This window comes from Thunnus maccoyii, chromosome 8 (assembly GCF_910596095.1).
Source record: "Thunnus maccoyii chromosome 8, fThuMac1.1, whole genome shotgun sequence".
Taxonomy (NCBI): Eukaryota; Metazoa; Chordata; class Actinopteri; order Scombriformes; family Scombridae; genus Thunnus; species Thunnus maccoyii.
Genome location: NC_056540.1, coordinates 10385356 through 10529534, shown reverse-complemented (window position 1 = coordinate 10529534; position 144179 = coordinate 10385356). Strand labels below are relative to the sequence as shown.

The 144179-nt window shown below is 40.7% G+C and overlaps 1 protein-coding gene and 3 long non-coding RNA genes across 9 annotated transcripts; 1 reads left to right on the top strand and 3 right to left on the bottom strand.

Moving 5' to 3' along the window:
• Window positions 1–17034: 17034 nt before the first annotated feature.
• Window positions 17035–18057, bottom strand: LOC121902179. The gene is made up of 2 exons (XR_006097478.1): window positions 17459–18057; window positions 17035–17330 (listed from the first exon to the last, which is right to left on the bottom strand). It is a non-coding gene; the product is annotated as an uncharacterized LOC121902179 (long non-coding RNA).
• Window positions 18058–71277: 53220 nt separating this feature from the next.
• Window positions 71278–90248, top strand: LOC121901305. Its single transcript, XR_006097242.1, has 4 exons — window positions 71278–71497; window positions 71585–71650; window positions 88912–89135; window positions 89907–90248. It is a non-coding gene; the product is annotated as an uncharacterized LOC121901305 (long non-coding RNA).
• Window positions 79700–114100, bottom strand: LOC121901304 (BEN domain-containing protein 5-like). Of its 6 annotated transcripts, XR_006097238.1 has the most exons (7): window positions 113995–114100; window positions 113120–113248; window positions 84436–84522; window positions 84263–84329; window positions 84104–84185; window positions 79965–80175; window positions 79700–79834 (listed from the first exon to the last, which is right to left on the bottom strand). XR_006097238.1 is itself a non-coding variant. In XM_042418009.1 (3 exons), exons 1-3 carry the CDS (start codon window positions 82012–82014, stop codon window positions 79824–79826), a joined length of 255 nt encoding a protein of 84 aa, XP_042273943.1. In that variant the 5' UTR covers window positions 82015–82428; the 3' UTR covers window positions 79700–79823. The 6 variants fall into 6 exon arrangements, 1 of the variants encoding a protein (XP_042273943.1); XR_006097239.1 differs by lacking the exons at window positions 113120–113248; window positions 113995–114100 and adding an exon at window positions 84614–84931; XR_006097237.1 differs by lacking the exons at window positions 113120–113248; window positions 113995–114100 and adding an exon at window positions 84609–84930.
• A 20618-nt stretch (window positions 114101–134718) lies between these two features.
• LOC121901712 lies at window positions 134719–136456 on the bottom strand. The gene is made up of 3 exons (XR_006097383.1): window positions 136318–136456; window positions 134941–135118; window positions 134719–134806 (listed from the first exon to the last, which is right to left on the bottom strand). It is a non-coding gene; the product is annotated as an uncharacterized LOC121901712 (long non-coding RNA).
• Window positions 136457–144179: the final 7723 nt, after the last annotated feature.

The window sequence follows — 144179 nt, the reverse complement described above, 5'->3', positions numbered from 1 at the left end:
TACTACAGCTTTGATATGTTGATGAGCACCTTTTATGTTGTGTGTGCGTGTCTGTGAGAGAATGTGTATGTGTGCTGGTGTGTGTCTGTGCAAGTCATTTACTCTTTTGCTTGAGAGGAGGAGGGAGATGCTTTAGATGTGTTGTCCTTTCATTCCAGAGTCCTCCTTTGAGGTAAGAGGATCCCATGGAAACTTAACATTTCATTGTGGCTTGCCACAGATAAAGATTGAATTATCTGTGTTCTCCTTAAATCCCCATTCAATTTTTTTTTAGCAGGGATGAAAGATTTTGTCTGTGGCGCCTGGGGAGCTGTGTACCCTGCTGTTTGGTAATATCTGAAATTAATTCCTCCACCCGTCCCAGTTGTGCCTAAACAATTCAAGGGCAGTGTTAGATCCTCAAATTGAGAATTTACTGAAAGGCCTTTGTACCGCAGCCAGTGATAGCATTTTTGTTAACCATAATTCCATTTATCATTACTGTGTCCTAGCCCGAACTGGTTTGTATTGCCCAAACAGCAAACTATATGTGACGCTCAATCACAGAGGTTGTTACCCATTAATGGAAGTAGATTTTTGGCCAGTGTTAAAGAAAAAGAAAGGAGAAGATAACTCTTTGAAGTTAAAGCAGAGGACTCCCCTCTGAGTCACCACAAAGAAGAATTTCAAGGAACAGAAGGCAGAGTGGGAATGGAGAAAGGTGAAAACAGAGGACTGAGGTTTTTTGAAACCACGTAAGAATACTTAATTCTATCTAGGAAGAGCTTGCTCCATAATTCAACAGTATCTGGACCTAGAGCTTCTTATCCACACAGTATTTCCACTATAGACACACACACTTACGCACATATTCACCCTGTACACTGTGTGATTGGCCTTTGCCCTGCCTCAGTAGATGGTTGTCTTGGGAGGTGAATCGTTCTGAATGCAGATTCTGCATCTTGGTCTTTTTTGAACCGGCAAATATACCAAAATGTAGACATGGCTAATAGAGTTTGGCAGTTATGCCTTCAGATGAGGTTAAAAGGGCTTCCTTTTCAACTCTATATTATATTTGATGGGTCTCTTGTGATTGAGTCAGTAGTTCATTGCTAGGTTTGTAGAAGTAAAAGTTTTCAAAAAAAATGAATGAAAAGCAAAGCAGTTTTTCCTTTTGTTTCCTTTTAGAATATTTTTTTAAGTTGTCTTGTTCAAACATCGTAAAGCACTTCAGTTAGTTAGTAGTTATTGTTAATATTATTCTTGGCCACTTGGGGGCAGTGAAACATTGACATATATCACTTTATAAAACTAGTATGGCAAATAAAGAAAACAGTGGCTTGTTTACACATCCAGCATACACAAGCAACATTAGCATTCATTTATGGTTGTAGGCTATGTGTTGCTGGTCATCTGATGAAGTCCAATATTCACTCTTCTTTTAGCTCTGTTTTGGTCTCCATCAACTCCTAAGGGAAATATCTGGCCCTTTAGCTGCTCCACTATGTTCACCAGCTAGTTGCTAACTCTGTCTGTCTGTTGTTTGGTGCTGGGCAGATAGCGTGCAGTGCGTTTATTGGCCATTTTTTTATTGAAAAAAGCTGCCTGCTGCAGGTAATCAAAACAGTTAAGTTGCGGGCCGCCATACCGAAACAATGTGTTAAAGGATGCTAAAACGCTTCGTTGAGCTAAGGGGAAATGCAAAGTTGGGGGATAATTCTGTGTGGGTTTGTCACAACAAGCAGCAACCTTTACATTACATGTAGAAATTTGATCCATTGTTAATATAAAATGTTGATTAGAGCAGCTTTAAGCTTTTAGTTAAAATATGGTAGTTTCATCAGCATGGCGGTGTTAGCATGTGTTTGGATTTGGTGTCTGAGTTTTATTCCTGCGAGTCATGACCTTCTTGGCTGACAGCAAGTGTCTTCAAACCAGAGGAAATCAGATAGGAATTGATTTTTGTAGTTTCACATGTCCAAATTAACAGCATAAGGTGAGTAGAAAATAATACTTTGGATGCAGTGGCGTGTTTCAGCATTTGCAATTGCTGCCAGAATCAACACACCCCAGCAGATGTAAACAAGAAGAAACATCTATCTAAGGCCAGCACAGAATCCCAAAAGTGAGAGAGACGGGACTTACTCAAAGACGAGGATAAATATTGTTTTGGAAGCCTTCACACTAACAACTGGCTGAAGTACAAAAAGGGATTGAAATACGACTCTGAACGTGATGAAAGTTAAAGATTCCAGCTTTAAGCATTAAAACAGGCAAGAAAAGAGCTACAGTATAATAAAGCAAACAGCGCAGATGATTTAGCGTGGCCAACCTGACTTGTCACAGAGGCAATCCTTCTAATAGAACCACTCTGATTTATCACAGAGACTCTCCACAATAGAGACTGTAATGGGCTTTATTCATATTTTTATTTTATGAAACACGATGAAAGGGGTCATGGTGGCCATTAAGTGGATTAATGGTATGTGTTGGGTAAAGAAGATGCTATAAAGCCTTAAAAGTTAATGCTGTCATCTGCGGACTGCTGTCCTGATGGAGTGGGAGGGGCCACGAGCAGCTAATAGACATAATTCAGCCAGGTAATGTCGGATCACTGGGGACAAGATGGATATCACTTGGCAATGTTATGGGGTGTGTCGTGGTGTGTCGGCACATTTACGTGGGTTATTTATGCTCCATAATGAAGAGCATAATGAAAATTGGACACAACTATAAATATGAGCAGGAAAGGCGTAATGTGGAGGGATAATCATCAATGCAATTAAGGTGTCGTACACATGCAGCGTGAGCCTGGCCTTCCCTGACTTTCTCCTCTTCCTTTCACCGAGGCTGTATTTTATCCTGAAACATCACGTTTAATCAGCTGGGGAGATGTCAGCGTAAATCCTCTGGTCTTGCACAAGGAAGCTGGCATTTTAAATATGTTAATGCCAAAGCAATAAAGTCTTTGCTTAATCTATCTCTGATGTTATTGACAACTATTGTTACAGCAGATTGTCAGTGGTATTTCTCTGTCTTAATTGTCGTCTGTGTGCACACGTTTCCCACGACATATATATGTAAGAGCATGAGAGGGAATGAGAGAAACACTGCCTGCACAATTATGGTGCTCTGTCAGAACTGTCACTCCATTGAGTGAGAGAGAGAGAGGAGGGAGGGAGAGAGGGAGAGAAAGTCAGGTCGGGAGATATGGGAGGGGGAGAGATGGAGACAGATGAGAGAGGGAGTGCAGGAGCTGAAGTGACCCTGCGGACCCAGATGCTGATAAACTGCCATCACGGAACGCTCTGTCAGCTCTGGCTCTCATCTGTCACTGTCAGGAAGAGAGAACGACATAAATATTCCATACAAAGCCTGCATTGACAGGTAGGCTGCATCGATGATGAGCCACTGTATGAGTTATCATGTTTAGAGTCTTAGCGTAGTTGTCATATGCTGATACATGCAGAGTTGTGAGGATTAAGTGGGGTTAGCACATCCAGGAGGTGATGTCCTGCACATAAAGTTCTCTTACTATTATCCCTTGAACCTTAACCTATGGCATTAGTAGATTAATGGCGACTAGCTGAGTGATCCTGCGTGCTGTACTGTACGCCTAGTGGTGAGTATGTGTCAGATTTTGTTAATGCAGGTGTGAGGTGAACGCTTGAGGATGTCCCTATACACTTGTACTTTCTTTGAAACAATGATAGAATGGTATGTGACAAAGATGATAAAGAACAGAAGATTCCAGGTATTTCTTCTCCAACTTGAATGTATGATGCAGTGTGTGGGCGTAGAGCAATTTGAGGATGTTAAGCATCAAAGATTTGACATACCATCTATTTTTTTTTAACTTTTCTTCAGAGTTGCATTTTTTCTTTTTTAATATCATCACAGAGACACAAAGTATAAACTTTTTAAATGAGTCATTTCTGATTAAAGAAGGTCAGACCAGGCTCACTTATTGGAGCCATGTATACTTTACTCTAAAACTAAAATATGTAAGGGCACAGAGAGTGCTGTGTCCTTGCTTGGCAATAGGGGTTGGGCAGAAATCCCTCAGGTTAATCTGTCTAATAGCAACTATCCTGGCTGTCACAACCAGGCTGAGACACTTGCAGGCTCAGATGACTTTGTTTTGTCCCTGTCTGAGAAAGCCCAACTGATTGGGACTGCGTGTGTGTTCGTGTGTCTCAAAAATAGAGCCACACAGACATTGATTTGTGTTTGGTGGAACAGATCAAATTGTCCCCTCATGCTTGTAGCCACTTTTCCATGGCGGCGTGTGTATGTATGTGTTCTAAGTGTGCCTATGTCTGCGTGTGAGGATTGTGTGTGTGTGTGTGCGAGTGGCATCCGGATTCCCGGGCCAAACCCTGTCATTTTGCGCCTGTCACATTTTGTTAAGTGTAGCTCGCACTGCTTCCTTCATTCCCCACATTCCCTTGTCGCCTCCAACGTCAGTCCAGACGCTTATAAACAGCATCTCTCAAAATGGCATCCGATTCATTATACCTCACCACACACAAAGACGGGAGAACACACACACACACACACACACACACACACACACACACACACACCGGTTTCTGGTATAGTGCCAAAGCTTAAGCTGCATTTCTCTCACAACTGACATTTCTTGCTAATATTTTATTTTGCTGCTGTCTAACAGGCCTTCAGCATATGCAATGTTGTAAACACTAACACTTTTAATATTATAAATGTGTAGATTTCTGCCATTGGTGGCTCCAGTTCAGGTTGAACAACTTACACACGCAAGTTCAATCCAGAAAAGTAAAAATGTCATCAGAAACAATGGTTATATAATAAAACTTGCTCTATATTCACAGTTGGAGGTGTATTTAGGCTCTACATTTTCAGCTATATTTTGATCCCATCAAAATGTATAATAAAAAGATTTAAGAGGTTGAAATATGGCCTCCAATCTCCCAGTGAGGGTTGTCTGTCCTCATCCACAAAGTCTTAGCCTTGCCCTCATTGATATAAATCAGGTGCACATAGCTATTAAATAGACGTTTTTACTTTACTTCATGCTCAACCCTGTAAACATAGTCCAACAATATACAAATAAAAATTGGAGCGTGACACCAGTGCCTCAGGAGAAGTTACAATTGAAGAATTAAAGCTTGTATGCAGGTGTGTGTGTGTGTGTGGGAGAGGAATGAAGGGTGGAACACATCCCTACTCTTCTCTGAAACTGCAAAGCCTTCTTTCCCTTGCAAAAGGAAGTCTCTCCATGGATGTTGAACATTTGGCTGTCTTGACCTTTCATAGATTCAAACTGGAACAACAGTAATTCTCTGCCTAGCAGTGGTTCATTTCTTGCTTCCCTACTCACAATTTCACTCTCTGTTGGTCTTTTCAAATAATATGGGAATGAGAAAAACTCACATGTGTTAATCACTCTTATGCAAAGCTAGCAAAACACTGTATGTTTTAACCAGTTAGCCCTTGGTCACACATACATGTAGACGCAAATATAGTACACTGCATAGCAAAGTAGTGTTGGACAGGATGCCACTGTGCTAAACCACTTCTCAGACTTGAGTGTTCACAGCCAGTGGACAAGCAGAAGGAGAGCATCAAGACACAATGAGTATTTTGGTCAGAGGAGCTTTAGCTCACTGGTGGGCAAGGGTATGAGACGGGACATTTATACACCATGTGTGCCTGGAGCCAGAGGAAATGGAGGGTGTAGACTTGCCATGGGAGATCTAGCCATTCTCGGGGAGGGGGGTTCTGTCTCACCCACAGGGAAATTGGACAGTGATGAATATAAAACACTAACATGACTATACTACGAGAAGAATGTGCCTGAAGAAGTTCAATAGTATTTCTCACGGCAGGCAGTGCTCAGCAGTCACTGAAGTCTGGCCTGTCCTGGACTGGGTCACACCAGCTATTTGTACATCCATCAGGAAGTTTGTGAGTAAAGTTCTTCCGAAGTCATCTGTATGTAAATCAGCTATGAAGAACAGATAGTCCCTGTACCATCACAAGCTTATAAATAAAGTCAACTCTTCATCATCTTGATGAGTGTAGGTATGGCTTTGTTATTTTTATATATATGTATACAAGGAGAAATGTTTGTGTTTAAAACCCCAGAAAACTTTGTTCAAGTTTTCTCTATAATATTAAAAACAACAACAATCGATGTTAAAGTTTGGAAAAAAACATCCTTAGCAATCATTTATTAGGTGTTTTGCTCTCACAAAGTAGTTTGATCAGATTTGATTGACAGCAGCTTGAAAACCTAAGCAAACAAAGCACCAACTGTCATCACATCCTGATTCAAATGTTGCTAATCTGTGATTGGTGCACTGAAGTATGTGACATTGCCTTTTCCCAAATTAACCCAACATACTTCAAACCAGTAAGAAGAGAACAGACAAAAACATAATTACAGGATGTCTCTCATGTCAAAATAACCAAAATTCTTCTAACATTGGCAGAAAATTGTGTGTTTATGTTGGACCACGTCCCTCATGGTAAGAGAAAATAGGTTTTATTCACTCCAGGACAGCTTCAGGCCAGTGGCAACACCATACTTGGCTCCATATCATGTGGTGCTACATCATCAAGGTGGCCACCAAGCCATGATAATAATAATGCAATGTAGACTTTGAAATAATAACCATCTTAGGTTAGGCTGTAGTCATTACATTGTAGATTAAGGAGAGGGGTAGCTGCTGAGCTACTTATATGGGCACACCTTACAGGCAATTTTCAGTACACGACAATGGGTTCTTTCAAAATCTGGCTCTTTAGCTGCTAAATGCTTTACTGTGTTCACCTGCTAATTGTCAGCTGTGTCAGGCTTTTGGTGCTGGGCAAGAAGCATACAGTGACTTAGTCAGAGCTTTTCACTGATGGAAAACAAGGTTGATGAGAGTGGGGGCCATGAAAATAAAACAGTGAGGTGAGAGTGATAACACTCCCTTTCAAGTACATGTAGTCATCTGATACATTGTTAATATTAAAATATTGATTATAGCATCAAATATATAAAAAACAAATACAGATCAGTATAGATTATAAGCCATATAGAAGTATATAAGCTGGTAAGGCAAGTGTCCCTGATTAATTAACTGAGAGTCACTTGCCATTTAATCACTGCTACAGATGCTGCAGGACATAAACTACTTCCAATGGCCTGTGTGTTACGATAGTGATACATGAACTCGTGCCAAGACTGAGGATAAGCTAAATATATTTTTGTGGCTTGTTAGTATTATGATGACACACCGCTTTAAACATCAACAAATGCTTTGAGGATTTGGAAGTAATCATATCATTATTGTTGATAAAGATGCATGACATTTGCTGAAGTTCCCATCAGCCTCGAGAGGCACATGAAGTACAAATAAGTTTCCACTGATCCTTAATCAATTTAACCTGCAATAACCTGCAGAAATAGGTGGAGGATGGCACTGCATTAAAATTCAGTTTCATTTCACTTCAAAAGAACCTTTTAATGTCTGACATATTTACCTTTGAAAATGGACCTCTTTGAATTATTCCTTCAGTGGGATTTCCTGATGTATAATTCCTGGAAATATGTAGGAGAATACTGAGTAGTTACCATACTGGCAAAGGTGAGCTTTTGTTTCATTAACCCCAATGTTCTGTTTTAAAAGCTTAAAAGCTCCAAAAATATTCGTAGCAATGTTTCTCAGCTTGATACTTCATGACTTTCCCTATTTTTGTGAACATTGCTTATAAACATGATTTTGAAAGGATGACATATTTCAGATGTCCACTACAGAAAATTACACAATATAATGGATTTTTATATGCTCTATGTGTGTGACTGTTGTTGACAGTGCTTTATACGCAGCACAACCCCTCCCAAATTCTGCCTCCAAAAATTTGAATTTCTCTTATTGGAATTTTATAACAGTTTCATGAAATGTCTAACGGGGAGTTACAGCAGACTTCTCTGGGGTATAACTGACCCCAAACATAAGTAATGTCACTATGTAGGATAATATAGTGTAGATTTATCCATCTGTTAATGACTTTTAAGCAAACAAAACAAATATATACTTGTTCAAGCATAGCCCATGTGACTTAAAAACTGGAAATATCTCATTTGGTAAAATAATAATACTTTATGCTAATTTCTGTATTTTGTCACCTTCATCACATGTTCAAGCCCAGTTTGTGGCAAGGGAGGGGATACCACTTTAATACTTTTCAACATATTGAGTTTTAATAATGTCAGTGGAAAAGAAAAAAAAAATTTAAACAGTAAAAAAATTGGTTGATTTTGCAATCATTATTATTTTTTTACACATAGAGTAGTGGGGTCTGTGGGAGATTTAACTGTGTTAAATTTATACTTAATTTGAGTATAAAGCCTAAGCTACAAAGGTAGAAAATGAGCTTTAACACTTCAAGATAATAACACTTTATTCAAATGTAGCATTTTAGTATCAGCATTAGTCAGTGTGCATGGTACCAAAATTCTTTAGACCGTGTAGAACATGGGCAGTCCAGGAGAGCATTAGTGTTAACACTCATAATATAGAATAGAGTAGAATAGATATAACATGCAATAAAACTATTTTCCCTAGTGCACCTAGAAACCAGGGCAGCTCAATATACAATATGTTGAGTCTGTTCAGATGATTTTATATATTTTTTTCATGGGAAAAAGAGTAATTCCAACAGATTGCTTTAAAGGTTGCTGGCAATTGATTTCAGCATTACCAACAACAGGATTTAATCCATGTATGCTGCTTAAATCATACACTAACCTTGAACGCTTCTCAAGCCAAACTTTCTATCTCTATTAAATCTGTGAATTATAATTATCATTGCTTGGCGAATTCTGTATTAGTTACTGTGGCCATATGCTCATCTCCCTCAGCTTCACAACAGCTGAATCAGTAGTCGTCTCTTTTAACCAGAAAACACAATATGACAGCGTTTGGCAAGGCCTGTTTTCTCATCTTAATGCCAGTGTTGGTGCCAAAGCCCCTTCTTACTTTTTAATGAACTGGAGCAGAGCGGCAGTAGGTGGCAGTGTTGCTCTTCTGCAGTTCTCAGGCAGGCCTGTTTTTGGCCTCTGCTAAGGCCTAACATTGATTAATTAGTTTATAAAATGTTGTGTAGACTTTGGTGTATTGTCTCTCGTCCGCTTTGGCTCTCCACCTTTGGTCGCAGACAAATTAACAGATAAATGGATCACCATAGAGTATTCCAATGTGTGGTGCAACAGGAATCAATATCTATTGTCCTGTAATGGCTTCAGAGAAGGAGTCTTTCTTTCTCCTTATTTCAACCCCCACCAACCCCAAACTATTACACTCTGAATCACCACAGAGTGGATCATCTTAGGAAAAAAAATCATTTTGCTGAATATCTAAAAAATAATGAAATAAATCATTATTATTCACTAAACAGTTCTACAATCAAATCAGGGCTTCTTCACTGTCTATGATAATCAATGGATGTACACTGTGTGAAATAGTCTTGTGGTTTCAGAATACTCATACATGAGGCAATGGAAAACCTTTCAAGCTTTACTAAATTGCCATTGGTTGTTAAGCATATTGTTAATTTCAATGAAAATTAATTTCCTTTCATTTCAATTTCGTAAGGTCAACTAACTTTGAATAGCTTAGTGAGAGTCCACCATTATCATTAAATGTGTCCTGATTGGGACTGTCCTCAAATGAACAGTTTATATGCTTGAAATAGAACAGGAAATTGTGGGTGCAAACCTTCTGGGAAAATGATAAGGAGAATCCTCTCCTTTTAATGAATCAATTGTGTTTCCAGCAAAAGAAATTAATTACATACCTAAATATCGCTTATTGAAATAGACAAAGAAGTTAAACACTTGGAAATCTGTTGGAGATAGAAAGGCACTTAATTGTCATATATAAATTAAATACTGAAAGAAACATCATTAATTAGCAAGAACAATAAGAGTAGTTGTTTGAAGGGTACAGTGAAGGGTAAAGGCATGTGCGAGTGATCAAAGCTCTTGAGTTGAATGAAACTTTGCTCTCTCAGATAAAACGAAAACACTCAAATGAACAACTCCATCAAAAATGGATAAACAGTACAATTATTCCCATTCACATTATTCCCATTATTGCGGTCATGCAGTTGTCAGGACGACATGGCCACAGAGATGCAATAACAGTTGAATGTTTGGACACACTTAATTTAACTAAATGGGAATGTGTGTCCAAAGTACTGTAGTACTGTATGTAGACAGTGGTTGTTCATCTGCCTGTCAATTAAGTTGTTAAAATCATGTTGACTTGAAAAGGCTGCACAAATAATATATCCGTCATTTCACTGGATGTGTACCAAAGTCTCTTTCTGGTTTATAAATGTGTTTTTTCCCTTCCCTGTCAGAATGGGATGATATGAAGAAGTTAAGATTCTGGAGGTAACATGGCATGCTGAGTTTAACCTTCTCTCTCTACGGAGAAAAAAATATTATAACAGATAGTATGACTGTGTTTTTCCTCTTCTCTGACAACATGTTATGCATATACATACACATACACACACACACACACACACACACATATATATATATATATATATATATATATATATATAAATCCCTCTTCAAGTGTAACAGCAGGACTGGAGATTCTACAAATCTCTTTTAAATCTAGTTCTTCAGCCGGACTGTTGAATAATTGCTGAAGCACCATTTGTATTAGCAGTGCAGCGCCCTCTTAAACTAGACTCTGACTTTTAGACAGTCTCTTTAAGTGAGTCACGCCATGAAGGTCATCACTAATTCAACACTCCGCACCCTGACCAAGCAACAAAAATGTCCCCAAGAAAGAAAAGAAAGCTTCTGTTTAACATACGTAATACGTAATGTGTGGATCTAATCATACTCGTTCTCTTTGAAACCCTAGAAAATGGTAATTAATTTTTCATAGTGTGAATTAGAATCCTAATTTGGAAATGTGAGATCAAAGAAAACAATTTCAATAGCTGGCTAGTGGAAGTAATCCTTAGTGGCCAAGGACAAGAGGCTGTGGTGTTCAAGATATCCCCCTGTGGCAGCTGCACAGCAGAATGCAAAGAGGGATTTGCTGTTTTTGCTGAATCACATTAATAAACCATGTATCTATTAAACCATAACCACATTCATGTGAGGGATGAGTCATTCTTATTTCGTCATTTTTATTTAATTATTTTTCTTAGAACATCCTACTTTTCTAAATAGTAATTGTGCAGTCTCCATGACTGGTCCTGTAGGTGTAAAGTACATGTTTGACAAGCAGCTAAATGAGCAGTGCACACATTGCAATAGGAGCAATGGCATTAGGTCGGGATCAGTTCTGCAGGCTGGATGGAAAGGTCGCTGAGGTTGTGAATCACAGAGGAATCCTAATCAGGCCTTGTTGCAACTCTAATTAATTACAGCCCGGAGGGCAAGAGATCATACAGAGACCTACATGCTAGCGCACTTGCAAACACTGACTCACACACACCCAGAAACACACACACACGCACACACACACACACAGACACAAAGGAAAATTGTATCCTTGGTTTGTCTGACACTGTACACATATCAATCTGTGATGATAAATGCGTTCCAAGAGTTAGTTGATGAAGTATAACTTAACCTGGTTGACTCTGGTTAGAAATTTCCAATATTTCCAAATAATGAGTTTTGACAATCTTGCCTGGACGTGTTGCATCCAGCTGTTTTATGTGCAACCGCAAGACAGCAAGAGAATCTATAGAGAAAAAAACTATAGAGAACCCATGAGTCACAGTTGCATTATAGACAGGAATCAATGCAGAAATCAATGTGGGCTTCAGCCTGCATTTCTTGTTGTATGATTTTCATTGGGCAAAATAGTGAGTCTAGAGAGAAAGGTTTCTTACCATTTCTGTGGAGCTGCTACTAAAACTTGATATTTTTATTCTTTTTTCATGTTAAATTCTGTCGTAGCTGCTGTAGCTTAAAGAAATAAATCACCACAAAACAAAATTGATCCAGAAATGAAGGCTACAATAACAGCAACTCTGTAAAGGATAGTTTGACATTTTTGGAAACATGTTTATCAACTTTGTAGGGATATATAAATGAGGAGATTGATTCCACTGTAACAGACTGTTCTATGTTTACTATGTGCTTCTGTATGCAAGGTACTGTGTCCCTCTGAGCTGCTGTAGGGCAGGATATATAGTTGGTGGACTTCTGCTGTTGAGCATGTGTTGTGAGTGTCACAATTAAGAGGAAGCAGTTGCTGCTGGACATGCTATAACATCTCACGCCCTGTTTATTGTTTTTTATTAAGTTCACACAGCTAGGCGAACCCAGGACGCCTGGTTACATGTTGGCAATGGTGGTCTTCTACAATGTGTCAAGCTGTTATTAGCACTGTTTTATTAGCTTAGCTGCCCCAGTATAGCTAGCTGGCTAACCCCAAACAGAGCTTCAAAGACAGTGCACAACTACATTACAGACATGGTGTGGAGAGGACCCTTTTAAACCCGGCACGGGGATGTTCGGCAGACACTCCACTGGCAGGGATGTCAAGGTTGACCTTTCCACTCCCTTCGCTGGTGACAGGAACCAGTTTTCTCAGCTGGGTGAAGCAGTTGGAGGTGACCGTCAATGCAACTATGGGAAGTGGCAGCAACTGCAGTGGTGAGCTGGTGAAGATTCTCCCTAATTGCCTCAGCAAGTTGGCTTTTCTGCTATGGGACAGCCTTCCTGCTGCAGTCAAATCAGATTATTGTGCTGTTAAAGAGAGACTCAGAGTGGTGTTTGGACAGAGAGGCTTAATGGACCACTTCAGGACTAGCCTTTCAGCTTGTGTCCACGCTCCTGTTGAGAGCTTGGAGGTGAATCCTGCTTATGTGCGCCGGCTGGTTGCGAAGGCATTCCCAGACTACGGGGACATCACACAGAGGGAGGAGAAGTTTTGGCACTTTCTCGCCAGCCTGGAGCTACGCCGCTGACCTGGAGGATGCTTTGACTGTGGCAATTTGAGAATGCTAGGGTGGCCTTGCAGAGACTGTGAGTGCCTATGCAGGCGCCTACCTGGGCAAGAGTCCATCTTTATCCTTGTGTCAGTCTCTGATGGCCTCCAAAGGGCTGTTAAATTAACGGAGGAAGTGTACATCATGGGAGTAGAGATGAAAGAGATGTATGATGAAAACCAATGACTGAGGGCATGGAACACTGACAGGAGGGAGCAAAAATTCCACTCACCCTCTGGAGGACGCTGTAATTGTAACTGTGGTGAGAGAGAATGTCAGTCGAGGGGCTCCCGCGATGGACACCAGAGTCACTATCCCGACCATGAGCAGTTTCCGCCTCAGGGGGGGCTACCTGTTACGTAGGGTGTCCAGGGATGTCCCCCACGTCTAAGCTGCCAAGGGGCAGGAGCCGTAGTCTGGGGTGGTGTGCCCAACGTGAGGAGGAGCCGAGGAGGCATGATGTGCGTTTTCTGTCGCAGCAGCAGGACGGTGACAGCAGCCATCAGGGAAACAGTTGGTAGCTGGTGTTGAGGCCCAAACCAACCTCTTCGACTGAGGGCCCCTTATAGCATGACATTTCCAAGGACACTGCTCGTATGAACCGTGGTGACTGCCCAACATCTTACATTAGGGGTGTGGTGGAAGAACCTGAAGTGTCCATATTAGCAGACTCAGGTCTGTGTCATTAATTAGTGTAGACTTCAATACGTAAGTCCCCGCCCTGCAGAACCGGTCCCTTAGAATGAAGTATATTGACTATGGGATGTTACTGTGCCCCTTCTTTATGGTGGTGAGTTGGTTTCTGAATGCTGTAACATGTCTGTCACTGATGTCATGACCATTCCCGCCAAGTGAGGCCCTGGTGCCAGTGAAGTTCTTTCCTGTGGTGATGCTGGTTTGCCTGCCACAGACTTTGAGGGGTATCTGAAACCTAACATTAGGGAGTCAACAGGACTGGTGGTTGCTCACACAGTGAATAGTGTGACATTAGCCTGCCTCCGCAATCCCATAGGGAAGGTGGTTGGGCCCAAATAGAGGTTGCACCTGTGTGAATTTTACCCAGTTGGAGAAGCAGATGTTTTATCACCCCCCTGTACCACTAGGACACATGTAGCCACACCGCGAGCTTTTGCAGGCCCTGTCTCCCTGGACAAGCACAGCACAACAGAGGGCAGAGCTGTCAGAACTGTTGCAGAGGTTTACTGTTTTTTTCAACCTGTCGGACAGAAATACAGGCAAGTGCACACTAGTTAAGCACCACATTAGGACTGGTGACCATCCCCCTATCAAGCAGCATGCCTACCATGGGTCTCCTGAGAAATGAGCTGAGACTGAACGTCAAGTGGCTGGTCTGCTGGGGCTGTGAAGGAGAGTTGCAGCCCCTGGGCATCCCCTGTGGTGCTAGTTAGGAAGGGGAACAGTGAAGATTCTGCATTGACTATCGTTTCAAAAGATTCACACCCCCTCCTGAATGGATGACAGCCTTGATGCCATGGCTGGCTCATCCTGGTTCAGCACACTAGACATTTCAAATGTCTACTGGCAAGTAGAAGTGGCCAAGGAGGACCGAGAGAAAGCAGCCTTTATAACAGGCAGGGGCTTGTACCGGTGGTGGGCCATGCCTATGGGTCTGACCAATTCTCCTGCCACATTTCAGCGCACAATGGAGCTCATCCTAAGGGGCCTGCCTTGGCACATCTGCATCATATACTTTGATGATATACTGATCTACAGTTGTTTGAGGATCACCTCCTACACCTGTCCAGGAAGTCCTGTCCAAGATGCAGCTTGCGGGCCTGAAGCTCAATCCCAGGAAATGCCAGTTTGCCAGGGACCATGTCATCTTTTGAGGCCATGTGGTCTCCGTACATGGCCTCCAGCCAGACCAATGGAATACTGATAAGGTGAGAACATGGCCAACCTCCTGCACCCCCTTGGTTGTCAGGGCCTTTGTGGGCCTGTGCTCATACTACAGAAGGTTTGTGCAAGATTTGAACTGCTGCACTGCTGAATCCTCTGGTGGAGAAAAATGTACCCTTTATGTGGATGGCTGAGTGTGAGGTGGCTTTCACCTACGTCAAGCAAGTGCCTGACTTTGCACTTCCTTTCAAGGTGTACACTGACACTTCTAAGGACTCGGTTGGAGTGGTGCTGGCACAGGATGATGAGGGATTTGAGAAAGTTGTAGCCTACCCCAGCCAGGCCCTCATGCATACACAGAAGTGATGGTCCACTTTTGACAGGGAGCTATGGGCCATAGTGTGGGCTGTGAGCGAATTCAAACACTATGTTGGACTACCTGCATTCTCTATCATAACAGACCATTGCCCTCTGCTGGGCCTCAGGCACATGACTATTGATAATTACCCCACTGCACAGAGAAGTAGGTGGGTATTGGAGCTGGACCTGTTTGATTGGGTCATGGTTCACAAGGATGACTCCCGCCATAAAAATGCCAACCCACTGTCTCGCCGGCCTGTTTCTCCTGACCCCATTGATCTGGATGCCTCTTTGGATGGTATGCACACTGTTGCCTCTGTGGGGGCACCAGACTGCTCTCTGTCCCCAGACAGGGCAAGAATGGACCAGGTTCCTGCCTGTTCTCTCTATTTTCTTTGTAACAGTGACAGTGACAGGGGGTCTTCAGCCAGCCTGAGGAAGCTATGAACTGAGCTTAACTGTCTATCGGTTATTAAGGGACTGCTGTGTCGGACAGTGCTGTCTTCACCCAAGGGGGAAGGGAAAATTTAAGTTGTGGTCCCCTTATCCATGGTGCCGGAGCTTCTTTAGCAGCTGCACATTTTTCAGCTGAACGTGTGTGGGAAACAGCTGGGCAATCCTACTACTGGCCTTTCATGTTGGGAGACAGTTGGGGGCCTGTCAGACCCACAGGTGTCCGGTCCCCAGGCAGAGGGCACCCATGGGGGAGTCCCGGGTTAGCCACTTGATGCAAAGGGTGGCCACAGACATCCTGGAGCTGCCGTTGACTTCATGAGGGAATAGATACATCTTGGTTGTGGAAGCAGTGGAGGACTGCTTCACAAAGTTTGTTATCCTGTATGTCCTGCAAACCAGATAGCTCCCACAGTGGCTCATTGCCTGTTTGCGGATTATGTGTTAGCGCATGCAGAACGCAAATTCTGCAACGATCAGGGCCACCAGTTTGAACCAGAGGTAATTCAGAGCCTCTGCCAATGGTTGGGGATAAAAAAGACATGCAACACTGCCTACAACCCCAAGTCTGATGGTGTGGTGAAGCGTAATAACAGGACTCAGATTAATCAGCTGGCCAAGATGTTACTTTCTCACGGGGGCAAATGGTAACATATGTGAAACAGGTTGCTTTTGCATATATAATGCCTCTAAACATTAGGGGTGGAGCTGAATCCAAATACAGTATATATAAAAACAATAACAATAACAAATATTTCAAAAAATTTGTTTTCTGAAAAAAAACCCCCAAAAAATATGTCAAATAACTGGTTTCCTCATGTGAGCGTGGTTGGTATTTTTGCTCCCCTGCCTGTGCTGACGTGACACTGAACAGAGCATTTGTGTGTGTGTGGCTGCTAATCTGTCTATAATAAACAAAAAAAATGTAAACAATATGGGATATTTTCAGAAAGGTAAGGCAATCTCAAACTTGGAAGTATACCAAGAGTCAACCCTCAGGTAAATCATCCAGCAAAATTGCAAAGTTGTCTGTGTTGTCAGCTTGGTTAAATAAAAACTATGTGTGCATTTCCCCTGACTGAGCAGCTGTCTGGAGCCAATGGTTGCTAACATTAAGTTTAGTTTGCTGTTGACTGAGTTTGTCTTGACGTGTTGGCGCCAGCAATATGTTGGTGATTTTGTGGCTGAACCCAGCTTTGAACAGCAGGGCTACCCCTTAAAACACCTGGTAAAATTTAAGGATGATACAAGTAAAGAGCAGACAACACCACCTAGGGATTAATTTAGAGTCCTAGGACTCTATAAGGCTCACAGGTTACTTAAAAATCAGAGGAGCAGAGTAAAAAAAAAAAAAATCAGGCAGGAGTCTAAAACTTGATTTGAATCAGATTTTAATTCAATTCTAAAGTTAATACATAGAATGGTACCTTCCAAGATAAAAACAGTAGGCCACTAAGTGAACAAATAACAGTACGAGTAAACCACTAAAAAGAATAAACACAAACATGCAATAAAATGAATCTAAAAAATACTGCATAGCAGCAAGGTCCATGAAGTACATGTTCAGTCCAGCGACTACTCTTCCGTGTCCACGTTTCTGCCTTTGATCCTCCGATTCCGTTTCCAGCTCCTTCCATGCCGGCTGCCAGGCCACTCCAACCCCGTCGGATCTGCGGAAGAGCAGAGACACCAGGGCAAGGAGAGTATTCCCCACTGCAAGATTAACAATCCTGTCTCCAGCTACGACACTAACTTGTCTGCTTCTGTGCTCACCACTCAAATGCCAGAGGATACTCACTGGGCAACAGCTAATCAACTGCCGACCCAGGCCCAAGTGAAGCTGCATTGGGGGACACTGGCTTCTGCATGTAGTACCACGGCAACTCCTGGGTCACTTGCTGGTCTGTCAGACTGCTCCGTACTCTGTTTCTGGGCTCTTCCCCAAACTGGGCAGTGTTCATGTGATTTGCATCTTGTTCTTCAGCTTTCTCTGTATAAGAAGCGTCCTGACCAATTGTGTGCAGCGCTGCTACACCTGTCGCTCATTCTGTAATTAGTAGCATGACTGGAGATGTGTCTCTCCCAGAATCATTACTGTCCAGTTCAGTTTTCATGCAAAGTTCAATACTTAAAACACACAAATAAATACATTAAAAACACACCAAATGATTAAGAATAAGAAGGCAATCGTTAACACAGAAATCCAAGTAAAGGTGACAACCGAAACGTGAAGTGAAATAAAAAGACAGCATACAAATAAAAACATGAAAAAGGCATTTTCACAACTTCAACTTGTTTTTCCATCACAAGCTCAGTGTGACACGTTTCCCGGGATGAGCTAACACTATTTTCAGAAAAAATTTGACAAAGCACAAATAGTGGGTTTTTTACGAATATTTGTTTCATACAAATATTTTAAAAATTATTTGTTTTCAGGAAGAAAAAAAAACTATGTCAAATACCAGCGTGCAGGTACATTACTATTTCAGTCTCTCCTCTCTGCTCCACTCTCCTCTGCTCCATTCCACTGTTACGTCTATCAGCAGGTCTCAACGAGGAGAGTCACATCCACCTGTTACATGACGCACATTTTCTAATTTGGACATCACTCCCGGAGTTGGGGGTGTTCCCCAGAGATAAAGCTGAGCTACTGACACACATGAGGTGTTCCCAAGGGACTCCCCATAACCTGTTGTTCCCTTTCTCCTTTCCACAGTTAGGTTGTAAAAAATAGGCAATAAATGAAAAGTGCAAAGCAATAATTGCCTTTGAAGTTTTTCCCTACACGTTACATGGTGTGCTGTTATGGGTGTATAAATAGGTAGAGGTCGGTTTGCAGTGAGGCAATGAATAAAATTTTAGCTCAGTAGTCAGTGCAGTCATCTGTGATCTGGGAGAGTCCAGTTCTAGAGTGGGTGTGGGGACCTTAATTAAAAGCGTAATAAACACAAAACAGGATTTTTGAGTCTCTTTCCACTTTTATTTGAATACAAATACAAATACAAATAATTTTGCTGCCTCAACAAATACAGATACAAATACAAATACTGGGCCCTATGCACATCCCTAGTCCCATCCTACCTTGGAGGCTTCGCTGGAGTGTTGTTGTGGTATGCTGGAATACACTGTTGCAGTGAATTTATAACTCAATTATTAGCTGTTTAAGGGATTTACAGTTCATGACATTCAGTGTAATCAGTGGTTGCTCAGTTTTTATGTTTTTAGTTTCCCCTTACGCTCGTTTTATAAGTTTTAATGTTTCAGAAATTTTTTATGGCATATAATATATGGGTCTAAATACTGCACGTGGGGGTACACCAGTCTCTGCTGGGATGTTGAAGTCAGATAATTATCCTTTTGGGGTCTAAAAAGAGAAAAACAGGAAAAATGGTGTCAAAGGAGTGTCCTCCCTGTGTGTTATATTGTTTTTTTTTTTTGGTTCTGTATATGGTGAAACAGGGACGTTTCTAATTGAGAGAAGGATGTGTGTAACTGTTCTATGTTTACTATGTGCCTCTGTATGTGAGGTACTGTGTCTCTCTGAGTTGCTATAGGGCAAGATATGTAGTTAGTGGACCTCTGCTGTTGAGCATGTTGTGTGAGTGTCACAATAAAGAGGAGATGGTTGCTGCTGGACATGCTACAACATCTCACGTCCCGTTTATTGTTTTTTCATTAAGTTCACACAGTTAGGCGAACCCAGGATGCTCAATTATACCTGTTAGGTAATTGGCGTGTTCACACCAAACTACGTTACTCGCAAGTCTGACCACGGGGTCATTTGTGTCTATTCACTCCAAACATCCAGAATATATTACTGTACGTTAGCTGTAAGCTAGCGAGCAATGGCAGGCACAGACTATGTCTTGGGGTGTGTGTGTTTGTGTTTGTGTTTGTGTTCTGTTCAGCCTCTGACTGAAACTCACCAGGAACTCAAGTTCTTTCTGTTATTTCCCTCCAATCTCTCTTCTTTTTCCCCTCTCTCTCCTCCAGAGCTCTCCAGCGCTAAGCACCTGTCTGTTGGAGAGCAGTCCTCTATCCCTCTGATCCTCCACAGACAACACTCTGCAAAGCGATATGCGCAAATTTTTCGCTCAAGTTAATTATTTTCAACTTGCATGAATATGCGAATGACGTTAATTTTGTGTATTCATGTTGCATAATTCGTGTCTATTCACCCCAGGCGATGTGAGTGACGCAAATTTTCGTCTATTTGTGTCTTTGCATTTGCGATGCCAACTAATGTGTGGTCACATTTGTTTAATATTTTGTTATTTTTCTTGTATAGTAATACTTCATATAATGTGCGTCTGCTTGTAATTTAATCAGTTATGGTGAACACTGTTTCTGTAAGAAAAGGAGGTAAACTTGCCATGTATACTCCCTAACAGTAGGTGGCAGCATGGGACTGTGGCTTAACCAGAGACTGTAGCTGTATGCATGTGAGCTCTGTTTTCCTCTCATTATCGCGGAGGACTTGGATGAAACCAGCCACGTCTCCCTGTCTCATTTCTTCTTTCCTGAATTTCAGGTCAGTTAGACAACAGGAATGTCAATGTTCAGTATGCTAACTGTAATTTATGTGATTTCATGCATATGCAATGTGCATATGCATGATCCGCTAGGTTGACAGCTTTGGCCTGGCGGGGGTTGGAGGGGGTGCGCTGAGCAAAAGTCGGGAGACTCAGCAGCCACACATTTTTCTGTTGTGTATTTCTCTGTTTAGCGTCTTCAGGTTAGGCTAACCCATTGTTGCTAACTTTGGAGCTAACTCGCTTCACTTTTCCAGCAGTTGGGGAGACAACGGACGTGACGTTTCTTGGTCTTGACAAGCTGAAGCATTTTTTAATGCCTCTACTGTACTTTTACTGCTAGACTGACAACTTACTGCTAACCTTTTCCTCTGCTCCGCTTGCATTCACCGTCACTTTTCTGCCGCTCACTGTCTCACTCAACCACTCACTCACCCACTATGCACACTCTTATTACGCACTGCCCTAATCCTTAAAATGAGCTATGCTACCAAGAGTTTCCAAGGCAACGACACAGAGGTTAGCTCTCAAATGCTATTGATTTCTGAATGAATGGATATTTGGCATTATTTTTGGCATTAAAAAAACATTTTTTTGGCCTGGCAGGTGTTCTCGTTGGCCTGACAGCCCGCCAGGCCTGTACTATTATAGGGGAAACACTGATATGATTTGATGTTGGTTGAAGCTGTTGTGTAAAATGAGAAGAGTAGCACGTTTTTTGTTCGTTGCATTAATGGCAGCATTGCTAATTTGCAAGCAGCTATTATTAGCTCTGGTGACTCTCTGTATATTTTACTTTGTTTGGGTATTTTGGTTTAATTGGCTCCAGCATTGGTTCAGTTTATGTTGCAACTTATATTGTTTAAGTGCATATCCAAGGAAAATGCAAATAATTTTGGTTCAGAGTGTTTTTGAAAAAGTGCATAATTGTGTGTATTGTGTATATTTGATGCTGTTTAGTCTACTGTACTAGCTACATCTCCAGTGCTTGTAAAGGTTAACCAACAGGGTTAATTAAGAAAAGTCTCCTAAAAGATTAGTTTATCTGTTACAGCTTAATGTGTAGGCTAATATTTGCAGATATGAGAAGAAACTACTAAGATGGAATACATTAAGTTGAAGTTTATTTGATATGTTTATGTTCATTTGGACAAGCACATATGCAAGAAATGTATATTCCTGTTAAAAAGACATTGGATATACAATGATGCACATTGAAAACAGATACACTTGGTTGAAAAATAGGTTTAATAAATTATTGCAGAGGATGTCTCCCTGTCTCATTTCTTCTTTCCTGAATTTCAGGTTTATCACTGTTATATTGGTGCTGCCAGGCAGTACCTGTCACACATTGACTTTGTATTTAATCTCACCACATGAAAAATTCGCTTCGCATTTGGTGTGAACACACCATAAGACTTCAGCCAGCAGCCAGTTAGCTTAGCTTAGCATAGAGCAGCTGAGCTAGCTTGGCTCTGTCCAAATGCTGGACTATTTCTTGGCCCAGAGCAGTGACTTCCTGAAGCCTCTGTTGGTTTCCTGGCAACCACACAGCAACAACTTCAGGAGGGTTTTGGTATGGATTAAACCAACAAGATATAACATGTTAAGAGCTGCTGGTAGGTGAATTTTGTATCTTTTGCCCACAGTCAAGCTAGCTGTTTCCCCAGCTGTTTTTTATTCTTTATGCTACAGCAAACTAAGCTAACAGTCTCCTGACTACAGCTTATCAAACAGATATGAGAGTGGTATTGAACATAGGCTATCTCTTTTAACTCTTGGTTAGAGAGCAAAATATGCAAATCTCCCAAAATGTCACATGATACCTTTAACAGTAGGGGATTTTATCCTTAAAAAATATCACTGTACCTAGCCACATAGTGAAGCACACATTTGAGCCCTGTATAGAAGACTTATCTATGCAATATAAAATGATAGCACATAACATATAACCCACATATTTAAAAAACCTTCTCAGAAAGGTTATTGTCTGTTTTAATATTGGGTTGGATGCTTGTGCTTGTGCGTTACAAAGGCCAGTGTGTGGGGGCTCTGATTAGCAGCAGAGAGGGCAGCCAGAGGCTTCCAGGGCAGCTCTGTTTGCAAACAGTGAGAAGAGCAAGGGCAAGCCAAAGCAGGAGATCACAAGGGCTGGTGTGTGTGTGTGTGTGTGTGAACGAGTGCATGTGCATGCATAATGGCATCTCTGTAAAATTAGACAGTGATGAGTAAAACTTTGCTGACTCAAATTCTGGAAGTCACTTCCAGATCATCATTCGCTGTAAAATATCATGATCTTTGACAGCGCAGAGATCAAAATAGATGGATCTAAGAAAAAAATTAAGTTGATAAATTATTGACTAACAAAAAGGCTGGCCAATATGAATATGTTAACCTTGACTTGGACATTTTTGCTAATGTGCTGAGTAGGTGTAAAACACCGACTTAACTTCAATAATGCCAAGTTCTCAAACTCATACTGATGCAGAGTACATATTTTCCTAATCGATTTGGGTGCAAATCCTCCACTGAAGGCAAACAGGACTTTAGTATTCATGGGGGCATGTGTGCCTCTCACTATGTTAATAATGCTGTCTTCAGACAGGCTCAGGCTATAATGAGGATTCGTGAATTCAAATCACAGTCTGCTACATATGTCAATGCCATCAATATACCACAGCTCGAACTCTACAGTTTCCTCTACATTTCTGACACGGGCCGACTTCTTGACCCTACCCACTTCAACAAGGGAGCAGTAAGGAAGTTATCAGTGCTCCCATCAGATAATGACAAGATGATGACTGGCCTCTGGCCCCGGCTTCACAACGCCATAGTTTACAGGAGAGCTGTTGGCAAGCATGAAAGGAAAAAAAATGGAGAGGTCTAAGCATTGCGGCTATTTACTACTTGTCAACATATCAGCAAGTGTGATTCAAGCAGAGGTCGGTGGAATTCAATTCCCTCCACTTTTCGAAAATAGACTTGCAATCTTGATTTTTTTTTAATGTCTGTTCCAGTTTCTCTGTATGGCTTTTTAACTGTGTTTTCCTACGACGAGACCCCATCTTTTCTTTAACCATCTTTAATAAGATGGGTACACAAGAGTCAATCTACTATAGCCTGCCTGCTCTCTGTGTATTGAACAGTAAGTGTTTATGTAAATGAGAGCTGGCTAGCAACTCTCCCTCTGGCCTGGTCTCAGTGGATGCTATTTATTCCCATGAAAAAGAGGGAGTTTAAGAGGAGATTGTTTTTACATAATGTCAGATGCTAACAGGAATTGTGATTTTCTGAAGCTCAAATGTTACCATGTTTAAATAGGTGAGCATCTGGGTAGCTTGGGCACATTTCCTCATACTCCATATCATCATTATACAAATTACTACCAAGCTGCAGTGTTTATTTGCTACAATATCTCTAGGCCTCTCTTTATGCTTCCCAAGCTGCTCCTTTCTTTTACACTTTCACTTCTAAACAGTTACTTTGAAGAATGAACTTCCGGTCATTATAGCCAAAGTACTTGATTAATTAAGTAGTGGAAAGAGAAAGCACAGAGCAATGGTTTACTGCCTTTTGGTCAACACTTGTTTGTTGGTGTTTATTAAAAATAATCCTTTGGGTGTGGAGACCTCTTAAATGGGGTTAGAGCTTGTTGAACGCAGCATTTCTTGGCGAATAATTGGATTGTGGCTTTGAGCATGCGTACGTTTAAATGTTGGAACCGAACAGTGCCTGGGGTGTGTTTACCTGAGACGGCTCTATCCCCCTTCCTATCCTTCTTTTCTCCCTCCTACCGTCCATCGCTTCTCCCCTCCTCTTTAATCAGCCTGATAAAGGATATTCTCTGCAGTCCCCCAGCCATAGCTCTGCAGCAACAGATTAAGCAGTCTGCACGTACACACACACATCGTCTGCTGCGGGGAGATGGTGGGCTGCTGGAAATGGCCAGACAGGGACAGGCAGAATTACAGAGGGTACAAGCAGCAGGCTGCAGATGTAAAGTGTGCACCCACACAGACACACAGAGTCACATATAATAAAATATAGATATTCAGGCAGGCACGGTATGTTTGCACATATAGTACATTCACATGCTTACACATGTAGAGCACACTGGCATGCACACTACAGTTAACAAACTCTCAGACGTGAAGTACTCTGCTAACAAGCGAAAGTGAGCGGCTCTGACATATTGGTGTGGGCTGATGAATTGGTGCGTGTGTACTTTGGCTAACAACACTTGGAGTAATGAGCGAGTTGCCCCTAAAGCAACCTCTGCATGCTGTGTTACAGAGATGGATGCTGCCTCGGACAGCTGTAGGAGAGCACATGCTTACCCATGTGGGTGTGTACGTACATGCACGTGCAACTGCACTGTGTCTTTTTTGTTAGTTTGCAAGAGAGAACTAGGAGGACGAATGGACGTTATGTTTGAATGCATGAGCAGAATCCTCTCGGGGTCATCGCAAATGTCCCAGTCTTTTATGTGATCACTCCGGCACTAGACTATTTGTGTGCCTATAAACACAGAGTAGAGCAGAAGAGCCTGTTCGATTGCTTTTACTATTCTGGGGATGTTGTGTGGAGACTGTTTGCTCATCTGCAAATGGCAAGCGAGATGCCAAGTCAGAAGCATTAGTGGATGGTGTTGCTGATTTCAGACACGCTTTTATTTACTCTGAACGTGAAATTACACCACTCAAGCTGTTTGTGGCACTAGAAAGCTTCTGATTTTGTAACCTCCTGGTGGCACTTGGAGGTCTCCAAAACCATTGTTCCCAAAATACATATGCCAACATTGCCGCCTTTGTGACAAAACCTATCATGCTTTACTTGCGATGGCTTTTATAACTTCACGGAACAGGGCAGCGGAGAATACTTTACAGCAGCATCTGTCTGTGGTTGTATGTTCAGTCAATGCGCCAGCTCGCAGATGTATGCAATTCTTTATCAAAACAATGAATGCAGGCACATTCTTTGTGAGGTATTTATATTGGACAATGCGCATTCTCTCAAAATCTCTCTCTCTCTCCATGTTGGCTCCCAAGTGAGACAAGACTTGCTCTGTGAATCAGCTTGTGCATCATTGTGCCCTCATTTAGCCTCCGTGATGCTGAAGCTGTTACAAGCCCAGATTCTCACAACCTTGATAGCTGCTGCTTAAATCACACACTTTTATGACCTAGCTTCCCACCCTGACACACTAGACTGAATAAGACAACGTGCTTTATAGTTGGAGAGACGCTGCACCTGAACTGATTCTCAGCACAGTGTAGCGTGTTGTTCCTGTGGTTGGCTTTGGATTTACAGTCGATGGAGTAGTTAAAACACAAGTCAGTGGTGCCTTTTACGCATATGGCTGTTTGCGTCGCACAAGGCTGCTATTATAACATGACACGGAGGACTAAACACACCGTGTTGGTGCCGTGATGGTCACATCTCTCCTTGACCACTGGCTGTAGTTTATTTAAGCGATAAAAATGCACCACAGTCGTTAAAAGTCAGTTTGTCATGTTCAGAAAGTTACCTTGAAAACAAAGATCGGGCAGATCTTGAGCTGAGCCAGTTATCCAGGGACACAGAGTGAAACCAAGCAGAGAAGAGAGAAAAGTTTTTGTTGTCTATACTGGCAAAATTGGAAATGTACGCTTACAGAATCATGTGGAGAGAGGTTAGAAACCTCTATACTATCATCCTGGGATCATAAGGCAGTTTTTCTTTTGTGCCTGCATTTACACATGCGTGCAAATTCTCTTTAATAAGGTCCTGAACTTCATCAAGACACACACCATGATGCCATTATCTGCACCCCCAGAGCCACGCCGGGCCCCACTGGCTGATGGGATTAAGGAACAAAGAGAATCATGGGATTAGTCGGGTATGGTAGAGGTGCTGGAGTCTGGAAGGCAACCATTTTGTTTACCTTTGTCTTTATTCTTTTATTCCATTTCCTCGATGTTGTGTTGTGACTTCCCTGTCGGGGGCGGGCGGAGAGTGATATCTTGTTTGGCTCCTGACAGCACCACTTGGAGAGGAAAATGAAAAGAGATGGTGATAACACAGAGACTCACGCATTCACACACACCTCCTGCCGGCCTGTCCACCCCACGCTGTTCATAGGGCAATTCAGGCCTGGCAATTTAGGGCCGAGTTAAAGTGGAAGGAAAAGCCTAAAATAGCAAGGAAAAGCGAAAAAGAGAGGGGAAGAGGGGGAAAAAAAGGAGACCTGGGGAGTGATTGGTGAAATGGTGGGGGACAGATGTAATTTTCATACAACGGCAGGGAAGTGATGTAATTTTCTGGATGCAGTTTGTATGTGTGAGTGTTTGTGTGCACGCATGGGTGTGCGTATGTGTCTGTGTGGGGTGTAATGTGAAACAATGAAGATGCTAAAGTAGCACTTCTATGGAGGACTCATCAACTGAGAGAAACAAAACATCCCATTTTGGCACTGTTGTTTTTTTCTTTGGAGACAAAATTGATGCAAGTTTTCATGACATAATGTCCACTTTTAAAATAAAAGCAGTTTTCATATTGTGTGCAGGTTTAATGACTGGTTTGTATCACAGTCAGACACATTTGTCTTTAGACCTTATTAAATGAACCTTCCCTCTAAAAGCGATGATCGTCAAGTCACTTTTTGCTTTTCATTTTACAATCCAGTGACAAAACAACATGTGCAGCAAGTGTAATCTCTGGCAAATGAGCTTTAAAATTTGGGAAGGACACAAGTGATGTCCCTATCAATGCAATTTGTGACTTTTATTCTTGCCTTCTCTGTTGGACTTGCCAAACTAATTTTGTGCCGGGACAACATTGTTTGATGCATTGTGCTCCTGGCTGTCTTGGTAGACAATTAGTCTGACACATGAATTAAAGAATACGAGGCCATTTTCTGCAGGGGATGGATCCCTCCTACTTGAGCATATATCCATTTATTGGGTAGTGGTGTGTATGTGTGTGTGTGTGTGTGTGTGTGTATGTGTGTGGGGGGGTAATTTTCATATCATAGAAACATTAAAACTTTAGCGTTTGGTAATTGGATGGTTTAATGACAGTGCTCTCAAAGTGAACCAAGGGCATCTTTGTTTTTGAATTTGAACTCTGAATGACACTACACTGGACAAAATAACACAGGACAAAAGTCACTTTAAAGGATAAGGCTGGAAATATTTTTCTTATTTTCAATAAATCCCAAGAAAAGATTGAAACCAAGGATACATTTATCCTGCTAATGATTGTTGGTTTGTGTAAACAAAACCTGTGCTAGTTTATTTCTCTGTGTTATAGTCCTCTATTGTTGTCCAAAAACCATTCAAACATCTGTGAGCCACACTGTTTACACTGGATGATGTTTCTTTATAACCACAAACATGGACATTGTAGTTTAATTTTGAGTCAACCTTACTGTACACTGTCTACTGTAAATACTCCCTAGAGCACAGAATGTGTATTAATCTACAGCTGAAAATCATTCCAAACAAATGCACCATTCAAACCAGAATTCAAAAACTTATGGCCACTTGGAGGCAGCAAAACAAGCTGTAAAGACAATATTGACATATCATCTCCTTATAAAGTTGATAAAGCCAAAAGGTGCCTATTTATACATCCAGCCGACACGGAAAACTTTAGCATTTATTTTGAGTCTTGTTCTGTCTGGCACCCAGTGAATTTAAGTCCAATATTCACTTTCCTTTTAGCTTTGTTTTGGTCATCTGGCTAAAGGCTCTATGATGCTAGTTGTCTGGCTGCCATTTGGTGCTGGACTGGTGGCATACAATAGATTTGTCAAAGTTTGTTTTTGCTAAAAACAAGCAGAGTTGATGAGAGCAGTGAGACGCAAAAGCCGCAAAACCAAAACCAACAGCTGAAAGATGCTATTAATTCTCTGTGGTTTTGTCACTATGACACTATGACACCTTCCACAATAGATGTATTGATTTTTCGTTGTTAAATAGGGTTAGGGTTACATTAAGACTACATCACTACAAATGCCTTTTTAATCCTAATCCTATCGACTGGGTTACCCGCATTTTTCATGACTTTGTCAATCAATTTGTTCTTAATGACTTCATATCATTGTTTTCTGTTTCTGTTTTAATTTTTTTTTTTAAAAAATACCAATGTATTGATGTCCTGGGGGACCCCAGTCAAAAGCACCCAACTCTGCCTGTGCAGTTTTAATAGATGGGACTATTTATTCAGTTCATGTTTGCCATGAGTCCTAATTTAAAGTATCACACACTGTCAGGGGGCTTGAAGGCTTTGTAGAAAGATTGTACTTGGGATAAAAGCTGCAGTTTGTATTAAAGAAAAGTATATATTTTCCTTTTACACAATATGCAAATGAACTGTGACTCTCCTGAAATAATAATAATCTGTTTTTTTCCAGATGAAATTAATTACATAACTAATAATGTTTTGAGAAGAAATAAGTTAACATTTTGCTATGATGGTTGTTTCTTACAGTAGTTTATTCTCAGTCGGTAGTCCTTGTATGTTAAATATGTGGGTACGATGAGGGTTAAAGAATCAAACTATATATTTAAGCTTCAGAGGGAACAGTTGCCACAGACAGACTAGGAAAGTTGGGCAATATTGAAAGTATATGTTTTATGTATTGTTGGTTTTGGTCATTTCATTGTTTTTGTTGATATGTCACTACATTTGTTGCATATATATTATAAACCTACAACTTCAGATACATATTTTTAAAAAATATTTTCCAGAAATGAAGCCGTTGCCATCATTAAATTTTCTGTTTAAATGTTCATCTCGACTGTAGCCTCCCGCTCTCTTGAACATCCAATCCACTCACCAACCTTCAATCATAATCAGGCTCTAAGGTGAGTGTCACATTTAATTCCTGCCTCTCTAACTGTGAGTGATGGTGTTGAATTAATCTAAATAAAACTGGTGATGTCATGTGGGCACCATAAACATGGCAGGGCAGGTTCCAGTTGTTTAATTGTCTTCTTACCTCATCCTTGTCTCATTATGTAGACCGTAGGTCAGCCACAAGGTTAGAGGGTGTTAGAGGAAAAAGATAGATTCTGCTAGTTAGACTTCCTGGCAGTCTGTGCAATAAATGGACTTGATAAGCTTTATTGGGCTGTGTCATCATGTGACTGAATAGTTGATTTAATAAATCCTATACCCAGAGGTTACGGTGAAAGGCGGATATGTTTCAAAGCCCATCATAATCTGCCCAGATAATTGGGTAGTTTAAAATAAGACCTGATAGCCAATCAGGGATGTCAACCTATTTTTAAAGGTGTAAACACACGGGTCATGACCTCATGAAATCACAAAATCTATGCAGCCAAGCAGATTTTATTTGAGCATTCACCTGAAGATAAGACAGCATTTACTGGCTCCTCTCGTGACCTCCTCGTCCTTGTGAATTGCAGTGGGACTGTTAGTGTCTTGATGGAAGGTTACCTCCCGATATAAAACTCGCAGCCTCTGCAACAACAACTTTATAGAACACCTGTGGGAGCAGGATTTTATGAGCTCATCGGCTGCATGATTTTACATTTTTCAGTTGGCAAAGTGACATATGCTGCAAGAAACAAACACTCAAGTCCTTGAGACACCCGCATCCAAAAAGCTGATGAGCTGCATATAGATGGCGATAGGCTGGAGTCAGTCACGTTGGTCTGTGACAGTGATACACATACCAAAAAGCTGCGAGGTTATTGTCCCCTTGAGATATTAAAACTCAGATTTCGAAAAGAAATATAAATCGCAATGGTTCTCTTGAACCATCGGGCCAGTTTTAATGACGCATACTTGATGATTCTGCACTAACTACCAATGTGTCATTACATCAAGTCAAAACGATGAGTCAACAACAGTTGTCTAGTGTTAATACTCAATTAGCACTCAATTTTAAGAGCTTACAATAACTGCTCCCATTTGCATGCATTTTGCATAACCAAGCTGGCAGAGGCTGACTCAGAGGAGAAGTAGTTATATATCTCCTTGTGTTAGAGCACCTCAATTCTTTTGGGGGCAGTTGAAATTCCGCAGAAGCCCAGTTTTCATTTTCATGGCTGCATTTACATGCTGTCCTACTGTCTGCCCCTTCCCTATGAGTTATATCAGGGGGCTTTATCACCTGAAATAAAACAGAGATAAATGTTGCTGAGAAAGTGTAAAACACAGACCTATGTGTGTGTATTGTGTGTGTGTGTGTGTGTGTGTAGGTAGGCATATGTGTGCATGTGTGTGTGCGAGTGTGTCTATGTGTTATTTAATGCTCTAAATCTTGAGCCCATATGTGTGTGTAAACTATGAGCATTCTGCAGACTAGGCTTCTCACGCCGTTCTTGTGGTTCTGCTGAGGATGCACTTTCAGCTCAGGGCTGCAGGAGGTCACTGTCTGACAAAGCACATACACATATACACGCACACGCATGCACACACACACACACACACACACAAACTTACAGATCCACGTGTGCATGTGTGTACCTTTCCTGACATTTGACACAGATATGGATTCAGCTGCCACTAAAAGAAGTTCATTCCCTTGGTGACATTTACCTGGGGTTACCAGAAATCATTAGTTAAGGTCAGTTTCATAACTTCTGAATGGGGAGGGGGATAACAGACTCGACTCTATCTATACCAATCCACTGGGCTGTATAGCTGCAGGATATATAGCCATGTGGGTGGGAGCAAAAATGTCCTCTGAAATAGATCTGGCACATTTTGAGGAACACTGTGTGAGGGAAATATCTCTAGAAATGCAGCTTTTATATCCTTTAACAGACAGAACCATGCTCATAATGAAATTTGAAAAGTTTTTCTTGCTGTATTACCTCTATTAAGGCCCTAGATTCTCATTACTTGCACCCATGGTGCCTCCGTTATCCTGTTTGTTCTTAAACAGTTTTCTCAGTCTTGAGCTCCTTTATTTGGAGATGTTTTTGTGAACTTTTGAGCTCTCCTGAGAGGCTGACTCCACTCCCTCTGAAAGCATAACTCTAAAGAATAACAGGGGGAAATCAAAGCACTGTGCTCAGAAATATATGGTAAATACAAACACAACAGCTCTGTGTACGTGCTGTGTGTATCTATATGTATACAGCTGAGCTGTAAGAGTGAGAGGTACCAGTGGAGGGATTTAGAGGAGGCTGATGCGCAGAGGCCTTGCTGAATAATTATCTTCCACCAACTCTTCTATTTCTCATATTAACTTGCTATACAAATAGGAATATCACTTAATATTCCCCTTTCCCCTTTTCATCCTATATACACAAGCTTCACTTCTCACAATACATCTACTTACAGCATCCACTGACTTGGGATTCAGTCAAGTTTGCTATGGTGCATAGTAATAAGGAAGCGCGTGGACAAAAGGAACCTTTACAGCTCACAGATGCAAATGGATTCATTAAAAGTCAGCCTCATTCGATCACTCAGGATCAGTCGGAAGGATAGAAATATTCCGATCATGTACCATTGGCGTAAGCTATTTCTTTCTCTCTCCCCTTTCCCAGTGAACCACGTCTCAACTGACCGGACTAGAGTGTCCGAGCAGACTCGCGAGTGGTTAACTGAGGACTGCAGAGGATCACCAGTCGTTTAATGACACAACATGAAACACCACTGGGACATAGTGTAATATCACAGCACAATTCAATTTAATCATACCTGGGGGGTAATTGATGGGATGGGCAGGGAAACAGTGACACAAGTAAAATCCAATAAAGAAAATACAAGTGACAGATTTCGCAGGCTGTGATATAATATAAGATAAACAACCATTCTTGATAGCCTTGTCTAAAACATTTTCTTTACTGTTCTTTCTGCCCACGCACATAGACACAAATGTCAGCGGCTACATGTAGCTACAACTGCATATAGTTCAGACAAATAGAGAGCTACTATAGAAAACACAGACATTCTTGCTCATAAACACATTTCTAACTCTTTTCATGTGATGCAAACATATTGTATTCTGACCCAGCACTAGTGAGACAGAGTGAGAGAGCAGGACATGCTGTTCACTTGCCAAGCTGTGCAGAGCTGATCTAACTGCGGACCCTCGCCCTGCCATGTGAGACAGGACTGGACTAGACTGGACTGGATTCCCCTTGTCGTGTCGCTGTGACTCCACATGTGTTGGAAATGGATACAGGCAGGTAGGACGCTGGCTATGCATGCTTTAGGCTGTGTAGAGAGGCTTCCTCTTAGTCTTCTGTACTCAGCAGTTCCTAAGGCTCGTAGAAAAAACTTTGCTCCAGTCCAACACAAAAGAGATTTCTTTTCTGTCAGCAAAATTCTCCTGTTTTTGTTGAGTCTGAAATGGATCCTTCAGTGGATACGCACACAGAGTGGGAAATTGAATTCTAGTATCTATCAAGGTTACCATATATTGTACATTTGTGTTCATGTCAATGTAAGTGCAATGTGTTTCCAGAAAATGAAGCCGCGTCCTCAAGCAGTACAATTTAGGGAATGCTGCTTTTTGGGCACAGAAGGGCTCAGTGAGGTGATGGAGAGGATGATTGAGGAATTTAAGGGATTTCTCAGTGGGTACCTGTCTGAGCCTTCCCTGTGGTGAGCAGAATAAACCGCTATTTAAAATGATATATTTAGATGATTTGGTAATTATATGGTGAGCTGCCTCATTAAGGTAATAAATCCTGAATGTTAATGTCAAAATTTAACTTCACACTGAGAAATGCTATGAAATGCTATACTGTTCAATATGTTAATATGTTTTGAGTTATAGTAAAGCACTGGTGCCTGATGTGTTCAGAGGGGTGACTAATTATTATTATCAAAATTTTACCAGTAAGTGGCGCTATCACACCGATAAAACTTTACTCAAGGGAAAAAGTACAGTAATGGTGGATGTAAATCACAGGTTAATAGGCAGTGGTGGAAGAAATGCTCAGATCCTTTACTTTAGTAAAAATACCAATACAGTAATATGAAAATATTCCATTATAAATAAATGTCCTGCGTAAAAAATCCTAGTAAAAGTACATAAGTATTAGCAGCAAAATGTAAAGTATTGCAGTAAAAGTAGTGGTTTGGTCCCTCTGACTGATATATTATTATATATGATATCATTAGATTGTTTATAATGAAGCATCAGTGTGTAAGCAGCATATTGTACTGCAGCAGCATAACATACTGTTGTAGCCACTGGAGATGAATCTAGTTTGGAATTTTTCTCTTATCTTTGATTTTGGGTGACCTCGACTACACGCTGCTTTTTGTAAGATGTCAAGAGCCAAAAAGGTTGGAAACCACTGGTTTCATCTTCAAAAATGTGTTGTATTTTAAAAGCTTGTTATATTATCCATTGTGTCAAATCTTCATCTGCAAAGTAACTAAAGCTGTCAAATAAATGTAGTGGAGGAGAAAGTACAATATTTCCCTCAGAAATGTAGTGGAGTGGAAGTATAAAGTAGCATCAGTCTCAAGTAAATACTCAAGTAAAGTATAAGTACCTCAAAATTGTATTTAAGCACAGTACTTGAGTAAATGTACTCGTTAATTTCCACCACTGTTAATGAAAGCGTGAAGTGGGAGGAGGTATTTCCAGAAAAAATATATCCCATTAATTTTCCATCGACAATGTTTCTTGACTGACAGTTGGAGCACAGAAACACTCCTGGTTAAATCATCAGTACAAAGGATTAACAACTGTGTCAATGTCTGGTTGTTTGATAAATAGTTGAAGGTAGTAGCCTAAAAACTTTGATGTAGAAGTGATCTATAACTCCAAAGGTACATTTTGTCAAGAAAAATCCAATAACAAAACTTAAAATTCTGTTGTATGTGCCATTAACGGCAGTCAGAAGCTAAGCATTATGGAAAATACAGTCTGCAGCTTCAATTCACTTTTAAATTTGGTGTCAATTTTGGATGAATTCAGCAACTATGGCGACATGTTTTGTTGTCAAATACAACAACAAAGCAGCCGAGGTGCATAAGTATTTTGACACATCTGCCATGACAAGACATGATTTCTCAGGAACCAACTTGAAATAAATAAAACAGGAGGCCATTACATGAACTTATAGAGTAGTTACATTATCTGGAAGAGTCTATTGTTTTTATGTTAAGTAAGATATTGTTTTGGGGTTTTTTTGGAATAGGAATACAGAATGGGGGAAAAACATATAAACACACAGATACACCATGAACTGGACACCATGGAGATTAACTTTTGAAAAATAAATGGATTCTTTCTAAAATTGAACCAAATACAATGAAACAATAGAGAGGTTATTTTGAGGACATTGGTGAATTCAGCACATTTGTTTTTTTTAGTGGTTTATGTAAACTGCTTTGTACAGATATTCCTGCAAGTAGTTTGTCCAAGGGAGTTCTCACATATTATTCACAACGAGACAACATTGGCTGTTTTTGTTTTTGTGTTTTCACAGGAAATAAGAAATGACTATGTGGCAAACTACGTTTCAGGACATCTAGAGTTGAAGTGTCTGCATGCATTTATCAAGTCAATGTCACACTTGCCACGTGGGTAGTTTCCTTGGTGCTACAATGTCACTCTGATGAATTAATTGTCTGCATTTCTTATGCAGAGACAGAGAGAAGGAGAAGGGGATGAGTATAGTGAGCAGTAGGGGACAGTAATTGAATCCCAGAGTTATTGATTTAGCCAAAGTATCACTACGGGAGACCTCCGGCCAAGATAAGTTGTCCGTAAAACTCTGATTAGCATTTACTGTGCTAATAGCAGGCTTACTGTAATCATGTTTTTGTTTCTCTCACTATCTCTCTATGCCTTTTTCTCCCTCTCTCATCTTCCCTTCTCCTTCAGTCTGTCTCACATGACTCCTTCCCACCAACATGATACTTACAGTACTTACAGTAAGTACAATCCAACTCCCTCTTCCTGTCTACCCTCCTGCCTCCCTCCTCACGTTTTACTCTTTGCCCTTTGTCTCGGTACCTTCAATCTTCAGCCAACACCCCTCAGAACCTCCCTGCTCTCTCGTCTTGAGTGTCTGATTCCCTTGGTACTACTGAGAGCATATATATGCTTGTGAGGGTGCAGACTTCTTCAGCAGCTATAAAGTCATGTTTCTCTCCCTGGGCCCTGAGCCAAAGGCCAGAGATGGTGTTTTACAATGAGCCACTGTGCAGGCAGGGGCGGAACTGCAGCGATGGCACTTTCCTTGCAGTCCCTGGCCCGCTCACCACTCCCCTCCAGCCTCTCAGCCCCTGGGGATCCTTGGAGATAAGGATTGAACATCTCCGGGTGCCACTTTGCATAAATGTTTAATAGCAGGGAAAACATTAGCATCAGTAATTAAAGCAGTAATTTAAGCCTAGACGGCATCAACAGGCAAGCTACTTCCACGCTGGAATAACACCACTGAAACACAGTAATTAGCTTTGCTTTGATTGGACGGGAGAGTGGGTTCAGAGACTGCGTGTGTGTCTATGTGTGTATGTGTGTGTGTGCACTTTTGCACATCTCCATGCACATTACAAAGGAGACATACTTTTTGTTGTTTGCCTACCTTCTATGCAGGGGAGAGTTTTGCAAATAGCTTGTGCTTGCTCTTGATTCATGATTGATCTGCTGCTCCCTGCATGGCTGTACTCAAGATTGATTGTGTGTGAAAGTACCCAGTACGTGCATGTGTGTTAAATGGCATTTGACATTGGTTTGGACAGTGTTAAACATTGGCCTTAGGAGGTCAAATATTGTCTAGGACTTCCCTAAGGAAGCTGATGTTGTCCTATGTCATCATCCATGTCCTGTGAGCCTCTCCCTCCCTCTAATTCCCCCTAAACTCTAGACTCTAACCTTTCTATCTGTCTGGGACCTCTGGGACAGTACCCTGCATTCTTTTTCATTAAAGCGCTATGATAGCAATATGGCTGTGAGGGAGGATGATATGTTTTGCTTTTTTCCACTGGCATCAAAAATCGTTAGGGGTGCAAGGAGGTCAGCCTGGCTCGTATCTGGCTTTTAATGGCTCCTTAAAGCTAGGCCCTAGGGATGGGTGCACACACACACACACACACACATTCACACACACAAACTGTAGGGTGTCTGAAACCAAGCCAAAACCTTGCTCTTATCTCCACTCTCTTTATTTCACTCTTTTTTTTTTTTTGCTCATTCTCTCCCTTTCTCTAGCCAAATAGCTGCAGCCTTTGATATATTGCAAACGACTATTGCTGGAGCATCACTGCTCTTCTATGATTCTAACTCATCCTTGGCTCTATTTAAATTTGCACTCATGATTATTTATTTCTCTATTTCATTCATACTTCTTGTCATTCCAAAACATTCATTTCCTGATTCAAGATGCGTTTCTATTAGTCAAGTGTCTTCTTATTCAGACAGTGACATGCCTGCATTCATGACCTTTGACCTCTTCAGGAAAGAACACTTTTCACTTGTGGCGGAAACCTGCCGCTTCTTCTCAGTATGCTGATAGAGTTTCTGTGCAGTTTAATTAAGCGTATTGAGTTTGCATCAGCAGTGGGGTGTTATATGGCCAGCTGGATGCGCACACAGTCATTGACATGCACGCACACTTGCAAATACACACTCCCGCACTGCCATGCACGCTCCTATCCATCCCAGCTGACAGCTTGTTAATTGCCAGGGGGTTAACTGGAAGTGGTGGTGTAATTGCATCAGAGTTTTAATTTACCCTGGCCTCTTATTTATTTACCTACCCGTAGATTTTAAAGCAGCATTAACCGTCTGGCTGCGTCAGGACAAAGTGGGGATCGACAGGCTCGATTGTCAGTCCAGACTCGGTCCAGACAGGCTAAGACAAACCTGTAGATCGTTCAGTTAGACTTTGCCAAAAAGAAATTACCTGCGCTGTGATAAAATCTAATAGTGTGCTGCATACTTTTGAGGCAGAATATTTAAAGCTTATTGAATAAGAAGATAATAATTGAGTCACTGTGATGTTCTTTAAGGCTTCAGGGTCTTTTCTTACTGAACTGTTACAGTCTTTTATAATCTATGGCAGTGATGAATGACTAGCCTCTGCATAGCTGTCTTATTATCAATGCTTTGTGCAGCTAGACTATTCTGAAAAATACGGAATATTGCGGTTTATGAGGCCTTGATGCTTGAATGCGTGGCATTTTATGACTGCATTGCCTTTTTTTTTTTCCTCCATCGCTTTTTTTTCGCACTTCTGACCTCGGGGAAACAGCAAAGCAGGAAGACCTTGGTAATCAAATTTATTTGACAGGGAAGCAACTTAAAAGCTGTGCTGCAGACTAGCCTTTAGTTGAAGGCTTTAAGATAGGAAGAGGGGGAGACACTCCTATGGAACACGCTTTTGAAAAATGTCATCTCCTTGATCTATCTGACTTTAGTGGCTTTGAAAAATGACAAGATTAATTGGAAAATTATAATATCTGTTTCAGTTAGAACTTTTTGTAATTTTATTTTTTATTTATCCTTTATATATAGCCAGGAGATACAGGATCTCTTCATCCAGGGAGTCCTGGTCAAGCTGGCAGCAAAAGCGGTTTCACATAGAACAATTTCACATGATTGAACATATAAAATACATAAAAGCTTCACAAGGAAAGAGAGTAAAAGAGTAAAAGAAGAGAGGCATACAGGCCATACCATTGATATCCATAGCACAGTCCACCTCAAGTCAAGGTTATATAAAACTGCAACATGTTTCCTTCAGGGCAGTTTGTAAAGGACCTTTAAAGGTATTCAAAGAAGGGAGAGCTTCTAAGGTAATGGTATTTTGCAGCTCATTCCATGCCTAAGGTGCATAAAAGGAGAAAGCAGTTTCACCAAGCTCTCTAGAAGAATCCGATAAGTAGATCTAGTGCTATAGTTGCTGGTATGATAGGATAAAAGGCTGGAAATATAAGTAGGTAGTTTACCTAACAATGTCTTGGAAATAAATAGCAACATGTGTATTTTTCTGGTATAGAGAGGACCATCTTATGGATTCATATAAATTGCAACCTGCACTTCTTACAAAATGTAATGCATCATGATATGCAGAATCCAGTTTTTTCAGTAAGGATGAAGTTGCATGCATGTAAATCACATCACCATAATCTAATACAGATAGAAATGAGCTTTGCACAATTTGCTTTCTGGCTTCAAATGGAAAGCATTTTTTTTAAATGTAAAAAGAACCCCACAGTTTAGGCCGAAGCATTTTCAATAGATTATCAATATGCACATCCTTCTTTTTGATCTGATGGGTTTCTTTGTGTTATCTCTCTCCCTCTCTCTCTCTCTCTCTCTGTCTCTCTCTCTCTCTCTCTCTCTCTCTCTCTCTCTCTGTATCTGTGTGTGTGTCAGCATGGGTTTGTTCAAGCTATACATCAGAATGACACTGGGTGAGCAAGGTTGGGAAATGGGATAAATTCCCAGAAGCAATCCAAATCTGCAGCTTGAAGCCTCTTGCCTTTATCTATCCAACCCCCCCACCACCATAACACCTGACACACATAAACACACACACACACACACACACACACACACACACACACACACACACACACACACACTCACTCACTCCTATCCATCCATCTCCTTGACATGATTGTCCCTCTCTTGTTACTATATGTTCTAATCCATCAGCTATGAGTAAAACGGCAATTACACCCAGCCGTCGATGCAGCCAGCAGACAGAGTCAGAATTATGGCATGGTACATTACTGCAAATTGCTATTAAAGTTCCTTTTTCTCCTCTAGAGCATGGGGAGCAAGTGGAGAGTAATGGACACTCATAATAAGGCACATCATTAGGATAGATTTAGCCATCTCAAGGTTTTAATTGCAGCCTGCAAATTTTCCATGCATGCAAGAGTATCCCACAGTGTGAGTTGTGGTTTTCCTCTTACTGCCCGCTCTGCTCCTGAAGTCAGAGTACTCACTTTGTCTTAACTGACTGTGCCGTTTCTGCCTACTTTTATCACTACTTTCTCTTTTTTTCCCCCTCATAATTTCAAGCACACATTTCCAAGTTATTTACAGTCACCCACCAACACCAGCTGGGATGCTTCACTGCGGATTTACAAGCCGACTGTTCATGATCTCATCTGGATTAACGCACGCTAAAAGGTGGAACTTGCTAAATGAAATATGGCGTTGCCTCTTGATATATCAGAGTGATACATGAAACTCTGCAAGAACAGTCGTGAATTCAATTACTTAATGAGCAACTGAATAACCCGCTTGCCGTATGCGTAGAAGGGCATCGGTAAAAAAAAAGAGAGAGTGATAGAGGATAGATGGAGGGAAAGGTGAAGTGATGAGCGGTGTCCTATAAGCCAGTGCTCGAAGAGATGGATGGAGTGTGTGTGGGTGGAGTTGTCCTTGGTGTGGTGCTGATTGTGTATGAGGTGGTGCTCAGCAGGACAGATGGTGCTAGTGGGCAGATGAGTGAATGATGATGTTTCACCACAGTGCAGTAATTACCTGCTCCTAGGCCCTCTCTGCTGTCCGCACGGCTGCATGCATGCGTGCATATGGAGGCTTGAGCGCACACATTGATACATGAATCTCCACATACTGTACACATAAATACAACACTGACGATGTTCTTCCACTCCTAAGACTGATCGAGAGATACATCTGATGCAACATGTTCTTACTGACGTGAAATGTGAGAGAGATTTAGGGCACACATTTTAAATCAGGCTAAATCCATGTGCTGTATTGCTTCACACCTGCATGTGAAAACACTTCAATGAAATACGAGGGTATGGTGGTTTTATACCTACAGCACTACAGAATGTTTGGGTATTTAATGAATCCCACAGTTGAAATTCAGTGTCTTAAAAAAAAAAAAACAACAACTTGTATGCAGTCATGTAAATCGCAGTCATAATTTAAACCGCACTCATTACATCTTGGGGGCCACATAACATTACCAACACAGAGTGGAAACATTATAATACCCTCACATGAATCAGGGTTTGGCTCTTGTAGGTTTTATTTGTTTTTACAATGCAGTGACTTCAGTTTCAGTGGGATTGATCCAGTTTATAATTTTAATTCTGATTCAATTGACAGTGTTTGCTGGTGGGAAGCCAGTGAGGGATGATTTTCTTCTTGCTGCACTTAGTGACAAAGGGGAGTATGTATACATGTATATATACAGTATAAACAGTAAAATACATTTAGATTTTTAAATCTTGTTTAATACATGTCAAGATACGGTTGCATCAAATACAACTAGTATAAGGGTGTAAATACATGGGTCTGTGCCCTTTGCACTTCAGTCACATACAGTATAATCAGTGTATGTATTGCAAACCATACAGGCACCATGTACTGTACATGTACTGTATAGTAAAAGGCTAGAATACAAAATGTACATTAAAAAGGCTTATGCTAAGAGGAAGATTTTTATTCGTCAGTGTTATTAATGATTACAAACTTACTTTATGTTTAACTGGATACTTAATTTTTTTTCTTTTCCTTATTTAAAGCTGCTATAGTAAATATTTTTGTACAAACAAAGGATCAGATGACTACAGGTACGGATTACCTAATAGTAGTGAACCCACAGAGAACTGTCATCCGAGCCCTCAGGTCTACAGAGCTTTCTAGCATCTTTAAGTTAATTTTTATTGCCAACAGCTTTACTGTTTTGGATCACTCTCACAGCTCTCAGATGTTTTCAATAAAAAAGCTCTGAAAACACACTGTATGCTATGTGTCCAGCGGCAAACAGTTAGTGACTAGCTGGTGAAAAGAGAGGAGCCTATTATTAGCTAAAGAGACAGATATTTTTCTCAGGAGTTGGTGGAGACCAAAAACAGAGTTCAAAGGAGAGTGACTATTGAACTAACATCATCAGGTGGCCTGAAACAGGACTTCATTGCTAATGTTGCTCAGTATCCTCTAAATGTGTAATTAAGTAACTGTTTGCTAATAGGCTTGCCATATAACTTAAATGGTGATACTGCTGTGTTTTGTTAACTGGCTTTCTCCTGCATACTTTGTTTTATATATCACCAGATTAGCTGTCAGCAGTAAAATAGAATTACAATCTTTAACTGTATTAAAAGCTTAATTGAGTGCTGTGTGACAACCTTTAGCTTGTTTTAAGCGGTGCAGGTGGTGACTGACTGACACGTTTGTCCATTGGGTATCACCGTAGCTGTATGCACCTGCCTCACTGCTGTGCTGAGACGTATACTAGACTCGACTTGATTGCTGCTGTGCTGAGACCATTCAGTACTAAAAACCTGTATACTAGACTCGACTGCTGGTACTGATAGCAGCTCTCGTACAGACTTGCTGCCATTGACACATCCTGTGTATGCTGATCTGCTGCCTGTATACCGAAGAATACCGAACACCGCCTAAGGCTTGGACGCTTGCCAGATTCATTCATGTATCATTAGGAGAGACTCTCTGTTGCAGTTTGATTGATATGATAGTTAGTCTACTTAAGTGCCTGTTAATAATTGTTTTGCATTTTGATTGAAAAGTCTTTATTTTCTCCAGGTCATTTCTTATTTTGATAAAAATATGAGTCAGTGTTTTTCTTTATTTACTGTAAAAGTCACACACATGTAGCATCAACACAATTATCACTGTAAGTAAATAATAAAAAAAAAGATTTAATAAAATATCAGCTTCATCTAGCATACAGCCTATTACATGTCTTGCATTATAGTGGCATGAGAGCTGCACAGCACCCAGTACTGGAGAACTTGAAACACTAGGTACATTTAGAAGTCTGGACTCGAGTGTACTGAGATAATTCGAACACTTGAACTTCCCAGCATTAGCGCAAAGTAAAAGTGATGGTGGAAGAAAGATAGACTGTAACCTATCTGATGAATTTATGACCCTGCCACACACACAAAGTAGAGCTGGCTGGCCAGTCTATGGAAAGACTACCAAACAGACTGGACTCATTGGGAAAACTCCTGGTGTTTCAGGTGGCCAGTCGTGCCCTGCTCCTCAATGCTGCCAGGCCTCCCCACTCTGTGCCGTGTACTGGGTACAAAACAGCAGGGATTTTGTTTAATCAAGGATAAGCTTGAAATCAGCTGGTTTATTTTCCAATTTATTTATTTGTTTGCTTACCGGGGCACATCAAAATATTGTTATTGCCCCAATAAATGGGGTCTAACAGGACCCTCGGCAAAGACGCAGGCACAGGGAGGGAGGGATATTCCCCTACATGATTGATGCTCAACCATCTAAACTTCACATTATTTTTCAAGAGGCACCAATGTGTGTCAGACCACCACGGTTCATGTAGAGTAGCAACATCATTGTAACAAGTTGGTTATTTCTCAAACTGCAACATGTCAGGCAGGGACCTTTTCAGCTGCAGTTGCAGGACTGTCACTGAAATTCTGTCCTTGAGATGTAGAACTATTGTGTAATGTTAAAAAAATAAGCATATATGTCAAATTACTCACCCTGTTGTGTTGCCTGCACAACAGCTGCTTGTGGCTACTGTATATTTTATTTTGCTTGCATTTCCCTTTCTAAAATTTCAGTTTGGTATCAGCTAATTTGCAGAAGTGTTGGTGTAGCTTGACACACTCGGGATTTGTTGGCGGTATATTCTTTTGACATGGAAACTACTATTTATGAAATGTTATGTAATGTTGTATCTTAGCTATAGAATAAATTGAAGAAAAAAAACAAACAAAACAAAACAAACATGATTTTTATGACCAATCCTTTGGGTTTAGTGAACAAAGAAATATACCTAAACAGACACATAAACAGACACAAGCTGATTTTAATTCATAAATGTTAAAGGTAGTTGCTGTAGCAGTGACTATCCCTAAATGCTATTAAGTGTAATTTTTAATAAAGTCCTTGGTTGAGCTGGATTTATGAGTCACCCCTTAATCCATCCCTGTACTGGTTCTGCCTTATATATGTGATTGTGTTAAAGTGGAAAGCTGCTGATTTCATTTCTGTACTGTGATTGTGGGTTAAAAAAAAAACTTGAATCAGTTGATGCGGCATGACTTCTTCCAATGATGTGAAACATCACAATCAAAATGACATAAGACATAAACTTGGTGATTTGAAAGTAAATTATTGTCATTACGTTGACATTCAGGTGGAATTGTGTTGCATTTTTGTATTTATATATTAACATGCCAAAATAAAAAAAAGTAAAGTTGCACCAATCAATATTTTAATATTTCTTATCTGTAATAATGGATCAAATTACTAGTTGTAATATGTGACTCATACTGATGACCCAACGGAGTATTATCAATGAACCCTTGCTCGACATCTTTGACCTCATTGTTTTGGTTTTACAGTGCACAACTTTTCTGTTTTGATTCGCTCTTACTGCCCTTATTGATTTAATTTCCAGCTGGCAGATGTTTTCGCCAAAAAAGCTCTGATTAACTTGTTGGGGGAAAGAAATGCTCAGAATGGAATGAAAGACATATACAATAAGTGACTACCTGACATAGTGTATTTAGCAGCTAAAAAGTCAGAGGTTGGTGGAGAGTGAAGACTAAAACAGAACTAAAAAATATTGAATAAGAAGAATATTGGACTTACATTTGTCAGATGGCCAAAAAAACATGACTCCAAATTAACATGAATGTTGCTCCATGCTTGCTGGATGTATTAGTCAACAACTGTTTGCTAAATGTTCCCCATATCAACTTTATAGGGTGTAACATGTTGTGTTAGCTTGAACTGTTGAAAGTGGCCAGAAAATCAAATAACACGGGTTAAAAATAAAAAAAATTGATTCGATTTTTGCAGGAAAGCAGGAATGACAATGGCACATCCACTCAGTATTTGAATATGGTAATGTCATTGCAATCCAGCCTTTACAGACAGTAGGTACAGAACCAGATCACAGGAATGGTTAGTCTTAGATACTCTATGCATCAACTGGTTTCCAGTATGCACATTATACACTACCTCATTAAAGAAAAGGCTCATATGTATATACAGTATGTGAGGCGGTGTATCACTTGCAGGTCACCAGTTAGCTCTTCTACATTCTGCAGCTGTCGTCCCCTGGTCCAGACAGCAGCCACTTCATCAAAATCAGCTGCTGGAAAGTCACACAAATTACCCACAGGAACCTACTACAGAGCTTGAAATAGCAATCAATTTCACTGCTATCACAGCTGATGTCATATGCAGTAAACACTGCTATGCATAGCTTATGCTAATGACTGAGAGACGGAGGGGGAAGAGGGAGAGAGATGGTCCTTGGATGATAACGTCCTTTATTGTGGTTGGTTACGTGATGAGTACTAGTGGAAGATGCCATATAAAATTGCCCTTGGGACACAATAGTAGACTGAATAGTAGATCACTTGTAATAGTAATCTGCGCAACCGACTAGAGCATAAGATTATGGCTTTACATTACACTCAATTACAATGCACAGAAAAGGCATCAGGGACCTTTTCTTCAAAACATCTTAAAGACAACAGACGGGATCATGCTAACACTTTGATATGCCTTTATAGATTTCTCATGTTAACTGTAATTGCCGTTATGTTTTTATATGTGCAATGTGCTTCCCAAGAAAACTATTGTTTCATGTTTTTTCTTCTTAATCTCTCATCATTATGATTAAATAGGACTGCAATCTCACATCATTAACGAGGTCTCTCGCTTTCATGGCTCTTTACAAGTTTGTTGGCTGTAACCATTCTAATAGGATTTTCAATCTATGCGAGTTCAGGCTCCGGATATGAAAAGGGGAGAGATAAAAATGAAGGCTTTGCTTCTCTCACAAGATTTTTTAGAATTGAGAAAATGGAATCGGCTGTCAGGGTATTTGTGATTAGACTTAAATGGGGATGAAACAATGTGCAACTCTGAGCCCTTCGAGGCAATGACCTGTCAACAAGCTAGCCTGCAGAGTACAACTACCGCCTCCTCTGATCCTCCCCCACCTCCTTGCCTGTCTCCTCTCACTCTCAGGGGGGGATGTATTCTCATCTCAAAGGCCGCTGCGTCACTCATTCTACACATGCTATTTTCAGGCGGAAGAAAGTTGTTCCTCCTTCTGATTTCTGCCTCTTTTCATCTTTTCTCTCTCTCTCATCCCCCGTAGGCTATGTTGTGTTGGTTGACTTGTTGCAGATATACTATATTCTCTACTTAACACAACGGATCCAACGTATATATATCTCCTAGGAGAATCTGAGAAAGCTCCCCTGGAAGGTACCTCAAAGCAATGCCTGTGTAGTCACAGAGCTGTTGTGAGCTGCTTGAGAAGAGTGTTGGATAAAAGTGAGTGTACCACCTGCGTTTAAGGCAAAAGGCAGGCAAAAGCAGTGTGCAATTTATCTACTCTTGAAAGCATTCTTATTCCTTACTCTTCTTAACTACAATAGGATAAATTCAGATAGTCTTCTTCAGATAGTTTTCTTCAGTCAACTACACAATCATTTGCTACAGATTTGAGGGGAAGCTGAGCAAGAGCTGTAAGTGTTCTAACATTGATTTTGTTTGTAGTTATCCTGAAGTAGATCTTTTTAGTGCCTCTATTTGTCTTTTTTATTTGTCAAATGGCTACAAAGAATTGTTTGGGTTTGGAGAAACTAACAAACATGCCTGCACAAACAGATGGGACATGTATGGGGAAAATAGAGAGTGGAAGGATACTGGTAAAGGGGTAGAGGTGTGTGTGAGTGTGTGTGTGTGTGTGTGTGTGTGTGTGTGTGTGTGAGTGTGTGTGTGGGTGTGTGAGTGTGTGTGTGTGCGGGTGTGTGAGTGTGTGTCTGTGCTTCTTCCTGGACTGATCTGTAACTAAAGTGGCAGGTCTGATCTTCTAAAGGTCATCCATGACATCAGGACTCGGCTGCTTTAGGCTTGATGCGTATTGGTGCTGATAGCTGCACCACTGGTGAAAACTCTGTCCTCTTTCTCTCCCTCTCTCTCCCTTTCTTTCTCACTCTCTTTCTCTTTTCTTTCATTCTCCTACTCACACACACAAATAAGGACAGAGGCATGTACATAAGCAAGCCTCAGGTATTTAGTTTGTCTGAAAAGGTCACTCCAGACTCATTCACTCTCTTTACTGCTGACCAGTGGGAGTGTGTGATAAAAGCTTTCATGATGTCCTGCCATGCAGGAGGAAGTGTGTGTGTGTGTGTGTGTGTGTGTGTGTGTGTGTGTGTGTGTGTGTGTGTGTGTGTGTGTGTGTGTGTGTGTGTGTGTGCGTGTGATTATGGCTGTGCATGTGTGTGTCATTCAGGCTCCTTTCACCGGAACAAGAGTTAGGACGGGTAGGCCAAAGTCAACACAACAAGCACTCTTTCGCTAATAGAGACTTGGACCTTTCATCAGCCACATTGTTCTTGTCAGTGACACTTTCACTATCATTTAGTCTTAAAGATCCAGTATGTAGAATTTAGTGGCATCTAGCGGTGAGGTTGCAGGTTGCAACCAACTGAATAGCCCTCACTCTGCCTTTCCAAGCATGTAGGAGAAACTACAGCGGCTGCAAAACTCTTGAAGAATGTGAAAGGCATTCTCTAGAGTCAGTGTTTGGTTTGTCCGTTCTGGGCTACTGTAAAAACATGGTGGTGCAATGTGGCGGGCTCCGTGGATTCGCTTCCTATGTAGATATAAAGGGCTCATTCTAAGGTAACGAAAACACAACAATTCTTATTTTCAGGTGATTATACACTAATTAAAACATACTTATGAATAGCATTCAGTATGAAGCAGGAGCCAGCAAACACTTAGTGTAGCTTAGCATAAAGGCCGGAAACAGGAGGTAACAGCTAGGCTGACACTGTCCCAAGGGAACAAAATCAAAATAACACCTGTAAAGCTCACTAATTAACACATTACATCGCGTTTGTTTAACCTGCTCAAAAACCAAAGTGTAAAATCAACACAACAGTTTCTTGTCTAGGAGCAGTAACTAATGGAAGTCTCCGCTGGTTGCCTGGCAACTTTGCGGCGACGACAAGACTTTGTCAGGTTGGATTTTATTTGGACTACATTGGACACACATTAAAACACAGGCTTGTCTTTCCCTGTGTTTCCAGTCTTATGCAAACCTAGGCTAACAGGCTGCCATCTCCAGCTACATATTTTACAGACAGACATGATCATCTCATGTAATTCTTGGCAAGAAAGCAAGTATGTACATTTCCAAAAATGTCCAGCTATTTCTTTCTGTACATCTTATCCAACAGGGATGTATCTCTGGTTTAGTGTACAGCATTAGTCATGCTTACGTGTGATCATAAAAGGGAAATGGAAAGAGAAAGTGCTGCTTCTGGTGTGCTCAGTCATTTTAGTCTAATAGCTGAAGGGCAGGAGGCCTTTATGCAAACACATGAAAATGTTTCCCATTGTTGGCCTGAAGTAGGCTACCCTTGTGCTCAGTCCCCCTGCCTGCCTGGTCTGATTTGTTCTGTGCATTTCAACAAACAGCAGAACGCTACTACAGTCAAATTAGGGTGAAAAGCAGAGTGGTGAAGTCGAGGGCCTTCCGTTAATGTTAAGTAGCTTTTTTCCCACCAGGGGCCCCTGAAGCTCCAAGTACTCCAATGTCAGACGCAGAGACAGAATGGACTGGCTGGACTTCACCATGGCAACCGTACTCATCAAGAATTACCCAGGGTGCTCGTTGTTCTGGTGTGACTTTTTCCCCTAAACCTGCAGAAGTTTCCAGCCGCTGAGAGGTTTATTTCTTTTTGTTTTGTCCTCTTGCGCTTTTGCAGAGAATGATGAAATTTAGAGACATTTTTGCTTAACCTTCATAAAACATGATATAGGGACTGCCGCTGCCTCCCATTTTTAAGACATCTGTGTACAACCCCTCCTCAAACACACACACACACAAACACACACACAGTCTATCTCCCTTCCAGAAGGCTCTGTCACTCCATCCTTATTACCAGAAGAGAGGTCAGTGCAAGTTCACCCTTACATCACTCAGACTCTGACAGTGGCAGCACTCTCTACTAAGAGAGAAAAAAGGAACAGACGTATAGAGAGAGGGAGAGAGAGAGAAAGAAAGGAATGGTTCTAGTTTATGGGGGGCTATATCCATCGAAGTAGCCCTGTCTCCCACTGCCTGCAATTGTTGGTGTGAACTGAAGGAGTCAGTCAACCAGCTGGGTCTTGTCTGTGTTTGCCTGCCATTTTGTGAGATGTGAAGGCATTGAGGAAAAGACGTACGAGAGCAGTACAGAACATATCACAGGAGGAAGCTTGGGCCTGAGTGCTTCTGCATCCAGAATACCAAAAGGAAAAACACCCACAGAAGAGAAAGTCAGCAGAGAATGGAGAGGGATCTACCATATGCTTTTATAGGAGACTGTATACTATTTGTTGTTACCCATCAGAGGGCATTGATTTCTAAGAAACTGGATATGGGGAGTCATATTTTTCCACTTTACTTTTTCAAGTGTTTGTTTGAGGAACAGGTATTGAAATCCTTCCTCTGCTGCACTATTTTCAGCACACCTGGAGGGCTTCCAGCACTGCTGCTGAACGTAAGCTGCTAACCATGTTTCTCATACTTCCATTTTCTACTTTCCCCTTTTGATCAATCACTTCTTTATTCAGGACCTTTAACACGACCTCTGTTGAGCTTGTATTTCACTCCTCTCTCCAGGACCTGCCCTCCATCCTACTTTACTTTTGACTTCCTTCCCCTTAAGTGACTGCCGCTCTTTTACACCCTGTAGGAGAAAAGCTAGCTCCGCTGAGATACCTGCACGGGGGGTTCCTTTCCAAATTATTTCATCTCCCCCGGTAACCACACCTTCTCCTCCTCCCTCTCTCCTCTGTCCCCCTCCTCCTTTTCTCTTCTTTTGAAAGGTATAAGCCACAAAGAGAGTCATAGTGCAACCCAGAGGTGCTCCGCACGCCTGAAGAGAAATGCAGAAAGGCCAAACTTTGTTTTATTATTGACATAATCCTAAAAGCTTGTGCCTGTGAAGCCAGATCAATTTTCTGCACCTCATCCTATTATTAAAAGCCAGCCTGAGGGCTAAGGAGACCCGATCTTACAAGGAGAAACAGAAGGAGAGAAAAACACGCAGCGAGAAGGATGGAGACACACAAACACCAGCCCTCTCTCCAGCCAGCTCTAGCTGATAAAACATGTATCTAGTATGAATTTGATTTTCCTATACTGTCATTAATAGATGAGCTAGCTGGGGCTGGGGTTGAGGCCTGTGGAGTGGGCAGGCCTGCTGTAATACTCATAGACAGGAGTGAAGATAGAGACAATCACGGCTGCTATGAACAACACTTCATCACTGTCACGTTTGGGCAGAATTCAATTTGCAGATGTCGAACTCGCCCCCCCCCCCCCCACCCCCCATCTCTGCACCACGTCTGGACTGTGAGAAAGGCACACACACATGTGCACGCACACACCCACACACATACACTAATGGCGCATGCTTGCTTATTATATGCTTCCTACATTACAAAATCATATCAAGTGGAGATAACTGTGTTGTTCAGAATAGAAAGGGGGTGGGGGGTGGGGGGGGGAGTGAAGAGGAGAAGAGATGCCCTCCAAACGCTTTCAAGTCCAAACATATGATCAATGTCCTCTTTTGTGTGCTTCACGCTTTGACGATATATAGTGTGAGCGGCGTATCAGTAACATAATAGGACAGAGAATTCAAACTGAAAATGTACATCCCTGCCCTAATGCAGTAAAAAAAATAATTAAAACTAGGGAAACTTGCTTTCTTAAATTGCATGATGCACAATGTGTAATCAGTAATCAGAGGGATCTTTCACTGCAGGCTGGGGAATTTGAAAGTGGTTTAGTGTGCGTTTTCTTAACAACAATAAGAGAAAGAATTTATGCTTTTTTAAATAGTTTGATTTAGTAGACTCCAGAAAATTGCCGACCAGGAAACAGCGGAGTATAAAAAGAAATCATCCATCCTGTAATTAACATAAATGATGGAAAGTTTAATCAACCAACATCAAATTGTTATGTGACACTAGACGAGCATCAGCGCCAGTTAAAATCGTGTTGTCGCATGTAGACATGTATAGTCTGTGTTAATAATAATCTGTCATCTGGGTGATGTGTACACTGGATAGTAGATTGATGTTTTTAGATTATTTCAGCAAAATATCAAGGTTTTATTGGTGCTTGTGGTGATTATTTCTGTCTGCTGACAGTGGCTGAATTTAATGTTGAGATATGATACATTATCCTCATCAAATCTGCAATAATTATCAGCATGGACCACTGATGAAAATGTGAAAAAGATCTACATACAAGCCTATATGTTTTGTTTATTATAAATGCAAACTCTTACCCAAAAGATAAAAGAAATAGGAGCAAAACTCTTAAACTTTCTTGCAGAAGGTTTAACAGGTACTTTTATATCTATATGTAAAGCTTCAAATGAGCTGGTTAAATTCAAATTCATTCAACTTGAAATAGGTTGGTTCTGTTTCCTCTTATTACACGGGTAATAAAAGTGGCAAGGCTGTCAAACTTTCCTGAATAAAATCATGATGAAAAAAATCAAGATCTAATAATTGTAAATTACCCTGTATCTTTGCCTTTTGCTGCACCTTGGTTTGAGGAGCAGACTGGACAGGAAAACTCTAGGTTGTAATTCTAATATGACAGTGTATCATTTCCATGTTAAACCAAAACACATTCCTCCTACCAGCCTTGCATTTCCGCTGAAATTGTAAAATCAACATGTTGAGAAAAGTTCCCATTGCCTTGTGCACCTTTATAATTTATCGTATACAATGGATTGTTTTTCTGTCTGCGAATTGACACAACAATGGCTGCCTGTGATGTATTTGACCACTCTGCTTCTTACTTTCAAATCAACACACATAATAGGTGGTGATTACGCCAGCCAAGCTGCACAGCCACAGCAAATATTTCCTCTAAAGAATGGGACTGTTTGAACCCCTTTCAGCTCGACACAAATGGAATCGATTAATAATTGCCTTTTCTTCTCCAACAATGATTAGTTATTTCATGTTGCGATTTGTGTAACATTTGATTTGTGTGACCAGTGAGACACAGTTTATGTGTGCACGTATCCAGGGACTCAAGCCTGTGATTTGTTGCACGGGTACCTGGGAAATGTATTCTTAATTGCGTCAAAACCTTGTTACACCCGCAGACTGGCAGGTCACAAATAACTAACCAGCTGCTCTGTGGCTGTGGGCACACAGGGAGAGAGGAATATAAAATGGATGGATGAGAGCATGTGAGAGCGGGGGGGGGGGGGGGGGGGGGGGGGGGGGGGGGAGTATTTCATCCCCTCATCAGTGAAGCTGCAGGTGTCCTGCTGTCAGGTCTGGATGGGCAGAGGTGTGATGTGAATGTCTGATCTACACCCCCCTTTTTTTGGAGGAGAGCGCTGCCTTCAGGCATTTTTCTAGATGTAAAGACTGGCTCTAGAGCATGTTAGCATGGTGTGGAGTCCAAATAGTAGATTATTGCAGAACAACTAAATTCAAGTAACTGGAAAATATGTGTTTTTGTGTTTTACTGATGTAGCCTGCAAGGTTTAGACATTAGAGTTGCTGATTTATTAATGCCTCTGCATATGTTCAGATGAGAAAAAGCTTCCCCCTCCATACAGCTCCTCACTTCCTTGATCAAGTAGATGAAACACCAGGCAGGGGACACCCTGTTAAAATGTGCCATTGATTTCCAGCCCTATCATGTCTTGGTGATTATGAACAGCATTGGAGTGTTAGCTTAAATGGAAATGACTGATGTTTATTGGCTGCTAATAAGCTATTACCTCAACCTTGCTGCAAGCTAGAAGTCAATCCATGCTCATTTCACTTGTAAGGAGATGGGAGGGGCGGCACGGAGGGTGGGAAGAAGGATGGGAAGGTGGTGGTGAGGGGAAGGGGGGTTTGGAAGTATTAAGGAGACAGAGGGCAGAGTGAGATAAAAAGGAGAGAGCATCCGTGTTTGTATTTCAATGTGCTGAGAGTAAGCTGCAGCTTAAAGCAATTTATATACCTGTGAAAAATGTGCCAACCATTTAATGGCTGTGGAATTAGCTGGGAATGGAACAGCACCTATTTCAAGGGCAGGGCTGCTTGCAGATAAGCATCACCATTTACTGTAATATTGGAGCCAGAGGATAGAGTCCTGTTACAGAGGAGATTAATGAGGCCTGTGTGTGTGTGGGTGTGTGTGCCTGTGTGGATATTGTATTTATATCTTCCTGGAAATGTTAAGGTTTCCAGGAGCAAAGAAATTAATATTTCCTCGTTTTTGACACAGTACACCACACATGAATTGATTGTTGCTGCTGCTTTGAAAAAAAAAAAAAAAACTCAAAACAGTGCCATCCAGTGGACAGACCCGCCCTCTGCACTTGTGTGTGTGTGTGCCAGTAATCATGATTGAGCCAGCATCTTTGACCTGCAATATGTTGGCGTATTTGCAATGTTTGTGTCACGACATAGACGTACTCAGACAGGCATGCACTCACACAGAGAGCCACACAATTTTCCCTATTTGCTTTTTAACCTTTTTTTTTTTTTTTTATCAAAAATGATAGATGAGAGTACAGTTTCTGGTGTATTGATTGCATGCTTTTATGGAATTACATCTTTGGAGCAGGTTGAGTTTTAGAGGGAAGACAAATAGGCCTGACTAAATGAGAGTAAGCACAATCCACTGTGAGCTGGCTAGAGACTGGCACCTAAGGGCCAGGACCGGTTCCAATACCGCAGACAGACATCCATCCTTCCTCGCCTCCTGCATGTCATCACTCAGGAAAGAAAGATAGCGGTCCCCAAGTGGAGATTTTTGAAATGGAATCCTCTCTCCGCTTCTTCTCTACATGCTATACACTCGCTGATATGGTGACACACTGCAGCACTGAGAGCCCACGGTTCAGCTTGATGGGTTTCTCCTATTGCCACAACATTTAAATGGACCCGCTCTATTTCCTTTATTGATTATTATGAAAGCATTTCATTAAACAGGGAGTTATATGGCCAACAAGCAATTATGAATTCAATACAGCAAATGTAAACTGAAATGTGTCTTCAAGGCACGTGTGAGAGGTGAAAAAGTCATTAAGCCCACTCTCTAGTGCACACACTCTCCCTAAACACACACACACACACACACACACATTAAGTGTAGAAGGAGTGGGAAACACCGCCATTTTTGGACATTAACTAATTCACTCACTTGGCTGGCAGTGTGGTGTCGGGGTAATTTGGTGATGGCGAAGTAGTCCATTATCAGAATCAGAAATATGGAAATGGTGCTTACTTAAGCTGTTTCACATGGAGGGGCTGCAAAACAGGCGGTAAAACCCCCTTCCACCTGCAGCAGCTGATGAAGGTAAAAGCTGTGTTTTGTAAAGGTGCAAGCATGATCTATTCATAACCAATCTGAGATGTTTAGAGCAATTTAGCAGACACATTATTTTGTAAAGATTTATTGTATGATGAATATGTTTGTTCTAACTACACTACATTGCCAAAAGTATTCGGACATTATATCCATTTGTATTGTTAAACATCTCACGTCATGCTACTTTCTTCTGGGATGGCTCTCAACAAGATTTTGAAACTCGGGTGCAGGAATTTTCTCCCATTCAGCCACAAAAGCAATAGTCAGATAATAGAGGTCAGGATGAGGTTAAGGTTGGGTCGAATTCTTTGGCACTGAACAGGGAAACTAATTTCTTTTCAGACCTGGCTTTGTGCATGCAGACTTTGTCATGCCGGGACAGGAAAGGGATTTCACCAAACTGCCACACAACTGGAGGCACACTAGTTCTCTAAACTCTAAATGTCCTAAAACTCTAAACTCTAAACTTCCTTTTAGTTTGTGACCCTTTATTGTGAAGCAATGCCTACTCATGACCCCTTGTTACAGGTTGCATACTGTATGTCTTCGGGCCACAGTATGAGCTGCTCAAGCAGAGTTATGTTCCCTAATCAGATTGCTTCATTTTATTCGTTTTTAGTGTCTGAGGTAAAATTCTCAAGTATTTCACAGGAAAAAAGCAAAGATTTGAGAAATAACAGGAAAGACAGTGCCATCTTATGTCATCTCTTCTGTTAATAATTTTGTGACCCCTCAGATTTATCTTGTGACCCCTTTCTAAAGTATAATTGTAGGCTGTAGCGCAAAAATTTCCTTTAATTAGACCTAATTGGCCTTGTCCAAACCATAAAAACCAGCCCCAGACCAAAGGTATCTGTGTGGACACCCCTCCCCTGTCCACATACTTTTGGCTATAGTGTACTTTCCCTCAGCATGCCTCAGCTTCTTCTCCCTTAGTGAGTAATTTTCTGATATACATATATAGTATGACTTTTAAAAGGCATGAACTCCATTTAGCAGCCAATTATGCATGACTAGGGTGAGGTAAGCTTTATATAAACCTATATATTGAATATTGTGTGGAATGTATCAATATTTCCTAAAATATTTAACCAGGGGTTGTAACTGTTTGCTCAGTCCACTGTCCTTCAAGACAAAACTATGGGCAATTATAATTATTATGATGATAATCCATAATAATAATATTGATAATATGATTAAATTAGCCTACAAGATGTAACATTTCTTGTGGCTTCTTTATGGACTACAGAGGATACTGTCAGTGTAGAAATTGGTATCTCTGCCTCTTATCTGCCTCTTTCATGTGGCCAATTATCCACATGAAAAAGGAAAATACATCATTAAAACAAATTTGTCCCATAAATCCAAGTTAAATTGCCAACAGCTGTTTATTTACCCAACCTTATTAAATGTTTTGGGTTTTCCTTTCATCATATTTTCAGGTAAATTTGGTGAAAGTTATACGCCCACACTGATTTCACGTGTTATCGCTTAAGTCACGGCAGGGAAAGGGAAATGTAGATGATGGAATGGGGTCGCAGTGCTGGGGGATATTTAACCTTTGAGCCAATTCAAACATGGATTATGCAAAAGCCAGAGTAACTAATTCTAGATACTGAATATTACAGTTAATCTAAAATATAATGTATCATCAAAGCTGCTTAAATCAAATGAATGGAAATTGTTACACTTTGCAGAAAATGGACATGCAACTTTGCTGAGGGGGAAAGAGGAGAAAAATCAGAGGTAGATGCAAAGCAAAGAAAGAAGGGAAGATTTGTGTTGTGTTCTTAGCACTTCAATCCCCTCGGGTGATCCTGGTGAGGGAGAGCAGAGAGAGAAGGGAGAGATGTTCCTGCTGCAATTTCTCTGCCTGATTTGTAACAGACCAATAAGCTCGGCAAGCATCCCTGCAGGACAACTGACCAATGGCGGCACACTTCTCAAGCTGAGAAGGACAGGGAGAAAACACGTGCCGTATCACACAGACAGCAGTCCCCATCTCTCAAAGCCACCGATTGTCATACATGAACCGCCTCCAAGGACATTAATTTTTCACGTGCGCTGTGCCGATTATATGTGTTTGCAGTGATTTGATATTTCTCCATATGAAAGCCTGTCGGGTGGCGTGTCTGCTAGCGATGTGGGGTTATCACATGTATTATATAAACATAAACAAAAGCAAATAAAGCAAACCAAAACATAGGAAACGATAGCTTTGCGCATGCTTTTTTTTCTCCGATGTAAACAATACAGTTGGTGGTAGTTAATGCAGTGGCCGAATACATGCATCATAATGATGCCTGCAGATATCTTGTGTAAATGGAAATGGATTTAAATTGTATCTATTGAACTGCAAAACAGAATGCAGGACCGCTGTGCTCAAAATTGTGCACTGGCTGAAGCCCCGTTGCTCTGGACATAATTGTATTTACCAGTAATCATTGCAAATCCCCATGGGCCACTGCTGCTAGGAATATCTATTGGACAATAATATTGATATTCGATTTACTTAGCTGAAGTTGCTCTTCTTGAATAACATCCGTTATACACTGCCTTGCACTCTGAGACTGTCTGTGTGTGTGTGTGTGTGTGTGTGTGTGTGTGTGTGTGTAGGAGCAAAGCTACAAGAGTGATTTGAAAGGTTGGTTCTTTATCAGATACACAGTATCACCAGGAGCAAATTAAACCACGTGGAGTCAAATAGCCTCAATAAGAGGTCTGAAATGACTCAACACAATATTCTCCTTCCACCAGGAATCTATAAATGTCCCATTTAGCATCTGTGACCCAAATGCCTGCTACTGAAGGAGAGTTATGGCCTTTCAAAAGGAAACTATCATAGATTTTAGTGAAGTAAGAAAATGTCCCCAGGTACCGCTAGAGCAAATGAAATTATGCATGACCACCTCATTACTTGGCTTAATAATTGATCTATGGACTGGGAACAATAAAGATCCAGATGTCGTGGAGACATATGAACAGGGAATATTAAAAAAAAAAGACGATGATGAAAAAAATCCACAAAGATACACAGGCTATTCAGCACTGTAGGAATGCATGAAAATAGAAGTCCCCTCTCACACACTCATATCAAGGACTGTGATATCTGTCTCTCATTGGTATTCATTGACCCTGGGATGGAGAAATGGGCATCACAGTTTTCATTTAATCAGACTCTTATGGGGATCAGCTGTATGCTTGTGTGTGTGTGTTTGTGTTTGTGTGTGTGTGCGTGTGTGTGTGTGTGTGTGTGTGTGTGTGTGTGTATGGCGGACATAGGCTGTCAGCAGATATTAACGCAGACTTGTCTGGGTTGAGGAGCAAAAAGGGTATGGAACCTGAAGCTGGGTTAAGTAATTGAATTTTTGTTCAATAAAAGTTGGGTTGAGTGTATGTGTGTGTGTGTGTTTGTCTTTGTGGGTCTGTATGTGGTTGCATGTGTATGTTAAAGGGAGGGTATAATCAGTTTTGTGTGTGTTGCATGTTGACTGATATCAGCATGCTTAAAACTTCACTTTGACTCAAACATTTGCCTTGCAGGTGAGTGTGTATGAATGGTTTTTGGTGTGTGTGTGTGTGTGTGTGTGTGTGTCCCTGTGCTATACACATAGCGTATATACAAGCTATTTGGGCCTTTTCACTTGCAGCTTTATTGCCCTGGAGCCAGATACGGAGTCTCCCATGTGCTAGCAAATGGTGGACAAAGCAGATAAGCAGAGTATCACTGAGCCACACTCCTGTAGGCCCCAGTCAAGCATGAACCTTTCTCTCTAATACACACACTCACACACATACAACCACCCTGTGACTTGCAGAAAGAAAACAGACATGCATTAAAATAATCTGTGATGGCTCCATGTTCTTCATATCAGCATGATATTCAGCTCAGCTGCAGCAGTGAAATTCTCCATTGATCCATCTACTGTCTTATCCTGATTAGTGTCAAGCAGACAACAAAAGCTTCTTTCAGCTGCTCACTGGGAGTCCTCATACACTCCTAAACCAGTTGGAAGTTGTACTCCCTCCAGCATGGCCTGGTCCTGCCCAGGAGGTGGCCTCCCAAAGGGGGTGTCTTTACCCGGTCCGTGATCCACCTCGCCTACTCCTATTAGTGTGACGGAGTTGCAGTCCAACCCTACGGCACTCTCAGATCCACACACTGTCATGGAAGGTGAGGCCAATCACTCTGTGAAGAAAACTCATTTTGGCTTACATGTGTCTAAAATCGTATTCTTTCTGTTACTGTCCAAAACTTGTGACCAAAGGTGAGGATCAGAACAAAGAATTGAGTGGGAAAATGAGATTTTTTTGGCTTAGCAGCTCTGCTCTCCGTTCGCTGTGGTCCGATACAACAGCAAGGGATACAATTTGGAGCCCTTGCACCAAAATGACTTTCAATTTCATCATCTATTTCAAAAAGAGAATCGTAGGCTTTGATATCAAAGTGCTGGGCATCGTCCCAATGTGGAGGGGGACATCCTGTTACAATTGGACAGGAGCTTAGGTTTGGTTTCATTGAAGTTAGTTGGGCTCAGAGGGTCCTCTGTCTGTATCTCACATTAATAGTAGGATTCAGAGATGTCACACACCTTGAAATTGAAGTGACAGTAGAGAGAGCACAGAACCACTCAAATAATGAAAAGACAAAGGTGCAACTGCTAGAAAACACTGATGCAAGATAGCAAAGGTACATCAAGCCACAAGGTGAGACTCTGCTTCATTATAATATCTTATAGGAGAGCTGGTCAGTGACTAACAGATTAAAATGTGTTTTTTTTTACTTTATCTCAGCACATAATTAATGTGATTGTCTGTAAGACAGTAACATTGAAAGATATTTAATTGGTTTGACTATATTGCACAGCTGAAATCAAATAAACTTTTAAATACATTTTTGTAGGGAAAGAGGACGGTGCATTTTGTCCCCCATCACTTACATTGAAAGTGCATTATGAAGGAATCTCTTAATGGTCAGTATGGATAGGTGGAATGATTACAGCAAGAAAAGCGTGTGTCAATGTGCATAAGAGCACCTGACTGTTGTTTTAGGACAGACTTGAAAAACTATGAACCTATCATTTAATGAAATGTAATGTTTATCATTCAAACCCCTTACAAAATTGAAATCTGAGACGACAAATAAGTAGGTAGACATTTTAACATGTGTTGCATGTGTAAACTATAAAACGAATGATGGCTGAAATCCATTTAGCTGCTTCAGTTTCAGGGTCAGGGTACATCACACTGTCATGGCTTACTGGGACACTTAAACAGAATAGAGCCATCGTTACTATTATTAGTAACACCTGTGCTTTTCCTGCTATGACAAGTCAATATGTCAAATGATGAAATGTTAAATAATGTTGTCGTTATTTTAAAGGTGTATAATATGCACACTTTTGAACTGAGTTGAAATTAGTTTGTCTCTGGTTTGGTTCATAAAAGAGAAACATTAGAACAGTGGTTCCCAAACTTCTTCTGCCATGCCCCCATTAAGTCTTTCTAGCCAGAATCTCAAAGGCTTTCCTACCACTAAAGCATTCTTTTTCCTTATCGTTCCCAAATGAGTCAGATTCATCGACCTTTTGCCCAGCAGATCTTTTTACTTGTCATAGCTGGAGCACAGGTAAAACTAATGATCTTAACAACGGCTTTGTTCTGGCAATCATTGCAATGCAAAACAGCAGTTAATTAGGTTATTGGTTACAGCTGTGTTTTCCTCTGTCATATGCACTCCCAATTTAGGAACCACTGGCAGAGAAATTATGGTTTATAAAACAGTTTTATCTATTTTGCAGTATAATGTGTATTATTTATTGCCAATAATGATTATGACAATGTGTCCTGCTTCGAACTATAACAGTATGAGTATTTTTAAAATAAAATCCCCTGTGTCTGTACTGCATAGAGTAAAGAAATCTTTATCCCCACTGGGGCAAGTCATTTTGCAGCAAACATTAAAAAAACACAAAGATTATTACGATAAAGTCCTAAAACACATACAGCTAGAAGGACACATAGTTTCAGTACTATACAGCCAGAACACAGAAAAGTGCCTATCAGACATAACTGTAACAAAAACAATATCACAGTTAATTAGTCCTAGTCCACAAACCCTACGGTTACGAGTTCAAACTCTAAGACCTAACCTTACTTAACCAGCAAATAAAAGCAAAGGTAAAGACTGATTCAATACAAGATGAGTAAAACATTTTCAAAAATGATTTGTCTACATTAAAACTGCTAAGCTTCCTTAAATTGAATAAGCGCTGGTGACCTTTGTAGTTTGTTATCCACAATTGTTCCCAGATATTTTATGCTGGCCAACCACCTCTACCTGTTCCCCATTTATGAGGGTAGGTGATGGGGGGGCAGAAGCCCTTCTGCGAAAGTCAATAGCCATTTCTTTTGTCTTTGGTACATTGAGTTTAAGAAAGGAAGAACTCATTAACAATTGGACCATGGCAAGTCTCATCGTCTTTGAGAAGACTCACTATAACAGAGTCATTGCAAATTTGATGATATGTCTGGACTCATGCTGGCTCAAACGATCATTGGTGTACAAAACAAACAGTAGGGATGAGAGAACGGACCCTTGTGGTGAACCAGTGAAAGACTTAAGAACACTAAAGAGAGCCCCATTTATTTTTACCCTCTGGGTGAAATCTATAGCAAAGTTACTCATAAGTCTGTGTGCAAGAATGTGGGGCTGCATGCAATTAAAGGCAGAAGAAAAGTCAATAAAAAGCAGACTAACTTTCGACTACCATCTAAGTGTTTCACAATGAAGTTAGGATGGGTGATGGTGGCATCCTCTACTCCCCTCCCCACTCTGTAAGCAAACTGTAAGGGATCATTTTTGTTTATCTTTACTGAGGATCTTGTCTCTAACAATCCTCTCAGAAGCCTTCATAGTCAAAGAAGTAAGGGACACAGGAAAATAATAATTTAGTGATTTGGCAGTCCTAAAGTCTTTCCATATTTTTGGAACCTCTCTCTGAAGAAATGAACACTGGAACATAAAAGAAAGATTGCCACATAATTGCCTGGCACAGTTTTTGACTAGCCTGCCCCTAATGCCATCAGGGCCGGGAATTTTCCTCTCCTTAGTGTGCATGAGAGATTTCAGCACTTTCTCCTCATCGATGATACTGCTCTCGGGGGCTCTAGTATCATCCCTAAAAGCTAGATGTTCATTTTTAAATCATGCTCATCAAAACGTAAGTAAAAATGATTCAGTTCATCAGCCAGCACTCCATCAGGTTTGTCAGATAAAACAGCTTTCTTCCCTTTCCTCTCCATCCCCTACATTGACTTGATCCCCTTGTTACCCTTGCCAAGTTTTTCTCTACTTTGTCTTTATATTTCAGCTTAGCTTTCCTTATTTCCTTTTTCACATTTTTAACTGCCTCTGCTCTTTGGGTGGCATTCCCCTTATAAAAGAAGATCATTTTTTGATTCAAAACAGAATTGACAGATTTAGTTAGTGATAACTTTTTCTTCACAGATCATATAAGCAGTAACAGTCTCAGTCAATTCATCTAGGTCACTGCAGGCATCCTCAAAAAAATCTCAATCAATACAATCAAAACAACCTTGGAGGGATTCAAATGGGAACAAAGTCCAAAGGGGAACCTTTCTTCGCTCAGTTATTCCCCTCTTGAGAGCTGTTCTGTAAGTTGGAGCGAGGAAAATAACATTATTATCAGAGGTGCCAAGAGGTGCTTTAGAAATAGACTTAGTAGGCTCCTTTAATAGAGCCATAGTATAAGTCAAGGATGGTAAGTATAAGGCAAGTTGATGAAAGTTATGTAGAGTCTTTTTTTTTTTTTTCAGATTGGGTGCATCTGGGGCAATAGATTGCAGGCGCTGTGCCACCTCTCTCCATAATCTCTGCTGCTGTGTCTGCATTAGCTTTGGGCTGTATGTAAAGAAACAGCTGTGGGAACTCGTGAGGTAAATAAAAATGTCTGAGCAAAACAAAAAGCAGTTCAGTGTCCTGACTGCAGATAGTCTCTCTTACCACTGCAATCTTACACCACCACTTGTTTATATATAAGTACACCCCTCTACCCGGTGCTTTACCAGTCTGCTGTGTGTCACAGTCCAGGCGCACCGGAGTTCCAAACCCCTCAATCTCCAGGTCTACATCCAAATCGTGTTCTTTCAGCCACATCTCAGTAATAGCAAGAATGCAAGCATTCCTCTACCCTGAAAGGAATTTAACATTTGCTTGCAGCTCATCCATTCGCCAGTATAGTTGATGTGAGAGGAATACGACAAAGTTCTGGTCTCTGTAGCCTTTGGCGAACACCTCCACCAGGCTGGTATAGTGGCTTAAGTCTTGCATCTTGACATTGCAGCAGAAACAGCACTGACTGTTTGCAATGCATTTCTTGTTTGCCACATTCATGCCCAGCTCAGTCATATGGCCTATCTTGCAAAGCCATCAAAAAGACCAAGACGAAGAGTAATCCACAGTTAGTGTTAACCATATTCATGATTAGTTTGTATTAAGACAAAAGCGGACAAACAAAACGAAGACAGGAGACAAAGACAGACTGCCACTGCTGGTCGGTACAGGTGCAGCGCCCTCTATATAGGCAGTGCTGTGCGGGTCTTTGGCTTGGTACAGAACAGCACTCTATCTCTATTACTGGAAGAGCACGAGTGTTTGACTGGAGCCAGGGAAGCTCAAGGTAGCATCATAGATTTGACCAGTCAGTCGTGTAGAGCACTAAGTCCTTCATTTACTCCCCACATTCTCCTGCCTGCCAACCTCACACCAATGCCATCAGATGCACACAAACACACAACCAAACACACAACTACATGCACATAACACAGACGTGCAAGCACACAGACATGTTTTATGTTGGCAGTATGTCTACACACACACACACACACACACGCACACACGTACAGTCCTTGTTTCCCAACTCACTCACTCCACCTCTTCACACACACTATTTTAGCAGCCTTGAAAAGCTAAATGGTGTGAAGTTGAGTGTTGGTCCATCTGTCTCCTGGGTGTTTGGAAGGCATGAGACAGAGAGTGAGCAGTGGGAGGAACAGGGGAGAGAAAGATTGGAAGAAGAAAAAGGAAAGGAGGGATTGGGGTCATGTCCATTAATATGAATCACCAGCAGTACCCCACAGTGGATCCATCTGTGGTTGTACACTGCCCAGAAACGATTCACAGCCTAGACAACAGGACCTTAATGGGTGGATGGGGGTAAAAAAACTTATGTCATGCATGAATTCCTGACAGTTTCAGCACACTATTCCATGTTTCATCAGTACTACTGACTTTTCTCCATCGTAGCGTTGCAGGTAGTCGACAATGCAATGTGAAATTCAAATGTTAGTGCTACATCTTGGGGAATAAGACCTAAAATTGCGGTATAAAGAATCTTTAAACATGCTCATTTTAAGGTGAAACAATTCTCTGGCACCCATTGAATGTTGTTTGCTGTGAGAGGGTTCAGTCTTCCATCCAAAAAGGATACTTGAAGAGACACTTTATGGTGTAAATTTATTCAGCACAACATGACAGAAGAAGGGCCAGACTATTGGTGCTGAAATCAATATTCTCCTTTCACGGATACTTTAAACAGTAAATGCCTGTCTTTGAGGCAGAGCTACAGAGCCAGGGGCCATCACACACACACATACACACACACACAAACACACACACTCACACAGGTGAATGTCAGATTGGGTGCTGAATAAAACAAATGTGGGTCTACTACTGTATGGATATTATATATTGTCAATTTATAAAGGGTTGCAGTATGCAGATGAGAAATGAGCAGCGATATACTTTGAAAAAGACTTACCTGTTCCTTAAAGACATTAGTAATATCTGTTAAACACACAATATACCTGAAATGTAAGAGAGAAGAGAACAAATCATTCTTCTGACACATGGTGCCTGTGAAGAAAATAGGAGGCCATGGCATAAACAGAGGTTCTTTACACTTCCCAACAGTGTAGTTACAAAACATTTTGCTTATTTAGAACAAGCTGTTAAGAAAAAAAAGAAAGAACTAACAACCGCAGACAGGGTAGAGTTAAATCTGTGCTACAGTTGAGAATTAGAGCTCTTCTTTTTGCTCCTATTTTTGGTTGGAGGATGAAAAAAAAAAAGTCAAAAGATGGACCTGCGTCTCTTTTGCTAACTTGATCTTTGACAGAGTGTGATTCCAACCTCCGCATCAGAGGCGACAAAACCTAATGACTCAAATGTCATTAGTTCCCACATGAATGATGATCTTTTTGACGCCCAGATGGTTCAGTATCATTTCCTGAGCTGAGTCACTAACTATGATGCTTGGCACATTTATAAGTTAGCTCTTAACATTAATTAGTGTTGCTCCAACAACAAGCATTAGTGATGGCACTGGTCCTGCAAGCGTTAGGCTTGACATTAATGTCACAGTGCTTCACATGAGTTTTCGGTCTTGCACTGAGGTAAACCCTGAAGCGTGCGTGGGCTGGTTGTGATATGAAGGAGGAAGAGTTTCATCCAAATCTACATGAGGTGTAGGTCCAGGTCCTGTTTCCACACCATACACAGCGTGGGATGTTATAAATGCGGAGTCAAAGATTCTCTTATCTCCCTGTATCTGATTAGAGGCAGAAATCCCACAGTCCACATGTATCAATCTGACGTGAGCTTGAAGCAAAGAGTTACCCAAAGGAGGTCTGAGTGGTCGAATGGTTGTACCGTTTCTTTTCATCACAACCACAATATCTCCCTCATTTTATCCAATTAGTTTTAGCTGCCTAAAATAGCTTATACCGCAACCGGAAGTTGTTCGACAGGACCACAATCCTTCTAGAATGCTAACAAGTAGCTGTAGTTGCTTAAATGTAATATCTTTGTGAATGAACAGAAAACATTCATATGAGTTGTATTGACATGGAAGATATGAAATGGGTATAATGAATTCCAGCTTGTGTGAAAGATTATATCTGGACAGAATTTGAGATATATTTATGTTTTTAATTTCTACTTTGCTGAAGTTTCCAAAATTGTGTGTGTTGTCATTGTATAAAGTATTTTGAAATCATTAAAACTACATAGTTAAGTGCAACTACAATATGTTTTATATACACTAGTTACAAACTGTATTGACTAATATTGGACAGAAACACATTAGTACTGTGATTACTTTCTCAGTAATGAATCCTGTAAGGGATTACAATTTGAGTTATAATAATTATATTGCAATCCCAATAATGCTCTGTTACTTTGACATTTTGGTGGTCGACTTTCTCTGTCTTACCGGAGATCAATTCCTTCTATGTGCATTCGTTTGTTGTTAATTGGCAAAGTAATTTAATTAATTTTTAAATGAGTAATATGTAATGAGTAATTGATTAAAATTTTCAAGTAGGTTGGCCAACACTAACAAAGACACATTTACCCACTTACGTGTTGACATATCAAATTTACTGCACACCCAAATCAAAAAAATTGTCTTGCAAAAATGCAATATTTCACTGAAGGACAAGAGTCCTTTAAGTGTGACGGAGCTATGCTATGGTTGGGTAGAGAAATGCTATAAAGTTACCTGAGCTCCAGCAATGTCCCATGATAAGTATCTCACAGACTGTGTGTGTCTTTCTGAAACATATATTTCTGGGCCCTGCATGACTTATTTGATGTAGTAGTGTAGCCGTAGTACAATTCCAAAACAAAGGAATGCAAGGACAGTGAGTGAATTACAAACTTTGAAGTTTACTTACAGATGGGGATGAATGCAGAGCCTCAAGGCTCATCGTGAGAGTGATGCATCAGGTCCACAGTGTGCTTTAGATATCTGGTACAATAGTGCTGACTTAACTAGGTAGGAAAACAAAGATGTGAGCATCCGTACTGATCATGGGACTTCAGGCACACAGCTTTTCTCAAACAGTAAATCTGCATTCTTTGTGCACATGTTCTTCACAAGTTTGTTTTCTGCAGTACAGCTTTAGAAAAAAGACCACCTTGGCATCCTTTTGAGCCAGTAATGTGCATCCAGGCTAAGATTAGATCTCCCGCAGTCCAGTGTGAGTGAAAACATTACTGGGCATATTTAGGGAAGCTGTCAAAGCTGTCCCTTTCAGACTATGTTCAATTCCACCTCCAGCCCCCAAGGGGTGGTGTCTGGGAATTAGAGCTGTCTCATTTTCTCTCACCCACCCACCTGCACATAAATTCACACACACAAACACCCCTGCTGGCCATGACCCATCTGGTTTCTTTCTACTTCTGTGGTTTCCCATGTCTGATAAGGGAGCCAGAGCTGGTTAGCTGACAAAAATACATTTAATTACCCTCCAGCAACCCACCTACCCACATATCCAGACAGACAGGCAGACGGACAGAGAGACAGACACACACACACACGCTCTGTGTCTCAGTCTTTCACCTTGCTTTCTGGCCTTTCCACCATCTCATCACCTGTCTCGCTCTGTCAGTCTTATGTAAGTGTCCTAAGGCAGGGGAGATCTCACTGTGTTTGCACGTACAGTTTGTGTGCAGGCATGAATACACACAGACACATGCACGAACTCAACACACAAACACACATGCACTTGAGCAAGGGCTTGTCCAGAACTGGATTCTTTTTGGTGGAAAGGTAGGGGGTCGGTCTGTGAAATGGCCTGTCCATCCACTTTAGCTTGTTAAAGTCTCAGGGGAGTAGATTGACTGTGACATGTCTAGTCTACCTGTCTATGCGGAGATGGTTACATAATGAGTCAGTTTGAAGGTCTAGAAATTGGCTGATGGGTCAGCTCATAGGGTGTGGAAGATGTGTGTGAAGACACGCACAGGTTTGAAAATGTTACATGAGTGCCAAGCAAAAAAGAAAAAATGCAGGCAGTGACTAACAAGTTGAAGGGCAAGATAAGTTTTACCGAACTAAAGATTTACTATATATAAAGCTAATGACACTGACACACTGTGGGCATAGAAGTGGCCTACAGGAAAATTAGTTTCCTTTCACCTCACTATCAACAAGATTGAAGAAAAAGAAACAGACCTATAAAATATGCATGACAGAAAGGGAGGACAAGCATCAGTTAATTGGAAATGCTGAAGACACTAAATAACCCACTCATCTGAATATTTTTTCTCACTCCAAACACATTTCTGTAAAAATAACAACACCGGACATATATTTTTCTGTTTCATTTAGCTGTGATTACGTGTTTTAAATCTCACTCAACCTGTCAGACGTCAAAGAAATTATTTGGGAAACCAAAAACCTTGCTGTTCATAACACCAATCACATGGCTACAGTTTAGGACGTTCTCAGACCAGAGCATCAGTTCTATATCGAAATGAAAAGAAACTGACAATGAAATACGGCTCAAATTAGTTGCGGCTATACTATAAGCTACACAAGGTCGTAACTTGTAACAAAATTATACTCCAGTCTAGGGGCTGTAAGCATTAATTATTAAACGTTGTCGATTCAGCCCAGACAAGGTTGTCGGTTGTTCTATTCTGAAGAACATGTAGGGAATATAAAGCATTTAAAACACTATAAAGCACCCTTTTTTTTTTTTTTTTTACACATTCTTAAAATATTTGTCATCAGCTACACAACTCATTGTTTTATGTCCTCTTATATAAGACCTCAGCAGTCTGTCTTTAACTTTCTCAGCTGTAGTTTGTTTTACTTAGTTTGGAGCAAGGAAACAAAGATTCATTGGAGCCATTTACTTCTGGTGTGGTTCATGTTCACACACAACCAACCAACTGCTGTAAAAATGCGGAGGTTACGATATTGTAACCCTAGTTCTGTAAACACAGGCAGAGCCCTCTACTGGACTTTATGGGTAATACTCTCCTCAAATCACACATACGCAATCGCCCACTGAAATTTGCATGTATGTAGCTGGCCAATCAGGATGCACCTACCAATTCCATGTGTCCCACACAGTATAAAAAGTATAAATTTGCTGATACAAAGATAAAAAAACAAAAGGTGCAAGTTGGTGTTAGAATCTTCTCTCTGTCAAATCCAAAGGTCATAATTTCCATTTTAACAACTTTATTTCAAGAAGAGCCTTGCAACAAATCTATCAATTTTCTGAGCAAGCCTGAGCTAGTTTCCTGTTCTTACCAAACCTTTTGAGCTTATATAAGAGCTGACGTTTATGTAAGATGAGGAAACCAGGGTAGGTGGACTGACCAGCAGTGTATCTGAAGCACGAATGACCTGAGCATGCATAAGCCAATGTTTGGAAGAAATATCATTTTAGGACTTGAATTAAATGGTCAAGATGAAAAGGTTTTGCAGGGTTGAACATTTTCAGTATATTTGTGAATATATTCCATTCATATAGCCAAAGAAATTCTCTGCGTTCTGGACTTTAATATTTTCAGCCTATTTAGTGAGCATATAGCTTGCAAAGATTAAAAGTGTGATAACAAAGAATTTACTTTGATTGCAGAGTGATTTAGGATTGTGACAGTGATATGATTCTTTGTAGCAGTAAATCAAAGGTGTGATGCTAGTGCTCATGGCCTAGCAGTACTAATAGTCTAGCAACGCCCCTGCCCGTGGCCATGTCTCATGTGTTCGCTGATGACCCGGATAAATCAGTTTCATCTAGCTTGAGGCAGCTGTGAAATGTGTAAGTGTGTTTCGAGGGGTGTTAAAATGGTGTGGTAACGCCTTTGGTTATATTCAGTACTAATGTGAACACCCTCAGACGTCTAAACAGCATCATTTTCAGGTGGCTAAATGATGGTGCTGAGTGCCTGTCTTTACCATTGGCCACCTGTCGTATAGTAAATAACTCATGAAATCATAACCCACGTCTACACAATTGCAATCAACACACCCTTCAAAATACAGCTCGCAACATATTCAAACTATCAAACAGTTATTCACAACAGCTCGCTCAATGTGTTCCAGACCACAACACACAAAATATCAAGTATCCTAATGAGTATCTTGTGTCTACTTTGAAAGAAATCTGATTCAATCTCAGATCTCAATGATGCGGTTTGTGAACAATTGGTATCAGTTGCTCACGAACCGCATCATTTCAAACAATGCTGAGAAAGCAACACAAAATGAGAGAACAAAAAGGAGACAAACGGTTTAAGTACACCTCATGTCTGGTGGAGATAGAAACTTTTCATCAAGATTTTCTAACGAGGAATTGTCTTTGTCAAACCACTTGACAACTCAAAATATTGGTTGATTTTCTGACAATGACAGCATGCAGCTAAAATACGCTGGTTTACTCTGAATTGAGCTGTTTAAAAAAAGGTTTAAAAAATAGTTTTATAGGGAAGGAACTGACAAAACAGAATATAAGTGAAAGTGATTGAAGGACAGAGGAGAAAAGATTGACGGCCAGACATTAACAGAGCCTGAAAAAATAGCTCAGAGACTGCTGAGCTGAGACAGGTGGATACTAATACAGAAATGGTGTGAAGGCAGCAGACTGTAGTGGATCTGCATGTAGAGTATCTTAAGCAGATAGGAAGACATATCAGTCAGTCTATACCTTGATGGGCGGGACAGGATGGCATCCCTGCTCAGAATCTAATCTTTCAGTCAGTATTAGGGTGGAGTCAGGGTCAAAGTGTCCGTCTGCCAGGGGACAGGCACATCTGTCACATGTACATACAAACACACATATATACACCTTATGCTACATAGCTAGATGTAAAAATGTCACGGGTGACAGTGATGTGTTTTTGATAGAATAATATATGTGTTTTGTTTCACTTAACGCTCTTATTTCTACCAAGACCTGTGTGCACCCTCACACAAATCCAGCAATGGATCATTAAACACATCAGCAGTTATAGTAACCAGCCACAGCTGTGATTTTTCATATAATCAGTGGTGCATGGTAATGCTTCCAGCCTTGAGGATGGAATAGCCATACGCTCGCTCGCACACACAAACCGTAAAGGACAACTTAGCTCAGGTAGTGCAAAGCAATCTTGGCAGCCAGCCTTGGCATATTCGCAGCCTTTTACTATCAACACAGCGAAATGGAGGGCTGACTCTCACAGCGCGCTGACAAGATAAGGCGTCCTTGGGTAAACCGACGTACAAACCGCATACAGGAAGAGACGGTATTCCACTCCTAGATTATAAGGCATCACCAGCTGGTTTATGGCTCCGTTAATTTGAAGTTGGCAAAATGACAACTCTAAGTGTCACTCAGGAGAAAGACCGATGGAGAAGGAAACAAGCAAAAAAAAAGTTAGAATGAGCGACAACAAAAGCTAGATAGAAAACTCCAACATAGAGCAACAGATGCTGAATATTTTACTCATTTATTCAGGGCCTGCTGTGTTAATGGCTACGTAAATCTGCAGGTCTCACAGAATGGTAGAAACCAGCATTGGCAGGCCTTAACAATGCAGCCTAATTGGAGATAAGGCTGAACAACAAGTATATAGCATGGCCCCATAAATTACAGCTTGTAAACCATCCAGTCCATTCCTGTGCTCTTCTTGTATCATCCCTCTTCTCTACCTCTTTACACTACCAGAGCCTCTCTGTATACAGCTCTCTATATTAAGCATTGTAATAAGCATAGTGGTTATTAATTGAGTTGTTTATTATGGCAAATCAGCTGATGTGTAGTGTGTCAGTGACAGTGTGTGCATCGTCACTTGTCACAGGGTCACTCAGAGACTCTTACGATGTTTGACAAAAAAAGAAAATATTTGTCTGGACATGAAAAAAGAAGAGGTTTCGAAGAAGAGAAGAGGCAAGAAGATAAAGGTAAGCCCATAGGCTCCATTTGTCAATGCCTGTATCTTGAGATAATCTGCACTAAACCACAGGAGAGTATTAGCCTCTTACATTAGCCTTAGTCGCGCTATGTTGTATATCTGGGTTCATAACAAGGAGTGTAATAATAATTATACGCATTAATTACATACTTATAAGTTGCCGATGCATGAACGAAAGGCTTTTGAATAGCTGAAAAGTTATTCGAGTGAAATCCGTTGGGTAGTTTTGGATTTCTGTTTGCTTTTGTGACTGGGGACGCACGGCCTCCAGAACTCTGTAGCCATGCCAGCCAGAGCGACACGGGAATACAAGTGCACTGTGCCTCTCTTGTGTCACTGTGACCTGGTGGGCCGCAGTGGAGCGAGAGACGCACAGTGTGCTTGTATTCCCGTATCGCTCTGGCTGGCAGAGCAGGCAGGGCTTCCATCGCTGTTTGTAGCTGAGCTCCAGCTTACATGTGAGGAGCTGATGGTCGGTCTCTGGAGGTCTGTCTCTGGAGATCTGCTAAGCTATTATTATTATTATTATTATTATTATTATTATTATCAGGAGGCAGCTGTGGCTCAGGAGGTAGAGTAGGTTCAACACTAATCGGAAGATCGGTGGTTCGATCCCTGGCTCCTCCAATCCGCATGTCGAAGTGCCCTTGGGCAAGATACTGAACCCCAAATTGTACCCAAAGGCTGTGCCATCGGTGTTTGAGTGTCCTGATGAGCAGGTTGGCACCTGCCACGGCAGCATCTGCCATCAGTGTTCGAATGTGTGTGTGAATGGGTGAATGTTGACGTGTAGGGTCAAGTGCTCTAAGTGGTCGGAAAACTAGAAAGTTACTATATAATGAAGCCCATTTACCATCTGTTATTATTATTATTATTATTATTATTATTATTATTATTATAAACATAAGATGTGGTGTGAAACATTATTTTCTATTTTTTTCCAAGATATGTGTGTGTTTACTGCCCCCTAATATAATATTTATTATAAGTTAAGGATCTTCTTCAATTTTAGCCATTATCTATCTAAGATTAACTATGGAGCTGTGATGTTCACATCTGGTGTTATAAAATATTTAACAGAACAATACAAATTTAGGCATAAATAGGTCAAGTTTGGCCTCAACATTAAAGGGCTGTCATTAATAACTTCCCATTCCCTTTCCTGGAGCACTATTAAAGTATATTATTGGAGAAGGGTGACAGGTGCCAGTAAACTCCTACTGTCGGTGAGTATAAAGGAGGTGTAAAATGACAGCATTCAGCATTTTAAAAATTAAGTCAGTGTTTAATTTAATTTCTTTATTTCATTGCAGGTCCATCAACCACCTCAACTCCTGGTGCAGAAGGTGGTCATATCACCCAAGAAGCTGACAGTGTTGGTAAGCTATGTGTTTTAGTTACACCTATAGAGACAGCTACATTTCCCACATGTAGTTCCCTGTTCATCTCTCATAAATCAAATCTGTCATGTGGGGAGTGTGTAATAGCTGTTTTTAAAGACTGATTCTAGAGCAACATTATGGAGCCATCCTCCAACATCTTATCTAAAGTCACGTTTTAAAAGCAGAGACATTTGATGTTCTATTTATTATTTTTGTGTGATATTTAATTTTAATTTGACTTGTATTTTTTTTTTACACAATCTGTTTTAAAAATGTATATACTTATTTCATTTATCCAGTTTCATTTAATCATTTATTTAATGTTCATATTTGTTTATAAGTATTCTGTAGTTCTTACTTAAAAACAAGAGAGGTTGCTTCTGTGCCATATGTAGTGAGAACGCATGAGTCAGAGGGGCCCCCAAAGGTCTAGCGCCAACTCTGTACACCATACATTATGGGCTCTAATTCTTTGTTTTTTGCACCCATTTCCCTGCTTATTCCTTTAAAATGTTCTCTTATTTTATCCCACGCTGTGATCGGACCGTCCTCCATCCATCCTTCCCTTCTTCCCTCCATCCTCTCATTCCTACTTACCCTGGCCTTCCCAGGGCTGTAAAGAGGGCTGTGCAGATTGAACAGTAAATTAAATTAATGTAGGCCATTTCTCAATCATTTTTCATCCCCCCTAAAATGATTAAGGCTGACGTAAGAAGTTCATTAAAACAGAAAACATTAGGCTCATTAAAAAGCCATTAAAACTATCGTGGACAGGTGATTTATGCCGGAGTAAGACTGGGGGAGGAAATGATTGGACGGGGGGAGGTGAGTCCGAACAGGAGGAAATGGGAGACTGAGTAAGGTTGATGGTAGGGAGTCAGCTTTTTAAAAAGGGGGTCACAAATAGTAAACTCACAGGAATCGGAGGGGAACAGAGGCAAGAGTGAGGAGAAAGAAACAGTGGGTGGCAAGCATTAGAGCCTTTTAAGTGCTGGGACCCTTCCTTTCCATTTCACCTAAACCGGCACTGTGACTTAGAGAAAACAGCTCTCTCTGTCTCTCTAATGTCTTCACACTAAGTCAGCAGAGCTACACACCAGACATCATTAACTGTCCTTAACTCTGCCCATTAGGCTCTGGCATTTACCAAAACTAAATGTCATTGTTCCTAATCATCATCTGTAAAATGAGACACAATATGTATGCATGGGAATGTGTGCACGTACAGATGCACTCATGCATACTAATGCCTCGAAATTTGTCCAATTTCACCCCTGTCTAAGTAAGAAAAACTTGTTCTATATGTTCCGTCCTTTGTGTGTTACATCTGTTCAGAATATGGTACGTTCAGCCAGATAACATCACAAAGCCCATTCTCTTCGTTTGACAAGACGGTGGGAGAGCTTTCAGCTTACTGTTGCAGATACAAAGTGGCAGAGAGATAGGTGGAGATGGAGAGGCGGAGGGGAATGTTTTAAAGGTCTTTGAAGCAGCAGGCGGTAGTTTTATATCGGATAGATTCAGCTGTGTGCTAACGCAGCAGCCGGTGACTCAGACAACAGTGAGCCAGGTTTCTAGAGCTCAGCTCACCTGGAGAGGTTCAGCAGATCGGATGGTTTGATTCTGCTCACTCTCTGTCTAGCTGGAGGCAAGGTTTCACTGATATCAAGCAGACAAGCTCTCTGTGATACTAATGCATCACTGCATATTCAACTTGGCAAACATAGAGAAGACCCACTTATATTTCTCCTAATATTTAAGCTTTTGTAGAAATTTGAGGCGCCAGTTAAACACAGAGGAAGGCACTGTTAACATGTTTATTATGTTAACTTCCTCTTCTTGGATTAAATTAACTATTAATCATGTTCTCTTTTATTTTTTTTCCCTCCTCAGTACTTTAGTTTCTTCTCTATCTCCTCATTTTACACAAACATAGTATAGAACAGGCCAAACTTATCAAGAAGGAAATCCTTTGCACATTATTCATTCTGATTCTCTAAAGCATAGTCTGTCAGTTTGCAATTTATTCAAATATTCACTGGTCCCTTTGAATGTGGAAATGCATACATATTGTTACCGTCGGACACATAAAGCATGCAGAGCGGGCTTGAAGGGTTGGTATACTGCAGCTCTTTTGCTCCCTCTAGGTATGCTCAGCCCTGTTGCATTTTCACCTTTGAAGACAAAAGAAACCTTTACATGTAAATGCACAAGAGTGTGTGCACAACATACATATCCAAGTAAACAAGCTCCCACTTTCATGCAGATGTTTTGTGTTTAAAGAGAATTCCAAATGGCACCATACGCGGGCCAGTTCATGCTTTTAACCCAAAGGGATCCTGCTGCAGGCTCCCTAATTGTGTGTGAAGCTGCCAACTGTTTTTTTTTTTTTGTTTTTTTTCACGGGTGTGTGTTTAGTGTCTAACCATCCAGCTGACAAAGACACACTTTGATTTATTGGCAAACAGTTGAGCTAGTTAGCAGACTGCAGACACGAACAGAGTTTGCGTAAGTGCCTGTGAGTATAAATGCACATGCACTGATGATTGTGTGTGCGTGTGACTGTTTAGCACCACACAGAGAGAATGTCAAAGACGTAGCTGGCTGTTGGTCACACACATCTAATTTGCAAACTGGCTAGGAGTTCAAAGTTTCCTCGCTGAGTAACCATATATAATGACAAAAAAATATTCATGTCATCTCTTTCTATCATTAATGTCTTTACTTTGTTTGATTTTTTTCCTCTTTACTTGTTAGTTTTTTCGCCTTTCCTTTTAGAATTTCCCCTGTCACTCCCTGTCTTTGCTTTTATTGCATAATTTGCTCACAAAATCCTCTGATCTGTTCAGCTCCAAAGGATCCTGTTGACACATGAATTATGGAATTGAACATTATTCAACAGTATTTCACGCTCCTCTTTACATTGTGTTGCTACGAATTTATTGGTGGGAAGTGCAGATAAGAATAAAACATGATAGCGACTCTGATTTGTTGTTGCAAAGTCTGATGCAATATTTGCTTACAACACAGCTGTGTAGTTCCACTTTATACACACTGCTCCCCTATAGAGTATAATAATTCTTATGCAGATATACGCATACTATCATGCTCAAATAAAGTCTTAGTTACTTTTTGCATATATACAATAGAGATGCACTGGTTCTCTTTGGTTGAGCACATTAGTGCTGCTTGTGTATTGTCTTGTGGTTTCTTGTTGCTGGGCAAACACAGTTTAGAGCTTTGCTGTGCCCCACAGAGAAAAACCACACTTGGCTACATATTCATAGAAACTGTGGATACATTTGTGACTTGTTTTGATTTTTTTTTTTTCCGTGTAATTACCACAGATTCTGGGAGCAGCTTGTGGTGTGTGCGCATGTGTGTGTGTGTGTGTGTGTAGCACATGCTGTCAAAGGTGGTGCTGTTGTGGTCAGCTTGAAACAGAAGTTCACTGATTCTAAGTCGAAGCCATGTTTCACTCGACTACACACATACACCACACCCTGGCGGAATATGGCCAGTGGGCTCCTTCAACCCAAATGAGTGACATGCACGACCAGCTTCAGCTTTTAATGAATTAGTCATAACTGTCATCATCAATCAATCAATCTATCAATCTCTCAGTCACTCCAGCACAGCTGCCACAGGGGCATGCATTATGCATAGTCTGTTAGTCTGAAAAGGGAGACAAACTACTCATTTCAGATGCATAAGTTTGTGTATAACTCTAAGGCACCTTTTGTAAGGTTATGAAGCGTTACGGCTCGGCGATGCTAACTGCAAGGCAGCAGCTGCGTGAGCGAGTTTAGTTTTCTGATGGAGTGACTAGCAGCTATCTTTGACTTCCTGACAGCAGACCATCAGTTGATTTTCTCTTGTGTTCTCTCTTTCCCTCAGACTGATACATGTCACCATTGATTCGGTAACTGGACAACTTCTACCTGTTGTGTGACTGCTCTTTTAAATGTTGTTTAGTTGAGTGGTAGTTTAATTAAATTCTGAATTTGTATGCAAGTGTTCTTCTTTTCTTTGAAAGGGGTAGAATGACAATGGGCTCATTACTTGTATTGTTTATATTCATTTCGACTCTTCGACTTTTTTTACTGCAAGTTAAAATAATTTTAGGAGTTTTAGCACAGTGGGAAAAAACCTGTTTATGTGCATGCATTAAGTATTCATCATGTTATCATCTAAGGATACACCATTTACTTTAAGGTTACGTCTTAATTTTAGGTTTAGGGTTAGAATCATAAGTTTAGTACAAACTTCTAAGGCATTAGCCTAAGTCAACACAGGACAATGTCCTCACAAGTATAACAGTATCAGTTTGTGTATGTGTGTGTGTGAGTGACAGATTCATACATGAGGAAAGTAATTGCTCCAGCAGTTTATCTTTACCGAGTCACAAACCGTGCAGCAAGAGGTTGAAAAATTACATTACATATTAAGACCAACATGAGTGTAATTCCACAAAAACACAATGTTGTTATTCCTCAAGACCATTTCAAAAAAGGTTATTCCAATGACAGTGGATTCACTGTTTAGAGATGAATGTAGTACATGTTTGAAAAGTGAATGCAGTTCTGCAGTTATTATCTTCTTTGTTCTGACTGTCTCAACTCTTTGGAATCACAAGGAGCTTGTTACAAACTCTGAGGTCAAACAGCGAGATGAAATATGTAACGTGTATCCTCAGCAAAAATGCTTTGACTTGCACACTTCACACCTCGGCCTCCCATCCTACTTTTGGTGGATTCATAATTAATGATCTATAAATGAATAATGCATTTTCATTTCACCCACTCCAGTAAAACAAGAATTTGTGGCGTGTGACCATGTCTACTCAACTTAACACAACTGTTTGCCTCCCAACAATTGATCTCCCCCTCTCTTCTCTTCTCCTCTCCTCTTCTCTCCTCACTCTCCCCTCCTGTATAGATTTCTACGATCCCACAAAGAATGAATTTTCCATACACCTGCTTACCTCCATTCACTCGAATCACCTTTTTTTTGTCCCCACACTGATCATCCAGTTGCTCGTACCATCACTTTGCCCAAAAGTGAGACGATCCATTAATCAGCAAATAGTGCATTACCTTTGTAATTAACATTCAACTGAGTTTCACCCAGTAATATTTCATTAGTTTATATGCAAATAATTTTGAGCGATTGCCTCATTTGGTCTGTGAGTGCAATGATGTATTGGTCTGGTGAAAGAATTTGTGTGCGTATGTGTGTGTGCATGCTCGTGTGTGCGCCCCCGTGTGTGTGTGAGTGTGCATGCACTCATACTGTAGGTTAACACATTTTCATGAACTCTCTCTATCTCGCTGTCTCTCTAACACACATACACATATAGTTTCTCTCAGTCACAAACACACATAAGCAAATGCACGCATGCAGACACACACACGCCCATGATAGATGGCTAGGCCATATATCCTTGTGCTGGGTTTTTAAAGGCATTAAGCTCTTTACTCACAACAAACTAATTTCAAATTCACTGCACTCCATCAAACCTGAGCTGACTGTTAAAATAGCCTGGTCTCAGTTTACCTGAAATATACCTGCAAATACTTGAGGGTTGCACCTAAAACCTGTTCTGCATGTTTATTTCTCCAACGTACAAGACAGCTTAGAAAATAAAGCTTTTAGCATTAATTCTGCAAACTCAGTATTCTGAGCCACCTCTTCCAGCTGACAGCTTCCTTTGATCCTATTTTACCTCAGTTTACTGTCATTGTTTAGTTTTGTCACTTAAAGGCCATTCAGTCTTGTTAATGAGGCTAGCTAACCAGTTCATATTTATGCCTGTACTCATATTTGTATCATGACAGAATAAGAAACTACAGACATTTCAATCAAAACACAAAACAATTATTAACAGACACATAAGTAGTCTTACTATTGTATCAACCAAACTGCAGCAGAGTGTTTCTCCAAAGTCCGCAAGCAGCAAAGTATCCACAGGCTAACAAGCTAACAGGCTAACAAGCACTGAGTCAACTGTCTATAGGCTAACAAGCTAACAAACATTGAGTCTAATGTCTCCAGGCTAATAAGCTAACAGGCTAACAAGCACTGAGTGTACTGCAAGCCCCCAGGAACAGTGCCAGGCTGTGAAGTCAATTGGACATAGCAGCCAAACTGTGTAATTACAAGTCACGTGATGCCATTGGGCCCAAAAAGACTTTTTCCTATAGACTTACATTGTCAAAGAGACGTCTGTAAGTCAGCAGATAACTTTTTTGAGCGTCACAATCCCCATGAAGTGACTCGTCTCACTATCAGAATTCGATCCGTTTGGTCCAATCATATTTCAAAAGTCTAGAAGAGCCACATGATTGAATTATTCTAACCTCATTCATTTTAAACTGGAAGTAGCCGGCTAAGGCGACAAAAGTCACTGATGTACTTGCTCTTTGGGCCCCACAGATGGGGAAGCAATGTGGAAGAAGTTGAACTTATTTGGCTTCATGCACCACTGAGCAACTTTCATAGGAATGAATGGGGCCCTGCCTCCAACGCTGTATCCAGTTCTCTTATACATCCATGGTCTCCTGTCTACAGGCTAACAAGCTAAGAGGCTAGAGGTGAACACTGTCTGACTGGTACATGAACAAATCTGGCGAGCCCCTGGGCTTCCTCTCGGTATTCTTTAGCATGAGCAGCAGATTGGTATTTACAGGACATGTCGAGGGCAGCAAGTATGTCCGAGAGCTTTTATCAGTACTAGCAGCAGTCAAGTCGAGTCTAGTATATGGGTCTTAGCACAGCAGCAAGGTGAGTGCATACAGCTATGGTAATACCTGACGGACAAATGTGTCAGTCAGTAACCACCTGCACTGCTTAAAGCAGCTAAACGTCACACAGCACTCAAGTAAGCTTTTAATACAGTTTATGGTTGTAATGCTTCTGTTTTACCACTGGCAGCTTCTCTGGTGACATATAAAACAAAGTATGCAGAAGAAAGCAAGGGCTTTATTAGTGTTAGACTTTATAGTGCGAGTGTTTGGCTACTTCCTGGGGCAGTACCTACCAGTACAGACTATTGACTGTATATAAATAGGGACGACGTGTCTCCAATTCCTACCTCTGTGCAAAAGTTGAAGCCAAAATATATCCTTTCTAGAGCTGCCATCTTGCTTGTGTGGCGTCATTTGGAGCCAGAGTCTGCACAGTAGAGTAAGTTGGGGAGCTGTCGTGACGTCCATATTTATATATAGTCAATGGTACAGATTGCTGATTCTATATGGAAGGCAGCTCCCAAAAAGGAGATATTTTGGCTTCACTTTTGCATAGCTGTAGGAAGTGGAGACATATTGTCCATATTTATATACAGTCAATGGTACAGACCCTTTTCGTATCAAACCTGCAAAGGAATCAGCACTTTGGATTTGTTTGTTCATCTTATGCCAGAACTTTCTACTGATGGTTTTATTTTTTCATCATGTTGGTTCACACATAGGCCTATATGTTGGTGAATGCAGCCATTTTTTATTTTCAATATTAGTTGTGTGACAATGTGTTTGATAAATCAGCTTCCAGACTAACAAAGTAAAAATCAGCTGGTTTAGGGATGAATAGTGAAGAATGTAAATAATGTCAACATCAGTGTAACTTTGCTCCAAAGATTTCAGTTTTTTTCTATTTTTAAAATATTTTTTATATTTGTAAAACTTAAGGACAAGCCTAAAAAAATGATTTTAAAGTCTATAGGCTGAGTGGGAATGCAAGGGTGGGGCCAGCGGGAGAACAAAACGCATAATGCGGAGGCAAGACTTCTTTTGAAACCTGCAAGGACACCTTCCTGTACTGTTAAATATAAGAAACATCAGGAAATAAAAGTACACTGTTAATGAGAAGTAATTATTAGTGGTCTGTAAGTAGGAGAGTGTAGACATTGGTAAGGTAAAAAATGTGTATATGACAAGCATTTTAAAAAATATGACATCTATCATTTTAGATCAGAGCACATACCTTACCAAAAAGGTACCAGAATGTATACAATTTATTGTCTGTAAAGAATACTTCACACATATCAAATGATTTGAAGTAGAAAATTAATTTATTACACACTTAATTGACATTAGCCTTAATTTGACACGAAGGGTGAGTTAAGTATCCCACCAGCTCCCTTTGTCTTCGCCATGTTGTGTCCCTTCAACCATCATTGAAGCACTTGAAAAGAGAGTGAAAAAACAGAGTAACAATTTTCCTTGTTTTATGAATACTTTAATTTGTGCAAAAAAATTACACCTGCATCACCTGTCTGCCTTGAATGTTTTGTGTAGGGAGATGTGCAGCATACCTTTGAGGGTTCCAAGCTTGTATGGTGTTAAGGGAGGCTTTGCTTTGGTATTTTTTGTTGGGTATTCCTTCCCAAACACTCTTCTTCCCCTCAACTCTCCTGTACCCCAGATGGCGACAGCCAACTCTTCTACAAAGAGTGAGTCCTTTGTTGTGGAGTGGATTCCTCTACACACCTCCTCGCGCAGCCAGATGTCTTTTTCAATGTGGATCTGAAAAAAGTAATACTTTGCAGCTTATTTCTGAGGGATTAATCTCAGCTAAATACCTTTGAACACAACAAATTAATCAGCAACCAAAGCTTGAAATGAAGAAATGTTTGTACATTGAGGGCTTTATGTAGTGAAACATTTTTCAAAATGCTGCTAGGTGAATTGAGAGCTTAAATACAGCTAATAATGGAGTTACAATTGTTAAGTGAACAGAAAGGTTACTCCAAACTAATGATAATACAGTTCTGTGTCCTCTTGGTGTGTATTACTAAAATGTTAGCCATAAGCAATTTTTAAGCCTAGATTATATAAAACTAATGTTGCTAGTGTTTTGGAGTCTCTCTGTCTCATTGTGGTCAAATTGCTTAACACAAACTACATGTTTATTTACATATTTGCCATTACATCACTGCAACTTATTTACTAATTGCATCAGTCAGTCCAAGGTTATATTATTGCCTCTGTCTGTGTGACCTTATGTTTGTCTGTTAGTTCAGTAACTTGACAAAATGGTCACTAATTTTGTGGAGAGAGTTTTTATACAATGCCTAAGGACTGACACACAAGTGCTCACATGCACACTACTGATTTGGACACTAATTTCAGAGTGAGCAGTCAAAAACAAATGACTCAAGAACCTGTGGAAAAAATATGTACTATGTATGTATTGTTGATTGCTGGTGGTGTCAGAGGTGCAATGGTTGGTTCACAGAGTCGAGAGGTCACTGATTCTTTCTCCAAAGAAAATGAATATACAACACAAAGAAGGGGTAGAAGAAAAAGTTCAACAATACTATTAATTAATATAACATTGGATATCTATCATTAACAAGACTAAAAGGTCTGTAGCAATGACAGCAGCCCTGTGAGACTGTAACACTTATTACCCACCAGAATAAAAAAAAAAAAAAGGTAAATGGATGAAAAATGGAGAGACAGTCTACAAGTGAATATTGCTCCCCTTCCTCACTGAAATGAATAGAAAGTGAATTTCAATGTGACTGCACCTTAATAGGTTATATGTGGGCCTATTGTGATGGGCTGATTGTGTACAGGTACAAATTTCAGTATACGACAGACTGTGTCTGTTTGTGTCTTTTATTGTAGTAGCTGATGAGGATTCTAATAAAAAATAAACAGAAAAGCTGAATTGGCCAAAAACTACCATTATGCTTTAAGCAATTTGTTTGCAATTGAAAACAAATGTACTCACTTTGAGAAAAGACGTTTCAGCAGTTCAAGATTTTGTTGCAATGTTAAGTTAGCATTTCTGTAAGAGGCCGCCTCCCCTTCCAGTTACATTTACAGTTCTCCAATTCAGCACAGATCTGGGGAAGGCTACAAAAAGAAATCTGCTGCATTGAAGGTTCCCAAGAGCACAGTAGCCTCCATAACTCTTAAATGGAAGAAGTTTGGAACAACCAGGTCTCTTCCTAGAGCTGGCTGCCTAGTCAAACTGAGCAATCAGGGGAGAAGGGCCTTTGTAAGAGAGGTGACCAAGAACCCGATGATTATTCTGGCTGAGTTCCAGAGATCCTGTGTGGAGATGGGAGAAACTTCCAGAAGGACAACCATCACTGTAACACTCCACTGATCTGGGGTTTATGGCAGAGTGGCCAGAGTGGTCTCAGTGAAAGACACAGGAAATCCTGCTTGGACTTTGCAAAAAAGCACCTAAAGGACTCTCAGACTGTGAGAAACAAGATTCTCTGGTCTGATGAAACCAAGATTGAACTGTTTGACCTCAATCCTAAGCCATATCATTCTAAATGTCATGTCTGGAGGAAACTAGGCACCGCTCATCACCTGCCCATTACCATCCCAATGGTGAAGCATCATGGTGGCAGCATCATGCTGTGGGGGTGTTTTTCAGTGGCAGGGACCGGAGATATCCTTAATGAAAACCTGGTCCAGAGCACTCAGGACCTCAGACTGGGCCGAAGGTTCACCTTCCAACAAGACATGACCCTAAGCACACAGCCAAGACAGCACAGGAGTGGCTTTGGAACAACTCTGTGAATGTACTTGAGCGGCTCTGGCCAGAGTGCTGACTTAAAATAAATAATACCAAACACTGAGTAGCATAGATGTATCAGACTTAATAGAAGGCAATTTCAGAAATATGACCTTTTCTTTTGTGTAAAAAATAAACATACAGTTGATTTTGCACAATTTAGACCATTACATACAAATAGTATATATACTATTTGTATTTAATGGTTCAGTGTTAATAAAGAATCATAACATGTTAAGTAGTTACCGTTCTTCTTGATCGTAATCGTTGTCCATAGCAGTCACCATGAGCAGCACAAATGCATTGGACAAGTCATGTTTACATGCTGAAGTAGGCTTGCAAAGCCAGGAGCAACACCTGTAAAGCTGCGATGTAGTCCTCCATTGTTGTTGTGCTTGAAGTTGGCATTAGTGTTGCTAGGAAACTGGAGGCGTATACAGTTACGTAATGACGTGGTTTTTTTTTAACTGACCTGCTACAGTATTTACAGATTTTAAAGGGAAGGGATGGTTTATCCCTTAAAAGGATCTTACTGTCAACAAATCTTATGTGCAGAGTAAAACTAACCATGAGCCACATCGTTGCACTCATTCTTTTTCAAGAAGGTGGTTCTGTTACAAAACTTTGCTGGCTTATTGTGCCACATATCAACCTCTTGACTTTGTGGTTAAGTTATTTACAATTTATCGTGTAGCATAAAGTCAAGAGGTTGTGATATTTAGCACAACAAGTTAGCTTAGCTCTAAACGGAACATAGTTCCTGCGCATGCACAGTGGCATCTGATGTACTGCTTTCCTGACAGTTCAAATTTTATCAGCGTTGTTTGTCTTTGAAACTCTTTCTGAAAAAAAAAAAGCCATTGCCTTCTGGGTGAAGGAACATGCCACCCAGTGCAGTGGTGTGTCTCACTGATGTGTTAATAATTTTTAGAAAACAATGGACGTCTACAGCACAGAGGAATAACATATATCAGGCTTTGGATACACACACAATACTTGTAAGTTGGATCAATTCATTGTTGGTTTTGGCTCTGCACATAAGATTTATTTAAAAATATAGAAATCACTAGCTTTATCCTTCCTTGTTTTTGGTTTTTTGTAGTCAAATGACTGACAAAGGTTAAAAATTAGAAAAACATGCCACAGTACCACAGTTCTGGATGGCGGACAAGTCAAACATCTCACACAGGCAGAGCACCAGACTTTTGGCTGTGATTACATTCGAGCAAAGAGATGCAATGACTGGTGTGTCAGACTGGCTGATGGATCTGGGGGAGAGTTGCATCAGATTCTCTCTCATGATGTAGATGTAAAAAATGAACTTGCCTTGCTTTTCATCTCATTTTACACACTTCCCACAAGGGGTGTCTGAGCCACACATTGCCTGCATCAGACAAGGTGATAGATCACAAATGCAGCTGATTGCAGTACAGAGATTATTCCACAAGTGTCTTGTCAGAGAATATGCTGAGAAAGTGTTTGTGTGAGACTTACCTATGCAAACAAGTAAATGCTATGTAGCTAAGAGTGTCAACTACACCACCTCGGAGAATTTCACCCCAAGGAAATTCTGCACACAACAAAAATCTACAAATACAAGCAAAAAAAAAAGAACAGAAAAAAACCCTAAAACACATACTGCTATATTATTACAGTGAACCCAGTAGCATTCCTAGTGTCCTAAATGGACAGCTTCAGTTCACTCCTGGCTGAACTAAGCATGGACAGAGCTGCGGAGCCGAACTAGTTGCAGTGAAAAAACAAAACACAAAATAAATAAATAAATTAAAGTAAACGCAGTCCATATACCATAGAGTTGTTGATATGCAGAGATGTTAAAACACAGAAACAACACAATTGCTGCAGAAATGTAGCTATACAGCTGATGTAGTGATGTAAAGATGTAAAAAGTACTTGCAGCACTTGCTCAGGGAGAGGGGGCCGGGACTTTGGAAGGGGCCACCCACTGTAGTGTGCAGTCTGGCTTCAAAATTACCTGCAAAGTGTATGAAACATTAAAGTTGCTGAGAACTACACCTGAATTAAAAGTAATGCAAACTCATGTATACATACCAAAAACAGCGAAGGTGTAGCTTCCCTGCAGCGGGAGGGAAAGAGCTGCAAAGCTGCAGATCAATCACTATCACAGCAGACCAGAGACCAGAGACCGAAAAAAAGAGTTACATTTAGCTGGAGGCCAGATTAAAGCTGCCAAAAGTTAGCGAGTTAAGATTGAGCCAGCCTACCTCAACCAACACGAAGCTGCGTTAAGCAAGGGCTCAAAGAGAGGCAATATTACTCTGGGTCTGCGGCCAGGAAATGAGTGGACCATGCTGTGAAATAAAGGAGCAGAAGCAGATATAATGCCAATGGCACACGCTATGAACGTGCAGCACAAGTAAACTGTAAAAATGCACACCTTACAATTGCTGGGAGACCAGATTGCGAGGAAACACAGCAAACATGCCAGTGCGCCAAACTGAACGCGCCAGGAAAGTGAGCTCCAGGAAGAGGCAGGTCTCCATGGAGCGGTCACCTGCCTAGATATGGCACTGAATGGTGCTATGCAGTGATCAGTGCACAGCTGATTCATTGAATCCAGCTTTGTTACAACTCAGTGGGCAGGAAGACAGGAGGAAAACCTAATCTGCCACATATGCAAACAAGTAAATGTTATTTAAACAGTGTTTTAGCATGCTATAAGCTTACAGAAAATTTCACTTAAGGCGCATTAAGATGCAGAGTCTGCAAAGATTTTCCCCCTGTTCGCTGCATTGTCCCTGGGTTTTGAGAACATTATTATGAATGAATATGAATATTAAACTTGAATTTAACGGTCTGCTTTTAGTCATCTGGAGTAGGGTGGCAGCAAATAATTATTTTCATCATATCGTTAATCTGTTGATTATTTTCTCAATTGATCAATTGATTGTGTGGTCCATAAAATGTCAGAAAATGGTGAAAAATGCCAAAAGCCCAAGATAATGTCTTCAAATTTCTTGTTTTGCCCCGACCAACAATCCACATCCCAAAGATATTCAGTTTACTGTCATAGCGGACTAAAGCAACCGAAAAATATTTCCATTTGAGAAGCTGGAATTAGAGAATTTGGACATTTCTTTCTTAAAAATGACTAAAATGATTAATTGATTATCAATATAGTTGGTGATTAATTTAATGGTTAGCAGTTAATCAATTAATTGAATAATTGTTGCGTCCATGACAATGTTTGTTTGCATTTGGCTTGAGCTCAACCTGCTGATTTTAAAAGGACAGTGGTGAGCTGGAGGAAGGCGACTGGTGCCATCTTCGCTGTTTTAATGGCCACAACAGGGGAGAAATAACACAGTCACAGTACAAGCGGCTGTTAGCTTCTAGCTAACAACATAGTTGTGCTGCTAGAGGAAAAAGTATGAGCAGGTTTAGATGGGCGCCTTGTTTCTGTATGTCTGAAGACCTTTACACACTGGGGATGTTTATTTTGTGCGATTAATTTGCATGTCATTATATTTTTTAAAACTTGTTTTCATCATGAGTATGTTCACACAACACGAATATTAGGTGGCAAAAAAGCGATTAGTTTTTTTTCAGAACAAGGTCGATTTTTTTGAGCTTTCCCCTATCAAATAAAGGCATCAACCAATCATGAAGCATAATCTGCTCAGACAGCTGTTTATTGTGAAGGCCCACATGGGGTGTTGACGCGAGACGCAAATATCCTGCTGTATGTGTTTTGAAATTGTTTACTGTATCTACATTGATTGATCAAGATCATTCCTGTCTGTCAGTGAACTCACCTGTTTCACTGCAGGCAGACAGGTAGGCTCGCTCACTATGGTGGGCAGGGAAGTAAAGCCAATGAATCAATAAATTGATTCATGTATCATGTATCATCCTATGCATCATCATCATGTATTTATAAATGCAAACAATGTTGATTTCTTCCTATGGAGCCAACATGAAAACTATTTTGGTTCAGTAAATTTCTGCTGTCAGTCAGCCTGATGAAGGCAGTTTGCCTGGCTGCTGTCCTCTCAGCTCCCCAGGAGTTGCTGCTGACAGATGGCTGCTTCTGTGGACAGAGACGCTGAATGCAGGTTTGAGATCATCAGATCTTGTCCTTCTCCTCCTTATTTGACAAAAGAAGAGGAGAGCGTTTTATCCATCCAATCCACACTGGCTTCGACCTGCGTTCAGCATTTCTGTCCACAGAAACAGCCGTCTCTCAGCAGCAGCAACTGGGGAGCATCTTAGTGTCATTAAAATCATAGGAGAAAGCAGGTATATTATCTTCTCTTTGATGTGATGATTATGTGTTATAAATGCAGCTGGAGAGATAAACATTCCCCTGAAAATCAGCTTTAATACTCTTGATTTAGGTGGTATATTAAAGTAATATGTGAGATAGAACAGTTTGATACAACTAATGTAGGAGAGATGTAGCATGTCAGGTTATGATGCATCCAAAGGGTCGTGTAAGATCTTTACTGCTTCAGGGGGGGTCACACGCATGATGAAGTTCAAAGAGAGTGCTTCTCTGAAATTTGTGTTGGGCCCCAAGAAGGCAAGGGAAAGCTCTAACACAGGTCGTGTTTGGGTTGTTTACGTTAATCTTAGAAACAAGCATTGCTTCAATGCAAGTGCAAATTTTGAATCTTGACCAGTGATACATAGTAAATGAAGAATCAAATGTAAGTGTATAAATTTTGGTAAATACTGTACATATATTCAAAATCTCAGGCTGATTTATGCAGTTGTCTACACAGAGATATTTGTAAGTTTAATATTGAATTTTTAAGTTTGACTGTATCCAGCTTCACCTGCCGGACACAAGCTTGACGAAGTTGGCCTATCTGTTACACCACATTGACTTAGGTTCACCCAGCTTTTCTCAGCTGGCCAACCATCTACTTCTGCTTGACACTAACCTTTCCAAGCTGCCTGACTAGCCTGACCTGTGGCCCAGCTGAGTGACCAGTTCAATAAGGATGGCCAACCAGCTGCACGTGCCTTTCACCAGCTTGACCAACACGGTTAACCAGCATAACCAGCTTCAAACCAGCTAAAACCAGCAACCATCTTAAGCTGGTTTAAGTTGTTTTTTACAGCAGGGTGAAGAGGATCCTTCAGTCAGTAGACGTTAGACTGATCCTGACTGTCTGTCTCATTCACTGCACAGCTTGGCCTCAAAATACTGGCTTTGAGTGGGTCATTTGAGTGAACCTATTATATCCTGAAGGTCAAGCATCATGATTATCTTAAAGGACTCTTCTAGCCCTCCATGCCATTGTGCCTAACATGTGATGCATCAAGGGCTTGTTGGACACAGTAGTAAAAGTCAACATAATGTCAAATTCAGTCAGTGCTGTAGAAATATATTGTGCTCTGTTATTAAATTGCAACAATTTCAACTGTGAAATCCACATAGTAACAGTAGAGGTCATTCAACAAAAAGTATTTTTGATCATGGATATATGGTATAAAGGAAAACAAAAAAGAACCTTCACATCAACTTGTGTTGAAAGTTTACTGGAGTTTGTCACACTGAGTTTACACAGAATTAAGGAAATACCGATGAAAGGAATTCCCCTAGTTTTTGTGTTTATACATTTAGTCATATTTCCAAACAAACAAGGGACTTATATTTAAGTAAGCCTACCAAATTAAGCTTATCTCGAGTATCTTTATCTCAGATAGTTTCACAAGACAACGCAGATTCAATAGAGAGGGATGTGGGAAAGCAAAGAGGAAGCCAAATATTAACAACAAAAGCTGGTTCACTAGTCCAACCATGTGTATGTTGTAGAAGTTGCAAAAGTAAATACATTTTTAAAGAAACATGTTTTTTGTTAACAAAACGAGGAAATATTTTAATGAACATATTTGCCGATTTATAAAAAGACTCACTGGCAATGTAATTAATTAACATTTACATTATGCCATTTGGCAAACACTTTTATCCAAAGTTACTCAAAAGTGAGGCAAAACAATCAAGTAGTGACTCAAAAGAGCCGTGGTAGTAATTCTCAAATAGCTGACCAGGTACAAGTGCAATGAGAAGGATGGAGGTATACAAATGCATAAGAAATACCATAGTCAACAAGAAAGTACTGTAACGATTTAAAAGGCTCAAGTGTTGAGGTGTTCACAGAAGCATTGAATTTTCAGGCATTTCTTGAATGCACCAAGGGAGTCAGCAGACCGTGTGGAGCTGGGTAGTTTATTCCGCCATTGGGGAACCACAGACGTAAAGAGTCTGGATCGTGATTTCATAATATTTGTTTCACTACAATATTCGCTTGGCACAACTAAATCATGATAAAAATGTTTATGGTTCTGTTTGGGAACTCAAGATTGTGGCATCTGTTAATTATTGGAAAAAGTCAACAGTGACTTGAAGCATGAAGCTGGCAGTGTCAACTTTAACTAAAACCATGATCTTCCCCAACCTTAACCAAAGTGCTTTTGTTGCTTGGACACAACCAGATTTGGGACTCACATATCAAAGTGCTGCGCTTTGTACTTCACCCATCAACCCCAACCTTCTCCCCATGAGTTGTGTGCAGTACACAAAGTTCCCTCATGGAAAATATGTTATCTGTGAGCATAATCTAGGCAGCATAATTGGCTAAACAAATTAGTATGTAAACTTAATTTATAACAGACATGGTTGATTAGTCAGCTCCACCACTGACACACCCCAATAACTTCCTAACTTTCAGAGATTTCAGCCAGCTTTAAGTCGACAACGTCCATCGCCTGCATCCTCAAGGAGCCCGATGAACTGAGCCGGAACAGCAGTGCCTTGCCTTCGTCCATCTACTCTGATATGATGATGAGAGGAGAAAACATCTCCCTGAGCTTCAAGAGCTTCAGAGTCCTGCTCTGCTGCTCTACATCAACACGTTCTACAGAGAGTACCTGGCCCTGCTCATCAATAAACATGGTGAGGACGCCCAATGGCTCTTTTTGTCTTTCTTCTGTTTTCTGAATTTACTCCTCTCCTCTCCTCTCGGATTACTTTATTTCTACCTCCCTCTGGAGTCACTCTGTCATCCTCTGCTGCCTCCTTTTCCGTGCAGCCAGGCTAATTGTTATGCACAGCGTTAGATTCAAAGAAAACATTTGTTGCCGTTACTATTAAATAATAATTCTATCATCAGTGGGGGTCTTCCTCCCCAATTGTTTTTGCTATTGTGATTATTTTTTGCGTTCAATTTTTCATCACTTGCTTCACTGTAGGGCTTCACATACTGTAACTCCACTTGGCAGGGAGCAACTCCAGCATTCCTAATAAGATGTACCATTACCCAGCGCCTGAAACTTGTGAATATACCTGAATTACACAAGAAGTACACACTATTTTAATTAGTGTGAACAACCCCTAGGTGTGGAGATGTTGGAGATTTATTTTGTAAGTTTGAACAAAATCAGTCACCGTGACAGGAAAAACTAACAATATGGAGCTTAGTGAAAGTTCAGTCAGTAAGACTATCTTGTAGGCCTGTAGATTTATATCTTAAACCATCTGTCGTTCCTATCCCTCACGTATGCTCACTCATAATTTCCTTGCTGTCATTCCTCTGGGCATCAATTAAGACATCAGCTGTTCACATCAGCTGGCCACATCTAACCAATAGCACTGTGACACACCTTCATTGTCAGCCTATCAAATTGCAGCTGTCTTTTAAATATGTTTTCTCCCTCTCTGCCTTAGTGCTTTCATGGTGCCATGTTGCGTGCCCCACCACCCCTCCATCACTGCCCAGTCTTCGCAGATTATCAGTGCATCACCTCATCAACCTCATCAGCCTTATCAGTCTCAACAGAAGACATTAGCCACCATCACCACCACCAGTGTCTGGACTCCATGGGGGGATTTATCTTGCTGCTGCTCAGGACTGATGTCCCTCGATTCAAAATCTCCCTGTAGAGTTTAAGTGCCGAAAACGTTTGACCACTCTTAATCATCAATGTCATCTATATAATAAACAATTCTTTTTGCTTTATTCACTTGTTTCTCCTGATTGAAATAAAATAAAAATATCTGGAGGTATGCTTTAAGACATTTGAAGAAGTGTACATTTTATATTCTTACTTGTTAGCACAAGTGACTTTCTTTTTTAATGACTGAGAGAAAGCTGAAAGGGAAGCCAGTGTTGAATATTTGAATTAGTCTTCATCAGGTATCTGCACTCTTGCCGAAGTATCTAATTAAATCCCAGAGAAAGGTCCAATCTTGGATGCTCCAAAAGGGCTTTTCTCATGTTTCTTTCTCTTGCTGCTGCACACCAGCAAACTTCCTGAGTCACTCACTGAGAGCCTGAAACACCATGTGCCCTCTGCAAGACTGTTTATACTGTCAAAGATGTGCTCTTGTGATAGAGGAACTGCTTTCTGTTAATATGTGTTTAGAGGAAAAAAAAAAACACAGTCAGAATTGGAAAACATAGATAGGGCTTTAAATATTATACATTTGAGTTTTTAAGACAGATTATGTCCTATCATTTCTGTTCATCTGTTAAGTGTGCAGACATCACAGAACAATCAAATTATCTTGGTACCATGGAATTCATTAAGTGTAACACTCTAAAAAAGATCGAGAAATTAATTTTAAATCTGGGAGTGTTATTTATAGAGATAAGGCATTACAATAGTAGTCATCCTTACCATTGTGCTGTCTCTGGACGTGCGGTGCTAACACTAAGTACAATAATAAAATATATATATTCTAATATAACACATAACTACTACTTGTGATAAAGTACATCTTATGTGATTTAACTGTGACTTTAACTTGTATTGGAGTATGTTTTACAGTGCAGCATTGCTAATTATTCCTACAGCATAATATTGGTTTATGACACCATATTTTAGCAGGTTTGGACATCTTCTATCAGTTATTATAACATTGCACTACCTACCAAGGTAGCAGCTAAGATTTAAGAACATGCCATTAAAGAAACCCCGAGGTGAGCCAAATTTATTTGGAGGAAAAAATGCAAGAGAAAAGGGCAAACTGTAAAATTATTACCCAATCTGTTTCTTACAAAAATTCAGACCAACTTCCTGGGTAAACTTTAAGAAAGTTGTTTGCACACATAGTTTTCTTATGTAATAAGAGACTAGCAATGTTTCAGGTGCACACGGTTCAGATAACCTGACTAAACTGCTGTCTTCAGATCATCTGACTGTTTTTCCCCACGGCACCACTGTGCCCCTAGGTTTCAGCAATTACTATAACTTTGTGAGTACAATGTGTGTAATAGCATTGATGGCCAGAGCTAAATATACACCAGCAAGACCATAATCTGGTATTTTTACTGTGCTTTGGGCAGAGATTGAAGCAGAAAATAACACTAAGGTCTAGTATTATGATTTGAATAAAAAGTATATCCCAGGCCCTGTGAAACAGCTCATTTGGAGCCCTGACACAGTAAATGCACTTATTGTACAAAATCCAGGGCCCCTGTCCAGCTCTGGGACACCTGAATCATTCAGCCATTCTGCACTACTGCCAGTACAGTATTTGGTTTGGTTTGACGTATCTCTTCTTGTTTTTTGCTCTACTCATCCCCTTTTTTATATAAAGAAGCTGAAACTGTTAATCCAATAGACAGATTTTAGAAAGCTGGAGAGAGAAAGAGTGAGCGTGTGCGCATGTGTGTGTGTCTGTGTACTCATTTATAATGCATCCTGTCAAAGAAGTGGAATGATATTGAATGTGATGCATGTCAGAAATTGGTCGTCACGACAACTCAAGACGAGACTTAACAGGAGGGGACAGATTGCTCTTCTATATGTGTGTGTGTGTGCAAACTTTTGGCTGTGCCATTTTCCAAAAGAACTTAATGCATGTGGCTGCGCCATCATATCTTTGCTTTGTCAGACTAGAGCACTTTATAGAAGGTGCCCAGTGATGGTTTGTAATTATATGAGATCAGGCAAAGTGAGGACAGGAAATAGAGGGACTTGAGATCACCTTCAGCTGTCAAAATGTTACTGAATTCAGTAAAATTGCATTCAATTTTGTGTCTGGTCGGACATAAATTGCCTGCCTCAATAAATGTGAAATGCTGATAGGTATGTTAAGACAGGAATATTATAGCTCCTTCATTTTAAAGTTTTGCATTCCACTCAAATTGATATTTACTCTCAGTCTAGGGTTTGTTCTTTTTAACTAAATGAACAACACATTAGAAATAGCAATAAAAGGAATTTAAATGCTGCTTAATAGCAATGAAATGAAAAAGTGTCATGTTAAGACAAATAATATCCAAATGCAGTCAGAGAATACTGCCCAGGGCTTATATATACCAATAACTGGGCTTAGTTTATGATGGGAATATGTATGTGTTTAAAAGGCGGGTATTGAATATATGAGGTGTCATTTAAGATTAATTTCAGTTTGAAGTCAGATCGGCACAGTTTTCAGGTGCCAAAGAAACCCCTTTGGAAATACCAGTGCTTACTATACAGTATGTCAGCATCTGTTTGTGCGACGTGTGTGTGTGACTGTTTGTACCGAGGCTGACACTTGGGCAATATCATTACATGACAACTGCCAGTGTGTCCACTTGGGCTGATTCATTGGCCCTGAGTCCGGGGGCTTGCCCAGGAAAGAAAGCTCTCCATCAAGCTGGAAGTGAGCAGACGCTGGCCTGAAGCTGACAGCTTTCCAATATGCAAACTTTCTGTGTTTATTTATTTGCTTCTTAATGACCTCAGGTTCAAGCCAAGGGGGCTTTTTTTTCCTTCATTGAAAAAAAAAAACAAAAAAACAACAGAGTCATTTTTCCTGTTGATCATTTGTCACTGGCACATCAAAGTCAAGCACTGGACTAACTTTGAATAGAAAGTTTACTCTACACTTGAGATGGATGCCTTTGAAAGTTTACCCTTTAATACCAATAAGTGCTTATGTCATTCCTGCCCCCTCCGACGCACATGCACACACATTTTCGTTACCTCTGCCCACACACCTTCTCCTCATCTTCGCTCTCCACTCAGCTCACCCTCCCTCCCTTTAATCAGAGTAATGCCAACCCATCACAGCAGTATGGGCTAGGTTAGACAACAAGACGGGTAATGAGATTACACACAGACTACAGCACTGCATGCAGTTAAGTTAGCAGAGGTGGAAGGGGCCAGCCACCTCACTCTGCCTTTGTAAGCTTTTGGAAGGGCATTGAAATGAGTTGGCTGAGCACAAAACGTAGCCCGAGCTGTGTCACATCACGTCTCTTTCTGAGAGTGGGTGCTAGTTACCTGTGCCACTGTCTTGACACGTCTCAATTGAAGAGAGGATTGGACCCGCTGTTTCTTTGATGTGTTGTTATAATTTCCCCCAGCCCTGTCTTCGAGTGACTCTCGGAGTTGCACTGTCTCAGTCTCTCTATGCATCAGACTCTTTGGCTCTTTTCTGCATGTTAATGAACTCAGCAATAATCCACATTGTTTTTTTGGCAGGGGCTGGCTCAGGACAGACAGCTCACTGCTTTTCTGTCTTATTTTTTGTGAGTAGTTCACTATAGGCATGCCTTTGTGTCTATTTTTATGTCATTGCGTGTATGTGTGTGTGTGTGTGTGAAGGAGGGAGTTATAGGTGAACAAGGTGAGTCAAGATAACTCATTTAGATGAGAGAGAGAGAGAAAAAAACCCCAGAAAAACATGGCATCCTTGGTTTAGTCCTGAACAATGAGACTCATTAAACCGCTCTGTTTGTTCTGCCAAAGGCCACTGTCTCTGCGTCTTATTGGAGGAGAAGGTTGCTACCATCAGACCACTAGAATAATCATACAGCAGCTGTTAACCAGGTTCTGCCTTTTCATCATTCATCATCACCTGAACTGTGTTTGATCTGACTGTGCCCCCACCCCCCCGCCACCCTCTGGGACATATGTGTGTATGTACCTGGATACAATATGTGTGGATATGCAGGGTGGCGTAGGGGAAAAACTATTTCACGTATAGCGTAAAGTATGTAAGTATGGTAAACATATTATGAATTCTGTGAGTGGTGTGTGTGTGTAGGTGCATGTGTGTGTGTGTTGATGTGTAATGTATTGCACCAAGCAGGGGATCCTAATCTTGTGGGGGGTCAGACTATAGCAGGATTAGTGAGGGAGGAGGGTGTGGGGGGGCAGGGCGATACAGGTGCAGGAGCTGGTATTCTGCATGCTGAGCAGAAGCATCGAATGTGTGTGTGTGTGTGTGTGTGTGTGTGTGTGTGTGTGTGTAAGCTTCTCCCCTGTTCCCAGAGGACAGAATAAAACTTCAAAGGCATCCAGATTATCTTTCATTAATGCAAATCAGTGTGTTAGAAATGAAGTGAAATATATGAATGCAGCGACAGAGATTGTTGTGGAGTGGATGGCTTTCTTGGTCTTTTAGCAAATGGGGTTCTCTCTTTCGCTCCCATTGCGCTCTCTCTCTCTCTCACTCCTCACTCACTCGTGGTTGTAAGTTCTTAATGCACCTTTTCTGCTGTTCATTATGATCTAATACCTACACTGTCAACATCATGGATGAGCTCGGCTTGCCTAGGGGCTTGAGCAATCTGCATCCGAGTGTCACAGATGACCACCGCAGATCCCCGCAGGTGATCCATCACCATGGTAACTGGACGACAGGGACCAACTAGTAATGCAACAATTGATCGATGTGCAAACTGTAATTAAAAGCGCTGCACTAATAAGTACCTTGGGAGCAATAACCATTCCACATGCATGGTCAAAGTGCAGGAGAGTGGGCAAGTGAGAGAAAAGACGGAGAGAAGATGGAGGTGGGGAGTAATGCGTGAGGGATAAGAGGGATGGAGATGGATATGGGAGGTATTAAAGATGAGTAGAGTTAGAAGGAGGGAGCAAGGGATGCTGGAGGGCTGAAATGAGTAGGCCTGGGTGAGAAGATCAAAGCTCAAGTGTTACGATGGACAGATTGAAAAGCATGGGGTCGGGGAAGGCAGAGGAGGGTGCTGTTGGCTGAATATCTAACAAGAGGAGGCCGGGGAGGAGGTTGACATGCATTGGCTGCAAAGGGAAAATATCATCTTTGAATTATAAAACAGTTCAGAGGCCTGCTTCTGTTTCTAAGCCAGATGTGCGTGCCCAACCTTTGCAAATTTAACACTGTTTACAAACCAGCGACGACTCCAAAGATGGAGCGACGGATGGAAAATGAGGAGGAATTAAAATGCGGCCCTTTGTCTCCTAATCTCTTGCCATCTCTTATTAGGCTGCACTCCCATACACATCCTAATTAAAACCCATCTTAAGTCTCAACAACAATGAATCACAAATGCATACTCCCCAAGATGTGTGGACGGGGGCAAACACAAACACACACGCTCACACACACCAAAGTCATAAACCTTGGATGGGATATTCTTCTAAATCCCTTCGTAAACAATTAGGCAAGTTATAGAGTGTTTAATGAGATAAAAGCAGATAAAACCTTGTCTTTTGTTTGTCTGTCCGTTGGGACCGTGAGCTAGGAGTTAGTTTGCGTTATCAGGATGTCTCCCCGGAGGCAGCTGCACGGCTGGAGGGCTCCAGGCATTAACACACACTGCTCCGTCTTGAGGTATGTGGGTCTGCATGTGTGGGCGTGTGTTTCAACTTCAGTATGGTGCTCCAGGTATAAAACAAGTATCCAGTTTATTCAATTTGTCTTTTTTACTTGGCTCTGTTTCTGTTTTGTTTTTTTTTTTCCTCTCCTGGCCTCTGTCTCCCCAGCCCTGAATACATGTAAGGCATCCTCTCTGAGCCTCACACACCTTCAGACAACAGCACAGCAGAGGCACGTTTCAATTGCCCAGGAGGCGGCAAATTAAACAAGGCTGTGAAGGAGAAATTCCTCCCTCTCTCTTTTCATTTGAATTTGTGATTGCTTGCTGCGGTGTTCCTGTCTGCCGCTACACATTGGGAAGCATGAAATGAGAGGAGCTTTAGTGTTTATTGAGACTCATGCAGTGTTGAGCAGACAGGATACAGTGAAATTTCATTTTCATTCATACCAGCCAGAGCTCATTCAAAGCAAATGTGCCAGGAGCGCTGCTACAACAGAGAGAGAATCACCCAAAAAAGTCTTTAGAAAATGACTGCTGCTAATACCATCACTACTTGCTTTCTCTCTCTCTCTCTCTCTCGCTCTCTCTCACTCTGCCTGCCTGTCTTTCTAGTTTATCTCTGTCTTCACCTCTCTCATCAATTCTGTTCTCATAGTCCACGCTCGCTAGTTATCACACATCATCCACTAATCAAGAGAAAGGGGGCCTGCTCTGTCAACAACGCCGCAAATCTAAAAGATCTTATCTGCCCACAACACATGTCAGCAAATATTTTGTCCCTATAAATGATTCATGCATCTTTGCATCTGATGGCGGAATTCATATCCTTGTTTACTTGTTCTCCCCCCCCCCCTTTAAATGCGATGTGGCTTTTTATATAAGACTGCAATTACCAGTGCGCAGAATAGCCAGGGAGGAAACAGCAGAAATGTCACCACACTCGACTGAGCTAAACTGGCTAAACGATGACAAGCACTCTCCCTGTCAGATAAACAGACTAACAGGCATCAGGGTTTAACGTACACTTCACGATCCTCATTAGGGACGGCTAATGCGAACGTTCAGCGCAGCAAATTGGCAAGACTTCAAAGCTTCTTGTGATATAGGAAGTGGGTAAGGGTAGCAGTACATCAGATCATATAACCTCATGACAATATAATGTGACAGATGGTTTTTTTTTTCTTCTCTCCTGACATCAAAGGGTGTGTATGTGTGAGGGTCATATATTTTTCTCCATCATCCTGAAAGATGAAAAGATGATGAGTCCTTTTGATTGTTATTGACACTTCTCTACAACAAGTCACTTGGGAAATGCGCTCACTGCTACTTTTAAGGTTACGGGTCAGCGCCCTTGATAGCGTGAAGAATAGCTCTTGTTAGAAAGTTATCCTTAGGCTTTAATTTTCTGCACAAAAGCAGTGTTATTTTCTCACTTTCTATGTCTATATTGTTTTCCCTGGGCCTGTCCCAGAGCTGCCGCTGTGTCCCCTCCCCCACACCCCCTCCTCTTTCTCCTTTACCCTCTCTACTCCCCCCCTATACTAATTTGTGTCTCGGCTAATGACACATTCATCTTCGGTCACCTTCAACACGCTGCCTCTCAAAGCGGTTCTTGACAAATGCTCTCGCTTTCTAGAGGCCACCAGTGTCAAAACATCAGAGGGTAGAGTGGCAGTGTAAATACCAACAACTGATGCTTCCTTCAGGATAATCACCACTGCTGCTGGCCTGCTCCTGGCACCCCGCTTGGCTTCACTCTTTGATTTGTGGAAGGGGGGGGTTGTCTTCTCTGTGTGCACATGCAAGCTTGCATCTATGTGTGATTAATCTATACTGAGCGAAAGGTAGGGTGCAATCAGCGCTCCATTTGCGAATAGTAAAGGGCTCTGTGACCATGAAGGGGAAATGGGAAATGGGAGATGGCGTGTCCAGTGTTTTGGCAGGGTAATGGAGCCTAAGAAGTCATTTAGGACCAGCTCTGCCCTGTCACATGCCTGTCACGGCGCTAGCTCGGCAGTGTCAGATCCGATGTGTGTCTGGTTGAGCACCGCACAGTACATTGGCATCTCCCATAGTCCCGCGTCAGTCAAAGACAACACACATCACAATCAAAAATACACACACACACACACGGGCGTACATTGCATCATAGAAAGGGAACAGAGCTGCAGCGGCCCCGTCAAGCCATCAAATCTGTCCCCGCCAGATAAACATCCTCTCGACACTGTGACATTTTTCCCAACACAAGCTGAGTGTGAAGGCTGCAAATGTGCATGGCCGTGCGTGCGTGTGTTCATGAGTTTACGTGTGCATGTCTGAGTGTTTTGCATGCAGAAATAACAGGCCCTTTATATAAAGAGCGAAATTAATGTATGACCCTGCTGTACTGGGTAATAAATCACCCGTCTTGAAGGATGGGCATTTTAATTCCAGCTCCCCTCCCTAAAATGTTACCATTAGCATTTTGTTGTGTCTAGATAAATGATTGTAAGATTTATGCAAAGAGAATTAGATGATGCCAAGTGTTTCTGGCACGGTCGTGAGAGTCAAACTCCTGTTTTTGATCAATGAGAAAAGAGCAGCAAGTTGACTTCATTTGACTTGACGTGTACTTTTAACTTTCACCCTGTCAAGTTGAATTTAATTATTTGATATTTGTCTTTTTTATGCTATAGGAACTGTATAATATTTTTCTTGCTGACGCACACTGGACAACCCATTACACAATTTAATGGCGATGAGCAGTGTAGATTGCTTTTTCGTTGTAACAAGTAACATTACATGTTAGTTTTGCAATATTTAGTTGCATTCTCATGCAGAGAGATGATCTCACGAGAAACAGCGTGATTTTATTGGTAGCAACAGGCATGAATCAACACTGCAACACCCTCTTTCACAACAGCAAACTGTAAACTACTAGAAACATTGCAGAAACAATGTGAAGAACAGTAACACTAATGACCAAGTGTACCAAGTAACATCTGATGATTTAGAACAATTTAACTTAAACGTATGTCCATAAACACATTGCTTCGGTGCATGCTGGAAAGCTCCGCCCACCTATGCCCGACAATATCACCATATTTTGCTGTTTCTTTTGAAAAAAAAAAAATCCCACATGCATTTGCCCTGTTTTTTTTCTGTTTGTGCACGTATTCCTACTTATTGGCAGGTAGCTGCGTACTAATGGAAGGTATCCAATCCTGCGCATGTGTAGCTCAGCTAGCCTTTACGTCATGGAAGTATTTGCATTATTACACAAGGACAGGTTTTAATTTTTGGTAATGCAAAAGTACTCTAACAAGTTATGTTTCTCAGTGTGAGGTGTGAAGAGTTACTTCATAATGGCAGTAAAATTATAATGTAACAAGTTACTTTTAAAAGTAACATTACCCAACACTGGCTATGACAGTAAACAGTTTTCTCTTGTCTTTGAAATGGGAAAAGTTATCATCTCCATTGGTGTCCGCAGCATAATTTTTAAAAGCCAGCATAATGGCCTTTTTTCATTTCAGTAAACACAAACTTAATAATTTTGATGTAACTACTGAGTGTAAGCCACTTTATGCCTTCTTAATTTTCACATTTTTACCCAGACTCCAAAATATTCAGTTAATTTTCAGAGAACTTTAGTCCAGAAGCGTATCTCTCGGTCAGACCACCTCCAAAGGTTTCACTTTCACTCTCCAAAGTCCTTCCACTTCCCAGCGCTCCATTTGTCCTCCTCTTCCCTTTCCACACCCTGAGCGAGGTTGAATTAATGTTTGACTGTGGGAGACTTGTAGATGGCAAATGTTCACATTCATTATGCATGACTTCCATGTTGCTGTTAATTTCTCGGAGCCAGCCAAGTCGAGGAAATGATTTTGTACATTATGTTTGTTTAATGAAATTGTCACACTAATGGAAGTGAGGCTGAATAAGATGGAGATGACTGTTTCTGTTTGTCATTTTTATGACCTCTTTTTTTTTTATCGCAACCAGTTTTCAAATCATTGCCCTCACACAGTATTTATGGACCAATGCAATACTCAAGGAATCCAGCGAGACAATGGGAAGAATTCTGTTGGATCCCTGGAAACCAATTTATCTGCTTACAGATGGTGGTGCCCTCAGCCTGTTTCTCCCTCATTTTTATCAATACTGAATATACTGTATACATGTGTAGGTCCGGTTTGCACATTTTGTATTTTTGCATCAGTGTAGGTTTGTGTACAGGTTGCACATACACTCATATTTACCCAAGGTCGGTCTGCATGTGTCTTGAGTGTTGAGGATTCATCTGTGCTGGTTTGTGAATAATTTAGCTGCCTCTAAGCCTCCAATGGCCATAGATCTCTCTAAACAAACATGCTTTATCTCACCTACACTGCACCTGAAACCAGACCAGTGTAAAGCTGCATGCCTAATCAAAGCTCCATGCTACATCACCTTAAAATCAGACTTTATACGTTCTTACATCAACTGATAAACAGTACTTTGATACCTGGTTAGGCCCATTTTGTGCTTCTCATACCATTACATTCAAGTCACGGAGAATTTAGCTGAGAATTTTTTATGTTTTGCACTAACATAAATAACTGTTGCTATGTGAAAAATGTCAGAAAGTTGTTTAACAGCACATCACAAACATATCCTCCTAAACATCAGCATGTTAGCATTTTACCTGTGAGCATGTAGCATGCTGTCATCGGCATTTGGCTCAAAGCACTGCTGTGCCTTCAGCCTCACAGATAGCTAGACTAGCTTGCCACAGATAACATTTGTAATGAAAACAAGGCAAGTGACATTTTCTTAAATTAAATCAAAGAGCCTTGCTTCCATACTCAAAACAAGTAAGTCAACTTTTAAAATGTAGACAATAAATAATTATTTCATTCATAGTTTTTACAGTGAAGACCTGTTTCCTATCTTGCAACAATTCACTATTGCCTATCCAGATAACCCAAAATGACATATCTTCTTGCATAAATATAAACAAATATAAGTAGTGTTTTGCAAGTTACTTGTAAGGATTAAGGAAACACTGCTTTTCAAAGAAATCACATGTGATTATGTAAATGAATAATGCACTGGTACTCTAATTTTTTCAAATATGTGAAAATAAGGATAAATGACATTCCCTTGCAAGGCAAGGACCCTGTCTCAACACGAAGAAACATGTAAATGCAAATTTCTCAAAGGTTATGAGTATTGTCACAGTAAATAAATGTTACTGTATTGTATAGAGGCGGAAAAAAAAACTCCCCAAAACAACCATTATCCTTCATACGCCTCTTCCATTTAACTTTCACATATCAGCGTTAATCCCTTTGTACACAGAACCTTTTGTGCAAATGCTTAAGTGTATGCACATGTGAATGGTGTGTGTTTGTTGCAGTGGTGCTGATGCTGCCTCTAACCCAAAATCCATCACTGAGTCCAGCCATGCGATTACAGCCTGCCATGGGAAACGCTGACTACTGCTGCTACTCTATTAGGCAAAGTGCTTGTGGTTGTGTGTGTGTGTGTGTGTGTGTGTCTGTTTGTGTGTGTGTGAGAGAGTGAGAGAGAGAGAATGGGTATTATCCCAGACCAGGTGCTAAGTGCTTCTCACTACCCTCTTTTTGGTCCAGGACCATTTTCTCACATGCCGCACCTATCCCTCGCCACTCCAGGGTTGTGAATCAGTCCGTCCTGCAGAAGAGTGAGATTACTGTATACTGCATTGCAACGGATGGATTTCTACTCTACCGCTTTCCATTTCCTTTCACCCCATCCTTTTGGTGTCTCCTGTTCTCGCTCAATAGATAAATACTTTGTCCAAAAGTCTTTACCCACTAGAATTTTTTTTAAACAACTGCAAGGAAAGATATGAGGAAATGTCTGCATATGTGTGTGCATTCTTTATGTATTGCATACCACACATGTGTGTTAGTGTAGGAGGCCAGGCGGGCTGTGAAATAGGGATTGATGTGTCCATTTGGAGACAGGTGTTTAGAGTGTGACTGAGGGCTGCGGCAGCGTCACTCCGCCTCGGTCTGCTGCCTCTGTCGGCGCGGCTCCACCACTGGCCTTGATTACTTGTTGTTATTGGAGTGTGAAATCTGAATATGCCTTTTCATCACTCAAAGTTTGGCTTGTGTTGGTGCAAGGAGGCGCGTGGGCAACAGCAAAGCATTTGGTTTTATGATGTGGTGGCTGGGCAGTTTGTGTTGCTCAGAGTTTGAACTGAAGGTCTTTATTTATATCAAAGCACATGCTAACTTTCAAAATCAACACCATATTTGCAATAGATTTTCCACTTTTTCCTCTGTTTACTTTTCTGTCTCCTTGTGTCAGATGGCATTTGCAATACCACTCTATAAGTATATTTTAGATTAAGATTTCCTCTAAATGACCTCATGCTGTAAGCTGACAGCCAGACAGCTGAGCGTTTAAATAGCTGGAGTGTGTTATAAAAAGACAGAGAGCACCTGGTAAAAGTCTATTAATCTTCAGGTGCTTGGAGGAGACATTCGTTATCAGAGCTCGGGAATTAAACATGAGCATGAATTCTTCAGAGGCGCAATATAAAAGAGTTGGATAATTTTAGAAAGGATCACTCCACCTGTAATTTTAGCTCCCCTCAAAGGCCTCTCTGTTTCTGCCGTTTAGAACTAATCCCTTTTGGAATTTGAAAGCTGTGTTCTCCAATATGTATTCACAAAGTGGATTAAAGAGACTCAATAGTTCAGGTTTTGTTTTTCATGTGATTAAGTGAAACCTGTGAGAGTGATTAGATTTTCCAGCAAAGGGAAGAATGTGAAAGACGAAAAAAAAACATGTAAAAACTTGCTATTATGCCAGCAGCAATTGCAGAAGGAGCCATTTTGACTGTAAAATGGCAAAATATTTGGCAGTGTAATCACTGTGGCTGATCTCGAAACAGGTTGCAAAATAAATGCTCGTTAATTGCGTTAAATCTGTCTGTCATTCTTTGTATCAGAACGCGAAACCTGCTGGTGTTTATTTTTTGAAAAGCACATACAAGCAGCAGGTGTGTTTGTGGGAGGAGGATCTCTCGGTGCTGTTTACAGCGTTTTGTGGCGCCTGTGATATCACAGCACAGAGTGATTGATTATTCTGACCATGGCACTGACTGCTTTACACAGATTAGCCTTTAACCTTATAGGTGAGAGATCACATCAGCTGCCGAGAGGATGATAGGTGGGAAACGGATTGGTCCTAATTTACTGTCCCATTATCACACCCCTGTCAGGAAGGACTGGAGGGAATGAGAGAGGGAAGGACAAGGGGAGGGGGAGAAAGGGGGGAGATAGAGCAAAACAGAGACAAACAGAGGGAGAGAGAGGGATTAATCGACAAGGAAGGCAGATGAGAGAGAGCAAATCCACCGCAAAGCGTTGAGAAGCAGGAGCCAAAATTGTGCCCTAATTCTGATGTTTATTTTATCTGAGGTGGCAGGTGTGCCGGGTCCACAACCTCGCATGCTGCTCTGGCCCGTTCTCGCTTGCTGTGTGGCTCGCCTAGAGATAAGACTGTAATGAAGCCGGATGGGAATAACACAGACCACCAAAGGAAGCCTTCGGCCAGACAGCCAGACCCGCTTCCAACCCTCCTCTCTCGGCCCTTTGTCTCACGACATAAATTTGCTCCGTCATCCCTGTCCTGCTGGCTCTGTTTGTTTAGGGACTGTCGATGGAGGAAAATAAGTTGCACTGATTCCCATTGGGTAGTCAAGCCACTGGAAGCCCCGTGTTTGTCTTATCACACAGACTGCTTTAAGCGAGGAAGTTCAAGCAGTGAAGCTAGATGTGGACTTTCAAAGCTAAATGATCCAGTTAGCTCTGCATCATTCAAGGCTAATAAAAGACATTTAGGATCACTAGATGTCATTCATTCCTTTGAGGGGCTTAAGGTTTAAGAGGAGGATCTAATCAGCACAAGTCTAATTAGCAGCAGCCTAATGAGCAGAGGTGTCTTTGGAATTTATTTTCCCTGTGGTTAGCATCATCACAAATGTCTGTTTCACCAGTGCCTTTTATTATTTGTCAAAGCTGCAGAGCACGTAATGCTGCTAAAAAAAAAAAAAAGTAACACATAGCAGTAATGTCAGATGCTCAAAACTCATCTATGAGTTGTAAAGATTTCATCGACATTGCTTTGTGTTGTAGTTCTGTGGCTTTATACTGTAACCTTATTGCCTGAATTGAGTTATCATCCATTTGGACCTAAATACAGCATTAGAACCAAACCCTTAACCTGTTGTACTCTATGATCACAGTTTTTAGGTACCAAGATTCTAATAACACATTATTGAAAGATGATGATGAATTTCTGGTTTGAAAACAGGAGTTGACAAAATAATTTCAACTCAGGGTCACTTCTTTTTCTGAAGCTTTCAAATCAAGGACATAAAGAATGAATCATCAAGCTTAACTTGTACGCCAACATGGAAGTCCTGAACATGCTCAGAATTTTGGTGAATTTGAACATCTACTGTTGTAACATGAAAACTGAGCAAACTCCATCAATGGTTGAAAGCCCTTGAACAGGTGAGTAAGTGGACCTTCAGTTGAGATAGTTTTTTTCAAATGCTACATTTCTATTTTACACATTTTCTGGGTGTCCAAACCTGCAGATTGATGATTTCTGACCTAACCTTTTATAGAGGCAGCAGAAAATCATAGACTGTCTGTCAAACTGGATGTTTATTTGGTGTAACCTATCTGCCATTACTATACTTTACAACAACTGGTTCCATGTCAGGCATAATAAGCCATGACATTGAGGACCTACAAACCTTGACAAAATGTATTCAATTCTAACTCCGAAATGCATTCAGCTATCTGTGGCTTTGTGTGTGTGTGTGAGTGTGTGTGTATGTGTGTGTGCGCATCTGTGTGTGTGTGTGTGTGTGTGTGTGTGTGTGTGAGCTTCCAACTCTTGCAGCAGAAAAAAACAGTTGCACTGAGCTGCTCAGTGTAGCAGGTGTAAGCACAGACGCACTGACAGCACTGTGGGTTTGAAAGCTGGCTGGTGTGATGGTGTGTGTGTGTGTGTGTGTGTATGTTGATGTTTTTAGGGAGAATGGATTTTGCATTAGTGCTCTTGTTTCCTCTTTCTCCCTTCCTTTTCCCCCCCTCTCTTGTCCCTCTATCCCACTTTCTCTCTCCTCCCATTATTCTCATTCTGCACTAGAGGGCCGTCAGCGAACCCTGAATGCATTATGCTGTCTGCTCCATTGTTTGTGCTGTTTCTCTGCGCCTGTGCCCCACTCTCTCCCAATATTTGTTTTCATTAATCACAATGGGTGCCTGCTGCGGGTGTCTTGATGGCTTTTTTGGTCGTCTTTTGTTCCGCAGCGCAGCTTTTGTCTTTAGGCATTGGCTTTCACTGTTTTGTTTGTGCGTCCCTGTGTTTGTGTTGGCATGCATGTGAAAGTGTTTGTGCACATGTGCATATATATGCCCACATGCAAGCGCGTACACAGATATAGAGGTTGGAAGAAACAGAACGTCACACTCATTTCTCTTCCTTCAAACATGATAATGTATCCCTCCTTTCATGTTTTTCTTTTATCTGAGCTCATTACTGCTGTTTTCAGAGAAACTAGTGGCCACAGTGGGACAGTTTCTGTGTTACAATGTTGCTGATGCACAAACACAATCACTCACAGTTTGCTGACATTCTTACACATGTCACATTAACTGTTAAATAGGATGTTTTTACATTGATTATTTATGTTCAACAGATGCATTAAGTCAAAAAAAAGTCTTTCATATGATAACATGCTGAAAATATACAATGGTGTTTAATATAGCTAACCAAAAGAAGTGGATTTCAGCCTGTATATAAAGTATATATTTCATGAGAACAGGTGGTTGATTTTGCCATACATATATTTTTGAAACAGAACATTTATGAGCTCAAGCTGAACATTTACTCAGCTTCCATGCTTCCATTATTGAGGGTCTTGTTAGTTTGTTTGGCCCAGATGGGTGGTGTTGCCATAAGGTGGATAAATAAATCATTTCTGAAGAAATATTAAAACTTGTCTGTTGTTTTCTCCCCTCCTACCCTCCTGCTCCCCGTTCCCGTGTTGCCTGCATTCCCTCTGTCTCTTTCTCTCATTCATCCTTCTCATTTTTTTCCGCATTTTCATGTCTCTCTCTAGCTCTGCTTGCCTCTCTTCGTCTGATGTGTGATTCACAAGGTTTTTGTTCTCATTTTTGTTTTGTGTTCCGAGGCGCTACATTTCAACACACTCATACTCACAGAAACACACATGCATGCACACCATTCCTCCATGCCTGAATGTATAGATTTGCCCACTGTTAAAATCCTCAGCTGCTCCACAGGATCAATTCCAATTAAATATCAAATAGGGCTTCTATTTTCTCTTCTTCGCTGGCTGGCTCTGCAGTCTCACAACAGCGTGTGGTCCAGAATTTCTCTGCTCTCCTATCTGCCTCCAACCTTGTCTGACTCTGATATTCCTTTTTTCTTTACAGTATGTCCTTTAATATGTGTGTTCGTATTTCCTGTGCTATGGTACAGTGGTGCATAATTAGGACAAGATTCAGTAGACATCCATAGTAGGATGCTGTGTTTCAGTGACCTAAAGCTGTCTTATCAGTATGATAAGCAAACCAAAGTATAGAATTCACTGTGCAGCTGGAGACAAAATCATTTATAGCCTCAGCCTCGCATAAAATAACATTCATAGCAAATGTGTGCTTTCATGGGTAGAGAAAGCAATAAAAAATAACTAGTGTGACATGTCAGCTGCTCAGTGAAAGTCTGTAAATAAACCGTTCACTGACTTAAAAAGTCAAAGTTGATCTGAAAAAGTGGCATCTGGTGGCAGTTCAACACCTCTTTACTTTCACTATTGCACCTGCAAAGTTGCATCATTGTGAACGCCAAACTGTGAGTGAGTGTGTGTGTCTGTATTCATGTGCAAGTGTTTGTGTCTATATGTTTGAGTGTGAGTGTGTGGGTGTACTTGAACCCAAATGCAGTGTGTGTCAGATGATGTGGCAACAGTGGACCAGGCAGTGTGGAGCCCTTTTTTATTCTACCCAAGGCAATTCTTGTGGATAATAGTGTGTGTATGTGTATGTGTGTGGGTGTGCGTATGCCTGCAAGTGTGTCAGTGTGTATCAACTGAAAGTGGAGCTGATAAGAGCTCCAGGGATATCTCTATCTTCACACTCTTTTCCAACAAGGGCCATTCTTCCAAAAATGGACATTGAACATTGAGGCCTTGACCTGATTACATCACCTAAGTATGTACCTGTTGTACTCAGTATGTGAGCTCTTCACTGCCAAAGTAAAAAAAACAAACAAAAAATCTCTGAACTTTGACCATGCTTTACAGTTTGCAAACATTCAAATGTTATTTAAGTTTGACTCATTTGTCTAAATGCAGGCATTAGGTGGACTACAATGCTAAATGTGTGTGGACTCCTAAACAAAGTCTGTGGACTTGCAATGTGCAATATACTAAACTCTTCCTTAAGGCCTTTACACATGAGTTTGGAAACGATTGCAGGGATTTGCCAACCCTATTGATAGACAATAAAGTTGATATTAGGGTTTTTTTTTATGTTCAATGCCAAAATTCTTGCTGTCTACAATATCTCTGCATAGGCCGTTTCACAAATACAGCTGTCTTGGATTTTGAGGAGCGAATGACATACGTAGATAGTTTGGGAACATTGCAGGAAAAATTAGCCTTCCAACACAGTGAGAGTAATGGAGTAACCGTCTTGTTTAGTTTGAAACACATGTAGGCCTAACATGCAAGTACTCCCTATACCTGTGACTTTTCTGCTTTCTAAAATAGATCAAACATATTTATATCACCTTGCAGTGTATTTGCAATCAAAAATATAGTATGACCAGTATCATTAATCCATTAAAATTATAATAATATCTCTCTATATAAAGCAAGGAATCCTTGTCTGTCTGTCTGTCTGTACGTATGTATGCATGTATATATGTATGTATGTTTGACCTTCACATATCTCAAGAACTGTTCAGCCGGTCTACATCATACTTAGCGAATGTATTGCTGGGGACTCAAGGAAGTGCAGTGTAAAGTGTGAAGTTGTTTGGATGAGTGGCTCTTGAGAAATATATACAAATACTTCATAAACAATGTTGATTTGCTTCTTCTTCTGCCCATGGAGTCAACAAGCAGATATATGGACAGCACCACTCTGCCATTACAACCCACATTGTAGTCAGAGGTGGAATTACATCCATAGTGTTAATGACTTGAAAAAGTTTAAGAGACTTAAGCTCTACTATCATGAACAAAACTCAGCATGTACGTTCAAGACTTATGCAAGATGTCTCAGACATGTTTTGAATGGGCACTGCAATTCATCTAACTAAAAAGCAAGGAATCTCTGTCTGTCTGTCTGTATGTGTGTCCTTTGCATATCTTGAGAACCGTTCATCCGATCTACGTCACACTCAGGGGGTGTATTGCTGGGGACCCAAGGATGTGCACTTTCCAATTCTGTACAATTTGGACATGCAACACAATATTAATAAGCTTTGAATAAACAAGTGAACAGCGAGCCGCTCAGCTTCGTGTCTGAGTGCAGTGGGGGCTGTTTCATATAAACACTGTCACATCACAGCAAGGTGAGGCTTCTGGGCTCTGACTTGCTGAGTAGGATGAAGACACGCGCTCTGGTCAGTTAAACTGCCTGAGAGAGAAGAACGAACATACACAGGAGAAAAAAAACAGAGGTGGAGACAGTAAAACTAGCCAGAGTGCAGACAAGTTTGACTGGCAGCAGAATCAACCAATGGAAGGCTTCTATAGTTCAACCTCTGTTTAGTCTCACACGTAAAGTTTTTGTCTGGATTTGAACTATTTAATTTATTTATTAATTACGTTTTAATTGATATGTTTGTCAATTGATACATACATATGCGGTTCTCGAGAATCAATCGGCCCGTTCTGCACAGGCACGTTTTGAACGGGCACTGCACTCATACTTTTAAAATGTGTTATTATTAATATATTGCTATTTAATATAATATAAATTAATTCCAACAATATAATGAATTATTTAACTGGTACACATCAATGTATTATATTTGTCTTTACAATGCAATGTTATAACAGCTTTCAGTCTTATGTTTTTTACATTCTTACCACTGTAAAGTGTACAAGGTGCACACTGGCAGTGAGAAACGTCAGATTATTGACTTTTCTGTTGAAAATGGCATTTATTTTGAGTTCTGATGGTTTTTGTTGACATTCAGGCTCTGAGGATATCTGTCTGTCAATGTGATATTAAAATGTCTTTCTTTCGGTCTGTGATGGGATATCACGGTCTAATGGAGACAGTTTTCTTCTTAGTTTTTCAACTCTCCAGCTCTCAAAGCTGTTAATCTCCTTTTCTTTTCATTTAAACCCTGTTTCCTTGGTACTCTCACTGTTTTTAAAGGAAAACTTTTGCTGCAATGTTCCCAAACTATCCCGCAATGCATCGCACTACCTACATCATTCACTCCTCAATATCTAAGATGGCAGTATTTGTGAAAGGTATGGTTAAAATTACAGAAAGATTGTAGTTAAAAAAAAAAAAGAAAAGAAAAAATGCTCTATGGAGTTTCCTTGTAAATAAACAAGGTTAGTTTGTGTGTATCCTTGAGGTCTAGCAAACATATTAAATGCATTGCCTTTATTATTAATAATTGCAAAGCCAAATTATTTGAAAATTTAGAAAGCATTCATATTTACTTGCTAGCAATCTTCCTCTTCTTTCTGTACCTCTCATGCATAAGAGCAAACCAAACATTGCTTCATAAACACCACAGGGTACCTTTCAGGTATGATTAGAGTTAGGCAACTAAAACACAGTTTAAAAATGCAAACGTTAACTGCAGTCTCCTGCATAAAAGTCTGATGGACTCCACGCTTATCGTCCACTCCCACTTCACACACCCTTACTCTCCACCTCTCTACATTGTGCGCACTACTTCCTACGTCGGCACTGACTGTTGCATCGGACATAAATCCTGTGGTACAGATTCCTACAGTATAGATGTAATTCCTAGGGATACTGGACTAGATTTCCCGGATTTTGAGTGATAAGGCCTGGTTTGCTAGGGGTACTATCATGTTGAAACTGTTGCAACAAAGTTGGAAGCTGAAGTCTAAAACTGTATACTACAGCATCAAGCTTTTTCTTAACTGAAACTAAGAGGTCTATCTGAAACTGTGAAAAACAGACCCTGACAAAACTACACAAAAGAATGTGGACAGGCGTGTCTGCATACTTCTGGTCATTTAATATGCATCTAATATGACTGCAGACACCTTAAATTAATTCTGTAATCTATAAGAGGCATTGTGTCATTTAATTGGGTGAAGTTACACACAAAACCCCTCAAGCCATGGCAATGGAAAGGCCTATCTCCTCTGCACACACACACACTATACGTGGCTGTGTAAAGTAGTGGACATTCATAAGTCCCTCTGATCCCCCTGATTAAAGAAATCCCTCCAAGCTTCTAAAAACCAGAGTGAGAGAGGGTGAGAGAGAGAGGCGGTGAGCTCATTCATTTGTGCATGTTATATTATGCCTCAGTGGATTGACCTTTGACTTCATGCTCTCTTTCCTTCTCTCCCTCTCTCTCTCCTGGCACATCCTCAATACTAAGCCTCAATCATCAGAGCTACAGAGAATTAATGAATTATAAATCCCCCTGGATACATTAACTAGACCCACTTCATACGCCAGGACTCAAATTACATCAATATACGCTTTGTGCATTTGTAAATGTCTATCAATTATTGATGTGATGTCATTACCTAAGCAATATCTGTCATGAATGAGTAATATGTGTCATGCCGCAGTGTTGCCTAATCTTAAAATTGTTTCAAACAGGCCGGATTCATGGGATTCATATCACCACAGGAATCCAGATGAAGAGGGGATTGAACAGCAGCCCTGAACTGGATGTTCCAACTTTATTCCTTAAGGCGGCACTTCACTGATTTTACAGGCTAAATTTAATTAAGTAGTCACAGGGAGTACAACATAGCCTTCAAAAACTGTTGCATAATGTCTTCTGTAGCACTGGTGGAGCTCTTTAAAGTCTAAGAAAATATCCCTGATGATGTCATTAGGTGATGATGTTATCTTGGCTTGGGCTCAGAGACTTCTTCCTCTTAAGAACTTGCAACAAACGTTCTCTTTGAACTCTTTTGCTTATATTGCATTATGAAAAATATTGCCCTAGATTGACTAATTTTGCTCATTCTGTCCATTACTCATGCCTGGCTGTAACTAACCTCTCTTGTCAAGGCAGAGTCTGGCATTCTCCACTTGTCCAGCAGCTGCCCTCAGTTTGTCAGTACAGGAGGCATTCTGTTGCTGTGTTTAATCGTCCGTCTATGTGCTGGTGACCCACATGCAATACTGTACTTGAACCAAGCAGCAATATCTATGACTTGAGGTTGAAGCCAATGTGGAAGTCCCTTAAGTGCAAAGCCACTGATGGCCGCTTGATGCTGGCTCCAAAAAATCCCTGGCTCCAATAGACTCCCATTCAAAAAGCTTCAAATTCTCTCTAGAAATACAAAGTTGATATTTTTTTTCAATGAGTCTTTATGGTCTCAATCACTAAATTTTGGCCCTGTAATAAGTGTGCTGGAGGTCGTTTTGGAGATTATTGCTCTGTTAATAAGATTTGAAGACATATACTAGCTTTGATATCTGACATGTGGGTGTTGATTGACAGCTGTGATTGACAGTTCGCTCACCGGCTCTGGAACTTGTACTGTCAGACTATTTTTGCAATGTTGCAGTAAGTGTTATGTCACTTGATAACGATACCTGCCGTGTAAGCATCATTTTGCTAGAGTAGCTAATGTTAGTTCAAGTGTGAACTGCTCAGTGTTTGCGAGGTAGTGGGGCGTGTTTCCAGAGCGTGAAAGGAAACACCCCGCACTCCTTATTTGGAAAGTTCTGGCACCAAACAGAAAAGATGGTACTGACCATAAGCTGGGCTTCAAACCAGCTCCAATGTAAACCAATGGGTGATGTCACACCTCGCTAAGTCCATCTTTATATACAGTCTATGGCCTGAACGCATCCTGTGTTGACACTAACAGAGGACTGAAGCTACAGCTGCTGCTCTGCTAGTGTGCTGCTTTCACTATGCTGTACACACTGTGTTTCAGCCCTTGTTACCTAGTTACCTGCCTGTCTGTTCTTGATTCCTGCTGCCTACCTCCTTGATTTTGGTGGCGTTTGCCATTTAACCCCCTTTCACCAGCCTCTGTTTTTATTTTTGACCAAGTAAATGCTTTTTTAACATCATCTGTCTTGAGTTTGAGTCTTGAGTCCATAGATTCAAAAATATTACAACAGAGATTCGAGACCACCAATCTAGGTTCGGAACTTTGGATATTTTCGATAGTTTGTAATGTCAATCACCCAAAAACACATATAGTTATGTTTGAGTGACAGATGCCATCTAACAGCTGTAGTAATTATGACCCGGAGCAGTGGTGCAGGTCAGATGACATAAATATATGTTGACAGATTTCCTTGTAGGAGGAGGAGGGCTGGAGGAAGGCTATAACCCAACAGTGGACTTTGCAACAGGGGACCGCTGTTCATTTCCTGTTCCACATTTCCAAATGCGAGTCTTTAAAAACGTTATGATGATTGTCCCCTAACTTTAACCCTGTGGTTAATATTGTAGTCATGGCAACAAAGGTCACTTAACTATAAAGAGGAAGTAACTGTAACCCACACAACACATTTCTCTAACCTTCACAAAGTGATCATTAACCCAAACCATGATCTTTCCCTAAACCTTTCCAAGTGGTTTTTGCCTTAACCACAGCATTGTCACATCATAAAACATCATTATTTTTAACTATAATTTCTAAAGGTTTTGGAAAGCACAGACAAAACCATTATTGCTGTTAGGGGCACAGGATTAGAAAACACTCCTACGTGTCATGCTGGAGCGCACATGGTCAAAAGACATATTTGGTCGTTTAATTTGGAGGACTTGTTGATTTATTTCTAATGTAATGAAGCATACGTTTTAAAAGGGAACATTTAATAGTGTTGCAAGTCCTTGGAAAGTCACAGCTACAATTCTTTGGACATTGCCAAAACACACAGAACTGTGCCTGCACACACCCTGTTAAAATTTCTACAGCGTAAAAAAAGGAACATAACAACCAATCTCAGCCCTTTGAAGTTTCTGCATGTTGACTTCAAAGCAGTCTATACATTTCTATTTAGTTTTAAGACCTTCACTGTATTTGTGAAATGAAATTGCCTATAAAAATTCCATATTGCTCGCTCTCAGTCTCACTCACTGTCTCTCTTTGTCTTTCACTCCTCCCCTCTGATGCAGAAATCCATAGTGTTGTAAATGAAGCTGTGAGGATCGATGCTGCAGGCAGGGTAATGCCGGAGTGGTGCCACCAGTGTATTGCTACAATGATCTAGTGGTTAAAAACACATTCACAAACAGAGAGGGGAAGATAGATCTGAGCCAGCAGCACGCCCACATTGCTCTCGCCGGAGACATCATCAAATTAAACAACAACTATGATATGTTTCTGCTCGGTGCCCCCGCTACCGCACAACCATGTTTTCTTACACACACACGTTCTTTTTCTCCTGATATTGACATGAACCTCCACTGGGGTAGATTTATAATGGAATGCATGACATGATTTGTTTCGAGTTTAGGATGAAGGCCAATTAGTTTAACAAGTGCGAGACAAATCTTGTTTGACAAAAGTTGATGTCAGGGCATGTGAAACTTATCCACTGGAAGATATTTGTTAGCTGGAAGCACACACACACCAAAAGACACACACAAACAAAAGGAAAATATAAAAACATTGCCACTGCTCACACTATTCTATCCATTTATAGATTCACATCCAGGAACACATCTTTTTTTCCTAACATCTATAAGCCAAACCTAAGAACATTTTCCTGTTTGGTTACCCTGTCATCATGTGTTAGCTGCTATACATTCACCTTTCAGTATTTTATAGACTTTTATAAAATGGAGGAAAAAAAACCCAGACTTCATTGTTGCATTGCAAGCAAGCATAAACAGAAAGCAGCAGCATTGTTGCCAGCTCTGTGTACCCTACAAGTCCTTGGATAGACTCCAAGAAAGATTCCTGGAAAATCTATCTGACTTTGGATAATTCTCTCTTTGTATCTTTCATACCTCTCCCTCCTTGTCGGTGACCTTTTCGTTTCACCTCTTCTTATTTCCTGCGGGATTAACGTCACTCTACCTCTGTTTCCGTGTTGCCACAGCAGCGCTCTGGATTATGTGGACTCCTCATCCCTACAGTAAACAGCACACAGAGGCACAGATTCTCGCACACAAACACACGTCTATCAGTGTGAGTAATCTTCTGTGGGCAAACAGCAGATGAGGGCGACTCCTTTCACGTCTGCACATGTGCACGGGACAATTTATTTACCTCATATGAAGTTTAACACACCTCATATATTCAACGTCATGCGTTTTTTGAGGCCAATAAGTTTTTGATCTTGTATTTGTATTGTGCTGTACATGTGTTCCTTTTTTGTATATCGTGCACTGGTGGACAAAATTAAGAGAAGCATTTTGTCTATATATAGCCAAGCCAGTGTGCAAAGGGTCAAGAGGATTTCCCTCTCTATGTCCTGCCAGGCAGATTAGATCCCTCACCCCTGTTCACATCAGCTCTGATCAAAAGCAAACAATACACACAGGCACATTCACAGCTACACCTCTCCCTGCTAGCTGGGCAGATGAGATGCGATCACAGACCCCGATCATATCACCACCACAGAGAGAAACAAAGTGTGTTTTTTTTACCATTATTGTCATCACAGCTGTTGTTTGTGAAGTTAAACAGCAGGAAAAGAGCCCGTGAACAGACTTTATCACACCAAGTGTCCTATAGTATCCGCTAGCATACTGGGCATTATGAACACAAGACTTTGACTTGAGCCTTGGTCTGATCCTTGTCTAAAATCCACTGTGCAGCAGAGTCAACAGGCGATGGGAGCGGAGATAGCCAACTATGGGGAGTGTCAACAGGCCGCACTGCTCCGGATAAAAGCTCTGTTTGTTTGGCAAAGCTGATTCCCTCTCTATTCATCTGGTCTTGGCCTTTCTTCTACACTATTTTAGACCCTCTGCTGAACACGACAGATTACATCTGATCTCACTGGCATTTCAGGTCAACATCATCCCACCACTGGAGTCTAAAGCTCATATTCTCATCTCTGCTCTCTACCTTAATCACACTCGCTCTAACACTCTCCCTCATTCAGTGATTTTCATCCCCTCCTGCGCCTCACGCCGACCTCGCTGATTAACATTTTCGACGCAAATGCATGTTGTTCCAACACACGGAGTGGCGAGTGCTTGAGATGTAATTAGAATTAAGGATATTGATCACACAGGGCCAGACGGTGGCGGTATAAATAATAGCTAGCATGAATAAGTGAAAGCGATAGGTGAGCTTGTGGTGATTTATGTACAGACTCCTGTGGTCCACAGCATAAATCACCAACAGCCATGTTCTTATTGAGTTATGAAGCCCCATAGTTACAGCAGAATAATGGCCACCTCTATGTCTTCTGTGTGTCTACTCAATCCACAGCCACAAGATAACACCCATGGACCAATAAGCAAGTGGAGGTGTAGGTGTTTACACTGAATTAGTTTGTGGTACAGTATTATATATTCATCAGATTTTAAATCACTATGGAATAAGTCCACAGAAGGTGTGTACTTTTTTCCAGCATGTCTTAGTTAAAATTAGAACAACACTATTCAGCTTCTACTTTTAAATTAATGCAACAAAATCCAAAAGACCCACAAGAGTAATTTTGTTACAAACAGCCTATTTTATCATTTTTATTATGAGGACTTCTTGGTCAAACCACACCCAAGATAAATCATTATCACTGATTTACTATGGATGTTTTTTGTTGTTGTAGTTGTTGTTTTTTTACTTTAAATGTAAATTGTGCTATTAACATATACAGTAATTAACATGAAACAAAGTTTTAGGTGCTTTGATAGCTCTTAGAACAACTACTTTTATAACATTATGCTGTATTTCAGGTTAATTGAATGTAACTAAGTTTTGACCAACCCTGCTGAAATACTTGCTATATAGAAGTAAACATGGTCGACCAGTAGAGGGGGTACTATTTAACCTTCTGGAGGTTTAAATGGCCATTTGAATCTTGTTATTTCTCTGGAAAGAAGCTTGTCTTTACACTTCACAGGCATCTAGTTAGAGTGCCTGCAGTTTGTGCTGCATCTTTCACCCCCTCCTCCTAAGTGACACTAAGCCTCAGCAACAGGGGAGGGTTTTTAACAGGGCCCACAAACAGCCATTACCCTGAGTCTCTTAAGTGCAGTCTGTATGGTGCGCTGACAGATCAGTATCCCCTCTCCGCTACTGTGTCACTGCCATCGGCAGGGAGAAGGAGATTTCATCCAACCTGATCAAGCATGGGGAGGAGAACAAACAGCGCTTCAAACAACACACATCACAAGCAAACATGCACCACAACAGAGAATCGCTTTTGGGTTAGTGTGTCTGCCTGTGTGTTTGTGTGTGTGTATGTGTTTCCTGGTGGTGATGTTATCTGTCTTTAGTATGAAGCACTCATCTCTGTTCTAAACAAACACAGCAGTGCAGGGTAGCTTAGGTCAGCGTTGACTGCTCTCTTCCATCTCGTATTCTCTACGTGTTCCAATGACACACAAACACACACAGAACTGCCCTCCCCCTCAGAACGCCGGCTCTCTGGGGCTGTGCAGAGAAAACCTTTCATCAGACACACTCGAAGAGAAAATATTTTAGCCCAAGAGGAGAACAACAGGGGCTTGGGAAATTGATTTTGATTTGAAAGTGACAGCAAATAATGGGGCTTTGAAACTGTCCCTGAATTTGAATCTGTTTCTCATTCCAGAATGTAAATGGCTCATATCAAGACTTTTGAGGGCTAAACAGGTTTGAATTCCAACACAGCAGAGCAGCAAGGGCACACAGTAACACATACAAACACATGCACACACACACAAACACACTGGTCTGGACTTGCAAACATGCATGCACACACGCAGTATAGATGGGCACACAATAAGCCGGGCTCTGATAGAGGCATTAGTGCATCTCTTGCTCCATTGAATTGATCTCATTGCACAGGTCAGTGAATGCCTCTTTGTCTCTGCACAAATTTAAGGCCTGTAAAAATAGGCATAAAAAACAAAGTGCCTATTTTATGCAGTAAAGATCTAACACAAGGACATTAGAGATCACATTCATGCAAAACAGCATTTCCACAGTATTTCCAAACACATTCTGAAGCCCTGGTATGTTTCCAGTTGCTGTATGATGGGTAATTTGTGTTGAGGCCATCCACTTACGTTTCATGTTTTTCACAACATGGTTTCAAGCCAGTCTTAGTGGTAGTTGTGCTCAGGCTTTGGCTGTGAAAATAGGCACACATACAAAACCATATGCAAGGAAACACACACACCTACCTGCAGACAAATGCAGCAGCAGCAAATCCAGCTTCGATAACATCAGCAAGTTTGCAGAAGTAGTGACTAGCTTCATAGCAACCGTTGCGGAAAATGTTGTCCCATCTGTGAGGGTAAAGTTTTTTCCCAACTAGAAACCATGGGTCGACAGATCTATCCAGGCTGCTCTGAATGTTCGCGTTGCAGCGTACAATTCGGGACTCGTCAGCAGAGAAATTGAGGAATATAAAGCAGTGTCTTACAAGCTAAGGAAGGATATAAAGGATCTGAATTTACACTACAGGGACAGAGTGGAATCACAGTTCCAGCAACATGACTCCAAGCGCATGTGGCAGGGTCTGTGGACTATAACTGAGTATAGGTACAGGCGATCCCCAATAGTGAGTACCAACACTGCGCTGGTGGAAGAACTGAATGCCTTCTATGCTTGATTCAAGGCCAACAAACAGCTGTCAGCACGGTCAGCACCAGGACCTCACTGGGAGCGGAGAACTCACTTGCCTTACGTGGGTTCTCAAGTCCTGCGCTGATGTCCTGGCTCCAGCGTTCACAACCATCTTCAACCTCTCTCTAGTCCAGTTTGTGGTCCCCACATGCTTTAAGCGGTCCACTATTGTCCCTGTGCCAAAGATTGCTTCCCCTGCCTGAATGACTACAGCCCAGCTGCCCTCATCTCAGTAACCATGAAGTGCTTTGAGAGGTTAGTTAAGGACTACATCTGCTGCTCTTTACCAAGCACCTTAAACCCCCTGCAATTCACCTACTGCCCAAACTGATCCACAGACAACATCATCTCCCAGGTACTGCACACCACAATCTCCCATCTTGACAACAGGGGAGGGGAGTATGTTAGATTGCTGTTCATAGACTTTAGCCTAGCATTCAACACTGTTGTCTCATCCAGGCTGGCCAGTAAACTGACTAGCGTGGGTCTAAACAACCCTGAGTGCACCTGGATCCTGGATTTTCTCCAAAGCTCCAGCACCATCATAAAGTTTGCTGACGACACAGGATTGCGAATGATGATGAGGTGGCGGGCCTGTCGCAGTAGTGCCAGGCCAACCACCTGTCCCTGAATGTCAGTAAAACCAAGGAGCTGATTGTGGAATATGTCAGGAAATGACAGAGGTCTTATACCCACTGCAAATCAGCAGGACTCCAGTAGAGAGGGTGAGCAGCATTAAGTACCTCAGTGTGCATATTACTTAGGACTCAACATGGACTACACTTATTGACACTGTGACAGCAAAGGCAAGACATCAGCTGTATCACCTCAGACAGCTGAGGAAATTCAAGGTCTCACAGAAAGTCCTGCTATCCTTCTCTCTGCTGCAATGCAGAGCATTCTGATGGGGAGCCTAACCACTTGGTATGGGAACAGCCCCTCTCAGGACAGGATGGCCCTGCAGAATATTGTGCAACCAGCTGAGCGCATTACGGGTACTGTGCTCCCCTCCCTGCAGAGTCTATACAACAGGAGGTGTGAGAGCAGAGCTAGGAGAATAGTAAAGGACCCCCACCACCCTTGCAATGGACTGTTTGTGTGGCTGCGATCAAGCAAACACCTGCACAGCCACAAATCACACACTGAGAGACCGAGGAAGAGTTTCTTCCCACAGGCTATCAGAGCCATGAACAATGAACAATAAACTCTTGAAGGACAATATACCTAGGGACATTCCCCTATATATTATACTATACTTTGCACCACTGCCATTTAAATACTGTTGCCACCTTATCTGCACTGTTTATTACCATGTTTACTATTTTGCATATTTTTCTTACAACTGCTATTTAATACTGTTGTCTCTTTATCAATAGTTTCATTTTTTATTGTTTTATTGTTGGCTATTCCATTCATAGATATAGGTATAGATTTTGTAAATATTAGCTTAGCTTTTACAGTTTCTTAACGCAACAACATTTCACTACACGTACTTGTATGCATATGTGACAAATAAAATTTCTTGAATCTAGCCAACAAGCGCATCTAAAACTCTAATTAACACAATCGCTATCTTAAATGCAGATTTGTACAATGTTTTTTTTTTACCCTTGGACAGACCCAGGCTACCTATTTCCCCCTGTTCCCAATCTTTATGCTAAGCTAAGCTAACCTCTCCTGGCTTCAGTTCCATAGTTAATAGACACAGATACAGTATGGGAGTCGTATCAATTTCTCATCTGGCTATCGGCTAGAAGGCAAATAAGCATATTTCCCAAAATGTTGAACCTTTTGGTTCAATACTGGAATACATGGTGTAAAATTGTGAACTGCCTGGGAGTCTGACACAACAACATTTCACTATACGTACTTGTATGCATATGTGACAGATAAAATCTCTTGAATCTTGAAATGCAGCAAAAAAAAGCTAGACAAAACAAAAATTCTTCTAATATCTGTCAGTAGCTCATTTGCAATAATTGAATTGTTGAAAACAATTTCAGCAACCAAATCACAAACCCAAACCCAGCCTCCAAATACATCTTCCCAGTGCTGTCAAGTTGACAGCTATTTAAAAAAATGGAGTTGCCAAATTATACATCATTAAATTCAACAAATTAATCATGATTTTCGGTGACAATAATGTGGTGTAATAAAGGAAGACTGACAAACAAAGCGGGGCACATCACCACTTTCAAATTAATAGTGACTGACACCAACACCCCCACACTTAATTAATGGGAAACAAAACACAACAAGAACATCCATCTAGATACAGGAAAACAAAGAATGGGTCGGCTTGTGTCATTCTAAGTTTGTAGCCCGTTGACAGTGAAATGTAACACTGAGATTGATAGTGTTTGCGTGTGTGCGCATGCACAGGCATGCTCAAATGTTGTTTTTCTAGACTGCGGTCTCTTAAGTAGACACCTAACAAGCACTGAGCCCCTGACATTGAGTTTATACACAGGCATTATTTTTAGCAATGCTGTCATGTTTCTTGGAGTGACAGCTCCTAAAAGCTTCCACAGGCAAACCCTTCTCCTTTTGCACTCTAAAGCTATGTCTTCTTAACAGCAATGACTGGGCTATTATCTTACAAGATGAAAGCTGACGCGCTGCTATGCTTTTCATTTTTGCAAAGACCATTGCTTTATAGCCGAGTTTTTTGATGTTTGATTTGTCCTCTTATTCCTGCCTGCCGTGTGGCCACGGTCAATATTCAGTGATCATTATAATATCCGACCGTCGGATGTCAAGAGAATGTTTTTACTCCATTTAAACCGCACTTGGTCGAGAAAGGAATAGCATACAAAAGGACAGAGAAAGGGGAGAAAGAGGTCGGAACAACGTTTTAGAAAACCACTCCGGAGAAACGGGACACTCCCAGGCACTTTGTCACATCAATTAGGAATTCTATCTGGGCAATGGGATCATGGCCTGCAGGGCAGTGGACAGGACAGCCATTATATATCTTTGTGGTGTGTGTGTGTGAACGTGCATGTGTGTGTGTGTTTGTACATGTGTGACAGATAGAGAGAGGAAGAAAGAGAACTCATCCTTTGAACTATCGACTTTTGCCTCACCGACCCCAGGGAAAGCCAATTTTAGCCTGTGTTTCGCAGTAGTTTTAATTGCTTCACATTGCTAATTTCCCCTATTCACTGAGGGTGAACGCAGGCAGTGGGCGTCCTCTCTTTCTCTTTCTCTCTCTGTCTCTCTTTCTCACCAGTCAGCCACCAGTCAGTCAGGCAGTCAAGCCTTGAGGCTGTCAGAGGGGGAACAAAGTGACTGGGTGATGAGCCAGACGCCCGTTGTCTGATCACATGGACTGATGCTGTGCCAGACACCACAGCCACTGGCTCACTCAACAAGGTTCCTCTCACAACAGAGGAACGTACTTCCGACCTGGGCCTTTTATACTTTTCCTGTCTTCTTTTTTTTTTCCCTTGATGCCTCTTTCTGTTTCAGTCTTTCTCATCTGCTCGTTCCTCTTTTTTCCCATCTGTCCCTCTCTCTATACCCAGGCCGTTCTCTTTCTTTCTTTGCATTCCTAAACACTTGCTAGTTGTTCCTTCTTATTTAAATAAAACGGCAGTGAAAGATGCATGTTTATAGTCATCCCCCTCTCCCTCTCTTTTTTAAATTGTTCTCTAAGTGAGAAGGTAGGTTTCCTGATGTGTACAGCGTTACTCTGACACAATACACGCAAGTGAGGAATCAGCATTTTTAAAAAGGCAAATGTGAGTGTAGACAACTGTGCAGAGCATCACCCTTTCTCTGGCAAATCTCTAAAGGAAGTATGATACACACACACATACTTGGAGAATTCCATCATCTGGCATTGCTTTGCAGACTTATAGTACATTTGTGTCTAGTAGGCACCCACTGCTACACACTGCTCTGACAGCCCTCATCTATACTGAATCAAATCCTCTGAGATGTGTGTACGAAACAACTATATTTTTGTTCTATGAATAAGCTGACTTCCCTTCAGATTTGTAGCTCCCAGCTGCAGTAGGCTATGTATAAATCAATGCCTTGGTGGGCTAGAGAGGGAGCAGTTATATTTACTTTGTTTCCTAGCTAGCAGCACTAGCTGTACTAGGGGGTAAGGGAATTCGATACACACCACTGGAAGGCTAAGGCTTTTTCAGTCACATACAGGAATGGCAGTGCTGCTGATAGGGATAGACTAATGAAGGAACACCAGTCCAGTCAAGCAAGAAAACACACTCCATGCAACATATCAACAGAAAATAAAACATATTTTTGTCATGCACCACAGGAGGAGAAGTAAGAAAAACTGAATTTTATACATGCAAGCATGGCTGCACATGCACACATATCAGTATCAGATACTGATAGCCTGGTCTTATCCCCACACATGCCAAAAATCTTTCTAAATATCTGATATATTTGAATTTTAATCTACAGTATTTTATTGATTCAGATGAAGCACTTGTGTGTTTCTGTTCCTCATTTGCAGTCTGTCTCTGCAGCACTGAGTACTGGATTTAGGTTGATGGCAATGAATTATACATGCAGTCTGAAATGTAATTCTCTTCATTAGATGACAAATCTCTTGTTTGAATATTGCATACTGTGGTAATAATACTGCTTTTATCATCGGCCACTGGAGTTGTGGAACTGAGGAAAAATAATCTTGTCATCACTGTAATGCACCACTGCTAATTCATTAATTCAACTACCAAATTAAAGTTAAATCGAATGTAGTTGTTGCTACATTAATTCTAACATAAGAAAACATGCAATGTCTGCTTATCTCCAGTGAAGAATTGAGCCAAGTGCCTTTGTGTGTTTCGTGGACTTTTTTGTGTGTTTGTGCTCCAGCATGTGTGTTTCTGTACGCCTTGAGAAATGAGGGCTGGGCCTGGTTAATAATAGTGGCCGAGAGGGTCTGTTAGCGTAGCCTACTACATCACTCCTTAGCAGGAAGACATCTCCAGGGCTCCGTGCTGCTGTGATAGAGTGTTGGAAGGGGAACAGACTGGTACAGAGAGCCAGTGATGGAAAGGGGATCGGAGGATGGAGGGTGGAGGACAGATGAGATTTAGGCAGCAGGGTGGGGGGCAAGGAAGTGTACAATAGTATGTTTTATCACTTTTAGAAAAACACATGATCTGAACTATCCTTGATTAGACACAGGGTAATAGCTATTTTGAATCCCATCATGGATGTGTGGTTGCATTATAGGCCTGGAAAACTCTCCATATGATGATGACATCCAAAATAGATTTTAAAGGACAAGTTCAACATTTTGGGAAAGCTTATTCGCTTTCCTGTGGAGAGTCAGATAGAAAATTGATACCATTGTCATCTCTGTCTGTTAAATATGGAACTGGAGCCAAGCAATGGTTGGCTTATTTTAAGGCCAGCATATCTAAAACTCTAATTAACATGATGTGTCGCTTCTTAAATGCCAATTTGTACAGATTTCTTTTTTTTTAACCCTTGGACAGAGCCTATTTCCCCCTGCTCCCACTCTTTATGCTAAGCTAAGCTAACCTCTCCTAGCTTTAGCTCCATAGTTAACAGACAGATACAGTACGGGAGTTGCATCAATTTTCTCTTCTGGCTCTCGGCTAGAAAGCTAATAAGCATATTTTACCAAAATGTTGAATCTTTTGTTTCAATACTGGAATACTTTGTATGAAATAAGAGCAAACATGAATTACAGCTTTACAGTACTTAGGCAAGTCAAAGACAGTTATGTAAAATCAGAAGCACACTATAGAATTGAATGTCAGCGTGTTCAGATGGAGGCATCATGTCATTATCACACTGTAAACATATTTATAGATAGAAGTACTGTAGAATATGTATAGAAATACAGCTCTGCCCAAAGGTTCAGACTGACAAAGAACAGACTGTACGGACATATACAGAAATATGTGCAGATTAAATCAGAAATAACAAATACATTTTTGATTTTTTTAAAAAATCTATTTTGAAATAATTTTGAAGTTTTATTATTTGTGTTTGTCGACACTTCCATTCACTAGTATCTGCACTACCCCACTATGAAAAAGTCTTGATGTAACCAGTGTCTTGATATCCTTGTCATACTTGAAACAGGCTTGATGAGGTTTTCTGGTCTTCCTTGAACTGTTTTGTCTTCATGTTGCTTCATTTATTCTTTTATCAGTGGTTTTGAAAATGGAGAATTGAACTGAAGACAAAGTCTGGCTGACAAGGAACAGGAGGAGTGTCCTGTAAACTAAGGATGACTGCAACCGACCAGAAACAAAGAGCGAGGCCAGGCAAAGAGACTTAACAGAAAAAAAACACTGAATAGAATATTGTGCTACAGAGAATGAATAGATTTGTATGGACGAGACTGTGTGCAGGGAATTATGTGAGGTTTTGAATAGATTCCTCTAAACTAAAACTGCAGTGGGGGAGGACTGAGGAGCCGCAATGATTTGATTTTTTTTTTTTGACACTGACTGAATACTATACTTGTCTAAGTCACTTTTTTTATACTCTCCAAATGCAGCTCATGTCATTTCTCTTTATCAGCCGAGAGCTGATGGTGATGGATAATATCATTTGATGGATACACAGAGACCTCAATGATGAGGTGTGGCAGGAGATGTGCGTATGACCCACTCACACAAATGTCCCCACCACGCTCCACCTTGGTGCCCTCCTTCAATATGCTCTCATTTTAGATAATGAAAGAAGTCTGGAGGGGAAAGCCACTGCAGAGATCACTGATCCACTCTAAGTGAAAACCTATACTCAAGTTAATGTGAATACCCTCAGGGGACGAGGACTTCTAATTGATTAACCACATTACTCGGATAAGAGTTGAACCCTCCTGTATGAGAGGAATTCAACATTGGCGTCCACAAGCGCTTAGGAGATATAGGTAATGAGCATTTTTTTTTGCTGCACCTTCTGCTGTGGACTGTACTGCAGGTGTTTGTATGCCTGGGTGTACAGACTCAGTCCACTAGAGGCAGTATTGAATCAAAAATTCCCTGTAGCTCAGGCCAGGTTGACACAGCGGTTGGAGCATGAAAAAAGCATCATGGGAATAACACTGCAGCACAGAATGGGTTCAAGATGCATTCTGTCTGAGTGGAGACAGGTGCATGATGATCACTGCTTTTCTGTGCTGAAGAATAAAACACAATGAGCAGAGCTGATGCTGAATGTTGCCTCGCTGTATTTATTAGGAATTTAAAATTAAATTGAATGCAATTGAATTCACTTTAGACATGTTGGACTTATAACCTTTTTGGAGGGTTTACATATTTTCCTGTGAGCATTGCATAATCAAAGCTTGGGGGCCACTGTTTCAGTCACCAATGTGTTAAGCCTTAAATGTATTCCTTCCACTTCCTTGTAGTGTTGACATAGACGCTGCAGTGATTAATAAAACTTGTCCTCCTTTGAAGATGCCCATGCAACCGTCCTCACTGCTCTGAAACAAGGCGTCATAGTTCAAAATGCTCTTTGATCTTCCAATGCAACTTTAAAAGACAATACAGTGGCTTTGTGAAGAGGAAGACACACAGAGACCTGGTGGGAGAAACTTTGGCCCTTAAAATCCAACAGAGACATTTCGCGCCGCTTCAGTCATAATAACTCTTGCCCTGCAGTGTATTCAGAGCTGGTATGCAAATGCGGTGTCCTTGGGGAAGTAACATGTACTCAAGGTGTCATCACAAATGCTGCTTTGAAATGCTGAAAATTACCTTGGGTTTACAACATTCTACACACAGGCAGGTGTCAAAGAGTCAGCTGGGGTTCTTTGAAGATGAAGTCTTTTGAGTATGAAACATCCTCTATAGTTTTGAAATGTGGCTATAATAAGTTTGTAGTTTACTTCTTTGAGAACTACTGTAAGGCTGTGGTCAGCTTGAAGTCATGGCAGTTACAGTGGCTTGAGATGCTGACTAGCTTTTGTTGCAGAAAAATATATTTTTTTAACAAAATTGCTAATTTTTACCAAATTCAACTACTTCCATTTCAATCGCCACATCAATGCTAGTGAACTCATGAGCAGGCTTGTGTGTTGGTTTAGCAGCAGTGGTAAGAAACTAATTAAATGTGCTCTAGTACTTTACTTAAGTTTTGAGGTACTTGGACTTTCCTTGAGCATTTCCATATTCTGGTCTTCTACTCTACTACATTGCAGAGGCAAATATTGTACTTTTTACTCCCCTACATTTATCTAACAGTTATTGTTTCTAATCGCATTGCAGATTCAAATTTTACATACAAAACATAGGTTCAGCTTATTAATGATGATATATGACTCATTGTTAGAGTTAAACTGCCCAGCGGTATCTAAAGTAGTTAAAATTAGTTCCAGCTGCAAAATGCTGCTTACAGGTTCATGTGTCAGTAATTTTAATCCAATAATAAAATATGTAATAATAAAACACTGACAGGCATCATTCAGCTGCATAATGAGTACTTTTGCTTTTGACACTTGAGGTACTTTTGTTGATACTCCTTCTGTACTTTTACTTAAGTAACATTTTGAATACAGGACTTTTACTTGTAATTGAGTACTTTCTACACTGTAGTATTTATTTAAATGAATAGTTTGACATTTTGGAGAAAAAATATGCTCATTGGACTTCTAGCCAAGAGGTGTTCAGTTTCCAGTCTTTGTGGTAAGCTAAGCTATCAAGCTGATAGCTGTAGCTTATATTTCCTGTACAGACATGAGAGTGGTATGAATCTTTTTACAACTTTTAGCAAGAGAGCAAATCAGCATATTTTCCAAAATGTCAAACTATTCCTTTAAGGAGAAGATCTGAATACTTTTTCCACCACTGTAGTTTGTGCATATAAGAGTGAAAACTCCTGGCTAGCATTACATTACATTCACTTTAAACAGAATTATTATGGCTGAATAGAGGTTTGATACAAATTCACCGTCAGGCATTTAGTGAAGTTAAGAGAGGTAAACAAAACATATCAAGCTGCAATAGAGCCTGGGCTTTTTTGTTGAAGGAAGAAACTGCTTAGTTGCTCAGTATATAACAATTGGAATTCAAACCAACAAACAAGCTAAAGGCTAGTTTGTAAGGCTGATATATGGACTAGAACCAATGCGAATCTAATGGAAGTGGAATCTACCAACGGAAGTCTAAAGTGCACAACCAACATAGTGTTTAACACTTCAAGCCCTCACCAGTTGACACACTGTAAAATATTTATAAGTATTTCTTTTGACAACTTGTCTACAGAGGGCAGCTTTCAATACAACAGTGAACATCAAGGTGAAAACAATTGACATTTTGCAGTCAGAGTGAGTTTATGGCACAAATGCACATGTACAGTAAATACATCCACTGTAAATGACAGCTAAATTTAAGCTGTCATATCTTGCATTTAAGGAAGAAATAGCCGCCCTACCTGTGAAGCCATTGATGTTATTAGGTTATGTTGTCATGCTGCAGTGTTATGACAGTGCTAGGTGAACTTTTGTACACCAATTCCCTGGTTGGTTTTTAAGCTTGCTCACAGACTGTGCCCTTTTTTTATGGGCTTGTAGATTGCTGGGAAACACATCAATCTCCTGTGGGTGCGATGTTGTATGTCTTCCCCCTCCGTGCCGTGTGACCCCATTGCCCTTCCCCTAGTGTCCACCTGGTTGATCATGTCTGGATCCTGAACCTCCGCTGCCCTGGTTATTAAAGAGCACTGGGCGATATCCACCCTCGTCTTTCTTTCTCTCGTCTTTCTCTCTCCACCCGCCCTCACTCACTTTGTTTCTGCCTCTTCTTCCCTCAATTTCTCTATTTCTCTGTTCACTCAGCTAGAATAGCATTGGAGATTGGTGTTGTTCTATTCCTGTACTGCTGCCGCCATCTCACTGTGTTGCACAGTAATCCCAATATTCACCAGTTACACACCTACGCTACCTGCAAAACCTGTAAGACAGTTACTGATGGGGGGTTTTATTAATTGAAATGTATTTATAATTCTCATCAGTAATCATAATCCCTTTCCTTTGTTCCTGTTCGATCAATCACAGTGGAGTGTGGCAGGTTGGCCCACAGGTAGAGAGGTTGACTAATTAATGAGTGAGAGGTTGCTTGTTCATTCCAGACAGAAGGATGTGCTCCGGTATAAAACTCAAGTAAAGCGGATATTGTCTCTGCGGCTCTTTTTCCCCTCTCTAGGTACATTTTATCCGTTAACTGTCGTAAGTAAACACTACAGTGTGTGTAAATGGGTAGTTAGTTTATGGATTCAATACAATGCTATTTTAAGGCTACTATAATCAATATTTTTATGGTAACAATCAGTCAAATATAGATGGGTATATGAAAGAGATTGCTCATCATGATGCACCCACAGGGAATTACCACCTGACTCTTCAGTTCCCATCAGCTCCATGGAGCATTTCAATGTCTTTCAATTCATTGGTTTGGGTTTACAGCCCGCATCCTTACTGTTTTGGTTCATTCTCACCGCTCTCATCAACATGTTTCCAGCCACAGCAGGCACCTGTTGTCAGTGAAAGAGCTCTACAAAGACACTGTCCAGTATGCAACCTGTCCTGCACCAAATGGCAGACAAGATTAGCAACTAGCTGGTGACTAGCTGTTGGAGCATTTAGCAGCTAAAGAGACAAACATTTCCCTCAGAAATTGGCAGAGACCAAACAAGAGCTAAAAGCAGAGTGAATATTGGCCTTACATTCATTATGTAACCAGAAACATGACTCCAAATGTTTTTTTCAACTCTGCTAGATATGTAAGTAAGTACCTGTTTGCTAACATAATCTAGGTTCAAACAATATTCCATGTACAGTATATATATATACACTTCTGCCAGCACATAAACAACATTTATACAGTACATGGACTTTCTTGTCTGTTCTTACAGCACATTAGCTGATTATTATGTTTAAATTTTACTTGGATCTCATGAGTTTGTGGACACAGTATGGATCAGTACAGTTATGAGACACCTGCACTTTATTTTCTAATTAGGGAGCCTGATATGCATATATGTTGAAGTGTGTATGGGAATGTGTATATCGATGGAAGTCAAATTTGAGTTACCTGCAAACTGTCCAACATTGGTTGTATGATCCTCTCAAACAGAGGTGGCATTTGCGTAAGCCTCCACTTCAGCACCATCATGAGTTGTCAAAACACCCTTACACTGTACTGTAGTTCTCACTTAGCGGCCAAACTGCTGCCCACTGCCCACACTGACAAGACGTCAATGGAAAGCTTTGTCTGTCATTTAGTGGCTAATTAGCTGATAAACTTTTGATTTCTATGTCATGATAGGAGCTATTCCTCTGGCTGTCCTGCTGAATTATGTCCGGAAAGCTGTTGGCATGATAGAAAGTTGCAAGTTTAGTGCCAGACTTAACATAATGTACTAATGAGCAGTCCGTTAAGTGTGATGTGCTGGAACAGTCGATTCATAGCAAACTGTGTGTGGCTGTGGTTTATGTTTCTATGCTCATGTCAGCGAGACCCTGCTCAGACATTCAGGCATTAAAATCAATTTCAGGTGATCTAATAATAACCAGAAAGCAAAAATACAGGGTGTAAACACGGCCAAAACACAGTGAGAATCCAATCACCCAGATCACATTTGGAGGTGTTTGGGGATGAGTGTGACATCATTGTTAGTGTAGTGTGAACACACAGTATGGGCATTTTATGTTTTATTAGGCTACCTCATGCTCTGAAATGCTATCTGCTTGCTGATAATATGCGCTTGTAAAATCAGCCAAGTGATGGTAGTTGGATTGTATGCTGTGTAAAATCCTCCCTTTTATGTGAACAGATAGAGTTTTTCTTTTTCCACTCTGGCTCCACCAAAGAACAGTTAAAAGAAAGTACCTTGAACCATCAGCAGTGCTCATCGAGCTCATTGAGCAAACTGCTTCCTACCTAACCCCCTGATGTTTGATTGAATGGAACAGCTTTTGATTTTATAAGGCCCTCAGTGTCACCGCCGTCAGATTAAGGAAAAGATTGCTTAAACCGGGCCACTGGCAAACCGGCTGCTCTCCAGAGCACTCTGGCTCTCTCAGTCAGTACCTTTTAATGAAGATCCTCCTATCCTAATAGAGTCCTCCTGTACTGCTATCAATTCAACTGCTCTTAACCCCTCCTCCTTATTCTACCTCCCCCTTCCTCACTACTCCCCCCTCTCTCAGTCTCTCTCTTTTACTCCTCTACTGTTTTAATTGCTTGAAGGTCATTGACAATAATGTGACAACTTATTAGAAACCCCATCTGATGCCACTGATTTTATACCTCACTTTGCCACAGCGCTTGGTTTCCAGGCAATTACTGAGCATGCTATTTATTAATTTCACGGTTCACAGAGCATCACACGCTATAAATAGTGAAGGATGATAGCTCAGTCATTCACAATGTCGGTGGCTCTTATCGATTTTGAGTGAGATGCTCTGGCGGGATGGAGCCTTAAATACTGGAGAGTCTAAATGTGCAGTGTTAGAAAGGAACGATAGCAGAGATGACAGCTAACATCAGCACATAAGAATTTGTTTTAAAGCCCATTTTGCTACTACAGGCTTTAAAAAATGTCATGATTGTAATTACACAGAAAAAGAAACATCAAACCTCTCGATCTGCTCTTTTTATTTCCACAGGAATCCATTTATCTCCAAAGATAGCTGACATCCCAATACAAGTGTTATACAGCACTAACAGTACAAGTGCCGAGACCAATTATGTGTTGTTTCCTTGAAGCAAGACGAGAGACTAGCAGCTTTGCAGCTCGCCATGCTGTTCTTCCAAAATACTCTCTACGTGCCAAAGTAATGTGTCTGTGTGTTACAGCAACCATTTAACCTGTCAAGGCACGAGTTCGGTGTGTGTTTGGAAATAATCCAATAAATTAAGCAGACACAAAACCTCAGCCAAGAAGTTTGACTGAGACATCTTTTGCCAAACAAACAAAATGGTCCAACCCGTCCTGGAAAAAATTATATCCAACTGTGTCATATGCTATTTTGAATTTCCTCTCTTTTTGAGAAGTTCAAACAGCAGTTCAAATTGAATTTTAGATGTCTTTTGAATTAGCAAGACACATAAATAGACGTGTTTGTTTTTCCCCCCAAAGAGTCCTCAAATGCTTATTCCACACAGCCTCCAGCTTTCTCTTTTCAAGTCTCACTTCACATGAGTGGCTCTCTCACATCTGCAGCTTGTGCTTCCGCCTGAAGGTGTGAAAAAGGCAAGGAAACATGCAAAAGACTTTGACCTTTAAAGTCAACAGCATAAATGTTGACTCTGGCTGTCATTGTTGTCTTGTTATCAACTCTGAGCCACAACATGGTAACCAAAAATGTCTCTCTATTCACACTGATATATGGCTTTAATCACCAAAGGGCATCAAGCCTACAATATATATTCTTAAAAGCAGCATAGGAAGCTTAACACTGAAAATCTGCTATTCAGACAGTAAAAGGTTCATAGTTCAAGGTTTTTGCATGTCTCCAATCAGGATACAGTCCCATATTTTTTTATTACAGAATGCAGGTACAGTGCAGCACCTACTGTAGTTGTGTAAATCAAGCCTTTGAGCACTTAGTGTGTTGACAGTGTGTTGGGAGACCCTTGTGCTTCAAAATCCCACTTTAATGGCTTTCTATATGAGGCTATATATCTGCAGTGGTAAAGTCCTGCTTGAGGGCGTTTGTGAGGTTTTCTGTGTGTTTTCATCACACAGCTTCAGCTGTAAAGGCTTCCCTGATTGAGAAGGCGGCTCCTTTTACGGTCCGGAGCGCTCTGAACTTTACGAGAGTGACAGCGGTCCTTCCGTCCTGTAGCTCCCAGCTGAAATATCATGTTTGTTTATCTCTGGAGAGAATTTATGCCGCTGATTCATTGGCTGGCACTCTTGCAACGGCTGAAGGAATTTGATTTTCTCTTTATTTATTCGCTTCATTTTTCCTCCTGTGGAGGAGTAGTCTCTTGTGTGATACCACAGGAAAACTTGCTTCTTCCTCTCTATGGTCTCCTGTGAAATGAGATTAGAGAGAGGAAGGAAAACGTGAGATCGAGGACAAGGGACATAATAGAGTTGTTATTCATTGTAATCTCGCCTCTCCCATTGTTGCTTTTTTCCTTCCGCCTTCAAAATAGGCTATTATATTAAATAACCATGTCAATATAGCAATTCATCAGAGTCATTATATTTGAACAAGAAAACAGTTAAATGCATTTTTAGTGGACCACTCTTTGACTGTAACTGGATATATTTATTATCTTTCACATAAGGACAAAAATATTCAGCTGTTACTGAGCAGGGGTTGAAGCATATAATTCAGATGTATTGTCCAATATATTACAATTACAGAGCTGGTAACAGGCCGAGCATACCCCTACTACCGTGAACGATCTATTCCAACTTATTATAGAGGTTTATGATTTGAGACGGATATGACTTGATGTGGTCTCAAATTCATTAAAAATGACATTGAGAAATGATAAACCGCTGGGGAAATGTGTGTCTGTGTGGAGTGTGTGTGTGCACACAAAAATGTGCGCATACCTCTTAGCCAGTGCAGGTCATCCGTGCTGAATGGCTTCGGAGGGAAGTTAGTCTAGCTGTGAAGTGGCTCACAGACCTGTGAAATAAAATAAGTAAAGGATACTAAAGCAGGTGGCCTGCTGTGCTTTACCATGCAAACGCATTTCAGACACAAGCCTCTCTAAATCCCTCTGTCTGGGATCTGTCATCGACAGGATACGGAAGCAGCCTGAACGTACGATCGATATCCCCCCCTGCCCGTTTGTCTGAAATGGTTTGGTTCAGTGGTAGGACAAGCCCAAAGTGCTGGTGTCAGGACTGCAGGGGAGAGCATGACACACCTTTGCCATTTTCTCACTCTTCCTGCAGTTTTTCACGCATCCAATGTGCAATCAGCTTGACGTGTGACCGCTTGGCATCACGTGTGACATGGACAGCCCTTAAACCGCAGGGAAAAGACCCCTTCCATGACACACTCCTCTGGGAGCATAAGGTCACATGGACTTTAGATGTAGGTCATATGGTCCCTACATGTCTCTTGCTCTGGTTCATCTCCACCAGGAGCTAAAAGGACTACATCATCGTAGAGGAGTAAGGCATTATTTTATTGTGGCACAAAATAAGCACACAGTTCTTGTGACGATAAACTGTTGGTTCAGGCATGGTTTTTTTTCTCCTGCAGCCATTTGGTAATATTATAGCAATATAAATCTAGCAGCACAACAACTTTAATGACCCAGAATATCCCCATTCCTCTGCTTGTACAATCTACTTTTGAATTCACTGGATTCTACATCAATTTTGGATTGAGCAACTCAAATAAGCAATACAGCACTGTGGTTTGTTCTCAACGACGTAGCATTTAGATCTTGCTCTGATATATACCACGGACTGTCTTGTTCTCCATTGCAATGGTGGCTGAGGCTCATCACGTTATTGTGGTATTTAGTCCCATCCGCCATGTCTGCTGCCAACTTTGACCTGCTGGTGGTGCCAGATGAAAAGTCAAAAAATCAACAAAGTAATCCTCTGTAGATCAATGTTTGTGCAAAATTCCATGTCTGCCAGTGTGGCTGAAACGAGAGATCTGGAATAACTGGTAAGCACTGAGACATCTCAGAGAGTCAGAGCTGTCAGTCGAATGCACACACACACACACACACACACACACACACACACACACACACACACACACACACACACAGTAAGTTTTGTTAGTTGACTATATTTGAACAGTGAATGCATTGACTGCAAAAACAAAACTTAGCTTCATATACTCTATACATTCAAGGTTTATGGGTTGTAAATTAAGCAGGACAGGAAAAACATCTGGACATTGAAAAATGTACAAAATAAATCCCTCATGTCATGTAAACTGTCAGAAAGAGACTCAAATAGTCATCATAATACATAATTTGATGTATTTCTTGTACACATTATATGTTACACATGTTGTTCTCAAACTGAGTGGTCAGTGTTAAGTTTCTTATTTAACACCTGTTCCAAATACCTTCATGTTGTGTCTATTTTAAACTTAGCTCCTTGCTGTGTAAAACGAGATAGTTGACTGTAGTTATTTAGCTTTGTTTAACAGTTAGTTTATAATGTTGTACTTTTGTCTTCGCCAGTGGTAGGACAAATTATATTTATGTAGATCTCTAAGTCTCTTTAATATGTTGATTTGACAAGCCTTTAGAGGATAGTGTTGTTTGTTCTTAGATTCAATGTGATAATGATGTCACTTTGTCATCTAGTGCTGCTTTGGTCCACACCTGTGTGCTGTCATTCTGGCATGTCTGGTGGGGAAGAAATCTTATTCTTAGTCTAGTTGAACTGTTGACCCTTGTTTTTATCTGAGGTTTGTTCACTCACCTATGCTTAGCTATGGGTATTTTTGATTCTGTACAAGAGTTTTTAAGAACTGGCTAAGAGCCAACTCATCAGAGAGAGAAAAGGTCATTGCTAAGTGGTGCGCTCTCTCTCTCTCAGAAATATGATTCAATGTACTTCTGATTGTATTATTTGATTATATTATTTCTAAACCTGACAATGCTCTCTCTGAGTGTTTATTGAGTGATCAAGCAATTCTCCACAAAGAAACAAATGATCAAGTTTGATTTTTATGAAATTATGTAAATAAAACATAATTATCTTTCTTTCAGTATAGACAACAGTGGCAACTGCAGACACGTGACTTTGCCTTTTGCATCTCTAATGTAAGACAGACTACAAACCAGCAACAAAACGACAACAATTGCAGGGCCATTTGTGACTGCACATGCAATTATTTATTGAATCCTTGTCTTTCTGCTGTCGACTACAACTTTAGGTGGTAAGTACCAACCATGGTGAGTGACAGAAAATATGGCCTTTAATATTTCTACAAACATGAAATAAACTTGGAGAGGGGAAGCATTAACCTTTATGGTGTTAAATAATGATGCCTTGCAACTCTTCAACGCACTGAGAATACTGTGTTTGTCCCGACAGAGTTCAGAATCTCCTTTCCTAAAATGAAATGAATGTCATGCTCTGTTTACTATGACAAAGCAAAGTCTTTTATTTGCAAAATGGTCAGCCTTTCAGTTGCACTGCTACACTGAAGTGGAACATGTAAAAAGAAACAGAATTTTTAAATTCACCTTTTTCCCTGTGCTTTTTTCCCAGTTCTTTTGATCTTCTTCATTCCATTGTAAATCCAATGGCAGTAGATGCAGGTTATTTAATATACTGTGAGTCAGGTACCTGCAGCTGGGCTATAATTGTCCCCCAGGGGCACTTCCACTGTTTCAGCTAGGTAAACACTTTGTGGCTGTAAACCTATTGTGAATTATATCAAAAGGAAATTAGATTAAAGCAATTGGATTTTCATGGTAAATTACTCTTTACCCCTCAAATGACCCACTGAATGAGAAAACTGAGCCACAGGCTCATCTAAGTAACTGTTAGCTATCATGTAGTGCTATGTGTTTTTACCCATGGACATGAGGGAGAGAGAGAGAGCTGGGATCGTTTTAAAGGCATTCTTCACTTCAACAACTTGATTTACAAAAAAAAACCAGTATGGCTTTGGGTAAGGGCTACAGTATGTTTTGGGAAAGTTGTCACACTTTGTTAAAATTCTTGTGTCGTTTCCAATATGCCAGAAAGTTTATATATAAAAAGTCTTCCTGTTTGTTTGTCTTAGGGTGAAGTGGTGGTAATGGATGCACCACTTGATCAGCAAGTGACATGAGGAAATAATAAGCCATGAAAGGGACTTTTCATTTGCTGGCAGCACACATAACCACATTACACGCTAAACAAACGAAAAGCAGAAGGACAAAATTAAGGGTTGTTTTCTCTGATAGCTGCATATCTAATTTGCATGACTTTGCATAATACAGTCAGTAAAGGCAACAATATTCATAATGTGACAGCCAAATCATATTTTCCTTGATAGGGCATCAACATTAATTTGACTTCAGATGCAGGGTAAAAAGGCCCCGGTTTGGGACAGAGCACTACAAAGAGATGAAAAATGGAGAAAAAAGAAAGTCTAACACCTCTGTTGAGTTGTTAGCACTTCCCTCTGAAAGTCTGCTGATTGAATAACTGAAGTTAGTAATGTCTGCTGCCATCAAGTCAGCCAGTGCACTCTCTAATTTAGTGTCATTAACCAAATTAGAAACTGAGAATTTAAGTGGAGAGAAAAGTGGGTGATGGGATTTTTTTTACTCTGAATAATAACTGTGGTTCTGTTATGCAGTGGCACTTTTTTAAGATTAATACCTGTTAACTGTTCATTCAGACACTCAGTCGACACCTAAAAAGGCTAATTTTTTTGTTCTATGACTTTTTGTACCTACATGATAAGTTTAATGTTTTCTGAATACCCTCTCTCCCTCTATTTCTCTCTTCTGCTCTCTCCCTGTTTATCTATAGTGCAGGTCTAACTGACATGGGAGACATGGGTGTGTGCACGAGAGCATGAGATCGAGAGCGTTTGGCATCTTGGTGAAAAACAGAAGACTAATTACCTCCTGAAATAATTTAATGTCAGCTCTGGTGTGGGCTCCCCTCAGCAGGACAGCTGAACAGGCGCAGCCCTCTGCTGGGAGATTCATCTCTGTCAGCTTAGATAAACCTGCCGGCCATCACGGCGTTGGCACACACATCCTGTTCCTGGACCTGAAAAAAAAAAAAGAAAGAAAAAAAAATGCCTGATGAAGCTGTCCTGTTTTGCCTCCCCTGGAAAAGGACAGGATGCCTAAATGAACACGAGCTTTCATTACCGCTCCCCTTTTCAGCACTTAGGAGGTGCATCTGTTTGGTGTTTTTTTGCAAATCACCTTTATCCTCTGCAGGCATAACCAGCTGCCATCGGTCTCTGCAATGGTTCTTGGAGCTGTCAAGTTGGGGAAAAGAGGAACTTCACAAGGTGATGAGAGTAAATAAACGATATGTATTACATGTTCGTTGAGGAGTTTTCCAATCACAAATGTCAATCACAAAATGCAATTCTTCCCTATTTTTGTTTATTTATTTAAAACTTTTAATAAGACTGATATGTTGACAACTGGATATAATGAGTCTAGCCTGAAACCCACTGATGAGAATAATTTTCAAAGTGAGGAGGAGGGGCCCAAACTTGAATATTAACAGGTTATTCAAACAATTATTCTCACATAGACATTAACTTGTATATTAATAGTGCAATTAGCAATTGACAAAATCATGGCAAACATAACAAAATGGTGAGTCCCATTTACTGAACAGTCCAGCCACCATTTTTGAAAGAGCTACTAAATTAGCAGTAATTACAACTGTTGAAGCAGACACAGGCACCCTCTCTGAGGCTGTTGTATGGCTTAAAGATAATAACAATAAAGATGAATTACAACAGATGAGGCTATAGCTATATGTACTGTATGTCTGACTTTTAGTCATAACTCAACCAATTACAGGATGCCTGAGTTGCATGACCAGATGTGTGGAGACTCAAAGGGGATCATTTTCTGGTATCCTCTACTGTAGGTGTGCCAAACACTGCACCAGCAAATATCCACACACGGGTTAATGTACAGTCACTGCTCACCGAAGTGCAAAAAAGAGGCCGACAGCTGAATGCAGCACCCTCTCTCACGGTATCAGAAAGCTCTGATTTCACATGCAGACGATTTGGTTCTAGATCCATGAACTGAACAATGTGGGCATTAATGGAACTGAATAATGTTTCAAACTGTAAATTGTCATAATCAACATATTTCATTTAACTTTACCCCTTAGTAGAAAAGACACTGCGTGATGTTGAACCTGCATTATAAGCTATACAGACGGCACAAAATATTTTACTTTCTACTTCCTATTATTATGCAGAACAAAAGGTGGGAGCTACTGTGAAGAATTATGTGTTCTAACTGTCAATCGCTAATAACTACAGATTAACATCTTTTCTCAAAACTGACATATTGGTTCTATTAGCTGCAAGCTGATACTCTCTGCATATGGTGAAATGCATTTAGGATTTTAACACACAAAACCACATTTTTATTGTAACTATTTTTTTTTTTTTTTAAATTTACAGTTAATCTTACAAGGCAAGAATGGAATTTAAGTCTGGGATGAGAAAAGGTTAAAAGACTATCCCTTTCTCCCCTTAACATTTATACCAGCCTCCCTTCAGCAAAAACAAAAATGACAAAACCTCCTAATAATTTCTGAGTCAGACTCTAAAGTGACTAATAATAAAGTAACTGCCTAATTAATTTATGGTAATCTCACTCAAAGAGAGGCCTCTCTGCTTTGGCTGACTGATAATCAACCTTACTGTTCCTACTCAGAGGCTCACTCTTATGCAGGGGCTGTGGCTCATGTTGGCTATGTCCTTGTCGTCCAATCAAAGTGCACATTATGTGTCGGTCACAGTCCAGTGACGGATAGCTGCTTAAGATCAGCCATCCTTTGAAAATGAATGCTCCAATATCTTCCCAATTTTGGCATACTATTAAAAGTGGAGATGAAGTGCACTGACATGTTCGTCTGAGGACACAAACACACACATAAGGACATCAGTCACTCATCACCAGCATCATCGTATCTCCTCAGTGTTTCTCTTTGATCGTAGCCTTCTAGCTTAAGCGTAAACATTAGGTAGCTATGCTGCATTATTTAAGGATAGTAAATGAAAGGCATTTGGGTTGCTGAATCATCACTCTGACTTCAAGGACATGTGCTGTTATGACATTTGAGACTGTTTTGATCTCGCATTTTCAAAAGGACTGTTAAAAGGAGGCTCATACTGTACATACTGTTTTATGTACAGAGGATGTTTAACACCCAAATAACCTGTCAATAAAATGCATTCAGTGTTTGTTTGGGCATGAATCCACATTGTAAAATAAAAACATAAAAAATACAGGCTTTCACAGCCAAGCACTCAAGGCACCAAGCAAAGGGATTAACTTGTCGGCGACATAATGATAGGCACGAAGCAATGCAGACAAGTAGTTATTGTTATTTGATGGGCATGAAAAACACACAAATGTGAATCTTGATGATGCCCTCGTGCCTCTTTGTTTTGTGAGAAATGGACATAAAGGGCAAAACTGCAAAGCATCAGCAGTTACAATTGTCTACACAGACTTGGGCTTTTGTTTCTGTCTGATGGAGCAAGAAATTCAGACACGCAGATTTACCAGAGTTTTGAAGAGGGAGACTGTCACTGTCCGTTCATTTAAAATCATTTATCTTGCTTCTTTCTTTCTTTCTCCTCACTGTCTTCCTCTCTCTCTCTCTCTCTTCCCCTCTCTGCTTTTTTCACACTTTATCTTCTTAGATCCATTTCTTAAAGGTCAGACGGACTACCACGTCTCTGCACTTGCACATACTTTCGTCAGATGTAGTGACTGCAGCCGTGAATGAAAACGTGGAGCCGTGACATTGCGGACACTTTGTTCTTCCGTGCTGTCCTTGGGACTTTTATTTGATGACATTTCAGTTTCCATCTAATGTTTTCTCTCTCAGATCAGGTTATATGACACCTTTGGTACCACTTCTGCATTTATGAATTCCTTTTTACTGAGCACTGACATAGCAGTCTTCAAGGATACACAAGCAGTTCTAATACCAATATATTCAAGTCAACAAAGGTAATCATGTTTTTTCAGATGTGAATATTTCACAATTGCCTTTGTCTCAGCAGTTACATCTCGCAACATTATTTCCCCGGTGCGTATTTAAAAGTCTTTTAAGGGATACTTGTGGAAGCTCGGAGGGTTAGACAATAACTGGGATTATATTTCATGACACAAATGAATTTACCCTTTCTTTTCCAGCAGGGCAAGAATGAATCACTCCCCAGCATGTGAACGCTAAGAGATGCAGGACACTCGCCCAGAGACTCAATCTCTGCTCTGAAATTGAGTTCTTCTACTGTGCGATGAATGAAACAGCTTCCAGCAGGTGTCATTCAAATGTGAGGGGCCAGAGTTTGAAATAACACCCAGAGTCAAACACGGGCTTATTCATCTGCCCCTCACCTCTTCATCCATTTATCCCCTTTCTCTTCTCTCCACAATTCTTCTTCTTTTTTTCTCAACAAGACCCTGTCATCTTATCCCACAAATTAATCCCTTCATGAACAGCACACAGAGGGAAAAAAGGGAGAGGAATTGAGAGAGTGAAGGATGATAGAATCCTAAAGCTTTAAGGCGAACAGTACTACAGTATCTAGGTGGTGTAGAATGAGCTCCATTATTGCTCTCAGGGCTCAAATTGAAAACATTACTGCTCCCATTCACAGTCCTCAGACACAGAGGATGGTCTTTATTTCCAATCTCAGTCTCCTTTCTGGTTGAGGGAGCGCCTGCCCTGTGCATGTGTGTGTGTGTATGTGTGTGTGTATGTGAGGAAGAGAGACACGGAGGGAGAGGTTGTGTGTTTTTGTCTCCGTGTGTGTGTCTCAATAAAGTCATCACTGCTGATGTTGTGCATATAGGTGACCTCTCCTGAGCCTTTCTCATTATACCCCCCCCACCTCAACCCACCACTCACCGATGGAGACCCCGGCTCATTTTTAAAGACTGCCTTTACATCACAAAAGCTGTGGCATTAGCCGCCAGTGCTGCAGCACTGACCTTGGTAATTCAGTACAACATCAGTATGCATTGTGTTTCACTCAAAAGGACATAATGACATATTCTGGTGAGGTCATAAATAAGTGAAATCACAAGTTACTGACAAAGACTTGAATAGATAAAAGGTTTAGTCAGGAGCCCTTCTATCCTTTGATACCAAGTATTAACTTTTCAGATATCTGTGCTGCTTTTCAGCTTTATTCTTTGGATAAAAAACAAGGTATGAAAGCTTGGAAATATGATGTACCAAAGATATTGATTGTATTTGTTGCAAAATTCGCTTGGTTTGTTATATTTTTGATTATACTGAATAGCAATATTGTTGCCTTCAAAACAAGATTTTAGATCATACTTGGGCAAATAAGTCATGAGAATCTGAATGAAAAACCGAAGGAAAATAATATAGATGAAACTTGAACGGAAACAGAAATACACTCTCCTCCTGTAGTACAGTATGTGCCAACTTGCCGGCTCATTTCTAAAAGGCTGTTTGCCTAAAAACAATTCTCTCAAAGTAGAAAGGTCACATCTCCCTCTTCTCTCCTCCACCCTTGTTTCTCCTCTCACCCCTCCCTTTTATCCGGGGGAGACTGCCAGATTGCTTTAGCCTTTTTAGTGGAGCTAGCTGACAGACAGACAAGGCGTTGACAAGGTCACAGCCAGGAAAAGCATTCATGATGGAAACACCAGCTTTAAAGGAAGATACCAGTATGAATCCAGGATTTACAACAAACAGTGTAACTTAATCATCACTGCGACAAAATACAAACAATGTGGAAAAATGTGGACTGAATCTACAATTATACTGTCATACTATAGGGAACAAACCCCCCAAACCCAAATGTCAAAGGCGCATATAGAAACAGAAAATGAGACATTATGGTTTAACAAGTAGCCAGCCTACAGTTTAGACATAACCATGGGGCTAAGGTCAGGGGACAATCATCCCCACACCTCCAGTCCCTGTGCCAAGCTAACACTTACTGGACCAGTCTCTCCACTATCAGGGCTTGATATCAGCCCTCCATCAAACTCCTGGTTAGACAGTGTACTAGCTGACCCCTAAAATGTCAAAGTAACTGTCACAATTCCTGCCTCGGTCTTGTTTGTGTTTTCGTTGCCCTTTCTACCTCTGTCCCTGCCTTTAGCCCCACACTCTCTCCTCTTGGCTTTGCCATTCTCTACCTGTCCACCAGATGTCCCCAGACTTTCCTACCTGGTTCCCACACCCATCTGCTCACCTGCTGTCACTCCCCAATCATCTCCACCTGCTGCTCATTCTCACATTAGTCCCAGATGCTTATATATTGGTTATCTACCATTCATTTCCTGCCAATTTGTGAATGTTGCTTTCATGTATACTTGCATTCCAACCATTCTGTTACCTGTTACCTGATCATGTTCCTGTCTGTTACCTGTCCCTGCCGTTATGCATGATTTAGACCTTCCCCTGTTTATGACCTGCCTGCCTGCGTTGCTCTTTTAGATTTGTTTGCCTGTTTTAAACTGCCTTTCTGCTACCAACCTTTAAGCCTGTATTTTGGATTTTGATTATTAAATCCCCTTTTCATTCAACCTGTCTGCCTTGGTGTCTGCATTTGGTTCCTCCTCCTGTCTGCCCACACACATCCATGACAATAATGTTGCCGGATTACTAACTACAAGACAACCAAATTTCTAATTGTTATCCCTGACAATTGCTGAAAAAAGTAATGTGTTACTAATACTGTGTAATACTAATGTTAAACTAATACTGTGCATAAATACTATAGAATAATAGGAAAAGTACTATGAAATAGTATAAAAAACATTTGTTTGTTATCCCAAGTATTTCTTTGTCACATTTTTGGTGCATTCCCCACTCTTCAGTCACAGATTTCAGAAAGGCACTTCACGTCATTTCAAAATCCTTCATGCTTGTCTGGCAGTCAGTAGCCAGGGATAAGAAAGGCACTTCCTTATTGGGCCTCAAGCACAAACACAGGTTGTGAAGGCTAATGCCCCTCCGACTGACAGCTTGAATAGAAGTGTGCGCTCTGGAAGAAAGGCTAATTGGGCTGAATGGAAGATTTGCATTAAGGAATGGCAAAGGTGTTGTGCTGCCTAATCGCTTTTCATCCTAAAAAGAAAGGAGTGCTTCTCCCACAAGGTTAAATTATGCTGTTAAGTGGTCCCTTGCACATCAGTAGAATGACCTCAAATTCTTACCATCATTCCCATTTTATAACACTGTTAGACAGAGGTTGATTGTAAAAGTAGAGTTTGCTGAAGTTGAAAATAACCTACACTGCAGTAACCCAATCCAAGATGGTGTCTCATGCTCAGAACAAGCATTATAAAGAGACTTAGTGTAAATCAGTCAATGCCTGAGAAAAGTGAAGTTAGAGGAGTATATCACTTATGTGTTTTACAAAGTTAGACTTCTCCTTGTAAGGGGAATGTTTCCAGCAATGAAAAATGATCTTAACAGCTATCTGTGGGCAGTGGCTAAGAACCTTTGGAACACTCCTGAGAGAGATTCTCTTTTATTGTCCTGCTTTTTGGCTTCTCTGATGTTTCAGGGCGTAAGGCAACATCACTCACCGCACAACAGTGGTGGTTAAAGGGCTAAACAGATGTGTCGGCATTGTAAAACAGGGAGAAAGCTGACAAAGAGATAGATGATGAGATAAGAGGGGTGAAAGAGAATGATACAGTAAAGACAGAGAGAGATTGGAAAAAGACAGAGAGAAATATGAAGTGGCATGATGCCAGGCCATCGCCTTACCTTGTTATCTTCATCCCACTCTGCTTTAGATTTATCTACACATCTGACAGGAAATATCAAATGTATTAAGGTTTCCAGAATTCTGCCCTCTGACCAATGCACACTACCATGAACAACATGCAACAGCATTGGTTGTTTATTAGTTTGTAGTGTGTTATAGTTGATTCCTAAGGTCATTAGGAAACAGAGTTTGAAAAAGAAGCTAATCCATGTAATCATCTGCTAGCTCTGTATGCAGTATGTTATCTTATCTTCCTAAGTCGCATCGCAAAACAAACATACACATATTTTCAACATTTAAGACTTTTGTGGCTGAACATGTAATTATTTCTGACACATTTCCATTGCTCATGGTTTGATTGAAGGCATTTAATTCACTTTATTAATTCATTCTGCTGACATGTTAGCTGATTCCTTGTCAGACGGGGTGCTTATTTTGTTTTGTTTCATATCAAACAAAATCAATCGCATCCATCTTGTCGACTTCATTTTAAGTTCGGACAGATGTAGTGATTGCTGTGAAGACCCCCTGGGGTCAGCTGAGAAAAAAGAGATCCATGTGTAAATCTGTACTCAGAATCCATTCCTGTGAATTATGAACTACATTAGCCCATAGGGTCATCTAATATATTTTCATTTATGAAAATATCATATATGTCATGTATGTACATATGCTGGAATCACACATATGACATATATTGTAATGCCATATATGTCCATATTCAAAATTGGAACAATTTCATATATGGACTTATATGGTTAACAATATATGTATCACATATGTTTATAAAAAAAACAAACTAAAAAAAACTATAAACGATATGTCTATTTTTAAAAAAATATTTGGCATATATTTTAACCAAATATACTTTCATATACAGTATGTATTTTATAATTATGTAACATACATCTGTTGTACACATGTGTTAAATAGATGTGGCACTTATATGTTGCATATATGGAACTCTTCAAAATGGGAACTTAATTTGTACTCTGA

Coding starts and splice junctions, on each gene's coding strand:
- LOC121901304 (XM_042418009.1), bottom strand. CDS start 82,014: ATGATGCTTCACCATTGGGATGGTAATGGGCAG. Junction 80,176..81,981: donor ATTGGGATGGTAATGGGCAG/GTGATGAGCGGT, acceptor TACTTTTTTCAG/ATCCACATTGAAAAAGACAT.